Below are 139,916 nucleotides of genomic sequence, written 5' to 3'. Positions count from 1 at the left end.
CATCCCAAGTGATGTCAGCTTGTACAGAATGACACCCATAATCTTCGTGCTATCTAACAGATAAAGGGGAGAGAATATTAAGGCAATTACATTATGTAAAAACTTAGAGCACGGGGCATATTGCTGTGTTTAGTGTAGCAGAAATGATACTGAAACAGAAAACCGGGAGCACCAGGGTCCCTATCTCACCACTTACAGGCCGAGCTGGGGGCCTGCCTGTTGACTGCTGCCCGTCTCTGGGACTCACTTTTTTTCTTCTATGATGAGAGGATTGGATGGAGATGAGAACGTCTTAGGCTAACATTCTTAGGCAGACATCACGACCTGGTAACACCCTAATAAAAATGCAAAATATGCAGTAGCACCCATCAATTTTTCTAAATTTTGTTATTCTCCTGGGAAAAAAACAATAGCAACCACTGGTCAAGGTGGCCTCTAAGGCAGATTCAGAAGCTGACGTTCCATGCGTGGTTTTGAGTCAATTCTTAGAAAGAACACTTCAGGGGGGCATCTCCTCAGTGGGGACCTTCTGGGCAAGAGATGGGGGGCCAGGAGCAGTTGGAGAAAGCCTTGTGCTCCCCCAGGACGGAACTGATGGGGACGTTCCTCCTGCCCTGGGAGGGGAATCTGCCCTTGAATATATGAGTGACAATAGCTCACCTCAAATGTTTTTCCATGTCATTGCTCCCTTCCTCGTCCTTCCGCTGGACCCCAGGCTGGCTTCCTCTGGGGGCACTCAGACTGGGCCCAGTGGCACTGCAGAGGCGAATTCATCCTGGGCTAATTCACGCTGGGCCAGCTTGATCCAGCCCAGTGAGCTGTGGTGTGATTGGTGCCCCTTTGGGTTCCAGGGCACCGATTCCCTGTGAGGTAATCTTACTTTTACGTTTTCTGCTCTGCAAAACTTGTTCAAGACTGACAGCAATGCAAGTCTCTGTACCGACGGAGGCAATGCCTTCAATGTGCACAAATGGCTCAAAGGTTTACAGTCGCCTGAATTTTCACTTCTTACTCCATTGTCCATGGCCCTGGTCATTTAAGCTTGACAAGCCTACCTCCCTGTACACACATTTGTATCCTATAATCCTTTGTTGCTCTTGTGTGAACTGCCTGAGGATGGAAGCTTCCAGACACTGGGATGAGGAATTAGGGGTCCCGTTTATACGCCCCCACCTGCCATCAGCAGGGGGCAGGGGCCACATGCTCCACTGAGTCAACCATATGTCCTCTTGTTGCGTGACAGGCTGGTGCAGGCACAGCCACATTGGGTCCACACCAAAGCTGTCCTCCAGGCTTGCCTTAGTAACCACAGAAAAGGGACCCAGTTCCCCCGCAGCACCTAGAAAGGGGCTAACTTTCACTCCTAATGCGCTCGAGCTTAGAAATGAAGACCCTCAGGCAGGCCAAGCCCAGGTGCTCAGCCAGCAGAGCTCCTGCCTCTGACTCCCAGCCTGGCACTCAAGCCTGTCCACGGGTCAACCCCAGCACCCTCCCCATCCCCGGGCCCTCCACCCGGATCAGCCCCGCCACCCTGTCTCCACCCAGTGACCCCGTCGCCCTCCACATGCCCTGCTGCTCCGGCAAGAGGCAAAGCTCAGCAGGCACCATGCCAAGGACTTTATACTCATTAACTTACTTAACATGCATAATAACCCTGGGAGAAAATAGCCTGGCTGCCACCGCTTTACCAATGGGAAACACTGAGACAGGGAGAAAATAAGCAACTCGCCTGAAATCACGCGGATTCCAAGTGCTGGTGGCTGTATGCAAACGCAGGCAGGCCCCAGGCCCCTCACTAGCAGGGAAAGGGGTCCACGCGTGGAGCTCTTGACCCTGCTTCAGCCAATTGTAGCTCAAAACCACAAGCAAGATCCAACTGCAAAGTGCCCCAACTCAGTGCTGGTTTAACGCCTCCTCCCGCTGGCGAATGGCAGGCCAGGAAGTCACGACGGGAGGGGGTACATGTAAGACCATGAGAGATGAGAAAGATAGGCGAGGCCTGCCGGGCCAGCCTGGGAGCATGATCCCCAGGGCACATCCCCATGAGGGCTGTGGCGGCTGCCCCCTGGAGGTGGGGCCCGGTGGAGCTGGGTACCTCCACTGGGGCACCGCCAAGTGCGAAGCTCTTATGTGACAATGACTATTTCCCTGTATAGGTTTAATTACTAATTCTGAATCATTTTTCTCTGATAGCCTTTGCTCATAAACTCTAAAATGTCTTGTTTTCCATAGGAATCTAACTGGAGGACATTGTTCTCTCTCTCTGCATGCTTATACACACACACACACACATATAACCAGTTAAGCTGGGCGACTCCTAGTGCCTGCCTGAACGTTCCTAAATGTGCTTCCTCCATGTAAAATGCCCTTAAACTGGCATTAAAAGTCTAGCTCAAATGCCATCTACTCCAGAAAGCCTTCCTTGATCTCTCCAGGCAAAAGTAATTCTATCCTTTCCCCTGTCTAACCTCTAAGAGCTTTTTACGTTAGCTCCTTTCTGATAACTTCAGCTTACATGTTCACATCTCATCTCCCCTAATCCCCCTGAGGATGGGGTACCTGGCTGGGCCTTCCATCCCCATAATGGGCATATCAACACCAATCAATAGATACTTGTTGAATTGGTTTATTTTGATAATTTTGGTCCCCAGCGATGGCTGATGTTAGAAATTAGATTGTGATTATCAGTCATGATCTCTGGTGATGATGATGAAGATTAAAAACAAGGAAAGACAACAGGAAGTGTAAGTGAAGGTGAATATTTGCTTCAAAACATGAAGATAAAGAAAAATTATGATCCCACTTCTTGTACAAGGAAATGTTATAAATTTGCATTAAGTAAGGATTCTACTAGATAGAGCCAAGAGCCTGAGGTTATCTCCATCTTACTGCTGGAAACTCTACAATCCACAACCTTAATTCTACTGGTATAATATAAACACATTCGTTGATCAAATTCTGTAAATATCTCAACAGGAAAAATTATTATTTTAACATTCTTTCCTCAATCCTGCCACCCTCAAGAGATATTGGTGTATACCATAAAATGTCTAAAAATGATTAGATTATCCTCTGGGAATTTTAACTGTTGTTTTCACGTACCTTAATAATTGCTTGGTGTAATTTTTCCCAAGAGAACATATCAAAAGGAAGTGTGCATAGATTTACATACGTAATTGCTAATAAACCTCCCAAGAAGAAAAGAGCCTTCCATCCAGGTGGAAATCATATCGCTTTAAATCAAAGCTTAATGACTATCAAAGTATTTTTACCAAGTCATAGAAGAATGCTAAGCTATAAGTCAAAGGCAATTAGGGAATATAAATGGCAATTATGACAAGTGGCTACTCATCTGATGGTTGTATGAGCATTTTCCAAACTTCATCATGCTTTCTCTACCATTTTGTCTGCCCGGGATGTGTACACCCTTCTTATTAGGAAGCAATTCCAACGTAGTTGAGAAGAGGACCACATCTCCCATCATGGATGCCAAAGAGACACATATTCCCTCCCCCAGCTTCCTGGGTGTAGGCATGTGAAGGTGAAGTTGAGGAAGTAATAAAAAAGACTGACTAATGTATAGAGTCCTAGAAATAGTTAGTTTATAGAAGAGATGGCATCTCGAATTAGGGTAACAGTGTTGTGGGTAAGTTTTTTTTTTAAAAAAGTCATCCAATAGTGAAAAATATAAAATATTTACAAGCGACTTATGGCGTCTTGGATTGCTTCAAAACACTCCAGCAATATTTGTTTTTTAATTTTAAGTGGAAGATGGATTCACTAAGATAGGCAGAATTGTAACAATCGGGGAATCTGGGAATGGATGCATGGAGCTTCATTATACTCTGTTGTTGTGTATGCTTGAAAATTTTCATTAAAAGTTTAAAAAAAAAAAAACCTTTTTCAAAATCCAAGCGTATTTCAAGGAAGGTCCCAGAGCAGTGGTGGTGTTGGAGGAGGGTTGCCTGCCTGTGGCCGTGCCCAGCTTGTCTTAACTGCTGCCCATTTTCTGAGCTAGATTCTCCAGTCTTCCTGGAGATTCAGTGGTTGAGCCAATATCCTTGAATACGTTTTTGTTTTCTGCTTAAGTTCCTGTAGCAACCAAGGACCCGAATGGTAAAAACGAGTGAAATAAAAACCCCAGAAGACTTTCAGGTCGCCTCGTGTAGCGAGTGCAACTAGTTAACAGGAAAGTGGACCGAGGATGGTGAAAACATTCTAGAAATGCTGTTCTCCCCTCCCAAACCCATGACTGGCTTTGACAATTAATCTCATACTAATTAACTACCTTCCAGTTACACTTGCTTATGGCCTCAGAATCCTGCTCAACACAGCTCTCCAGGCAGCCCCTGCCTAACATAGCTGACTGGGGAATTAAAAGATATTTGCCATCCTCAATCTAAACAAAGTAGAATAAACAGGAAAATCTGTCACTCCCCTCTAAAAAGGTCATGTGTCTTTTTAATGATACATGATCATTAAGCTGATTATAAATGAGTTGAAGATTATTGCGTCTGCCGCCTTCTCTCTTCTCCATCTTCCCTTTCCCAGTTACAAGAATATAAATGACATATATGCATTATATGTGGTGTGAATTAATATCAGAAACTCCCCAAAAGACACCCTCATTGTAAGGGAACATCCTTGGACCTGAAGCCTTTAGAATCCCTTTAGCTCAGTCTTCTCTCTGCACCTGTTGGTTCGTAACCCTGGGAGTTCCTCAGGTGAAACTTGAAACAGGTCCCCGTACGGGGAGAGCATAGGACAGACTGAAGAAAAGGGCTTTGACATAAGCTCCCAGCCCTTAATCCTCGGCAGCGTGTGCCCTCCTAGCTTTGCAAAATGCACACTAAGCTCTCCACCTCCTTATCCGCTTCTCCCATCTTGTCTGCCAGCCCGAAGCTAGCAGAGTAGCCGACAACTCCTTTCTTAACCTCAGCTCTTCATCCAATTTCCTAATTTGAGAGTCAGCCTCTAGTTGGGCATCAATGGTCAGCATCCATCCCCCGGCAGAGGCCAGCCCACTGCAGCAGCCATGCGTGTCCCTTCTCCCAGCAGGACACTGTGTGCAGCTCCTCAAACAAGAGCATTAGACTAGCCAGCATTTTCGGGGCTGGCCCGGACTCATGCGGCGGTCCACAAGCATCTGACATGCGGGCCACCCCTCCCCACGCAGAGGTCAAGGGTCAACTGGGGATTTCTCCCGAGATGCCTCTTTCCCAAAACCCACTTCTCCGGTCTCCTGGCTGGCTCGCCAGTTGGTGGTTCCCAACCTCAGGAGCTTCCTGGGTGAACTCTGAAGCTGGACCCCATACCTGGAGGGCAAGGAGAAACCGACAAGAGGGGCAGGCCACTCCAAATTGGTAGGTGGCAGCTCTAATAAGCAAAGAGACTTACATATGAGGCTTGTCCTGGACAGCCGCAAGCTGAGTAGCTCTCTGCACCTGCCCGCCAGAATCTTCAAGTTTATATAGAAGCCGTCCCTGGGTTCAGTCCCGGCACACAGTCCAGATGGTCTCAGCAACGCCTTACTCTCTCCAGGCTGTGTCCTTGGGGCAGCTTCCAGCTCAGGGAAGGTGAGCGAAATGCACATGCCAAGGACGGGGTTGGAGGCAAAGAGCCTCTGATTGGCCCGTCCAACTCAAGGTCAACTGGCGGTCACGGCCTCTCGATGACCTCCTCCAACAGTATCATCCAAGTCATTTGCCACAACGAAGAACCACTCCCCCCCCACACACCTCACACATGTTTCATAGTGGGGTTTTAAGCCCTCCCAAGAACGAGAGCAGGGCACGTGAATTGGCATTTCCCAGCACTGGGGGAGGTGCTAAATTACATACCACGAATTCTGGCTTCTGGAACTTTCTTACCATAGGTGCAGAAACAAGCAGGATCAAGGCTGACCCACACAGACAGTGAAATCCAAAGAAGCCACCACAAGCAGAAAATTTCTTGTGACTTTTTCAAATCAATCTAAATTTCACATCCTATTTCATAAAAGTCATATTTGCTTAAAACAATCCTTTTTTCCTCAAAAGTTGATATTTCAGGGCCTGCCCGGTGGCACAGCGGTTAAGTTTGCACACCCCACCTAGGCGGTCTGGGGTTCACGGGTTCGGATCCCAGGTGCAGACCTACATACACACTGCTCATCAAGCCATGCTGTGGCAGGCGTCCCACATATAAAGTGGAGGAGGATGGGCACGGATGTTAGCTCAGGACCAGTCTTCCTCAGCAACAAAGAGGAGGATTGGTGGCAGATGTTAGCTCAGGGCTAATCATCCTCAAAAAAGAAAAAGTTGGTATTTCAAGAAGGAACACCAGCTTCCCCTCCCATTCACTCCCCCTGGAGACCTCCACACCTGTGTGAGGGGCACAGGGAGGAGAAGCTGGGCTCAGGCTTCAAGTCTGCCTCTTAGAGCGTGACTCTGACAGTAACCTCAACCTGGACCTGCAGGTTCTGCTCTCCGTGCCTCACCTGGGTGTAGCAGGATGGAATGAGGGGCTTGGTGGGAGGTTCCTTTTTTCCTGGAACTAGCAACCAAAGACATGGCTGAGACCAAAAGGGATCAAGTACCCTGTGTAGCAGGTTCAAAACTCGCCAGCAGTGACAGCGGGTTTGCCGAGAAGGGTCATTTCAACTACCACTGCCCTTCCACAATCCCCAACACCCCCTCTCCTACCCCCAGGAGTGGAAGAATGCTTGTGAGGAGACCCCTCTTTCCTTGACCCACCTGTAGGGGAGGGAGGAGCTGCTGACCCCATTCTCTGAAGCCAAGGGAGGGAGGCCCCAAGAGAATCCCCCATCAGGCTAGCAGATGAGGGGGGATGCAGAAGGAAAGACTTATATGCCATGTCTTGGTGTCTGCCTAACCCCTGGGACCACTCATAAGATAGCCAGGGGGCAGGAATGGTGCCTACACGTCTCAGCCCCGAGAGGTGCAGAGAATAGACTTGACCATGCCCACGGACCAAACAAGGTTAGAGACTTGTTGGAGAAACCGGAGGCCACAGGCCAGAGTTGAAGGTGCAGCAAAGTCCAGGGAACTGCTGGACACCTGTGGGGCCTGTTGGATGCTGCCTGTCTTCTCTGAGCCTGTGGACAACAAGCAAGATCAATGGGGGTGACCAGCAGAAGTGGGAGCCAGCACCAGATGGGCAAGCTTTGGAAAGGGGAGAGTGAACGAGTGTAGAGAGCCAAGGTGTCCCCCAGTCTCCCCATCTCGGGCCTGGCTGCACAGTAGAATCACGTGGAGGTTTCGAAACCCCAGCCCCACCCCATCCCAGCTGCCCCGGATCTCTGGCACTAAGGCCCAAGCGTCAGGGTCTGTAAAGCTCTGCAGGTGTTGCCAATGTGCAGCCAGCGGGAGAAGAAGAAACTTGACTTGACTATGCAGTTGAAGCTCTAAAATGCATGGGAGTGAGTCATAAGACTGGAATGAGATTGTTTAATCAAAGAAGTGGCTGAAAGCTTATAAAATTTCGAAGAAATCTGGGGATGCCCCTATCCACAGAGAAAAGTTAGCAGTGTCTAGAGGACAAAATGATTTTGTGTTTGTATTCCCCAAAGAGCTGAGAATCCACCATCACGTGAGTTATACACGAAATGGGGGTAAAAATAACATCTAACTCATGCGGTGGTGGTGAGGTTTGAAGGAGGTATATGGAAGGTTCCAGAGCACAGATGTACTGTTTCATTTAATAGCTAAAATCCTTGCCTAGCACACAATAAACTCAAAGATTTTCATTGAATAGGCATGGACAAGTGCTCATCAAATGCATGCTTACAATAATGATCAGCCTACATTGCCCTCCAAATTAATCAGCTCTTCTTGGTTTGAGTTCCTCAAAAGGAGGGACTGAGACAAGGATGTGGGCTCAGGGGGGTAATTTGGAAGGTGATCCCAGGAAGCCAGAGAGAGAAAGAGACAGGGAAGGAAGGAGACCCAACAAAGGGTGCTTGATTGAGCTGGTTACTGCTGCGAGTGATGAAGCTCGATCCTGCTAGGGAGCCACACAAAAACGAAACTTAGGGTCATCGATCCAAGGCTGGGGGTTGGGGCATTCATCCACCAACTCCTGCCCCAGTGGTTGTTGGTTACTGCAGGGCCACTAATTCCCTCACACTTCCAGGCCTGGCCATATAGGCTGAAGAAGCTCCTTGCACTTTGGAGAAATACCTAAAGGTAGAGAGCTGAGCCCCATGAATGCTTGAAGTGGGAGGTGGTCTTCATGAGAGCTCCCACCACAGTGCAGCTGAAAGCAGAGGTGGACTGAGGGCATGTAGCATGGGTCCCAATGGCATCTGCTCCATGCCTCCTAAGCCATCAAGAGTTAACGGGTGTTAACTATTTATGATGTTCCATGAGTGCCTCAGGAGACAGCCAGGATATCTAATCACAGAACAATTTTATAATTTAAAAGGGATTTGATTCTCTTCTCTGTCTAGACAGAAAATAAGCTGGGAGAATGACTCAGACCCTGGATATTTAAACAGAACACTTCGTGTGCACCTTAAGTTAAGATATGTTAGTCTCTAGCGTGGAAAGTCAGATTATTACACATTATTTTGCAGGGAAACTAATTAAATTTTTCTATCTTCCTCCTTGGCCTCTATCAATTAACTGTAATTTAAACTTTACCTGGGTCTTTCCATAGAGGAAATGAAGCACACAACCAAAGTCCTGAAAAGCAAATACAGTGTTCCTGGGGGAAATTTGTAAAATATGAGATAAAAACTGAGAACCTGGGTAGTTTGGAGTTCAACTAATTTCAAACTCTCTTGTTCAAGGAGGATAAAACCCAGATGGTACAAAGAACTTAACAGATATGCTGGCCTGCATTAGCCATTTCAAGGAGATATTAATGAAATGCACATTTCCCAAAATAAAGAAAATCAAACAGAGAAACAGATCAAATCACAAGGTGGAGAGAAAACTATCTTAAATAATACTGCTCCTTAGGCTTTTTCTCATATGAGTTCTGCATGTTTCTGCAGGCTAACCAAAGGGCTAGTTGAAGGGATGATCAGAATGAGAGAAGACACAACACTATTCTTGAAAGGTAACTGAGTTTGGCCCAGCCCTTCACAGCCTGTGGGAACTAATGGGGTGACAGTAGTAGAACTGACTTATTTTTCACTGCATCATGCCCCTACAGGGCGCTTTAAGTGCTTCCCGGAATCCCCAGGTATGTCTAAGCTGTCTTCATGGCGTGTCAACTCCATCTCAGTTCCAATGTTGTCCCTCTGCCTCCTGCCAGATGTCCCCTTTCCCACAGCACCAGAACTCCTAGAAGCCCCAAAATGTCAATGCTGCATAGTGCTCCCTCTCTCTTTGTCTTACGCTCTGTTGCAGGAATGTCAGAGCTGCGTAGGTCATGTCCAGGAGTCTCAGAGAAACAGCCCTGTCGGATTTTATGCACAGCACACCTGTTCTCAAGGGACTCTGACATCTTCTGTGAAGTCCAAGGAGTAAGGACTTAGACACAACCTGAAGTGACAAACACTTTTAAGTCCTCCCAACCACATCCCCTTGGCTCTGGATGGTTTAAGACTTGTCCGTGGTTCATTCTTCCTTTAGGCAGCTTTCTTTCTGAGGAGGCACCATAGTCCCTCCAGATATGACCAGCTGCTCCTGAACCCCAATCTAGGACCCTCCTGATAAAAAACAAAAATGGTTCTTTTTATTTTATTTACTCAATTTTCAATGCTTGTTCTCCTTAATGAGCATTTTCTCCATCCAAGTGCTCAACTAGCTTGCACTACACATACTCAGGGGATCATGTTAAAATGCAGATTCTGATTCAGCGGATCTGGGATGGGGCCCAGAATGCTGCATTCTTAACAAGCCCCCAGGTGATGCTGATGCTTCTGGTCTTGGACCAATCCTTGAGAAGCGAGGCTTAAGGGATTTACAGATAAACATGACACACCCTGGTCCTCAAGGAGGTTCCAGTTTGGCTAGAAAAATAAATTTACGCCTATACAGTCAGCAGTACAAGGGAGCATATGTCTGAGAATGAGTACATATTCTTGAAAATGCCCAGAATGTGGTCCATGACCAAACTCATAAACATTCTCTACAGCAGATGCTCTCAAGCTAGAGCGTGCATCAGAAACACCTGGAAGGCTGGTTGAACACAGACTGCAGATCCCCAACCCCAGAGCTTATGTTTTAGTAGGGCTGTGTTGGAGCCCAAGAATCTGCATCTCCAACAAGTTCCCAGGTGGTGCTGATGCTGCGGGCTCAGGGCCCACACCTCGAGAGCTTCTGCTCCAGCAACACCAGAACCAGGTGGCCTCCTGCTGCAAGGAAAGAGCTCCCAGTCACCTGTGTGAGGATAAATTACCCTCTGGACCCCTGCCCGCCCCGACCCCTGACAAAACTTCTAAAGAGCCAGACCTCCTAACATATGCCCCCTGGCATGTTCAAGAGAGCCTTTCATATTAATCTTCATCCTTTTATCTCTAAGCAGAGTCTTTGTATATAGTGTAGATTACTTGCAGACAACGTAGAGTTGGGTCTTTTTTTTTTTAACACACTCTCCACTCTAACACTCTCTGTCTTTTGGTGGGTGTATTGAGACCATCTAAATTTAAAGTGATTATTGGTATATTTGGATTAATATCTACCATGCTTGTAACTGTTATCCCTCGATTGCATTTGTTCTTCATTTCTTTTTTGCCCCTCTTTTCCTTCCTTCTCTGGTTTTAACTGGATTTCATATGATTCAATTTCATCTTCTCTTAGTGTGTCAAATATACTTCTTTTTTAAAAAACTTTTAGCGGTTGCCTTAAAGTATGCAATATACGTATTTCACTAATCTAAATCTACTCCCAAATAACACCATACTGTGTAGTGCGGGCATCTAAACAGTGTTCTCAATTCCTCTGTCTGTCCCTTGTGACATTGCTGTCATTCATTTCAATTATCCAGATGCTAATAATCACCCAATACATTGTTACTATTATTGTCTCAGTTATCTTTTTGATTAAGAAAATAAATTATTTTATTTTATCGTCATTTACTCCTTTGCCAGTGCTCTTCTTTTCTTTACATAGATCCAAGTTTCTGACCTATATCGTTTTCCTGTATCAATATCTTCTGCCTGAAGAACCTCTTTTACCATTTCTTACTGGGCAGGTCTGGTGGTAATGAATTTCCTCAACTTTTATTGTTCTAAGGAATTATTTATTTCTTCACTTTTGAAGGAACATTTTACTGGATATAGGTGGAGGATTTTTTTTTTTTTTTTTTGAGGAAGATCAGCCCTGAGCTAACATCCGCCGCCAATCCTCCCCTTTTTGCTGAGGAAGGTTGGCCCTGAGCTAACATCTGTGCCCATATTCCTCTATTTTTATATATGGGATGCCTGCCGCAGCATGGTTTGATAAGCGGTGTGTAAGTCCATGCCTGGGATCTGAACTCACGAGTCCTGGGCCACCAAAGCAGAGCAAGTGAACTTAAGCACTGCACCACCGGGCCGGCCCCATGGTTGGAGGGTTTTTTAACCAACACTTTAAATACTTCATTCCATTCTCTTCTTGCTTGCGTGGTTTCTGACTAGAAATCCAGTTTACTTCTTATCCTGGTCCCTCAGTAGGTATGTGATTTTCCACCACTACCACCCACCCACCAGCTTCTTTCAAGATTTTCTGTTTGTCTTTCATTATCTACAGTTTGAATATGATACACCTAGGTGAGAGCTGTTTTTATTTTTTTGGTTTTTTGGGTGTTTTGGTTATTTAACCTCCTTCATGTTCTCTGAGCTTCCTGTATCTGTAGTGTGAAGTACGTCATTTATTTTGGAACGTTAAGTGAAACGTTCTCAGCCACTATTATTTCAAATATTTCTTCTATTCCATCTTCTCTTCTCCTTCTGATATTCCCCTTATGCATATGTTACACCCTTTGAAATTGTCCCTCAGTTCTTGAGTATTCTGTTCTGTTTTGGGGTTTTTTGTTTTCATACTTCTTTTTTTTTCTCTTTCCATTTCAGTTTGGAAAGCTTCTATTGACCTGTGTTTAAGCTCAGTGACTCTTTGGCTGTTTCCACTCTGCCGATGAGCCCGTCACAGGCATTCTTCCTCTGTTATAGTGTTTTTATTTTCTAGCACTTCCTTTTGATTCTTTCTTGGAGTTTCCAACTCTCTGCTCACATTACTCATCTGTTCTTGCACACTATCCACTTTTTATATTAGAGCCCTTAGCACATTAATCATAGTTACTGTAAATTCCCTGTCTGATAATTCCAAAATCGGTGTCATCTTTGAGGTCTGCTTCTGAGGATGGCGTTTTCTCCTCAAAGTGTGGTTTGTTTCAGTTTTGCCTTTTAGGAGGGCTTGTACTTTTGTGTTGAAAGCTAGACATGCTGTATCAGGTAATAAGAACCGAGGTAAACAGGCCTTTCGTGTGAAGATTTGTGGTCATTAGGTAGGAGTAAGGTTATGTTTAATGATTGCTGTAGCTGTAGGTGCCCGAGTCTTCAGACTTTCCGTGCATCCTCGTTGTGGTCCCCATCTTGACTTTTGGCTTCCTTAAGTACTCCTCCTCAGAGAAAGTTTGTATCCTGCAGCTCCCAGCTATAGTCCGCTGTTATTATACCAAAGCCCTGAGGGTGTAGTGGTGAGTTGTGAGGGACGGGTGTTCTGTAGTCTTCTGATTAAATCACAGCATTTTGGTGGGCCCCTGACTCAGTGCTGTGACCTTCACAAGTGCTTCTCCAGCAGCATAGCTTTCTTCCCACTGCCTTCCTTGGCTATGGCACTTCTTGTCGATTTCCTCGAAGCCCTGACCCCTGTTGACTATGTTTTACCCCCTTAAGTGAGATAGAAAGGATAGAGAAGGTTGGAGTCAGAAGCATATGTTTCTCCCAGGTGCAATAAGGCCCTGGCAAAACCTTAACATCTGGAGAGCAGGTATTTGTCATGAAGAAGACGTGGGTATATTCCACAATGGTTACTCTCCCTCTGCCAGAGCTACAAGGGGATCTTTCTCAGATATTCACCGTGAGAACCTGGTAAGGTTCTTGGAGCTAAAATCCGTGAAATTGTGGGGACCTCCTAAAACTACAGTCCCCAAGAGCGTCTCACTCACATGCCAGTCCACACTTCATCTCTAGCAATTTGCCCAAATTACCACCAAAGTGTTCTCACCCATTTATGGCTCCAGGAAGTCCCCCTTCAGGCAAACAGCTCTCAGCTGTGTCTCTCTGGACAAGCCCATCTCTCCGGATTTCAAGGTGGTGGTTTTGCCTGCATCCTCGTTTCCATACTAAGTCCAAGAAAAGTCATTCATTGTCGGTTTGTACAGCTTTTTCTTGCTGTGAGGGAAGGAATGACACCTTCCAGCTCTTCACATGTAGAAGCTGAACTGGAAGTGTTTTCAACGTTCATCCAAACACACTAGTTTCCTAAGGGAGAGTTCTTGATAGAAAGAAAAATAAATTCATACAGCGTTTCAAAACCAAACACGATCCACGCCACTGAAGCATCTTCCTCAGAACTTTTGCTGGAAAACAGGACCAAGAACATGAACACTCAGGTGCTTAGGTGTGGTGTCTCTGCCCAAGACATCCACAGCCTTCTCATAAATTATTCATCCTCCGCTCGCTCTCCCACAAAGGCAATTTCTTCTTATCAATAATGGTTATGTTTGAAGAGATCTGGTTCCACGCACAATGTGGCCAGTACACTGGAATGATATACCATAACTGTGTTCCCTTTTATTTCTGAAGATGGAATATGTACAATAAATAATAGCCATAATCTAGGAAGTTTCAGTGTCAGGCAAACATTCATGCATCTAAAAATTGAATGCCTTCACTTAGTTTCGTGCTGACTAAATACTAATTTAGAATACGCTGACCTCCTTTTCTGTGAGTTCATTGTTCAAATGTGTAAATGACCCTACTGTCTGCTTCTTAATTCTTATATCAAAAATGTCTTATTCAAATATTAAACATGACTGGAAACCAGAGAAATAGAAATTCAAAGAAGAAGGAGATATATTTGTACCCACTCTATGTTCACCAAAGTAGAAACTCCAGTGGAGGGGGGATCACGGAGGGGGAAAGCGACAGGCATCAGGTCGCTGACACAGTTGACCACTGTGTCATCTTAGGAAAGTCACCTGTCTGCCCATCTCTAAGCTTTGGCATTTTCACCTGGAAAGCACTTGTTAATATTATAATAAAGATTAAGTGAGAGAGGCCATGAAAAATTCAAGACAGGATCCACCAGACAGTGAAAACTAAGTTTTAAATATCGCCAAGTCCAGCGCCATTGTGCGTGTCTGAAACGCTGCAAAGGTGTCAGTTCTGCACATGCACGGCCATAACCAACACGGGCTTCAGACATACCGTCTCAAATTGCCGGTACTTTACGCCCCTTTGGGCTTCTCCCGTCCCACTGCTCCTTCCATCCTTTAAGTGTCTATCAGGCTTTTGACCTTTTTTTGACTTCCTATTTCCTTTTGTTCCTCCTGCTTAGAATTCCACCTCCGGCTTGAAGTTCACAGCAGAATTTCAGCTTCACTAAGTTTTACTGTCAGCAAATCCCTAGACAGAACTTGTGTTGTGCTTCCACCTCTTTCTGCATTAGGAGACCCATGCCACCTGGCCCTGCTCTGGCCTCTTGGACCCGCCAACCACTTGGCAAACCTTAGTTGGTGACATCAAAATCAGTAAACCCTTTTAAAAGGCAATATGAAAATATATATGAAGAGCTTAAATCTTCATCCCATATGACTTAGTACTCTCACTTCTGAAAATATAACCTGAGAAAGTAATACCAAATATAGAGATACAACCATGGCATACAACATTTTTCAACATAGCCTTATTTGTGATAGTGATAAATTAGAAACAAGCTAAATATCTTATAGTAGAGGGATGCTAATTAACTTAGGGCACATGCACTCCATGGAATATTATGCAGTCATTAAAAATAATAATTATAGGGGCTGGCCCCATGGCCGAGTGGTTAAGTTCGCGCGCTCCGCTGCAGGTGGCCCAGTGTTTCGTTGGTTCGAATCCTGGGCGCGGACATGGCACTGCTCATCAAACCACATTGAGGCAGTGTCCCACATACCACAACTAGAAGAACCCACAACGAAGAATATACCACTATGTACCGGGGGGCTTTGGGGAGAAAAAGGAAATAATAAAATCTTTAAAAAAAAAAAAAAAAAAGAATAATTATAAAGACTACATATCAAGTCAGAATAATGCTTAAGGGTCAAGTAAAACAGCCATGGATAAAACTGTATATTCTGTATGATTACAATTACATAAAGATATGGATGAATATAGGAAGAAATAAGGGAATACTCAAAAAGGGTAGTAACTATGTTCATGGGATTAACGGCGGTCTTTCTTTTCTGTTTTTAAACTCTCTTTAGTATTACTACACTGTTTTTACAATAAAAAGAAGTCTCTTATAAATGTAAATAAACAGTTACAAGGCCAACTCAGCTTCCAGAATATCTTGCACTTTGAGCTCAAATGATTCATATTCCAGGCTCAATTTCTCATGCTCAAAGGATGTTCTAGAGGCAAATATTTTTCTTTCTGGATAGAATAAAGGGAGCCATTTAGGTTACTGAGTAACATTTGACCTCTATGTTGAAGTAACATTATACAAAGATAATGCTCTTGCTCCTCTGTGAGCAGGGCATGTGTTTTGAATTATTTTTCCCCTCATGGGGATAGATTTGAGCTGAACTATCCTCTCTCCTTTCACTTCGGCTGATGATGAAGCATTTGTAAGGCTGGGAACTATGGGGCACCTAAGAGCCTGTCCAAGCAAAACAAATTGACCTGCCCACTGAGCACACCAAGACCTTGGCCAAACATGCCATCCCAACAGGCTGAATTGAGATGTGATAATGAAATGCTTGTAGGCGATTCTGTGCCAGCCAGGTGAAGCACATTCAGTGACAGTGGAATGATGAATTACCTGGAATACCACCAGATAACATTGTGTGTGTGTGTGTGTGTGTGTGTATTTTAATATAAAGCCCCTAAAGAAATAAGAGGAATACTCTTGCTAATGTATAAAGAACAAATATTATACTCACAACCGTAGTCTATGAATATAAAAAGAGTAGAGTATGCAATAATAGTCTCCTAACTTGGTGCCCCCTCCCCTCCTGCTATCCTATCACTTTCCCAGCTCCTTCGAATCCACTGAAAGTGTTGACTATACTCACAGTGTCTCTTTCTTCATTTCCCATGGGAATCTATAGGGCCTGACCTCACCACTGCGCTGAAATTTCTGATTAAGGTCACAAATGAACTTGTAGTTACCATACTATTTCAGTCCTTTTCTTACTTGGCTTTTCTGCAACCTGGATGCTGGTGAGCGTTCCCTCCTCCAGGGACTTCTCACTGGGCTTGCGTTTTCCCACCATGGTGGCTTGCCTCCTCCTGCTATAGGTGCACATTTTCATTCTCTCTGTGTGAGTTCCTTCTCCTCTTCCTGCCTTTATGTTGGTGTTCCTTAGCTTGTTATGACTTCTCCATCTCTACATACTTTTCCTGGACAACTTCATGCATTTTCCATGATTCCAGCTCCCACCTGCCCACTGAGGATTTACGGATCTACGTTTCTATGCCAGACCTCGCTTCTAAGCTCCAGACTTTTGTACGACCAACTTATCAGACAGTCTTCTGTGGATGTTCCATGCGGATACCTCCACTCTGCATGTCCATAGCTGAATTTGTCTTAGCTCTCCTCTTCCAAAACCAGGTATTCCTCCAATAGTCCATGTCTCCAAGACAGAAACCTGGTGCCATACTTGATGCCTTCCTTCTTTGTTCACATCTAATAAGTCACCATATTCTCTTGATTCTATCTCTTAAATATTTCTCATCTTAATTTCCCACCTGCATGGCCCTTGCCTAAGTTCAGGCCCTTGTCACCTCTCCTAAATGATGTTGACAGTCCTAACTTGTAGTCTACCTGCCTCCAGTCTTGCTTCCTTCCAGTCTATCCTCCATGTGTTAGCATCACAGTAATCCTGTCATTCCTCAAAATAATTCAGTGACTCTTCCTAACAGAAGAACTCCAATTAGTAAATGGAAAAGGAATGATCAGAATAGAAAAGCCCTTCCTGAACACGACAGTAGTAATGGCTCCAGGTAAGCTTCATGGGTAAATGCTAAAATTAGTGTGCAAAAAATTAAGGAGAAACAGGACATTTGTATAGTGTCAAAGAATGTCTCCCCAAGATATTTAGTAATCACTAAGGAAGAAAATAACTTCACAGTGGATACACCTGGCATACACCACCTTGGCCAACTGAATGAGGTTAACATCACCAATAATAAACATATCAACAGCAAGTACCACCTTATATGATGCACCAAGAAAGGAAAATCACTTCTGTAGTCTTCTTGCCAAAAAATTATAACTTCAATCGAATTGTGAGGAGACTTCAGACAAACCAAAATTGAGGGACACTTGCAAAATACCTGACCAGTACTTTTCAAACATGTGAAGGTTAGGAAAGACAAAGAAAGTCTGAAAAACCGTTACGGATTAGAGAATATTGAGACATGACAACTAAATGCAATGTGGCATCTTGGACTGGATCTTGGAACAGAAAAAAAAATCAGTGGGAAAACTGGAAAAGCCTGAATAAAGTCTATACTTTAGTTACTAGTATTTTACCAATGTAAATTTCTTAGTTTTGATAAATATATATAAGTTGTTGACACTGGAAGAAGATGGGTAAATAGCATATGGGACTTTGCATTATTTTTGCAACTCTTACATTAGTCTAAAATTATTTCTAATTACAAAGTTTAAAAATTGAATATTTCCCTAGTACCTGTAAAATAAAACCCAATTTCTTTAGCATGACACATGATGTCCCTCAGGATCTGACCTACTTGTCCAACTCTGTCTGCACCACTGCTCATAACACACTCGATGCTTCAGCTATGCTAAACTTCTTACCTTGTACCATTTTTTATAAACATATACACAAATACACACACACACACACACTCATATACACTCACACACCCAAAACACATGAGCCCCACAGACAATTGGCCAGCTTTGCTGTTAATGGATATAGAACTAAAATCCAGGTTCTCTGATTCCTAAACTTCTAGTATTTATTGAATCAATATCATTCCAATCTACTCACTGGGACACCCAAGTTATGACATATGACATGTCATAGCTAAGTCAAGGTAGTCAACTTAATTTTACCATCAGCTCAATTGAACCTTTTGATAGGGATTAATACCCTATAATGGTGTATGTCACACTTGGAATTGAGGACTCCAAACGCATTCGTCTCAGATCAAACATTGCAAGCAATTCTCATGAAGCCCAAAAATGGGCACACTTCTGCACATTTACAAAGTGCACAGTTATGCTTTTTTCAGTCCCATTACAATCCTGTCTAAATCCTAAAGAAAAAAATGAATGTCACAGTGAAAAAAATTACTGGTATATGTGAAACAGCCTGGTCTAACTTTTTAACATATTCACAAACAGAGATGTGATTCTTTTATTAGTAGTCAGGAAAGGTTGCATTAATATTCAGTAGTTAAAACGTGTCATTCTAAATTTTTCATAATTTCCCATGGGGGAATACATTTTTTGGAAAATATTCCCAGTAGGCGAATGACTTTAATAACATGGTGTCTGTGAAGATGGCAAATAAAATGACCCATAGATCTGCGCTTTGGCAAACAGTTGGAATAGCTCTCCTCTATATAGACAAGTGTTAGCCCTGTTCATCTGAGGTTGATTGAGATTGGCTGGCTTCTGTATATAAGTATATTGACAATTCTTTGAGTCCTATTGACTTTTTGTATCCCCAAATCCTTTCCTGAAAATTTTAAAAGCTAATGCCTTAGCAGAGAGTACAGACAGATGAGCTTGAGGGAACTGAAGTGTTCTGAAATAAAAGGCATGAAGACACTCTATTTCTCAACCTCTCTCTTTCCTTCCTCTCTTGGTTGTGGAAGTAGACGGTGACGAACCTCTATTTAAAAAAAAAGGTAACAAAGAAAAGAATAGCAATTTGAAGTAGCAGAAGGGAAAACTTCTTACTCAAGTGAAGAAAAGAGCTACTAGAAGCCACAAGAGAAGACAAGCAATCATCGCAGGTCAGAAGGGATTGCAACGCCGTCGAAAGCTTTTCTTCATGGGGTGCTGGAGAGCACCGTGGAGCACTCTGCAATTCACCAGCAGGGCCAGATGCAAAATTGCCTGGAGAGAAAGCATCACAGTAACTACACGCAAGGCCAGTGATGGACTCTCCTCTAGAAATTGCTCACAATCAGGTAAACAACGCTTTTCCCTGTGAATGCCATGTCTCAGGATTCCAACCTTTAGAAGTAGGAGCTACTTTTCTGTCTCCCAAAGTCCTGAGGTGGGTTTGTAGACGCGGATGTGAGGGGCTGGCAGTTCCCAGGTGGGCTCACATTCATGGGCAAAACCCTCAGAGATGGGGGGAAGGGATGAGGCAGAGATTTGGGACCCTCCCCCAAACCCCTTCTCTGAGGGAGAGGACAGCAGAGCGCGTGAAAACAGCACTGTCCTAAAAGTAGTAAAATGACATTATGGATACAGAAATATTGGAGGAACATGAAGATAGATCAATGAAAGAGATGGATGGATAGACCAACAGTGATTAATCTACATGCATAGAAAATGTTCTAGAAGCACATAACCATGTATTAACGGTGCTTATCTCTGACCACCGGGATTGTGGGTTGCTTTGTTTTTCTTATTTTTGACTCTGTACAGCATTGACTTTTTATCAGTGTCTGGGATAACCTTGGTCACTCATTGGAAGCCCCAGTTCTACGGAGCGTCCTTGCCAGGAAAAACATTAAACCAAAGGACAAAATGTTGCTCCAGGACCTGGGATTTGGTCACAGAAAACTAAAGAGGGGAAAAAGAGAGTCGAACCAGGATCCATGCACTTTGCTAAGTGCTTTTATTGAAAAGAATAAACGTTTTGCATATGTTTCTATAGAAATACTGGTTACCTCCCAAATATTTCCATACTACCTTCCTTTATTATTTTAATCACTTTTTAAAATGAGGATATAAAAATTACAAATGAATTGCTTTGCTAGAAGAGCAGCACTGTACATTACATTAATGGAAGTCTAAATTAGGGGGAAAATATTAACCCCAGTCTTTATTTTGGAGATGTTTGTTAACTTACATCTGAAATTAACTGAAATTGGCAGTTGTTCCAAGTTACCTTTACTAACCTCAAACGCTAAAAAATGCCTAATTAAATGCCATGATCTCTTGCAGAAATGGTAAGATAATGAATTGCTTCGTGGTAAAAGCATTCAGACATCTGACTCTGCACAGTGTGTCATTAGGACTCCTGAACAAAAAGCCCAGCTCTACCCTCAGAGGCACTGGCTTGTGAGGACTCACCACCTGGCAATAGGGAGCAGATGCTGTATTCCCACTATCTTAATAATTCAAATTTCACAGCAAATGTGCAAACTGGCTTCCATTGCTGCAGGGAACTTGATACTTCTGAAATATATGATGACTTCCTTCCTTGAAATTAGCTTCAGACAAGGTTGCATATTTCAAGTGGATACTAACAAATAGCTTTGAAGGAATTCCTTCCTTGCTCTGGAAGGGTCATACTAGAGAATGTAAAGATCTCATTTGCTCCAACTGTCTGTGGCCTCAACATGAGAATCTTTGCCCAGTGTAGACATGCAAGCTTCAAATTTATATTCATTTCTAAAGCAAGAACCGAGAACAAATAGTAAACGGAGAATGAATGAATGATGAACATAAATGCTTCTACAGAAAAAGGATTTGGATCTAAATATTATTCTGTGTTCTTTAGAAGGCAAGACTCAGGAACCCCATCATGGTAAATATTCAAGAGTGTTCTCAGAAACTCTGCTCCCAAGTCTAGGGTGATAAGAGTGCTGTCTCCATGTGTTCCTATTAAAATATTTATTATAAAGGGTGGAACAGAGAAGCTTCTCTTATTAAATAGATACGATAGTACAAATATAAATAGCTGCAATAGCTAATGTGCAATGTACCAGGAGAGGCTTCTAGAATGCAGAGCAAGAGGCAAAGCGATCGCATGCTCAGGTTTTTTTCCCCAGATCTAATTTTAAAAACTTCAGTGCAAGCTCACTCCAAGGAGAAATTGTATTAAGCACAGCCTCATTTATTTTCTGCTGATGAACACAGCCACATGAAGAGCTAAGAAAGTCATCTCTCTCTACAAAAGAGGGCCAGCAATGAAGTTATGAGCTTCAGCTCCAAATTTCAAAACCACCTTGTTGGCTAAAGCAATTATAGGCTTGTTGCCATTGCAGTAGGCTAAATACATAGGTGACTTAGTTCCATCATTTTTTATTGTCTTACTTAGCCAGAATGGAAGGAAATGTGATCCACCTACCAAAAGAAAAAATGTTTCATACATCCATTCAGGAAATGAATGCAATGGGAGGTGATATGAATATTTCTGGAAAAAGTGTCAAAAATCCTTTACAGAAAAAGTCCTCAGCACAAGCATTGCTCAGTGTGCATTTTTAAATTTGGGTGAGCAGAGGCTAGCAGCAAAGCGTTCGGCTGCCAGAGAAGGCTCCTCCACGGCGCATTGACAAGGACCCTGTGATGGGGCCATTTTCAGGGAATTTCTTATAGAGTCTCCACTTCATTCAGTCTTAAAGCCTTGAAGATAGTCGCATAAGATATGGCATCTATTTCAAATTTCTCCGCTCTAGCCCTGCAACTGTTTTTAAAGCTATTAAGCCTATAGACAGGACCACATACATGATTTGCAGGTCCAATGCAAAATGAAATTCTTAACAGCTTTTGAACATTTTCTAAACAGCAAAAGCAGAGCACTAAGCCAAGCACTGGATTCTTCTAAGCAGAGGGCCCTATGTGTCTGCGTAGGTCGCGTGCCCATCAAGACATCCCCGCCTATAGAAATGTTATTCACCTTCTCCTGCAATCAGTGCCATAAGTACTGGCCACGCTTCTCTCCACAAATCCATTATGATTTCTTTGATTTTTGCTTCCCTCTCATTAAGCTAACATAATCAGCTTCTTACATGTAAACAGTGTGTGTGTGTATGTGTGCATGTGTCTCGAGAACCCTAAGGGAAAGCGTTGTGAAAAAAGAAGCAGAGAACACAGACTCTATTTACTCGGTCTCATTGAGCTCACTGCTAGACTTCTTTAGGCCTTGGTCTCATGGGCCAAAGCACGAGATGCTCACCTTCAAATCCTTGCTGTATGTTATTTTTCAAACAGAAAAGATTGCCTTCAGCGTAATAATATCAAATGCTCACATTCAATGTTCTTTTTGTATTATGAGAGGAGAAATGTCAGCAGTTTTACTTAGAGGTATAATAAAAAGGCTGCAGGAGGTTAGGCGTGAAATATTATAAAATATGAAATGCTGAGTACTTCCATTAATATTAATAATTGGCATTCTGCGTTTATCCAGGTATGATTAGGACACGATTTGTTTAAATTGATGCTACAGCATAATAGATTCAGAATCCCTATAAATAATGGAAGTTTTTTATTATTAACATTTTCTTTAAAACCTGAACTATACAAAGATGTTGAAGATGATCCCATGTAAATAGACTCTGTTTTAAAGACCTATCTTAAAGCTGTACCTCCAGAACTTTGCTTAGGGAAATTCTCTAAGAGTAAATCGATGCAAAGAAGCAAAAGCTTGAGAGAAAGAATGAAAAGCAAATGGACATTCAATTATGTCTAAGCCAGGTTAATTTTTAGCCCAATCTGTAGTTTTAACACGCACAGCTAGCGCCACCTATAGAAACAAAGATGAAAAATTGTCCTGACAGCAAATAGGCCGTTTCTGCAACTACTGAACTGAGACAAATGTGACAAAGGAATGAGTCAGCAATTTAGTGGAAAGCTGTGGTCTTTGCTCAGTAAATAAAAGGAACACACTCTAATGAGCATCAGTGCTGAGCTGCTAAAGATTTATTGGCCATGGAAGACGTGGTTTATTATCAAGGCTGCTTGTAAATCTTATCCCAGCCTATTATAAGAGAAAAACAAAAGTAAAACAAGTATAACAATTCTACATGAAAGGGAGAGTCTTGAGCCCTTTATCTTAACTAAGATAACACAGTGCTTGTTCTTATCTTCTTGAACTTGTTAATGTACATCAAAAAATATTTGGGGGACATCTACCTTCTGCTAGGTACTTGAAAATAAAATACTCACTCTGTCCTCCAGGAGCGTCCAACCTAATTGGAAAAATACATACATATGTACATAAATAATAGGAATTTTTAAGTGCCATGAGACCCTCAGGACACAGATAAAAGCTATAGTGTGTAGAGGAGGGAGAAGGTACTTCTAGCTGGGAAGATCAGAGAAAGGCACATGGAGAAGTGGTCGGTGAGCTGGACCTTGAAGAAAGAGTTTGATCTGGAGATGAAGAAATCGGGACCGAAAGGAAAGTGGGTAACTACAATTTGTGAATGAAGAATCGCAAACAGCTCAAAAAGAAAGTAGACGGAGACACATTTGGAAGGGTACCCTGGAGCCAGATCATAAAGAATCTTGAACAGCAAAGTCATAAAATAGTACACACTTGTGCAGTGTCTACACCATGCCAGGTCCCAGTCCACAAGCTTTTTGTAGATTAGCTTGTGTCATCCTCAGAACAGTCATTAATAGGTAGGCGCTGTATTTGACATCTCCGCTCTACAGATAAGAAACTGAAGTCCGGGGAGCTTGCCTGACTTGACTGGGATCACTAAGCCAGAAGGCTTGAACCATAACCACCACCCGCTATTGATAATGAGGAGTTTGGACTTAATTCCCTCCAAGAGGAAGAAAAGTGGAGGAGTTGCTCTTATTTTTAAAAGTACACAAATGCTTCCATGAAAAAGTGAATAAATACTCATCATAGGCAACTCAAAGGATAAAACAGAAAGAAGGGAGGAAAATACAGTTTGACTTCCCAGAGACAAACACTGTTAACATTTTATTCTGTTTTATTTCGATGTGTTTTAAAACCTCCTGGAAACAAATTAAAGAAAGAAAGAGAGCTTAAGCTGGGACAAAACATAGCCTACCCGTCACCCTGCCCCCAGCCCCCACCCAGAGGCAGCTTCTTCCTTGATTGAGAGTTGGAGGTAGTTATCTATTGAATTCGGGATGCTACTCCTCCTTCTCCTAACATTTGACAATTACAATGTCCTTTTCAATCTACTTGGTTATCTTAAGCATTTTAAATAACACAGTTTGCCTCTACTTGTTCTATCAACTTCACTTTGTTCCTCCTTCCCTTTGCAAAACGAGAGTATTAATGCCTCATGCTTCCCTTCGACTTGCCTGCCTTGACCTTCTGCACCTGCACTATTATTTTTACAGTCCCAGGCTGTTAACCTTTATATTCTCTGTTGCAACCACAATCAAGTTTCCTATTCTTTGTATTTAGGTTGACTTTAAGAGCTAAAAACACAGATTAATATGACTAAGTATTTTTTACTACAAGGCCAGTATAATGCTACAATTATATTTCCTTTTTTACAAGTCCGGTGTCACAGCCCCTGGACCACGGAGAGAACGATCCTCGCATCAAGGTGAAATGGGTTCTCTTGATTTCTATCAATTGTGTTTAAAATCATTGCATGTTTTGTTTTCTTCCAATTTGGATCACAGCAGCTTGTGATCTTATATGGGTTTTATTGGCGGGGCTGGGGGAGTGTTAATTGCCTTTTTTGGAGCCTTCTGTATTCCTGTTTCAAGCTGGAATGTTTGTGCTCCTGTGGCATAGCTCCTATCCTGGATTCTCCTTCACTGTCCTCTAGGATTGGGTCCATCCCCTGCTCTTTCTTGTCCTCCTGGAGTGGACCCAGCCTCTTTCTTGGCTTCCTCTCTTGCTTTTCTAGAGTATATGAAACTTCCTAAGAAGGATTATGCCAGAGATAAGCTCTCTGACCCCATGAATTTCTGAAAATGTCTTTACCTCGCTCTATCACTCAGATTCCCAAGAGAAAAAGTGAAACCACTATAAGCATCTAAACAGAGGAAATTTAATGTAGAAAATTGGTTACACAAATAATGGAAGTACGGAGAAACCAAACGATGAGAAAGGCAACCCAGGTATTACAAACAGTGGACATTCACAACCATCCTGAGGCTGGAGGCACACAGCAAGAGGTGGGGTTGGCAGATCCGAGCCCTGGGCCATGTCACCCAGGAGAAACTGGAGCCACGGAGAACACCCAGCAAAGGTCAGATTCCACTAGAGGGGTTGGGGCGGGAGGAATTGGAAGGAATTACATGCTGGTTTCTTCATTCCTCCTGCACTCTCATTGCTTGAACCCAACCAGGAGCCGGTAAAACAGGAACCTGGGGGCTGCAGCCTATGGAGCCAGTCCGCTGCAATACAGAGCAGAGCAGCGGAGAGGCGAGGAGTCCACTCCAGAGCACGCTTCTGTCCTCACTCAGCTTGATGTGTATTCTTGCTTGGTATAAAATTCTAGGTCCTCAGTTCCATTTCTCCAGAGCATTTAAGGCATTGCTCTACTTCCGTATAGCACCTAATGCTGTGAATAAGGAAGCTGATGCAAATCTGATTCTTCTTCCATTTTCCATGGCTTCTCTTTTCTCCAGCCCATCAAGCCACCAGAGCTTCTCATTCCAAGTAAAACCTTATTCCCATCAACATCCTTTCCTTCTCATCCTCCCTCAACCCATTCAGCCTGTCATACCTCAGAACAGAGAGAGGAAGCTTTTGGAGCAACTCAAATTCCTGGAGGTCGAGAGAGCAGTCCCCAGGAGTCCCCAGGAGGATGCACTAACTTGCCCCCGGGCCACCAAACTCTTCATGCCCATAAGCAGACCCTCCTCATAGTAGGTGTTGACTAAATAAAGGAAACTACCTGGAAATAAGAGACCTTCGGGACTCTCACCTCTCTTGCTTGTTCATACAGGTGCCAGCAGGAGCCCAAACTCCCCAGGTTATCCATCAACATGTCACTATAATCAGCTGGACCCATCCTGATCTGATCCTATTTCCCAACCTCCTCAAACCTTCCATCATGACCCCTGGAACAAAAGAAATATCACCTGTAAAATTCCTTCCTCCTTCTAAAACCCCAGCAACACTGACATGTGTGCCTCCGGCGTCACCTCCTTGGTTCTATCATCTACTACCCCACCTCCTACCCACTACCATCACTCTCCCTAATTCAGTACTGACTCTAAGATCGTCTTCTTCATTTCCTATTGCTGCTGTAAGAAATTTCCGCAAATTTATTGACTTAAAACAACATGACTTTATTATCTCACAGTTCTGGAGTCTAGAGTGATTTCATCAGGGCTGCATTCCTTCTGGACGTAACTTTGAGAGGGGGGGGAATCTGTTTCCATGTCTTTTTAGCTCCTAGAGGCTGCCCACCTTCCTTGGCCCATGACCCCACATCACTGCAACCTCACTCTCCATCGTTACATCTCCTTCTTGGCTCTGATCCTATTGCCTCACTCTTATAAGGACCCTTATGACTAAATTGACCCTCACCCCCATAATCCAGGATAAACTCCCTGTCTGAAGATCCTTAACTTAGTCATATATGCGAAGTCTCTTTTGCCATGTAAGGTAACATGTTCACAGGTTTTTGGGATTAGAACATGGGCATTTTTACGGAACCATTATTCTAATAACCACACCCACCTTCCCTTCCACCCCGAGTCCTGTTGCCATTCTCAATGCATCAGTATCCATTGGAAAATCCATCCAACACCTCGACGTCTGAGCTCTTTGTCACTTAGTAATCACCTTTCCTTCTACCATGCTTCAGTCGCCTTTCCCATGGTCATACTCATGACCTTGTCATTACCAATAACCACAACTCCTCCAAAATCTGAATTTCAAATATACAATTGTGTTTACTACAACCTCATTTCATTGAAATCACCAACTCTAACAATTATACAAATTCAAAACTTCCAACCTATTAACTATACCAGTTTTTTACTTTCTTTCATCCTTCTCCCATCCATCCGACCCAGCCTAAATCTAATGGTCCAGTATTATAATCCCTCCCTTGAAAACCCTTAATTTTTTTGCCCTTTTCACCCACCTACACACTCACCTGGAAATCTCCATCCCTGTTTAAATCCAATCAAGTGATTTAAACTCTTCTAGATGGGGGAGGGGGAACCAAAGTGGAGCCTCTGAGACCATCTTGTAAGAGTACACAGTCTATTAAATCTAAAATGACCAACAGCTAGTAATGCCTGCCCATAGCAGAATTCAATAAGCTGCAGCTATTATTAAACCATTCTTTTGCCCTACTTTATGTATTATTGCTAAAACAGTATAATCTTAATAGCTAACAAATGATTTCACTGTTATCATTTTTAAAAGATCTGCATGGGCCCCATACTTTTGGGTTTCTCTGTGTCCCAGTAATGAAATATCTGGATGACAGTGCTTTCTTACAAGCACGCCCACCATTCCAGTAAATCTAAATAAGTCGAGTCCTAAAATATGAATTTTTTTACACGAAAGGATTTTCATTATTTTTTTCAAAACTATTAGTGTGTTTGATGCTAAAAACTGACACATAAAATGATATAAAATGAGTGCTTTCTGCTCATAAGCGTTTATGTACTAAAAAGACAAGCAAGGCATGATGTAAAACACAGAAGATAAAAATGACAGTAGAGTTGTGTCTGCTGTTTGACGAGAACATTTTGAACGTGGCAGGTGAGCTTCATCAGGGACTGATACAAAGTAATTCACTCAGAAAAAAAAAAATAATATAATCCATATTTATAGAGTAATGAGCTTAGGACCATCTGTTATAAACCAGTAAAGAAGACATTAGAAACTGCTAAAATGAGATGCTAATCCAACGTGCTACAGAGGTGGGGGAGGGAGAGAGGCATTAACAAAAGCAGATTACAAACAACGTCAAAAGGTATCCTAAACCACACAGTGTATATAAGGTATGAAAACCTATTTGGTTCACCTCAAGAAAGATAACTAAATCTCAGAAAAACTGAGTTGGTATATAAAACTCATAAAATGAGACTCTGAATGTTTAACTTAATGCCCACAATAAAAATAATAAAGAGTTTTTAACTATTGTGCAAGTCCTTGGCTCTTCATGCGTTACATCATTTAATCCTTATAGAAACCCTGTGAGACCCATAGTACAATCTCCATCTTACTGATGATACGTTAGTCTACTGGGGCTGCCATAACAAAGTGCCACAGACTGGGCAGCTTAAACAATAGACATTTATTTTCCCACAGTTCTGAGAGCTAGAAGCCCAAGATGAAGGTGCCATCAGAGTTGGCAGCTGGTGAGTCCTCTCTTCCTGGCTTATAAACAGCTGCCTTCTCACTGTGCTCAGATGAGAGAGTAAAAGAGAGAGAGTTCTGATGTCCACCCCTCTTTTTACAAGGACATTAGTCCTTTCAGATTAAGGCCCCACTCTTGTGACCTCATTTAACTTTCTCTCTTTAAAGGCCCCCTCTTCAAATATAGTCACATTGGGGATTAGGGCTTCAATACATGATTTTGGGGGGAAACAGTTAAGTCTATAGCAGATGAGAGACTCCAGATCCATTCTCCACACTTCCCCACCCTGCCATGAGCCCTGGAAGGCTGACCTCTGGGGACTGCATCGTCCCAGCTCCTTCTGGCTTCGAGTTGAGTTCAGCCATTGGGAGGCACCAGCAGGTGATATAAGGATGGGAGGTTGGAGTGTTTATCCCCCTGGCTCCAGTCCTGCCATGCCATAGGTTTAATGGGGGTCACGACTTCTGTCTGGTGAGCCCTCTCTTATACCTGCAGCTCTTGCCAGGATCCACTAACCATTCCCTCCCCTCATTCCTCCAGGCCCAGAGTGGTAACAGCTTCCCACTGCTGCTAATTCCAGGGTGCTTTCCTATCCCCATGTATGTGTTATGCCAGCACATACATTTGCAAATAGTGACTTCATTAGACTCTCTTCAATTGTCTCTTTTTAATGTACCATCTGTTCCCTACCAGATGCTAATACAATAAGTGGTACCCGGGAGACAGACTCTCAAACCAGGATTCTGAAATGGTTCACATATTTGACGAGAACACAGATAACCTTTATTCTAGACAGGCGGCAGCATCACAAGTGCTCAAATTATTACTGGTAGTGGTAAGGGATGGAGCATGGGTCCAGAGAAGGGACTTGGGAGATAGCTGTGGCATTTAAATGCCAAGACAACAATGTGGCACTTATCTGTTAAGGCAACAGTGGACATTACAAATATTGTGGGGCCAGCTGGCTATTTATAACTGTCCTACACAGTGAAGAGGACACTGAAATGTTGAAATCCAAACTCAAGTAATGGGTGTAAAATCAAAATAACATTATATGAATTGCTTACCTCCTGTGACCACAGAACAGATGTAGTTGAAGACAAAGCTCGGGTCTGAGTGGATGGGTTATGAAGTCGCAGCATGAACTGACTGGGAAGACCTGCCACGTCTCTTCAGCTAAGGTGAGGGCATTGGCGCAGAGTGGTGGAGACACTGGGCAGATACTAACGAGGCTGACCATTTTGAACCCTCAGATGCCCTTTAATCTCCATTGCTGGCAGCAGTAGCCACACACACACACACACACACAATCCTGGCCCCCATCTAAGGAAACCAGCCTTTACTGCATTAAAAAAAAAAACTCAAAGATACCTACAGCATCTGACTCAAAAGAGATGCAGAATCTTATTATCCATGCCATCCCACATTAGCTCCAGACCTAAAACGAGAGTTAGAATTCAGCCCAGTCCAGACAGAGAAGCACAAAGCTGGCTCCCGGGGAGACATGTTACATACCGAAGGAGTCATCGGAGCTCACCAATTGGCATCATCAGGAGTCAGGTTAGTGTGTATGGGAGTGGACTCTAAGGATGTTAGATTAAAGAAAATAGAGTATATGGCTCGATTATCAATGTGGATGGATTTGCCTGGAATGCAGGATTTAAATGTGTTAATGTAAGCTTGTGGAAGTGCCTTTAATAGAGTTCTAGTTGGGTAATTGAAGCTTAGACTCAATGATGGGCTGTGGTCTATGAGTCTGAGATGCTGAACTTTCTCTAGCATACTGTAGAATAGTGATTTTTAAATTTTAACAAGGCTAAAACTCACCAGGAGTTCCGGTTAAACAGTTTCTGGGGCCCCATACCCAGAAATTTTGATGTAGTAGGTTGAGGGGGCCCTTGAATTTGCATTTCTAAAAAGCTCATGGGTGATGCTAATGCTGCTAGCGCTAGGATCTAGGACCATACTTTGGGAAGCACTGCTATAAAGGACTCTGAAGGCTCAGGAAGACAGGAATATTGGGGTATATCTACTATGTGCAATCTGCAGGCCCACCCCTTAACCATACTCACTGAGAGTGCATTGGTAAGAGGACCATCAGAATCCTTGAAAATTTCCATGATGGCTCTATAGGTTGGAGAGGCCCATTTGGAGATGCCAAACATGGAATTGGGCATCCTGGTCTCAATGGGAATAACAAGATCCCAGTGCAGACGAGGCCAACTTTTAATTCTTAACAATTAAATAAAGACGAAAATAATTACCATAATAAACCCCAAAGACAGAGTAGTAATCAGAGTATTTGCCTCATGGGCAAACGTGACTGACAAAATGGACCACTCTGTTGTTGGGAATGAAATAGATGAGTAAGCAGCCTAATGAAGTGCTGTTTGGTAATATACAAGCAGAAGATTTCTTGGTCTGATAAATGGACACCAGGCTTAAGATTCATGGCTTCTTACTCAGTTCCCAGATTAAAGCCAGACTCAGAAATATTTGAGCCTGGGTCCCTCTGAAGAAGGATCTTGAAATATGGCCATAAGCATGGACTGTGAGTTTTCTTCCAAGTCTTCTTTGGAAGATCCATGGCCATTTACTAGAGAAACAGAAATACCCAGGCCTCTGGGGGTCAGATTCTGCCTGTGAAGTGTCACTACTCCCTGGAGAATCACACCATCACTATGATGCATTGCTAAGTGAGGACTTAGAAAGGTCAGGTGATATGTGGAATGTTAGCCTGAGCCTGGGTCCAGTGGGTCTACAGTACTTCTCGTGGTCATTTCCCAAGAATCAAAACGTATTCCAGGAAGATTGTTTTGTAACTGGAAGAATCTTCACATTGCTCTCCTGACTAGAAAAATCATGAAAGGAAGGGTCAAGTGGAAACCCCTGGAATACTCCCTACCAAGATAGTAAACCCAAAGCAATATGCATTCCTCAAGAAATGCAAAAATTAATGTCACCACCAAAGGCTTTAAAATGCAAGAGTGGTCATTTCTATCACATCTCCATTGAACTTGCCAAGATGGCTGGTGCAAAAGCCTTCTAGGTCTTGGAGACTGACTTAATTATCATCAATTTAATCAAGTGGTGATGTCAATTGCAGCTAAAGTTCCAGATATAGTATCCTTACTAGAGGAACAACCAAAGTCCCTGACATTCCCATCAATAAAAATCATCAGAGAAAGTTTGTCTTTACATGGTGGGGTGGTCAGTCTACCTCTGCCTTAACTCAGGGCCATGTCAACTTGACTGCTCAGTCCTCCCATACTCTGGAGCTGCACTGTCCAATATGGTAACCATTAGCCACATGCACCTATTGAGCATTTGAAATGTGGCTGCTGTGAATTGAGATGTGCTGTATGTGTAAAATACACACGAGGCTTCAAAGACTTGGTGCAAAAAAAAGTAAAATATCTCATTAATAGTTTTATATGTTGCATGTTGAAATGATAATATTTTGGATATGTTTGTTAAATAAAATAGATTATTAAAATTAATTTCACCTGTTCCTTTTTACTTTTTTAATGTGGCTACTAGAGAATTTAAAATAACATGCACGGTTCATATTTTACTTCTATTGGATAGTTCATTGAACCTGGTGAGCAGAGAGGAGCATGTACCCAGATACATGCACGCCGGAGGAGAAGTAAAACCTGCAAAAGTACAGAGGTTGACACACTGGTAGTTTCTAAAAGTCGTAGGGGTCTACCAGGACATGTTGGGGTACCCCCCATAAAATAAGAGACAATTTATTGCACCTCCCACCCCTTACCACAAAGAAGCACAACACTGGGTGGGCCTCTGAAATTTGGAGGCAACAAATATCACATTTGAGTTTGCTGCTCATTCAGATTTTTAGCTGTCTTGTTTGTAGTATTCCCTTATTATATTTTAATGTCTTCAACATCTTTTTTTTTTTTTTTTGAGGAAGGTTAGCCCTGAACTAACATCTGTGCCCAATCCTCCTCTTTTTGCTGAGGAAGACTGGCCCTGAGCTAACATCCGTGCCCATCTTCCTCTACTTTATATGTGGGACGCCTGCCACAGCATGGCTTGATAAGTGGTATGTATGTCTGTGCCTGGGATCCGAACCGGTGAACCCTGGGCTGCCAAAGTGGAACGTGTGAACTTAACTGCTGCACCACCGGCCAGCCCCTAGTTGTATCAGTTTTTGCATCATGCATTTTGAGCCTCTGTTTTGTAACAGACACATTTAAGGCTGTTATGCCTTTCTGATGAATTTAACCTTTTATCACTATCCCTCTTTATCCCTGGTAATTTTCCTTAATCCGAAGTCTACTTTGTCTAAAATTTAAATAGTTACTTTGGCGTTTTTTTGCTTGGTGTTTGCATGGTATTTCTTTTTCCATCTCTTTCTCCCAGTTTTATTGACTTATAACTGACATACAGCACTGTACAAGTTCAAGGTGCACAGTAGGACTTGATTTACATACAACGTGAAATGATCACCACAATAAGTTTCATTAACATCCATCATCTCATACAGACACAACAGAAAAAAAGAAAAGATACGTTTTTTCTTTGTGATGAGACCTTTTAGGATTTACTCTCTTAGCAACTTTCGAATGCACCATATGTTTGACTATAGTCATCACGTTGCACAGTCCATCCTCAGTACTTATTTCTCTTATCACGTTGCACAGTCCATCCTCAGTACTTATTTCTCTTATCACGTTGCACAGTCCATCCTCAGTACTTATTTCTCTTAGAACTGGAAGTTTGTACCTTTTGACCACCTTCATCCATCATTTTATGTTTAATCTATCAACTTTATGATACTTCAAGTGGATTCCTTTCAGATGGCATATAGCTGGCACTTCTTTTTTAAAAGTCCGATCTGAAAATCTCTATCTTTAATTAGTATTTAGACCATTTACATCCAGAGTAATTATTGATATGGTTGGACTTAGGTCTATCATTATATTATCTGTTCTGTTTGTCTCCTCTGTTTTTTGTTTCTCTGATCTCTGCCTTCTTTTGGAATATTTGAGTATATTTTAGCATTCCATTTTAATTTATGTATTGATCTTTTTTGGCTGTATCTCCCTGTATGATTTTTTGTTGTCGTTTTGGTGTGGTTGCTCCAGAGATTACAATATACAATACCTAACTTTCCCAATCTACTCGAATTTAATATTTTACCACTTCAAGCAACATTAAGAAGGCTTGCTACCATATGGGTCTCTTGATATCCCTCCTTTATGTTAGGATTGTTGTGATATTGTGATTTATAAGAAATATAAATTTTGGTGGCCATTGTTCCTGGCACACAGCTCCTAAAACCCTTGGAATTTCCTGATAAGAGCAATAAAGGTGAAGGGGATGTTTTTTGTTATTCGTAAGAAACTCCTTTCAACCACACATGAGTTTATGTCAATGAGGTGATTTTTGGAAAGCCTCTAGCCCCACAGGATGGGTACAGGTTGCCAGGTGAACCAACCATATGATTAGAGGATTGAAATTTTCAGCCCAACCCTCCCACTCCTGACCTCCTGGGAGAATAGAGGGGCTGGAGTTTGAATCCGTCATCAACGGCCTATGATTTAATCAATGATGCCTAAGTAATGAAGCCTCCATAAAAACCCAAAAGGATAGGGTTCAGAGAGCTTCCAGGCTAGCGAACATGCAGAGGCGCTAGGAGCATGGTGCACCCAGAGAAGGCATGGAAGCTCCCTGCCCCTTCTCACACACTTTGCCCTATGCCTCTCTTCCATCTGGCTGTTCCTGAGTTGTACCCTTTTACAACAAATTGATAATAGTGGTAAACCGTTTTTCTGAGTTCTGTGAGCCACTCTAGCAAATTAATTGAACCTGAGAAGGGGGTCACAGGAACCTCCAATTTATAGCCTGTTGGTCAGAAGCACAGGTAACAACCTAGACTTGCAATTGGCATCTGAAGTGGGGTCAGGAGGCAGTCTTGTGGGACTGAGCCCTTAATCTGTGGGATCTTTTGCTAACTTCAGGTAGAAAATGTCAGAATTGAATTAAATTGTAGGATACCCAGCTGGTGTTTGAGAATTGCTTGATGTACGGGAGAAACTCACACATTTGGTGTCGGAAGTGAGGTGTTCTGTGCATAGAATTGAGAGTAGAGAAGAAACTCATGAGGAGTTTTTCTTATTCAGTTCTCATATTTATTACATCTCCATACACTGAGAATCCCATCATACTGTGTTGAGTTGCGCTTTTAACCTTCATGCATTTTAAAGAACTTAAGGGGAGAAACAGTCTATTATATTTACCCAGTTATTTACCATTTCTGTTGTGCTTCCGTCACTCCTAACATTCCAAGTTTCTCTCTAGTGTTATTTCCCTTCAGCCTAAAGAAACATCTTCAGTATTGTTTTTAGAGTAGATCAGTGGCAATGAATTATTTTAGCTTTCCTTTATCTGAGAATGTTTTTATTTCGCCTTCTTTCCTGAAGGATATTTTCACTGGAAAGTTTTGCTGTCCTTAAGGCAGGACTGGGGGCATAAAAACAATAAAAAAAGGAAAAATATGGGGATTCCATCCATTCTTCCCAGTTCACTGAGGCCCCCTTTTTCAGGCCCCTAGCTAGAAAGAAGAGGGTTTCTCTTTGAACGTTTTCTGTACACCCCTGCTACACATTCCTGGACTCAGCCCAGCCTCACAACAAAGCCAGAAGAGTAAAGAAGAGAAAACCCCACAAAATTCATCCCCTTTACTGTCATTGTTCAAGTTGTGACTTTTTTCCCAATCTGCCTGCTATTGTTTATCGTACAGATTCCTCAGGTAGTTGCTTTTTATACTCTGCCCAGGATTTTTAGCTCTAATCAGTAAGGATAGACTGAAATAAGCTTACTCCATCTGGGTCAGCTCAGGAAGTGTGACCATCCCTTTTTGATTCTCCTAACACATCCCACACTCTAGCAATAAAGCAACTTCATTAAACTCTTCCATTATCCCTTTTGAGCCTGCCATACGTGTCCTGTCAGGACACTGACAGTTATACCTGTAGGTGCCAGTCAGGACGTGAACTTAGGTCAGCCTAAATCTATAGTCTTGATCTCATCGTGACGTCTCAAAATTGCAATTGATCTTATACGTCATTTAGTCTAAACCCTCAATCTTTACTTGCTACAAAATCTTAAGAATGTGGTTGTATAGTCTATACCTAAATACATCGAGTGTAAACCATTCTGCCTTTGCAGCATCCTAACCATTAAAATTTCTTCCATATCCTAAGCTAAAGTTTATCTCCCTCTGTTTTTTGGCCATTGAGTCTATTACTTGCAGCCATATGCACTGGTTTCTATATCCCTTTAAACACTGAAGACAGCTATCATGAACCTCCCAAGCCATCTCTTTTTCCAGGTTCAACAGTTCCAGTTGCTTTACCATATTTAAATAGGAGATAGCTTCCAACCTTTTAGTATGGAAGATACATTTTAGTCTGCCTACCCATGCCTTCTTTTCTGAGAAACGATGAAGAGGAGGGCCTAGTCTTTTTATCTGCATGACTCTCACCCCTGCCACAGCTGTCTGGATGAGAGGTGGATCCTTGATCCAGTCTGACCCAGTTGAATTTTTTCTCCCTGGAATTTAGAAATGGTACTTAACAGTTCTGGTTTTAGACAGTGTTGGCTATTGGAGCCTAGACATCCGTTAGGTAGTTGAGAGTTTCAGCTATGTACTTCTTAAAGCAAAGAGAGCACATCTACAAAAAGAGAAACAAATGAGGTTCACACACGGAAAAGCAAGCCCAAGAAACCATTTTACACCAGAGACTAAAGAAGTGTGGTGGTTTTGTGCTGTGTCAACTTAGCTAAACTGGAAACATATTTCACATAATTCCCTCCCTGCATGGTCCTGAGTGAGAGTTGGCCACGAGAGAAACTTGATAAGATTTGGGAGTCAGAAGTGAGGTGGAGTAGATGACACTCTGAAGGACATCCCTGATGAAGGACGGTAAGGGAGAGACTCAGAGGTGCTGGTGGTTTGCAAGTCACCCTGGCTTTTTCCTGCTCCGCATCCAGCTCACTTTCCTGACTGCCAACCTTGATGGTCAACACGGATTCCAGGCCCATCACCAACTGCTTCACTGCAAATTCACAGAGGCAGGAACGAAGCCACAAGGAGCCACAACTTGTCATGGACTCCTACAGCTGCCCCTTTGCAATTGTTCTCCATCAGCTGATGGAGCCCAGTTTCTGGAACCCCAACATATTTGATCATACCCGGGCTAGTTAGTGACTTGTCTCTCACCCATTTTGGATCTTTACTTCCTCAGATCCTCCCACAATTATGTAGAGTCTAATTTCTAGAATAGATTCCTCACTCTCTAATGCTCAAGTTCAACTTCCCTGATTAAACCCAAACTGATACAGGGCTTATGTTTGTCTTGTGACTTCCCAGTTGTTGACCTGAGTCTTCGTGACACGTAGCTGTCCTTCCTACCTTTGGATTCTGTGAGATTTCCCAGGAATAAACCATTTCCAACCCATTTGGTAATTTTGGCTATACCTTGATTTTAGACAAGTCACATGGAGATTCCTAAAGCAGTGAGAAATAAAATATTGGAGCACAAAGAATATAGTTATAGAGTTTTTATCAAGAGATCATAAAATTACCTCAAATAACATCTCACTGATGGAATCGCAGAGGGAAACACCAAAAACTTTTCTGCTGAGCAGGCCACCAGAATGGACTGTCCTGGGTCACTGAAGTTCTAGACTCTAGACCAATGTTTCTCAACCATTTTTTTCATAATTGCTTCCCTAAGGAGCCTTTTTAGACATTTTTTTTTCCTAATTGCCCTCTACCACAAAATTTTAATGCCACATATATACTGACATATGTACTGTATGTAAAGTATATCTGATCTATAGAGAGAGATATAAAGATTTTTTTCACCCCTCGAAAACCAGTTTTACCCTCATTGAGAATGTATGTTCTCAACCCAGATCTTGCTACGTTTTCTTAAGTTGTTACCACTTCTGAGTCTTAGCTTCTTCTTTGCAAGCTCACCAGGAAGCATGAGATTATCCTCAAGATTCCTCCAATGTTCTGTCCCTCCACAGATACTGTCTCATCAATGAACTTGCCTTTTGACCCACATACAGCCTTTGGTTGCACCTCTGTGAGGGGTATACACTGAAAAATTGCCAGTAAAATGAGCACAAAGATGAACTACATTTTTCCTTAATCTGGCATCAACTGCTTTTGAGTCCCCAGTCAGCCTAAAGCTGACAGCTTAGTTTATTCCATTCTCAGGTCAGTCAGTCTTAGGATTTATCACCATCAGTTACCTCGGCGTTCAAAGCCCTTTCTCCTCTCTTGGACCCCACAGGGATTAGAAGCATCCACATTAAACAAGAGGGAAAGGGTGTGGCCTGCTCTCTACCCTTCCACTCCTGGGTCAGTGCCCAGCTCCCAGGTAACACCTTCAGCAGGGCCCAGAGGGAACAGTCTCCTTCTCAGCCACGGCTTCCTTTTCCTTCAGTTACTGGCAGGACTGAACTGTTGAGGTTGGCACAGCTTGCTCTCTCACCCAGACAGAGTCAAATGCTGGCTCTGGCGTGTAGCACACACCGTGGTCTGCTGGTGCCCATCTGGGCGTCTCTCACATGCATACTTCTGGTGTCCCCCTCACTATCGGGCAGAAGAAACAAGCTGGCCCATGCTCACAGCTGCAGTCTCGGGTTTATGCAGGCTTCAGGGATTCTAGGAAGCTCTGACACGGCAAACTTTAAAGCCAAGGGAAAACAAGGCAGGGACCCTCTTGACTCCTTCCCGTCTGCGTTGTTTTCTGCCACTTAGCAAACACCATAGCAGAAGCAGCTACCAGTTGATCCCCTCCATTCAGAAACATCACTAACCTCTCAGGGAGGAGCGCCAGCCCTTTGTTGAGAGGCAGAGTGAGCACATAAGACTCCACCCAGGGAGGATAAAGCCCTCACAAACTCCCTTTTCAACTCTTTTTCTCCCACACCACATCTCCTGATGGAATAGTCTAGCCGGGTAGGGGGATTTATTTTTAACTACATGATTTTTCTCCTCTGTAATCCAGCACTTTCCACTTGTCCAGCAGGTGGAGGATAAGGAACCAGTCAGCGACCTTTAGCAAAAATTGTGATGTATATACAACATTAGGATTTGTGATTCCTGTCTTTTCTGTTTTCTGCCCTATGCTCCCAGGCCCTGGAAGCAGAGAATTTACAGTTTAACACTTCATACTGAGTTGTGCTTATCTACTTCCTCCACATCTGTATCTCTTCCTGTGTCCTCTCTCTAAATTAATGGTGTAATTATCCACCCAATTTCACCCAATTCAGAATAGAGGGATTATCCTGGGTGCCTCCCTCTTCTTTATCAGCTATAGTCAATCAGCCATTAAATCCTGTAAATTCCTCCTCACCGATATATCTCTGTCATAAACTCCCTCTTTGTCCCTCTTCTGTCTTAATGCCAGCCTTCACCTTTTGCTTGAACAATTGCAATAAATTACTAATTTCATTCCCAGTCAGTGAAATCTCTCCCCACCCCACACTGATCATTTCTTCCCCACAAAATGACCAGGTAACTCTGCTGCCTCAAAATATTTGACATCTGTGGAAACAATATAAGCCCCATGCTTGAGAAAAGAAAATATGAAATGAGAAATTTTTCTTCCTTTATGAAGACAGTGAGCTTTAATTAATAAGAATCTCGAAGCGAATGACTTAGACTTAAGAAAGTATTTTGTTTATCACCGCGGGAGCTAAACAGAGAACCTATTTGCTAGCTAATCAAATTGGGTTAAGATCTAAAGTGAGATTAAATTGATCATGCTCGATCTATTCACTATCTTTCGTCTACAGTGTTTTCCTGCCCTTTGCAGAGGAATGAAATAAGAACTGTGTTGCTGCCAGATTGTTTTATTGCTCACATAAAACGCAAACCTTTATGTCTGTCAAGATTTACATGGTTACAGAATTATCATAAATCCCAATTAACAATAGCTTAGGAGATAAGGTTCATAAATTTTACACGTCGTTAATCACCTTTATCTAAAACAGCACCCCTCTAGGGCTTTACCCAGCTTGACTTTCCTTCCAAGTACTTATCACCGCCCAACCTTGTGTCCGTTTTCTTGTCTCCAACACAAAGTAAACGCCAGAAGGGCAATTTTGCCAATACAACGACCCTACACGTGTTTTATTTATTTGTATACGTCCCTAGGACAGTGCTTGGCAAAAGGGAGCCTCCGCAAATATTTAATGCGTAAAAGAGAGGGAAAGAAAGAACAAAAACCTCCCTCGGGTAGCCGAGAAATGGCTCTCACTTTACAAATTCCGTGCAAGGGAAACAGGTGCACCGTGCTCAGCACAGCCCGGGGAGGGGGCCGCCCGTGCACCAGCCTTGCACCCCAAACACACGCGCACTCGGGCGTGGAAGGGTGCTGGGGAGGTCACGGAGCTCCAAGGATGCGGCCCGGTGACCTTCACCGGCCGACCTTCAGCATCAGACCCGAGAAGCCGGTTGGCCCCGGTCTCGAACTGTTCATCTCGCCAGACATTCCTGACAAGGCACAAAAAGGCGACAAGACGAAAGGAACACGGCGACAGAATAAATCTTAACTCGCACGCTATCCTCTTTCAATTTTCAAATAACCTTTGTAACTGCTGCAAGTGAAACTGTCGAGACCAAAAACAAGGACGAGATCCGTTACCCATCGCTAATAGGGCCGAAACACCTTCGCTGCCCGCACCCAAAATGGACGTCCACTGTGACGCTCCCAACAATCCTCCCCCGGCCCCGCCCCTCCAGCACGGAACCCCTCCTCCCTCCTGTGCCCGCCCTTCCGGCAGGGATCTGCTCATGATTGGCTGCTGGTGGGGGGGTGGGGTCCTGCGCTTCGCCGGATGTTACGTCACACAGTGAGCGGGAGGGTCTGCGCGCGCGCAGATGGTAAGCAGTAGGTGGAGGGTCGAGGGAGCTGTAAGCGTCTGCGCTTCGTGGGCCCGGAAGGGGAACTGCGCGGTCGCGGGGACCGGGGCCTGAGGTACGGCTCCCCGGGGCCCACGGGCCCCCGAGCACCGCCGTCTTCCAGGCTGCCGCCGCGCGGGGCCCTAGGCGCCTCTGCGGAGGGCAGGCAGTGGCGGCGCTCCCGGCCGCATCGCGGCCTGGTGGCGCGTCAGGGTCGTCATCCTACGGGTAACCGGGCAGCGGGGCGGCGCGGCGGCGCCCGCGGGCCGGGAGGAGGCTCGGCTCGCTGTCCGCTTCCCGCTTCCCCGGGCCGCGAGTGCTGAGTCACACCGGCCGTGTCGCCGCCCTGCAGAGGGGGCGCGCTGGAGGCGGGGTCGGTGGCGAACGGGCTGCCTGGGTCTGGCGGCGGGGCCGGTGGCGAGCGGGCTGCCTGGGGGCTGGCGGCGGGGCCGGTGGCGAGCGGGCTGCCTGGGGGCTGGCGGCGGGGCCGGTGGCGAGCGGGCTGCCTGGGGGCTGGCGGCGGGGCCGGTGGCGAGTGGGCTGCCTGAGTCTGGCGGCGGGGCCGGTGGCGAGCGGGCTGCCTGGGCATGGAGGCGGGGCCGGTGGCGAACGGGCTGCCTGGGGGCGGAGGCGGGGTCCTTGTCGGAGTCTGGGGGGCCTGGTGTCCCGCGCATCAGCTCCCAGAATCCTCTTGGGTCGGCAGTCGTTCCCACTGCAACTGAGGCACCCGGCTCTCAGGTCAGGTCAGACCCTGGTAGAGGCGAGATGCGAGCTGGGCCCCTGCGCAGTGGGTGTGCCCAGGTCTGAGATGATGTAAGGGCAGGAAAGTGCTGGAAGGACTCGCTGTTCCCCCAAAGGACAATGGCCCGTGTCCACGCCTCGCAGAGCCGGAAGGACGCTCAGATAGGTCTTTTTAAGCAGGAATTCTTAGCTTTTGGGTGCCAGTTAAAATGCCCATTCCCGTGTCCGTTCCTAGACGTTGAATCATTAGGACCAGAGTAAGACCCAGGAATATGCATTTTAAGATGCATCCAGGGGCTTCATTACCTCGTATATTTTTATGTCATATCTTGACGGGGTGTGATATTTGGCACGTTTAGCAGGAGTTTATGGTCTTTGGTTTCCATCAATGTCTCAGCCTTGCAATGCAGTGTGTCCTCAAAGAGTTACTCATGTCTTCCTGGGATGACATTTTTCCTCTGCTCAAGAGTTGGAGAGGCATCTTTTAAATTTTACTGTTGAATGCTGGTATAAATTTTAAGCCAAAGCCACATTTGTAAAAGCCAGCACCCTCGCTGTACTTCTCTTAAGATCTCAGCATCCACTCTGTGTTAGACACGTGTCACACAGAGTCCTAATTCTTGTTACTGTTCGAACTGGCTTTATACCTGTTTTGGTGACCCTTCCTAAACTGGGTTCTGCTGCGGGATGGATTTCTTGAATTACCAAGGGACAAGCAGAGGATTTGTCATTAACGTTTAAACAGGTCACTTTATTCCACCTTTTCTACTGAAAGATGATTGGCCTGTTCTTGTCTCTGGATCCTCTTTCTCCTTCCCTGAGTTGGTTAATGTGTTATTTTGTCTCTGTCTAACCAGCATTTCAGATCTGCTTGGTGAACCTGGTGCACCACCATGCTGGCCGCGAGACTCGTATGTCTTCGGACGCTCCCTTCCAGGGTTTTCCACCCAGCTTTCACCAGGGCCTCCCCTGTTGTGAAGAATTCCATCACAAAGAATCAATGGCTCCTAACACCCAGCAGGGTAAAGATAATCTGTCTGTGTCTGTGTCTTGTCTGTCTGTCTGCCTCACCCCCCTCCCCCTCTCCCTCCCTCCCTCCCTCTCTCCCTCTCTCCCTCTCTCCTTCTCTCCTTCCCCCTTCTCCCCTCCCCCCCTCTTTCTCTCCCTCCCTCTCTCCCCCTCTCTCCTTCCCCCTTCTCCCCTCCCCCCCTCTTTCTCTCCCTCCCTCTCTCCCTCCTTCCCTCTCTCCCTCTCTCCCTCCTTCCCTCCCCCCCCAAGCCATTTGTTTGACAGAGTGATTTACTGAAACAGTTATCTGTGATAATGTCCCACATCAGCTCCTTCTTCCCGTTAGTTTTGTATCATTCTGTTCCATCCTTATCGTATCACTTGTGAAGGAGAAAAAGAACTCCTGTAACTTTTTCTTTACTCACAGCTCTTAGAGTTTCTCATTCAGAGTTTAGAGTAATTTGTGAGGGGTTGAGTGCGGAGTGATACACCGGAGAGATGGTGGAGCCTATAGTCGAAAGCTGAAGAACCCAGGAATATTATTACCAGTTGATCAGTAGCTTATTAGTTAGGTACTGAATAGGTCATTTCAGCTCTTGTTTAGAGAATGGCAAAATAAAATGTCTGATTAAGTTCCTTTTATAATAGATTTCTCCGCTAGCCTTCAAATTAGGAGCATAAAGTTTGAAATGTGAGGTTGATGAGCTACAAGAGACAACTGTTTTCCTCTTAACTGTTCCACTGTTGAAAAAGAAGTGAAATAGAGGTCGTAGTCATCCCTCCCTTTGGAGGATGTGTTAGGGAAAGAGACTTTTCTTGAGCTCTTTTCCCAGACAAAAAAATGTGACTAATGCTTATCAAATACATGTTTTTAAAAAGTTAACGTTTAAAATATAATTCTAGAGATAAAAATAAAATCTGTAGTTTATGAAATAAACAGTTATTTTGAAACTTAAACTAAGAAGTTAAGCTGTAATGAATTAACAAACTCCTTTGAAGATAGAGCACAGATAGGGTCTACCTATACTTTTTTAGATCAGCTAACATACTTTCATAGTGAAATTACATACATAGAAAGTACCAAATTACTTTATACATGGTTTTCTAGTATATCAAGATCCTCTGTTTTATCTTATTGTTAACATTTCTGTTTTGGTGTGGGTGGCGTGTGTCTTTGTTTTCATGTGTGTCAGGAATATGCCACCAGAACAAGAATTGGGATCCGGCGTGGGAAGACTGGCCAAGAACTCAAGGAGGCGGCGATGGAACCGTCGATGGAAAAAATATTTAAAAGTAGGTGGCAAGGTGCCTTGTCAGTGTAGTAGGTAGCGCCTCAGTCTCATAAAAGTAGGTGGCAGCCTGCAGTTCTTAAACTGGAGTGAGTGGGTATGTTTTAAGAGGTCCCTGAGCAGCCTCCTAAAATATACGCAAACTTGTGTATTAGTGCATTTTCCAGAAAGAGATTCTAAAAGATACAACCTGTTAAGGAGGTTCATTAAAGTTGCATAGGATCTTCATTCAGGCATATGATAATTGTGTATGTTTCAGGTCAAGAGTAAATCACCAAAACATAGATGCTGATAAAGGCCTAGATGTTGAAGAAGGGCCCTCTCCACTGACTGCCCACAGAGGACCTCTCAGAAGGCAGTACCCTAGTGAAGTCTGTTTGGTTCAGTTTGGATTTCAGCTTTCCGAATTCAGAAATTAGATTGTTAATCTACCCAGAGCCAGGCCAAGAGCCCTGCTGCTCCTTAAGCACCTTGCAGAGTCTCCGTTTCTCATAATGGTAGAGAGCCCTAATCCATATCCCTCAAGGCGTTTCTTTCTGGTTACTAAATTGGCCCTCTAAACCAAATTATGAATCAGACAGCAAGAGCATAGTAACGTTCTTGGTGAACAGATTAGACTAAAGGGAGTAAAATGTTCTATGAATACCTCCCTCTAGTTCCAGTCCATAAGCTATTTCTTTCTTGGTACGCCAAAACAAGAGCACCTCCCTTGACTCTGCTGCGTAAACACTGATGACGTTTTTTTCTTCAGTTCCTTTTTTCCTTGACTCCATGTAAAGCGTCGTCTTTGTCAGTGGCACTTTAGACACAGTGTGGGATGACTTAACAGTTCTTTCTCGTCTTTACTTTCTACGACTGTCAGGAGAACACACCCCAGACTTTTATGAGTAAAGTAACATGTATCACAGAAGTATCCTCCCATCCACAGATATACTGCCTCCTCAAATTTTACTGGAGTAATTGTAGGTTAATCAGGCCTGATCCTTTTTCTGCTATTATTACACCTACGTTTCAGCCGTGACCTTTTTTATTTGTCACCTAATTTTGAGACAATTTCTATATCCCTGTAAGTACTAATTATAGCTGTTACAAAGAAGTGTGGGATGTGGTTTGATTTACCATCAGCATTTTAATTTAGTCAAGACATGACGGTGTTAACGTGCGCTTCCTCCTGTGTCCTGCAGTTGATCAGATGGGAAGATGGTTTGTTGCTGGAGGGGCTGCCGTTGGTCTTGGAGCGTTGTGCTACTATGGCTTGGGAATGTCTAATGAGCTTGGAGCCATTGAAAAGGCTGTGTAAGTAAATTGCTCCCGAACAATTCCAGCCTTAAAGGTTCCAATTTTCTTCCTGTCCTTATCTTTTGCCACTGTTAGACTTTTAGAATGTTTTATGTGTAGTCTTCTAACTGTGTAGCAGTATACGTGAATAAAAATAGACTCTTATTTTGTACATATACAAATGGAATACTACTCAGCCATAAAAAAGACAAAATCGTGCCATTTTCGATGACATGGATGGACCTTGAGGGTATACTAAGCGAAGTAAGTCAGCTGGAGAAAGATAAACACCACATGGTTTCACTCGATGTGGAAGATAAATAGAGATAAACAGAACAGATTAAGAGTTACAAGAGGGGAAGGGGATGGGAGAGGGTGAAAGGGGTAAAGGGCACATATGTATGGTGATGGATGAGAACTAGACTATGTAGGTGGTGAGCATGATGCAGTCCGTACAGAAACTGAAATTTAACAGTGTACACCTGAAATTTACACAATGTTGTAAGCCAGTATAACCTCAAGAAAATAATAAAAAAGGCAATAGAATTTCTTGTTTCCTTTGCCTGTATTTATTGAAACCTAAATAAAAATCTTTTACCAAGGTTATATGTGTTTAAACAAAGAGAAAAGGGTTTGCTTTGTATGTGTGCCAAGTGCTCGCTCGTATGTTTTACATCATTTAATTGTTACGGTAGCTCCAATGTATGCATCGTTTCCATGGTAAATGAGGTGAATAACATATAGAACAGCAAAGTGCTATTTCCCAATGTCTCCCATCTAGTAAATCATTCAACCAAAATTCACATCCATAATCCTGTAAATTAACCATGTTGTGTTTCTTACAGAATTTGGCCTCAGTACGTGAAGGACAGGATCCATTCTACCTATATGTACTTAGCAGGAAGTATTGGAGTAACAGCTTTGTCTGCCCTGGCAGTGAGCAGAACTCCTGCTCTTATGAACTTCATGATGAGAGGCTCATGGGTGGTAAGTCGGCTTGTTTTTGGTTTCCTTTGTCACTAAATATCAAAGATTAGATGAAAAATATTAGGGGGTATTGAATGGAAAGAGTACTATGTTGAAAGTTTTCGTTCAAATAACATGAATTATTAGTGCAGCTGAGACAAAGTAGGAAGTACATTCTGAGGTAAGTCAGCTGCTGTTTGTTGAATATGTATTTTAATAGCAGCAAAGGAGTGGGAGACCAAACTTACAGGAACGTCCTACTTACCTGGCAGGAGATGAGAAGCAGCCTCTATTTTGTAGCAGCTTACTAAAAGATAAGGCAGATGGAAAAGCATCTTAAAGGTCAGTGGAAAACCGCTGTCACAAAAACTCAAGCGTTTTGTACTATTAAGAGTAGATAGTGCTGCCACAATTATTCAGAATTTCTCGTCCCTATATAAGGTTTTGTATTCATTGAGTGTTTCTTGATCATTTGTTGTTTGGCTAGATACCAAAAAATTGTTTCAGATTTGGTTTCTATTTTTCTATTATCTGATTGAAGAGATGAACTGGAATAAGTGGTAAAGGATGTGCTGTAAGAAGTAGAAAGTGTAAAATCAGTTGAAAGACTATTTGTCTTGAATTGGTAGGGCAGTTCCATGAAGGAGACGTTTATTTCATCAGGGTCGTTGAAGGTTATTAGCATTTTTTATTTTAGGAGAGGACAAGAGCAGTTCAAGTTTGTAAAACAGCTTGAGCAGAGGAGGTAATCATTAAAAGTGACTTTACAGTCCTGTTAGAGTGAGGTTCCAGTGTTTGAGGTCTGAGTGTGAAGAAGACACAATTAGAAAGGGACTGGTTGGCTCCCAAGCTGAGGAGAGTGCCTCAGCAGTCAGAGGCCATTGCAGGTAGTGGAACAGCAAAAATACAGTTGTGTTTGAGTTTCAAGAACTAATGTGGAAGAGACAAGCAGCATCTGTACCAGCCTTGCCTTTGCAAGATCTGAAGTGAATGATGCTGAAGACTAGAGCAGTGAGTGTGAGAGTGGAAGGGCAGGGGAGATGGGAGAGTTCATATAATGCTTATAGGTTCCTATGGCAAACCGTTTCTCCCCAGAGGGAGCCCAAGTCCATTGTCTTCCTACTGTAGTGTACTTGCCAAGAGGAGAGCCATTTACAGTAGCACAGCCGTTTGGAGCCCTTGGTATTCTTAGGATCTTGCTTCTCAGGTGGACGTCATGAACTCCTGGCCTAGAGGGTCATGAAGGCACAGAATAAGCCTGGTGCATTCCCACCAGGAATGTCGGTTTTAATCAGAGGTAAATAAAGCAATGCTTTTTTGATGAAGCAAACATGGCTACACGAGAAAGATTAAAATGTGCAAAAGAGTTTAGCCTCTCAAAGAAGACTTCAAAGACGCTTTGTGCTTGGGCTGTGTTTTCAGCCTCCTGTGGGCATAAGATTACTCTCACCTGCTGTTCGGGCTAGTTAAGTGAAGTTGTTTGGAAAGTCAGACAGATGCTACAGAGAGGAAGATGAAGCCATGAGGGGTGACCTCATTTGCAGGGATGAGGGCAGAGTTTGTACCGAGTGCTTTTGGGACAGAGGAGAGGCATCTGAATTACTTACTGCTCGTGGCAGCTAGGCTACCTGTCAGAAAAAGTTCCCAGAACAGGAAGTAATCCTTGAGTAAGTCGACCAGCTGGGAAGGAGGTATAGGCCCAGTGAACAGCATGAAAGACGCATGAGACTGGACGTGTCTGCAGCCCGCCAGTCAGCACAGCTGTAGAATGTGGAAAGGGAAAAGGCAAAAATGGAACTGGATCATGGAGGACCTTAAAAGAAAAAAATAGGATTCTGGTAAATATTCTGAAAACGCTTTCCGCAGAGATGTAAGTAGTCGTCCTTAGTAATCATTTCTCCATTGGAAAATGGTAGAGTAGAACCCAGGGTGCTTTTCTGTAGTAATGTGGGTGAAGGGTTTCCATTCTCAGCAGACAGCAGTTGTCTTCGTCTGTGCCTCACACAGGTTTACCCTTCAGATGCCTGGGGTCAGACCGGTGATGCAGATGAGTGAGGCAAGCCTGGTGTGTCACAGGCGGTATTGGCATCTAGAGAAAGCCTTGCCAACTAAAAGCAGTCACGTGCAATTGTTTTTGAATAGTTGGGAAACAAAGCATCTGCCTGATTCTGTCCAGAGGCTGCAAGTTTGTACTTTCTGTTTTAAAGTTCCTGAAGGTCATTATCATCTTCTTCCATTAGATACACTTCTTCCTTGTTATACGCAAGGAACATTTAAATGTTACAGCAGTGGAGGTGTAAGATAGGCAGAGAAAAGGGATGAGGACCAGGTCAGCAGAAACTGGGAGGACAGAGACTAGACTCTTAGGTCTTGTCTTCTCCATGGGCTTCTATTTTTCAGGCTTTTCATTTAGCAAACATAGAATTCGAGGCAATTTGCTATATATAAATTTTTTTTAAAAATTCTATTTGTGCTAATACCAAAATAAATATAATTAAAAATAATCATTCCGGGATTCTTAAAGGGGTTTTGTTTCACCTCTGTCTGACAAAAATAAAATTTTAGGATGATGGTGTCAAAGCTCAGCTCATTCACTTTAAGTTGTCTGCAAAACTTTATGTATGGCAGTAGGGGGCACTCTTGCTAATTTAGCAAACTAAAGTAAACCCAAGGCCTTTAATGTGCTAGAAAAATACAGGATTCAGCTTATTTTCTTTTTAAATATGGTTTATTGAAGGGACTAACTGAACTTGGAACTTTTGGGTTCTATTTTGTTGTTGTAGAGGATTGATTTTTCTTAGTAACATGTGTCTTTCAGACAATCGGTGCAACTTTTGCAGCCATGATTGGAGCTGGAATGCTCGTGCAGTCAATACCATATGACCAGAGCCCAGGCCCAAAGCATCTTGCTTGGTTACTCCATTCTGGTATGTTCTAATTTTAAATTGCTATTAAATAACCTTGAATACTACCTTTTCTGGTGGTTCTTCACCGTAAGTGGCATGTACATAATTTAATTAAGCCTCATGTTTAGAAACGCAGTTTTCTGTACTTACTACAGGTTGTATTATTGCTAGACCTCTACTCTGAAAAGTTAATGATTCTGAGACCATGGGCATCCCCAGCGTTACACCTGCCCCCTGTGACAGTCTAGGGTGTGCAGAGATTTCCTTTTATGTATTTTCTCTAATACCAGGAGGATTTCAAATCTGATACAGAATCGTTCTTGTTATGTATCTTTAGAAAAATGAAAAACTGAGGGGTGGAGAAGAGAAGGAGAAGGTAAGACATTTGAAAGAATAGGAGTCGAGGTTTTGGCAGTGGAGCATTGAGACAAAGCAGTAAAAAAGGGGCCAGCCTGGTGGCCGTTTGGTTAAGTTCGCATGTTCCACTTTAGCAGCGTGGGGTTCATTGGTTCAGATCCCAGGTGTGGACATGGCATCGCTTGGCAAATCATACTGTGGCAGGCATCCCACATATAAAGTAGAGGAAGATGGGCACGGATGTTAGCTCAGGGCCAGTCTTCCTCAGCAAAAAGAGGATTGGCAACAGTTAGCTCAGGGCTAATCTTCCTTAAAAAAAAAAAAGAAAGTATTGAAAAATCTCTGAATAACCTCCTGTATTTTAAGATTAGCATCATGTGCTCATTCTCTTGTTTCACTTTGTCCCTTTTTGGCAGCAGTAGGTTTGACCTTGAGTTACTCATTTTAAGCTTTTTTATCTCAGTTCTTAGATATATGAATATTGTTCTAAAGACTAGTGGTACACTCAGCTCTAAATAATGAACAACCTAGAATTTGAGGACGTTACTAAAAATCTAGATTATTGTTTGTACTTGTGAGCTGTGACTGTTTGACTAGGAGTAGTGTTACTGTTGTGATTTAGAGTTTGGAGAGCCCCAAGTTTTGGTGGTGGAATTTTTGGGGTAGTATTACCCAATGGGGGGAAGGCTTTTTGTAATCATGTTGTTTAACAATAAGGTATAACACGTACAGATGGCATGTTAGTTAGCAGTGACATTTTCCCTTTGGTGGTTATTTAGTGAATACTCATCTGACCTCTTGCTCTTCTTCCAGGTGTGATGGGTGCTGTGGTGGCTCCGCTGACGATATTAGGGGGGCCTCTTCTCATCAGAGCTGCCTGGTACACAGCAGGCATCGTGGGAGGCCTCTCCACAGTGGCCATGTGTGCGCCCAGTGAGAAGTTCCTGAACATGGGTGCACCCCTGGGAGTGGGCCTGGGTCTCGTCTTCGTGTCCTCACTGGGTAAGCCACTGTGCCTTAACACTTGGTTCTTGATGTCCTAAAATCATCGGACATACTCAGGTATCCTAGTGCAGGGAATTTATTAGGAGTCGTTTTTAAAAGTTGTTTAAAAGATGCAAGCTCATGTGCCTGGATTTTCTTATTTGGCATCTTGGTAAACCATTGTCGGTTTTACCAGAGACATCTAGAATGGGGAACTGGGTCTAGAGAACATGAAAATTGCTCTGATGTGGGAGCCTTCCTGTACTCTGGGCAGTGACCCACTACAGGAAAGAGTATCATGGATTTTGAACTGAATGTACATAAAATTGGTGCCTGTTTTCAGTTAGACATTTTCTTATCTGTGCAGAATACCAAAAAAATTTAAGTAGTGTTAATTATAAATCCAGTAATAGAAAAGTCCTTTTTCAAAAAAACCTTTTTTTTCCTATTTTGACTCCAGGATCTATGTTTCTCCCACCTACCACTGTGGCTGGGGCCACTCTGTACTCAGTGGCGATTTATGGCGGGCTAGTTCTCTTCAGCATGTTCCTTCTGTATGACACACAGAAAGTCATCAAGCGTGCAGAGCTGGTGCCAGCATATGGAGTTCAGAAGTATGATCCCATCAACTCGTAAGTAGTCTTCCCTTTGTTAGGTGAGGACGTGAGGATATTTGTGTTATGTTGGCATGTTTCGTTTTATGGCTGTATGAGTTTCCTAGGGCTGCTGTAACAAATTATACACTGTGGTTTCAGAGAACAGAAATTGATTCTCTCTGTGCAGGAGGCCAGAAGTCTGAAATCAAGTGTCATCTGGGTTGGCTCCTTCTGAGAGCTCCAAGGGAGACCTTCTTCCGTGCCTGCCTCCTAGCTGGTTGTTAGGGCCCGCAGTCCTGGGCGTTCCCTGGCTTGTAGATACATCAGTCCAGTCGCCACATCTGTCTTCCTCCCTGTGTCTGTCTCTTCTTAGAAGGACACCAGTCATATTGGCTTAAGGCTCACTCTACCCCAGTATTACTGCACCTTTGTTTGTTTATTTGTTGGTGAGGAAGATTGGCCCTGAGCTAACATCGATTGCCAATCTTCCTCTTTTTGCTTGAGGAAGATTGTTGCTGGGCTAACATCTATGCCAATCCTCCTCTATTTTTGTATGTGGGATACTGCCACAGCCTGGCTTGATGAGCAGTGTGTAGGTCCACACCTGGGATCCAAACCCACAAACCGTGGGCCACCGAAGTGGAGCATATGAACTTAACCACTACGGCACATGGCTGGCCCCTACTTCATCTTAGCTCGCAGCTTAATTTTACCCCTTTTTTGTTAATTAGCCCGTGATGCTCATGTTGGTCATTTAATCTTTTTAGTAACTTATATTTAACAGACTTTAAAACTGAAGAAATGTGTTAATCAAGTATTTGTTGGAAAGTATACATAATTGACTTGAAATTTTTAATAGAAAAGCCTATTTTATTCAAGATTGGAAACAATATGAAAATTCCGTTTTGGAATTCAGCTTCAGCTGATACTAAGTGTTCTATAATAATGCTTTTTTCCTTTTCTTGGCCTCTCCATCAAAGTAGGTTATTTTATTTAAACAATTTTCCTGATTTTCATGGTGGCTATCATATTTTTTAAAGTAATTTGTTTCTCTTTCTTTAAAGCTAAAGCTTAGTGTAATTGTTTTTAAATGCTGCTGTAGGGCTTACAGGTTTGTAGCAGGCTTTGGTTGGGAGGGTTGTGCGGGTGGGCTGTATTTAAAATCGCCAGACTTGTGTCTAACACCTTTTGTGAAGGTGTTTCTTCGGTTTTGTTTTGATTATATCATTGTCAACCAGTTTTTTCCCAAAAGATACTAAGTGTCAGAGGGTAGAATAATGATTTTTTTTATAACTACTCTTTAACATTTAAAAGATTAATCTTCTAGAAGAAAATCTTGACTATTTTCCAGTCTCAGGCATCCCTAGTTGGCTTTTTTTAGTTTCCATTTCATATACCGGGACACATAATCAGCATTGCTTTTTTCTTTTCTAGTTTAAGAAATGGTTTTTGTCATTGTTATTAGAATTACATCACGTATGATGGGCGTAATTTTATTTTCTAGGATGCTGGGAATCTACATGGATACATTAAATATATTTATGCGAGTTGCCAGCATTCTAGCAACTGGAGGCAACAGAAAGAAGTGAAACGACTCGGCCTCTGAGTTTGTACACCGGATATCGTGCTTGTGTGATAGGGGCGGACATTCATTACATAGTTGGCTCAAGCAGCTTCCCTTGACGTGTAGAAGTTAAGAACTTGTCAACATGGTTCAGATGTTCCAGTGATACGATGCTTCAGGTCTGCTTGTACTTCCGGAGAATAAATTCAGTAATTCTCTTCCAGATAAGCACATCCATTTCCAATTCTCATGTTTTGAGTAATTCTAAAATGTTTTAATGAATGTGAAAACTAAGGTTTGCGCTGTGAGAATTTGTGTTTTATGTATTTTTAAATTTATCTGGTTATGTGAAAATTAGCAAGCTTGTGTTTACCTGCATATTTGGAGGAATGCCGAGTATTAACAAGTAATGTCCTAAGGGGCATAGAGGTTCGGCACAGGGACCAGGGAGAAGGGAGCCACCTGCTCTGTTTCTTTGACTGCTTAGAACTTAGCGCTCGGGTAGCTGGTGGGGAGCCAGTGAGAGGGAAACAGTCATTGCCATGTCCGCGTTCCTCTGCTGAGCGGACCGAAGCTGTGAGCGTGAAGCTGACAGGGATGACTCAGTCTGCTCTCCTGGCTCAGCCTGGGCTTGAGCGCTCTCTGCAGCGGAGCCTGAGCCTGCTTGGCTTCTTGTTTGACGTTGTCCCACAGTCCAGAATGTTGATCATGTGGAGGATTCCTGGTCTGTAATACATGTTACATACGTGTGTGTGTGTGTGTGTGTGTGTGTGTACCTTTTACTTTTGAATCTGCTAAAACAAAATATCCTTAACTTTTCTCAGGACAAAATATTCCCAGCATGAAATTGTTGTATTTTCAAGTATGCAAATAGTATGTTTATAATTGCTGAGTTATTTTGCATATTTATTGAAATGTTTAATAGAATACATGCTTGCCTTGCTCATCTCTTCAAGCTTTGAAGCTTTTATCAGAAAAGCCTCTTTGTGGCTTACACTTGAGATTATGAAAGCAGTTTTTCTCCTAAGACTGTTGGTTTCTTGTGTTCCCTCTCAGACTAAGCACTGAAAAGGAGAACTAGTCTTTCTTCATGGACTACACAATAAAAAATGCAGTGGGGGAAGTGCTTTGCTAGAGTTCCCCAGCAGAGTTTCCCTTCTCTCCTGCACACACCATCACTGAACTCGTGAGGTTTGTAGGGTTTTTGATACAGAAGAGTTACTTTTGGAAGTTCTTAATGAATGAATGAAGTGTATATGATTATTGAGATTGGCGTTCTTGGCAAATATTATAGTAATCCAGAAATAACTATTCTAACCGCCTCAGATCACATAGGATGCTTGTTTCTGAAAGAATAAAGGTTCCAGCCCGATGGGTGATTGGTCTGTAATTTTTCCAAGTGAACCATATTCCTTATACCGTTTGAATAGGGGGTGTGTTCCAGAAAGCAGCTTGCTTTTTCACCAGTATAGAATAAACAGTGCATCTTCTTATGACTGGTGCTTAGAGCTAGTCTCCCCTTTTTTGAGCCCCAGCTCTTCCGCTTACTTTTTATATGACCTTGGGCAAATTAATGTGTCTGTGTCCATTTCCTCATCTCATACCTCATAGGGTTAAGGTTAATGTGTGGGCCCTTAGTAAGCACTATATAAGTTTTAGCTGCTGTTGCTGGTTTTTTGGGGGGTTTTTTTCCTTAAGAAAAATTTAAGTGGCAAGCTTCTATTTTTCCCTTCTCTACATTACTCCCTGAACAATACCAGTATAATCTTTAAAGTGAAATCTTAAAAGATCTGTTGTCTTTAGTCAGGTTTTGAACCCAAAGTTTATGTTCTTGTGTTTGGATGGTATCACACGCAAAACAAAATGATATAATTCCAACAATGAGTATCAGGCAGAGGTTTATCTAGAAAATCAAAGGGTTTTTTCCTCTAATGACCTAGTATTTTATTGCAACACTTTCTCTGACTTTGTTAAGACAATGAAGACTTCAGTATAAAAGGTGAGTTAATATATAAATGGCAAATTCCTATATAATATTATACTAGATCTAAAGTGAGAAAAAAAATCACTAGTTCCGTGGCTCCTGTAAACATAGCACTGGTGGTTTTTTCCTCATAACCCACAGGGAAGAGTGAAGACCTGCAAATGGATGGGTTAAGGCAAAGAAGAATATATCCATTTCTTATTTTCTAAAACATCATCTGACATGTTAAAAGGATAACTAAGATGTATGGTTAAAAATAATCACATAAAGGGGCTGGCCCCCTGGCCGAGTGGTTAAGTTCGCGCACTCCACTGCAGGCGGCCCAGTGTTTCGTTGGTTCGAATCCTGGGCGCGGACATGGCACTGCTCTTCAAGCCACGCTGAGGCAGCGTCCCACATGCCACAACTAGAAGGACCCACAACGAAGAATATACAACTATGTACCGGGGGGGCTTTGGGGAGAAAAAGGAAAAAAATAAAATTAAAAAAAATATTAAAAAAAATTTTTTTTTTTTAAATAATCACATAAAAGGCCCTTCCGATTGGGTTAGAATGGTTTCTAATGAACATTCAATCAGAAAACATCAGTGTATCAGGCACCATGCTAGCTGGACCCAGTAGAGACTATGATAAATAAAAGTCACTGCCTTTTAAAGCCTAGCAACCCCCTGTAAACACAACCATGGTCCATTGTGTTGAGTGTCAGGAGAGAAGGGAACAAAGTTGAAATGTGAAAGAGTAATGAGTTTCCAGGATGTGCCGGGGGGTCTTCAAGAGTAAACAGTAGTTACGGCCCATGAAAAAGGCAGGAGGGCACTTCATACAGCATAAGCAGAGAGATGGGGAAGACTGTAAGAAAGGAAAGTTCCCTCGAAGCCGGATTTCCTGCTCCCAATGGGTATGTGTTCTGTGCCGAGGGCCCTGAGCCCTTAAATATTTTCTGTGCACCTCAAAATGTTAGAGCCTGGGGAGAAAGGCATATTTCTCTTAAGATTGTTCATCTGGATGCGATGTGTCCATGTTAAAGCTCCTGAAACTGATACCCAGGATTTGTATCATTCTAGTAGGGTCCAGATATGCTGGCAACAGGATTGAGGTAAGTTTTGTGTGTGTTGTGCGCTAAGCCCTTTACATGAACTAGAACATTCCTTCCTGTGGTTCCCATTTTGTGGAGGAGTAAACCGAGGCCCACAAGCTTGATCTTTGCACAGGGTCTTCTGGCTGGGCAGGGTGAGGTAGTGGAGTTGAAACTCCTAACCAGTCATCCTCGGCAGGTTGTGTGAGTGCCGTGGGGCTGACGTCCTCTGAGAATCACAAGAGCACTGTGCAGATTAAATGGTCAGGCTGGGATCTACTGAAGATACCTGGAACATTAGAATTCTAGTGTTTATCAAAAGGGCTTGGCCTCAGTGTCTGAAGGACAAGTGGTACTGCGAGTCCTTTTCTGTATTCCTCAGTCCACTTGCAGCTACAAATCAAACCTTTTTTTTGTGGAGTGGGGGCAGATTAACTCTGAGCAAACATTCACTGCTAATCCTCCTCTTTTTGCTGAGGAAGACCGGCCCTGAGCTAACATCCGAAGAACCCATCCTCCTCCACTTTATACGTGGGACGCCTGCCACAGCATGGGTTGCCAAGCGGAGCCATGTCCACACCCCGGATCTGTACTGGCAAACCCCAGGCCGCCGAAGCGGAACGTGTGCACTTAACCGCTGTGCCACCGGGCTGGCCCCCAAACCATTTTTTTAAGGTTGATATAATCAGCAGGATGGAATCCTCCCTAAATGTACTCCATGAGCTAGTACTCAAAACAGAAGCCGCTTTTCAGGGAAAGATGAAGTTAGGACCTCGAGGACCTTGTCTTTTGTGAAGCAGTTGAGGAAGATGGAGCGAGTTCTCCCGGTATTAACACTTGAAAACAGCAAAAGGAGCATTTTGTGCCAGAAGCAAGGATGAAATCAAGTCTGATGGGGAGAGGGGACTATATGGACCATTCTGGCCAGTATCTCCCAGGGCTGCTGGCCAGATAGCATAAGGGCAGGTCCTGCACCATCTCCCCTCAGCCTCAGCATTCGTTCGGCTCTGCCTGCTTCATAGCTTGTGTGGTTCCTCACCTGGCAGAACAAGTACCAGGCCTCCCAAGGGGCCTCTCGGCCCCCCAGCTTCAACGGGGGGGCTGATGGGGCGGGGTGTGTTGCAGCTGCATTGGATGCACATAGGAGCTGTGGGGTTCCGCATGGCTGCCCCAGAATTACAGAATTAATCTATTCAGGCAGGACCCAATTGACACTCATTCTTAAAACTGGGAACAAGTTTAGAAACAATTTTAAACATTTAAAACAAATGCTTTCCACTGAGCACTTTGTAAAAGCTGCTTCATCACCTGCAGGTTCGGTGTCAGCTGGCCATCATTCCTTCAGGCCAAACTTCCATGTGCCTGGAACACGTGGACTGCTCACCCACGAGCCCCACAGTGGTTTCACAGAGCATCACAGAGCCTGGAGAAAGGCTTACATGACGACCTCATAGGAAGGACGTCATGTCTTAATTTTATTTGCTCTTTAATCGTGTCAGTTACCTCAATTCTAAAATGCAGTATTTTTCACACTTCACTTCTGAAGTGTGTGTTTCATTTCATGATTTTTCTTTTTGCAAAGCTAAATAGCGTGTCAAAATCAGTGGCACGTTCGAATTGAAGAAGCACGGTATCTTGCCATGGTTTGTTCCCCATGTCTAATAGTTCATCGTCCTGTAAGAACAAGTATCTAAGGGATTATCTCTTGATAGCTATAGATAGCATCCTTTACTGATGATTCAGAGGGAATCTTCCATAAGAAAGTACAAACAACCCAGCCCCACCCAGTTATGTACTTTATACGGGCTGAGTGGACTGATTTCCCAGCAATGCAGTGACTCCCAGACAGGAAGACCAGTGGAAGCCACGAGAGAGTGTCAGCGGTGTGATAGGATCTGCCTGTTCAGAAGGAGAGTGCGAGATCCAAGGATTGCTCAGTTTGGTACTCCCAGAACGAGTTAACTCTTAGCACCGAGTGTGGGGAGAACTAGGCATGAGTAAGACCCTCTGCCCTGCCATCACAGCCTGGCAGGAAACCCATCAGTCTGGAAGGGGCATCTGATGGGCAGAGGAAGGGGGTGCTAGCCAGGAGAGAGCTCATGGTGAGAGAATGCCACTGGCCCTGCCCACCCGGGAGCAGTGAATGCTGGAGGCCAAAGCCCTGACTGTAGGGGGGCATTTAGGGCCCGAACACAGCAATGTTCATCTTCACAAGTCACACTTTTCTTTTGAGGAAGATTAACCATGAGCTAACAACCGCTGTCAATCCTCCTCTTTTTGCTGAGGAAGACTGGCCCTGAGCTAACATCTGTGCCCATCTTCCTCTGTTTTGTATGTGGGATGCTGTCACAGCATGGCTTGACAAGCAGTGTGTAGGTCCACGCCCAGGATCCAAACCAGTGAGCCTGGGGCTGCCAAAGCAGAGCGAAGGGACTTAACTGCTGCGCACCAGCCCGGCCCCCACAAGTTACTCTAAGAGATCAAGTCAGCAGATATTTATTGGGCACTTAATTAGGTACCACATGGTTAAAAATGTGAGAACTGGCAGCAAATGACCCAAGGTAGTTATGAAGCCATAATGCACAGCTACGAAAGCTTCATCCAGACAATGGCTGCAGGAGTTCAGGAGGTGGTGGTGCCGAGGGCCACAGGAATGTGGGTGTTGCCCACACGCCCCACCACAGAAGGCTCCGTGGCTGGAGGGGGCTCCCCACTTAGGCAGGAAGGGGAATGTCTGGGGCAGCCCCAGCACATGGCATTCTGGGAAGTACCCGGACCTTCTTTGCAGAGAACCCAGCCTCTGCGTGCAAACCGGGTGTGTGTGACTCTGTGTGCTCGCAGTGCAACCATGTGAGCGCCCGAGCAAAGATGGGAGTATATCACCCACCTTATTTAGTAGAAGCGTCACTTAAAAAGTTGGAGAAATTATGACAAGACTTCCACTGTTCTTAATTCTAAGTGGCAGAAAAAAAAATGGGTAGGAGAATGGGGTGTTTGGGATCTTTTTCAGTATATGATAGCTGCCCCTGAGTAATATTCTTAAAAAAGAAAGTATGTCCAGAGAGAAAGTCCATTGAAACATTTTAAAGGAAGGCTTTCAGATTTTAGGAGCTTCGTGGAAAGACAAGGAACGCAGAACATCCCTCCACCCTGTGGCCTTTGGCTCGCCCCGACTGAGTGGAGCTGGCCCCTGAGCCCAGAAGGTCCTTGCAGCCCTGACTTGCTGCGTCTGCAGTGACCTCGGGGCTCAAGTTTACTGCAGGGCGACAGCCGCACCTTGCGCACACGCCTCGTCCTGGAGGTGCCGGGTGGGGATGAGAACAGGGGAAGGTGACACCTCTTCTGGGAAGCGGGCTGCCAAACCTGCAACACCCAGGCTGACACGGACAAACAGGATCCATCCCAGCCCTGCCCGCCATCCCCCCAACCCTGCTCCGAGCCTGCCGGGCGCAGTGTCCTGGGCCTGCCGCCTCCCCCCACCACTCTGCCGGCCTTGCCCTCCCCAGCACAGCCCATGTTTGTGATTGCACCGGGCCGCAGTCATTTAGACCAGAATTCCAGGGCCATTTTTTTTTCCTTTGCCCCGAGTTGTGGGAAGAAAAGATAGTTGTTGTGCCTGATGAAAGCAAGTGAAAGGTGGGTGTTTTTTGGAGACAGGTTGCCACTGAAAAGCGGAGAGGAATCTATGCACCCCACGCTCGGCACTTGACCACCTAATAGGACAAAAAATTATTTTCATAAAGCACGACGCTGTGGGGTTACACTCTCAGCAAAAGGATCTGTTCTTCTCCAGCTTCGGCTACGGCTTTACTGAGGAACAGAGAAGTTGACTCTGTGTCCAGAGTCACACAGCTAAACTGTGGCAGAGCTCTGCTTAAAGCCTGGATGGTGTGGTTCTAGAGCCTGTGCCTTTAACAAGTGTAGGGGCGGTACAGAGACAGAAATGGACAACAAGCATCCTGAGTGCCCCACTCCATGCCCAAACCACGGGGTGGGTGTGAGGGTGTGGGGGCTAAAGGCCCCAAACTCCGGAGAGAGAGAGTGGGAAACTGTTGCCATCAGGGACTCGGAGATGGTGGCTCACAGGTGCTGCGGCACCAACAGGGAGAAGCCACAGGGTGGAAGAGACAGCGCCCTCTGGTCTCCCCGTGCGTCTGTGTCGTGGAGGAGAAGGTGACATCCTGGCATGGCCCCCACAGAGGAGCCTGCAAGCCTGCCGGCAGCCACCATGGCAAGGCAGGGTAGCCCACGGCCACCGCTGTGGGGGGATAGCCTGAGCCAGGCAGGAGGGAGACGCGAGTAACCGTGGAAGATGCACAGCATCCAGGAGAACCTAGGGACCAGGAGGGCGGGGCAGGAGGAGCAGACGGGGTTGACCAGCGGGACTGGCAGCAGGAGCCCAGGCTTACAAGGAAGCTCAGACTCATTGTCAAACATAGAGGAAGCCATCAGGGTTTTATACAATTAGGGGGTGGCGTGTAAGCTGAATATCCACATTGTGGGCTATCTTTGGCTGCTCCTGGGCTCTCACAGAAACAGCCTGGAAAGAACCACAGCTCTGGGGTCAGGTAGCCCCGGGCTGGGGTGAGAAGCTGCCAGAATGTTCTTTATGAGGTGAAGGGAAACTTGGCTCTCCTTTGGGGCAAGTTGGAAACGGAATGCCTGCCGCCCTGGGGTGGAGGAGAATTAAATGAGAAGACAATGGAGGGGGCCCCATGAGTCTGGCCCCTCCCTCTATTGTAAACTGACCTGCAGTTTTCTAGGCAAATAAGGAGGGAGAGTCATTCGGGATCAATCACAGGGTCCGTAAAGCACCGTTTGGACAAGAGTGGCCGCCAGCCAAGACAGCCCTAACCACAGAGGGTGGGGACGTCTTGGGCACTTTCCGAATTAACTGGGAAATCATAAATTTGACTTGAAAAAACTTTCTTCCTTGTAAATTCCCCTGTGTGTTGGGTGCGTCTCTGGAGATTTTTTCTTCTCAGGAAGGCTGCCAAGTGTTCAAAATCATCTCTGGAAATTATTATTTGAAGCCTCAAGTTGGATTATTTTTGTACCCAAAGTGCATATGCTTAAAACGAACAGGTGTTCCTGTTAAAGTGCTTCTCATATTCACCTCCCTCGACTCCGCTCCCCATGAGATTCCAGACATTGTAAAGAGCCAGAGGTGTTTCTGCCTTTTCTAACGTGAGACATTAACAGCTATCTTTGAAATGCGAAAAAAGCAGGTGAAAATCTGTGAAGAATGGTTGTCTCTGAGGAGTCAGGTTTGGGATGGAACTTATATTTTATACCCTGTGTTCTTTACATTCATGCGGCATAGATGGCTTCAGTATTTTTTTTTATAAGCATTTAAAAAAAGCAGGTGGAATTCTGACATCTGAATCTCTTCTTCCTTTGAACATATGGCCCCAGGAACACCTGCGAATCTGTGAGTTGTGTGTGTGCGTAGAGAACACCTGAGACAGCCAGCTCTCGCTGACTCTGAGCTGGGCAGGCCCTTACAGCTCCGTTCCGTGGTGGGAAAAAAGCTGGGCTGAGAATATGACATCCATGTCTGACTCCATGGCTGAGTGGCTGAGTGTGCTAGAAAGATTCCCCATGTCCTGGCTTAGCTGGATGGTGGATCCAGACAAATCCCTCTCTTCGCTGGCCGAGAGTTGCTCCTCATTTCTGCCCCATTGCTGAGCAATTCGAATTCAGTCACTTAATCCCCTGCTCCTTCTACCAGGGAGGATGTTCTTTCCCCTCTGATGACGGTTTGCCGAAAGCAAAAAGGAACCATGCCAATGCAAAGAGTACTTGTTACAACAGGCGACGGGTGCATGGCCTCCAGAGGTATGCTGTTGCCCAGAGAACTCGGTGGTGGAGCCCCAAATGACCCCAGATAACAATCAATAAGGTAGTGCTCATAAGCCTTGATGTGGCCCATGGGTGCAATCTTAATCTCAGCTGGCATCGGTAACCTCTGCTGAGTTTATGGACCTTTCCCACACTCTCTAAGTAAGGACAGTGCCGGGCTTGAAAACACAGCCTCAAGACATGCCCCACCCTCTTCCTTCCCCTCCTTCCAGCACTGGCTGCCCCCAAATCCCTCCCGGGCACCAGCGCTGGACTTGCCCCTGCCAGTTGCCCCCGGCTCTTCCTGACCCTGTCCTCTGCCGTGGCCACTGCCAGCCCAGCACAGCATCGGGACTGACGGGGAACCAGGCTGGGGCTGGCCGGTGACTCACACAGGCTGACACGTGGCCCTTCAGCTCAGCGGCCCCAACCAGTTTCTTTGTGTGGTCTGGTTTTAAAGTGTTTGCAAATGCAAGCATGCAGGCGGGCTGTCACAATACCCCCTGGCCTCTGGCTTGCTCAGCCGTCTGAGTGAGTAGTCTAAATTGTGCTTCTAATCTCCAGCACAGGAGGAGCCCCAGTGAAGTGCCCGTTGGCCCGTGTCGGGCAGCAGGGAGTGCTGAATTGGCTGCCGGGAACCGGTGAGATCCTGGGGACCTGAGCCAGATACTGGCATCTTCCCACCAGCTCTTCGAGGCTGGAAAGCAGAGCCAGCTCCTCGGTTAGAAGGGTGTGTTTCCTAAGGGAAAGGACGGATGGACATGACATCACAAAGGCAAACGCAAATTCTCTGCATCCGCATGGCCGCCTCCACCAACAGAAGCTTCCAGAGGCCAGGCATGGCGTCTTCCATGTCCCCCGGGCCAAGCGCACACGGAATGTGACGCCTGGGGCCTCCTGCACCCATCGGCGAACGCTTCCCCGTGCCTGCCCTCGTTGGCTGTTCCCGTCCTCCACACCTTTGCTCAGGCTGATCCTGTACCTGAAATGCCCTTTCGTTTTTCCCTATGCACCCATCCCAGTCCAGCTGCAGCTCCACATCCCTCACAGCTGTACAGCGTCCCGCCCCCCCCCCACCCCGCCCCTCCTTGGCAGGGGGCTTCTCATGCTGGCTTGTGAGAGAGGCAGCGCTGTTCCCCTTTCTCAGATAGGAGGCAGACAGTCAATGGCAAGTTCAAGGTCACACTACTGAGATGTGGCAGAGCAGGGGCTCAAACCCAGGGCGTGGGATTCAGGTCCTCTGCTCCCTGCATTCCACCCATTGCTCTAGCCTCTTCCCTGAGGCTTTGTAAAGGGTTTTATGGTCCTTCTCCTGCCACATCTAAGGACTGAGCAGGAAGGTCTGTATTTGATGGAATTATTACTGACTCTAAAAGTTAACGTTCAACCCTGGGCAGTGACTCTTCGCTGGCAGGAGTTTCCTGCTCTGACCACTGAGGCCAGCGCTGGCAGCACTTGGGCTGGGCGTTTACAGCTCCGTGTGTTACAGCTCACGAAATGCTCCCAACTTCTTGAAAAGCTGGTTTTTTCCTCTTGGGAGGGGCTGACTCTACCCTTCATGAAATTTCCAAGGCTGCTGGTGCCCTGCCCATCGGGAAACACCTCTCCCTGTCACTCTATAAATGTCCGAGGTGGCCCCGAGGGAGGGATTCTGCCGCACTGCTGCCTCCCCAGGACGTGAGACTCAGCCACCCCGCCATGAGGTTTCCAGTCCTCCTCAGCCTGCTCTGCATCTTGCTTCTCTGCTTCTCCATCTTCTCGGCAGAAGGTAGGGCTGTCCCCCCGGGGTGCTGGTCCCTGAGCAGGAATTTTAGCGTCTGGGAAGGTCGGAATCAGGAAATGTCCGGGGCCAGGCCCCCCTAAGGGCAGTCCTGGGCCTGGGAAGATGCGCTCTCACTCCAAACCCCGTGAGGCACCTCTATCCACCAAGGGTGACTTGGGAGCCTTAGACCCCACGATCCCCGTCTGCAGCTCCCAACATGCACACTTGAGCTAGGGAATGAGCAGCGTGCTTCTCGTGCAAATGCACAGCCTCCCAGCTAGACAGCTTTGTGCGCCTGTCCCGCCCAGCCAGAAGTGCTGGCGCCACGCTGTCGTACTTGTGTCACGCGTGGGGCACGGTACAGTACATTTGTGCTGAGTAAATGAATAAATTAATTAGAAGGCCCGCGGAGTGTGGACATCCCAAATCTCACGCACAGTAAACGCCTGGGGCAGAGGGGGTGTGAGTGTGTGCAGTGGGGGCAGGTTTGTGTGTGTTTAGAAGTGGGGGGTGGTCCTTGCACCTCGGTGGATAGGAATATTTAGCTCTCCTGCCCTTCTTGGTTCAGACGGCTGTGTATTTTGAGCTTTTCCTCTTGCCTAACCCTCTAGAAACTGCCTACTTTTATTTTTTGTTTTGGGGCTTATGGTTATTGTAGCATTTATTGGAGTTGGGAATATACAGATACGCACAGGAGTGAAAAACACCCATAATTTCATGACTCAGGAATAGCCGTGTTCAATGTTTGGTTTATTTCTTTTCAGTTTTTCCTGCTAGCATTTTCGTCATTGGTAAATCTCTATACATCCAATGTTGCATCTCTTTTCTTTATCACTGTATTATTCTAATCACCAAAAATACTCATGATTGAAATTACTCTGGAAGCATTTATACCAGAATGTCAACAGCAACGCCCTCTGAGCAGTAGGGTTATAGGAAGGATTTGTTTTCTATAGTTTCTGCAATGGACTTGGCTGCATATATTATATGAAACGCGGTGATTACAATTCCTCATAAACCCACCTCCTGGGATTTATGGATTCTATTTGTGGACGTGTTCGAGGTTGCCCATGTTGCCTTAGTGACTATTTGGTGAAGATGAATCCCTTTCCGCCCAAAAGTACAGATACTTAGGAGTATCTGTAGCAGATTCTCCAAAGTGGTGTCATTTACCTAATATTTTATATGTGACGATGAATTTACAAGCTTAGGCATTTACATTGTCCACGGCTTTGCACTATTTTAAGTATGTGGTAAAAAGCATATGTGCCCATAAAACATTTTCCATATTTAGGATTATTTTCTTAGGCTAGATTGCCAAGGGGAGAATGACTGTGTCAAAGGGCACAGACACCTCTGAGTGATGGTGCCGAACCATTTCTCCATCAGGAACAAGGGGAAGATGGATTCCTGGGGCAGAGTGTCTCCCCACGCTGGCTTTGTTATTTCTGAACCATAGTTCTCTCAAGGCACCCCCTTTCCTGGGCCCTCCCCTTGCCTGGCCCATCCTGAGTTTCCTTGAATAAATATTCCTGAGCCCCGGGCCTTGGGAGCAGGAGCTCAGACCAGGCCTTCCTGCACAGACCACCCCCCTCCCCGTGGTGTCCCCAAGCATGCTGACGGGGGTCTCTGCCCTCTGTGTCCACCCCCAGGGACAAGGCCGAGGCCCCGCCCCAAGCACGGGAAAGTCCGGCCCTGCTGTCCTCCAGGTGGCACCCCGGTCCAGGTGAACCCGAAAGGTGAGCGCGCGCTGCCCCGGCGGGGAGGGGCGGCAGGGGAGGCCAGGCGGGGCGCACGGGGGTCACCCGGCGGGGCGGGCGCGGTGCGCTGGGCGGAGGGGCCGCGGGCAGGGGGTGGTCTCGGCCTCCTAGGGCATCAGTCTGGTGGGGAAGACTGCCCCCTCCCAAAGTGATCATTTTCAACTGAATGCGTTCCATCAAGGGACAGAACAGAATGCAGTTGCGGAAATGGTTTGGGGGCACCCCGTGCCCGGAGTGGGTGACATCAGAAGGGGCGGCGCTCCGGAGACGGGAGGGAAGGCGCGCAGCCGCCCCGGGTCGGGGAGCCGAACGGTGCAGGCGAGGAGGAGCGGCTGCAGGCAGGGCTGGACCGGGGGCGGGGGACAGAGGGGCCCGGGGGCGGGCACAGGGTGAGCGGCCGGGGATGGAGCGCGCAGGTCGGAGAACCAGTCCTGGCGCCGGGCCGGGGGCGCAGGGTCGGCTCCGTGCAGAGGGCGGCCGGGAGGAGCAAGGCCGCCCTCTCCCGCAGGGCGGGGGGGCGCAGGGCTCCAGGGAAGACAGCCCCAGGAGGGCGGCCGGTCCCAGCTGCCCGTGCCTGGCCACCAGGCCAGGGGCAGGCTGCCCCTGGGAGTCGCCTGGCCTGGGCGGAGCGGTCAGGACGGCTAGACCCCGGCTGGCCTTTGGTAGGAGGGTCCAGAGCCTGGAGCAGGCAGAGCCCCCATGGGACAGCAGCAGAGCCTGGAGCCAGCCGCACCTGACGCACACCCAAGGGCTCCTGACCCCACTTTCTGCAGCCTAAGGCCCCTCTCGGGGGTCTGAGAAGGCCCCAGCCCTAAGCCCACGACCAGAGCCAGCGCCTCCACACCCCTCCCAGCTACCAAGAGGGCTGGGCAGCGAGGGGGGCCCGGTGTGAAGGAGACGGAGGCGGGGGAGTCTGCAAGCTCAGCCGCAGGGCGCCTCTCCGGAGGAGCTCACAGCCCCTCCTGCCAAAGTGGCATCACTTCCCGCCGGGGCCGGTAAAAATAACCGGTTCTCACACATGCAACCGGGTGTGAGGCGCCCGCCCAGCAAGGCGGAGGGGGAGGCCCTGTCAACGGACTGTGACTCTGTCCCCCCCTGCTCCCCCGACCACTGGCCCCAGCCTGGAGCGCAGGAGAGTTTCTGGGAAATAAAGAAGGCGAAAACCCAGGGGAGAGAGGTGGAGGCCCTCCCCACCCAAAGGGCAGGGTGCCCCAGCCTGCCTTTCTCCCCACGCCCCTCCCTGGAGGGACTTGCTCAGAGGCAATAAAGAAAAGAGAGGCTAAGATGTGCATGCACACACGTGCACACACATGTGCACACGCAGTTCACAGGAAACACAGCCTGGTTAACTCTTGTGCACGGTACAAGGGCAGCCGTTTTGTTAGTCACACAACGCTTTAGCATAATCTGGGCGCACGTCTCCCAGGTTGAGCCTGGAAATCTTTTAGTGGATATATTTTTTTAAATTCCACAGCAGAAATCTGCAAACAATTTAGAAGAAGAAAAGCAAAACAAATTTTTTTTTTTGATGAGGAAGATTGGCCCTGAGCTGACATCTGTATGCATCTTCCTCTCTTTTGTATGTGGGATGCTGCCCCTGCACGGCTGGATGAGCCATGCGTAGGTCCATGCCCGGGATCCAAAGTGGTGAACCCTGGGCTGCCAAAGCGGAGCACAAGAACTTACCCACTAAGCCATCAGGCCAGCCCCCAAACAAACATTTTTATTGGGTCCTTATCATGCAATCTCATTTAAATCCTGGGAACCACCCTAGGGAAGCATTCTCACCATTTTACAGATTGGGAAACTGAGGCTCAGAAAGACTCTGAGGCAGAGCCGGGAACCTGGATCTTTCCACCTCTTCCCACTACAACCGGCCGCCTCCTCAACAGAGAGTCGGTCCCCGCAGCATGCTTACGAGGACATGCGTGTGCCCGAGGAAGACCAGGCTCCCGGTAAAGAAGGAAGGCACCGTCCGGGCTGGCATCTCAGCTCCACCGCCTGCTGGCTGTGTGCCCCCAGGTGCAGGTCACCCAGCTCTGCTGAGCCTCAGTCTCCCCATCTGTGAAAGGGGATGATAATGGAATCAGCCTCGCCGGGCTGTGGTGAGGAGTCGGTGGGGTCGTGACTATGAAGCCGGGCGTTGGCCTGGCACCAAGAACCCCTTAGACCTGCCCAGCTGTTGCGGTGGAGGGAGTCTGGGCCCTGCCAGGGCAGTTGAAGCAGGAGCCCCAATTCCCACGCTGGAGATGGAAGCCCGTGCAGTCTCGTCCAGGCTCAGTGGCTCCACCGCCATCCTCCAGGGCTGACCCCGGGCCTCCCTCGACACTGTGTAATCAATAGCAGGGCGCTGGGTGTGCCCGATCCTGGGAGCTGGGCCTCTGTCCTCCAGTTCACTGACACACGAGAGTGTCCGTGCACCTGTCTGTCACAAGAGAAAATAACCTCAGGCTGCCTTAAGGATGTCCCTGAGCTGCAGCACCAGCTGTGACAAAATCATCATCAAAAATCAATGTGCTGGGCTGGCCCAGTAGCGCAGCGGTTAAGTTCGCACATTCCACTTCTCGGTGGCCTGGGGTTTGCCGGTTTGGATCCTGGGTGAGGACATGGCACCGCTTGGCAAGCCATGCTGTGGTAGGCGTCCCACATATAAAGTAGAGGAACATGGGCACGGATGTTAGCTCAGGGCCAGGCTTCCTCAGCAAAAAGAGGAAGACTGGCAAATGTTAGCTCAGGGCTAATCTTCCTCAAAAAACAAAAAAAAATCAATGCGCTGAGTGGCCAGTTTGTTGAATTTGCCACATTTACCAATTCACTAAAAAAACCTTTCTCTAAAGCATCTGAAAAGACTGTGGCGATCTGTATAGCAGCATTGTCATAGCAAGCAATTTAAAAAAAAAAAAAGAATGATGAAATGTTGACTCTGTTAGCACTTGAGGGGCATCCGGCTTAGGCTGGGCTCCGACTGACAGCCGTTCCGGCGCCACCAGCTGGGAAGGTCTGTGACCCTGGGGCTTCGGTCAGGCTGCCTTCCTTCCCGGTGTCCTGAGACCATCAGAGAGCAAGCTCCTGGGGAAGACTGGGGACGTCTTGTGGGAAGGTCCCTGGAGCCTGGGAGTGGCCTGCCCATCCCAGAGACTGCCACAGCCTGAAAGCTCTGTGCCACCCTCCCTGGTCTGAAGTCCCGCAAAATAGCATGACCCACAGTGGGAGACAGGGGTGCAAGGGGCCCAGAGAGATTCCCCCCGACCATAGGGCCATCCTTATCTTCAGGAAGGGAAGGGGCCCAGACTGAAGGGATAAAGTTTACCCTTCGAGGACCGCGAGTGTGAAGACTCAAGGGTCGGGGCAATGTTGGGTGGTTCCAAGGCAGACCCAGGGTGGACATAAGGGCCCAGGACAGTGGACCCTGGAAGCAGGGAGGTGGAGAGGGCACCCAGCCCGTCCTGCCCTGGACCATCAGAGAGACTCGGATCGGTGGTCTGGCTCCTGGTGGTTATATTTGTTAGCCACAGCTGCATAACGAAACAGTGCCCACTTCGGTGGCCCAGAACAATAAGTATTTACCATTTTCCATGAGTCTGGAGTTCAGCTGGGTGGTTCTTCACGTCTTGGCTGGCTCATTCTTTCTTCCCAGGGCTGGAGAGGCGGTTCTGCTGATCATGGCTGGGGTCTCTGACATATTTGGGGGGCAGTGGTCTGTAAGTCTAGGACGGCCTCAGCTGGGCAACTGAGCTCTCTTCCACGTGGTCTCTCATCCGCCATCAGGCTGGCTCAGACTTGTTCACCTGGGGCTGCAGGGCGCCACCCACATGAAAGGAAGCACCTGAGGCCTCTTGAGGCCTCAGCACTGGGCACCTGCCATCTCCACCGCACACTATTGGCCACAGCAGGTCCGCAGGCCAGCCAGCCTCAAGGAGCAAGGAAACAGACCCCTATCTCGATGGGAGCAGCTGCAAAGTCTCATTGCAAAGGAAGGGTGGAGAATTGTGACCATGTTTGTAATCGGTCAACCACAGTATTTATTGTAGGGGCCAGAGAAGACAGTCTTGGGGTCTGAGATTGGGGATGGGGGTGGGCACGGAGGGGAAACAGTGTCAGGAAATCATGGTCTTCCATCAGAAATGCCGGTGGAAAATTCTCACAACATGACATTAATAAAAAAGAGTAGTTTGCACTGTATATTACTATGATTATCCCTATGGGAAAATGAAAGCACTTTCAAATAGGAGCAAAGACTAGAAAGAAATCCACACCGATATTAGCATTTATTTATGATGGAGACATGAGGCTATGGGTGAATTATGATAATTAAATTTATTTTTTGTATAGCTAGTGGTTGTATAGCAATTACTACGCAGCATGTACAGCTGCTAATTCACTTAATCCTCACAATAATCCTAAAAGTTAGATACTATTACTATCCCCATTTTTACAGATGAGGAGCCAAAGCACAGAGAGGTTAAGTAATTTGTTGAAGGTCACACAGCTAGTAAGCAAGTGGTAGAGCTGGGCTTTGAATCCAAATAATCTGGCTCCAGATTCTGTTCTTGACTATCACACTGCCTTGAATATAGTAATAACCTGGAAACAGAAGGAGAAAAAAGAATACTCTCACTACCATCACTTAACACTTCTCATTTGTATTTCCTTTGTTTTTTTCATCTAAACATGTTTACCCAGTTTTATTTTTATTGTACCTCATTTTTTAATTTTTTAAAATTCATGTTACATCATAAGCATTTTTCTTCGTGTTGCCACATCGTCTTCATATCACAGGGTTTTATCTCCATTAAATGTTTCCATCACCATGAGGCAACCTTACTCATTAACCATTTCTGTACTGTAGGATATTCAGATTATTTCCAGAATGAATTTTTCTGCGATTCAAAACAAAACTGTAAAGAATAGCTTCGTGCACGCAGGCTTTTCTTTCTTGTGGCTTATTCCCCGCATAAATGGGACTGGTTTGTCAAAAGATGCGGACTTTAGCTTTGACATACCTGCTGTCTCGTGGGAGCCAGCCTGAGGCACCAAGGGCCTGCAAGACCCTGTGGGTGGTCCCCCTGTCCTGCCCCAGCCGTCAGACACAGGCCTCCAGACCCCTCAGCTGCAGGGCACTCTGCTCTGGGTGGACCTAGGTGAGCAGGTTAGCTGAGGGGACTGAAACAGCCTGGGTGGTCACGCTGGCCACGACAGGCCCCTTCCGGGCCTCCAGGAAGGAGGGTAAGATCTGATTCTTGCTTTGATTTTTAAAAAAATCTTTGTGTCTAGAAATCAATCTTAATTGTGTTTCCCCTCTCTCCCCTTCTGGCTCTGCCTGCCTCTCTGCCTCTTGTCCTGTCTTGTCCTGTCTTTCTTGTCCTGCCTGCCCATTGCTCCTTCCCAGGACGCCCTTCGAAGATCTGCAGACCGTGCAAGTTCAAGCCAGAGGCCCCCTGGGTGGTACCTGGGGCCCTCCCACAGGTGTAGAGCCCCCACAACAAGGCTCCACACAGCTGGGATCTTCACACCACTGCCCAGAAGCCTCCGGTTCCCCCAGGGTACTCCCCTTGAAGCTGAGGCTGATGGCAAAGATCCCAAGGGCTCTGGCCCCCGGAAGCCTCTGTCCATGAACCATAAGTCTCATCTCTTAAAGACATGAAAATTCTTGCCTCCCATCTTGGCTTGTGCCCATGCTGCCTTTTAGAAAAGCCTGAACCAGAATCTTCAGAAAACCACAACATGGATTCAAAGCTCACAGCTTTGGAATGCCTGTCTTGCTGTGTGGCCTTGGACAAGTAACTCAGCCTCTCTGGACTCATGTTGGCTTCAAAAATGTCAAATCCAGTAAGAAAAAAACATCTAAGGAAGGCCCTTCAGTCGCTGGCACTAATGGGTTTCTCTCACCGCTTTCAACATTCATGGCAGTGAGCTGGGATGTTGGAAGGCTCATCTCAGACAGCAAGGACCCTGGGAAAGTCCCAGAACTCCAGATCCTGGCCCCAATCTTGCCACCAACCTTCAGAGTTATTGTAAGCTAGGCTCGGCCCACCTGGCCCCTCCAGGGCTGATGGTCAAGATTCCACCGTGACCTTGGGCAGCTACAAATCCAGACTTCCGAGCCTGCCGGGGTGCAGGGTAGCAGGCACCCAAGAGCGGCTGGGGGACCACAGAGGCTCGAAGTCCTAGCCCCCAGCTATCCCTCATCCATGGCCCCTGTGGGAACCCCTCCCTGACTTCCTGATGTGAGTCTGCTGGAAAGAGCAGTCCAACAGACAAACAATAAATAAGTGAATAAACACGATGGTGGCGCATCCTTGTTTGAGAAAGTCGGGGAGGGCCCGACCCACGACGTTCTGCTAGAGGAACCCGTGCCCCGGAACCTCTCCTGCTGGCCACCCCTTTGTCCCAGCACAGTCTAACCAGGAGAAGGGCGAGTGGGGAATAGTGACAACAGTGACAAGGGTCTCCTATTGAGGGGGACATGCCAGGACTCAAATCCCAGTGGTGCGCAGGATTTTCTGCGTGACCTGGGCAAGTCAGCTCCCTGTTCTGTGACATGAGGAGCACAGACCTCTCCAGGAGGCTGACGTGAGGCTCCAGCACGTGGACAGGTGTGCAGTGCCCGCGAAGGGCCTGGCACACGGAGGGGCCTGGATCGGGGAAGTCCCTGCCTTCCCCCGCCCCCACCCTGGGGGAGTGTCTACACCCACGGTGAACGCAGAGCGCAGAGCTGCAGCTCCGGGGAACAGATGGCCCGGGTCTAAGGGGCTTATCTCTCAGTGGAGCTCCCTTCTAATCCGATTCCCCCGGGAAGGTGAGAAGCCTCTCCTCACGGATGTGTCTGAGGCCCCATCAGGTGTGAGGCTGACGGCGGAGGTTCCCTCGCATGGAGTTCTGGGGACAGGGGCCCCAGGACAAGCCGGAAGTCCTTACCTCGTCGTAGGCCAGACCTTTCCCTTCCCTTCAGAAGCCGTGTTCACGGGCTCACCTGCTCATCTGTTCCCGGGGCAGGAAACACTCAGACGGAACTGGGTTCTGAGGCTCAGAGGCAGACAAACAGGGTCCCCGAGGGCTGAGAGGCAGTCGCTGAGCCCCCAGGGAGGACAGAGGGTGGGGGGGTGTAGAGGGGGAGAAAGATGAGGAGCTGACGTTTGAACTGAGGTATGGGTCCCGGCTGGAGAAGTGGGGGTATGAGTGTGTGTGAGTGTGAGTGGGTGTGAGTATGTGGGTGTGAGTGTGTGTGTGTTGGGTGCAGTAAGGGAACCGCAAGGGCCCAGCAGGAAGATGAGCGTTTGAGGAGAATTCAACAACCAACAGCACAATCGGGGGACAGGGGCTGCGGAGGCCGGAGTCTGGACCCCCATCAGAGAGTCTGTCCTGAGGATCGTGAGGAGCTGGAGCTGCTCAAAAGCAGGAGGGGGTGCAGGGAGGGAGGGCTGTTAGGAGGGGATGGAACCAGCTGGAACCAAGGCAGGGCAGTGGGTGAGACCCGGGGGTGGGATCCGAGGGGCTCCTGGACAGCAGGGAGTGGCCTGTAGACCTGGTAGCCGACTGGGCCGTGGGGACGCGTCCACGGTGCACGTTCCTGCGCTGTGTCGCCGGGAGCCACCCCAGCGAGGGGCTCCCTGGGCTCCGGGCAATGTGGGAGCTGACTGACTCCCTTCCAGCTCCTTGTCCCTCACCTGCCTCCTCTCCCCTCCACACTCCCCCACCGTGAAAAAGTAAAGAGAAAACTCGCACCAAACTAAACGTGGGTGCTCTCGAGTCAGCAGGAAGGGTCAGTTCAAGGTGACGTGCCCGGGGGCCCCGAACAGGGTCCCTCCTTATGCTCAGGCAACAGGCCCCAGAAGCCCCGGCTTCTCTGACCGGCCCAGCAGAGAAGGGCAGCCCCTGATGCACACAGATAAGAGGATGACAGCCTGGCCCCTGGGAAGAGGGGGTGCACCATCCCCGAGGGGCAGGAGGGCAGTGCCTGCAGCTCCAGGCCACCGGCCTGCAGGGGATGGTGCTGCAAAGAGACCAGCCTCGGGCCAGGTGGGCAGGGACCCAAAGGGGACTTCCAGGAACACCAGCCCCTCCGAGCAGCAGGCTGAAGGCAGGAGGCACGAAGGGGAGCTGAAGACGCTGCAGCCACCCCCTGCTCCCTCTGTCCTTCCTCTGAGGACAGAGGGAGCCTGAGCCTGAGTCCCAGGTGCACAGAGATGCCCGTGGAGCTGGAGCGGGCCAAACGCCGCAGACCTCCCTTCCCGCCTCTCCTACGGCAAGCCACCCCAGAACTGGCAGCGTGGGTTTGAAACTGGGTGGAAGCACATCGCCTCCAATGGTAGGTGGAGTCCTCGGCAAGGCCAGGCGAGTGAGGCCGTTCAAGGCCACTGGGGGCCCCGTGAGGATGCAAAAACACCCAAACTCCTGGACATTGACTTTAAGTCACAAAGCTGGAATTCTTATGTTGCCTTAATTGACTCCTTGAAGAATGTAGACACATCGGGCTGGTGACAGAGGTGTCATTAGAGAAAGTGTGCAGTCTCCATGGCAACCAAAAGGGCCCACACTCCTCTCCTGGTGGGACGCCTGTTGTAGTCGACAGAGCACAAGCTCCAAAGAGGGACGCGGGTTCAAGTGACGGCTCTGTCGTGTGCCCACTGTGTGACATCAGACCTCTTGGAGGCGCTGGTTCCCTGTCTGTAAATGAGGGCTGGGACCACCCACCCAGGAGGGCTGTTAGGGGGAGCGATGAGAACATGAGAGATGCCTGCTCTGAAATAGAAGCCGAACGCTTCTCACAGATCCCCTCCACTTCCACCAACCTGAATGGCGGCAGGCCCTGCCCCCTCTCCCCTCCGCCCCATTCCAGATGGGGTCCTCCTGGCCCCATTCCATCCCCAGCTAGCATAGAACCCCCTGATGGGCACCAAACGAACTTCACAGCCCGTACGCCCATCACTCCTCTGATCCATCCCTGGGCTTATCTCAGAACAGACTGTCCAGGGTAAGCCACTTTCCAGCGTCCTGCCAGAGCCCACGCCCTGGCTGGTTAATGTTCACGCAGGACCCCACACGTGACAACCGGAATGGCTCCATCGCCGTTTTCCCTGCCTTGAAAACATCATAAAACTTGCAGGATCTGGGTGTGTCTGGGACTCTTGTCTGCTCTCCCAAGCGGTGGCTGGACCTTGCCTGTTAACCAGCAGCCTCGTGACATATGGACAGCTCCAGAGGCCATTGTCAGACTTGTTATCAACAGCTCCCTATCTGGGAAAGGTCTTTGGCTCATCTGCTATTTCATCTGTCAAACTGCACTGCCCCTCAGGACTTGCAAAGTGTGCGCCAGGAGGTGGGAGGTGTCAAATCACAAGATTCAGAAGTGAAAAGGTCCTTTTCCTCATCAAAATGCAACCATTTTTGGGGATGTAAATTGGTGCAGACACCATGGAAAACATTATGGTGATTCCTCAAAATATTAAAAATAGAACTACCACAGGATCTAGCAATTCCACTTCTGGGTATCTATCCAAAGAAAATAAAAACACTAATTTGGAAAAAAAAATGCAACCATTTTGCTTCTTCAACTCAATGTTTGAATATACTGTGGATATAAACACTTACACCTGGGTCGTGGTCGCCACCCCTCCCTAATGTCTTTCTCTCGGCCATTTCACATATTTCTATTTCCTGCCTGGCTCAGCATCCATTTCAGTTTCTATGATCAGTTTATGGATGGATGGAGGGGGAAGGAGCATGTCAAAGGCATGCAAAGGGTCAGTTGTTGACTAGGACCAGAAACACAGACTTATGACATTCTCAGGTACCCCTTCATTCATTCATTTATTCAGTCATTCCTTCAGCCAATCAACAACCACCCACTGAAGAACTACTGTGTGATGGGCCGTGTGCTGATACAGAAGCAACCTATGCCTGAAACACGGACCCTTCCCTAAACGGTGCAAGACATCGAAACAGACAGATTTCAGTACCATCGTCTTTTAAGGGCCCTGCTGAGGCCCCAAGCAGGGACCAGTTCTGTTTGGGGACAGAAATGTGCCAGAAAAAAAACCTTCCAGGGGAGAAGACTTTCTGTGGTGTGTCCCCTCCCCAGGCTGAGACAGCAACGGAGACAACTGTAGAGTGAAAACAGTCACTGTCAGGGCTGGAGCACCTGCCTGTGAATGCCACGTGGACCAAGAGCCAGCAATACTGCCCCGGAGTCCCAGCCAATGGGGTACTAGCACCAGCTAGATGGGTCCTGGGGACAGGTGGCAGCCCCAGACTGCCTTAGGCGGATAGGGGATGTCGTCCCTATGACAGAGGAAACTGAGGCAGCCACACTCCACCTGGCCTGGACACAGTGAGGGGGCAAAGGGAAGCCACATGTCAGAGTAATGGTGTCCAGGGCTCCCCAGGCCCGCCGAGCCCACAGCTGAGCTTCTAGTCCCAGAGGGACTCCCAACTTCCTGCCAGGGGGGTACACCCTGGCCCAGACCTGCAGAGGACGGTCTGAGGGAGGCTCACCCGGGCTGGGATAGGTGTCCAGAGAGGGTACATCCAGGCCAGGAACATCCCCTGAACATAGGCCTTCAGGCTCAGCACTAAATCCCACCCTGGACCAAGGCTTCTCCATCACGAGCCGTCATTTTGTCGGAACTTGGCAACTGGACAGAATAGCTCAGGATGCCAAGTACCAGGGCAGAGGTCAGTCTGCCAGAGGGTCACACTGAGACAGCTGGGGCAGAAGCGAGGCACAGGAGACCTGCCCTCTGCCCCTCCTAGGTCAGGGCCGTCAGGAAGATTACCCCGAAAGCAGGTGCCTGCTGCTCACCGCCTCCTCGGCACGAGAAGGAGCCTGGAGAGCTCCTTGCCCCATCTCTCTTGGTGCAAGTGAGCACACACATGCTGGGCATGCGTGTTTATATGAGGCGATGTGAGCAGATTCACACATAGATGGGTATACATGCACGTGTGCACAAATGGGTCTGCGAATGGGACTAGAACGCGTGTGTGTCTGTGGGCAGCTGTGTGAATGTGTGCATGTGGCAAGGCACTGATGCTTAGCGCACTGAGATCAGATATGGGCGAAGAGTCACAGAGCCCGGGTTGGCGTGTTGGCAGGTGGAGCTAGAACACACGCGCACGGCCAGGCTGGCAGCTGACACTCCCACTCACCGACAGCTGGACCAGCTGCTGTACGTCTACCTGAGGAAGCGTCGTCAGAAACCCGACCCAGAGATGACCTGATTTTGTATTTCACTGCAGGGGCCGAGGCGAGGAGGCCCCAGAAGAGAGGGAGCTCGTCACCCTGCAGGGTCTCAGGGGTGGAAGGCAAGGTGACGGGTGCAGCCGAGGCTGCCCATGTCTGCGGGTGAGGGCCAGGCTCCGTGACTCACAGCACGTTGAGCCCTTGCTTCCCAGCCACGACAAACCGAGCCCTCCAGGTGGCTCCCAGGCCCACCACACTGCAAGGTCAAGGTCAGGGTCCATGGGGAGGATCTCCACGAAGAGCTGCTGTTTTCTCGAGTTCTCAGGTGCTCTGAGGACACGGGCTAGTCTAGAGGGACCAGCGCATCCTAGTTTACCCCAGCCCATCCTGGTTTTAGCAGCGGAATTCCTGGAAACGCCCTCCACCCCAGGCAAACCAGGACGGCTAGTCACTCAGGGTGGTCTCTCTAAGAGAAAGAATATAAACTACAAACACAAAATTAGGGCTATGGAAGGGACTGTGAGCCAGGGGCTCGGGACCTGAGGCTTCAGGAACTTCATAGTCCTCTTTCTCTGCTGCGGAACTTTTTTTAGAGCCAGCCCAAAATGGATGTGAATCCAGGCCCTGTTCCTCACTGGCTGTGTGATCCCAGGCAAGTGACTTACCTTCTCTGTGCTATAACTTCTTCCTTTCTAAAGCAGAGACAATCACACCAGGAGAGGCTGTGCTGGTTCCATGAGATAATGTGGGTGACAGTACACACACACACACACACACACACACACACACACATATAGATATACAATGTTTGGGGTGCTCCCCTATTGCTCTCCAGTGCAAGTCTATTGGACGGAGTGAACTGAGGAGTGAACTGAAGAGAGAGGAGTCGAAGGCCCCAGAGCCACTTGATGGCAGTGAAGATGGACACACAGAGCTGGCTCTTCTCAGCACACTGACCTCTGCCTCCAGCAAACAGGGTGATCTGCAGAAAGCCTGTTCCTCATTTCTTTACGGCACTTGTGGAACGCTGGGCTTGCCTTTGTCCCAGCATTTTGTGGCACAGAGATGCAGGAATGCCTGTGCAATTTAAAGTGCATCTTTGCAGCCAAAGGGTCAAGCCCAAGGGGATTCAACAAGAAGAGTTTTTGGTCAATTGGGCCTGAAAATTGCTGAGCTCTCTGGACCACTGATTCATCTTCTCCATGTCCTGCATCCCTAACTCTTGCTGACAGTAGATCTAGGAGGGCTGCCCAGGGATGGGGATGCTCTGCTCCCGGGAAGGCCCCTGGGGAGGAACATTGAGACCCCAGCAGTGGAGGCCTCTCCGAGGAACACAAGGGGTCTCTGGCTGCTTTTCCAACTGAACTCCAGTGTCAGAGCAAGAGAACGAGGTCCAGCCTGGGGAAATTTACCAGCCCCCAGAAAGGATCCTGAGCCTACCTTCTTCTCCTAGGTGTCATCATCCAGGGCCCCCAGGGCAGCACCTTGCTTTTCCTGATCATCATCCAGGGACGGGGAGCTCACCCCTCCTGGGGTGGTCCATGCCTGCATTGGCCAGCTCTGTTAGCAAGTCTGTCCCAGGATGGGGCTTGAATCTGCCTTCAAACCCAAACGCTCCCCCTTCTTTGCAAGGCCTGACTGGGTCCGCTGCTTCTCACGGTCACCCGCTGGGGACCAGGATGTGTGAGGGCAACTTCCACCTCCCATCTTAGTGGAGACTTGTCTGCCCTCCCTGCTGCCCAGCACAGTGTGGGCCCCTTCTGGGGAGTCCATTCCATCCTCTGGGAGAGCTGGCCTGGCCTGGGGTATTGAGATCCCCAAGAGGCGGGCCTGATAACCCCCCACCATCTGCTCCTCTCTGGACCACTACCCTCCTCTTTGTCTCTTGATCTCACCCCCAAAGCCTTCAGGGACACTATTCCTGGAACCCCCTTGGACTTCTAAGGCCATGTGCTCCCCAAAGCCCATCCACCCTTCTTCTCCCCTGCTCTCATTTCTCCTGGAGACCAGAAGGAGGGATCCCTCCAGGCTGAGGCCGGCCTGTTCCACAGTCTGCAGTGCTCAGGCTCAGAGAGGGCGGCAAATCCCTGAAACTCACACAGGAAGTTCAGAAAAAGGGAAAACTCCGGCAGAGCCCAGTCCTTCCAGAACTTGGAGACGCTGAGAAACCCCACTTTTCCAGTGCGAGGCTCAGGGCCACCAGGGGCAAGGCACTTCGCTCTCTGCGCAGGGCTCCCAACTGCGGACCTGGGGTCCCCTGGCTCCTGCGCCCCACACCTGGGCGAAGGGGGCGTGGTGGGAGAGAGGGGCTCCCCGTCACGGCCACCCCCTCCCGCTGCTGGGAGCCGGGCCCTTCGGCTCAGCTCCCGCTAATTGGTCTCCTCAGGCGGCCGGCGGGCGCTCCAGCTGCGCAGATCCGAGAGCAGTGTCATCGGCTTAGCGCCCTCGCGCCACCCAGCGCTCCCGCCCGCGCCCCTCCCGCCGCCGCCCCCGCTGTCGTCGCTGCCCTCCTCGCCCAGGGATGCTCCGCGCTCCTGCGCCCGGCCGGCGACACCACCCGCCCGCGGAAACATGAGGCGCGGCCGGTGGGCCGCCCCGGCCCTGGAGCTGCTGTTCCTCTGCCTGGGTGAGTGGGGGCGAGGGCAGGCGCCCACGCTCCACGGGGGAACCCAGAGACACAGTTCTGGACCGTTCACTTCCAGAATGGGACTCGGGATGGGGGAGAAGGAAAGGATGGGGATGTGGCGGAGGAAGGGCAGGGGGCGATTCTTCCAGTCGCCACTGGAAGAGGGGCGCTCCCGGAGCGTCTCCTGAGGCCGGTTCTCCGGAGCTCCGGGATTTGGGACCAGGACCCTCGCTGCCCTCCACTTCTTCAGAAGCAGGGCAGGAGGTGTGGGGGCCGCTTTGATGGCCGCGCGGCGCAGGGGAGGGTGTCCCCGTGCCCCGTGTGACCTTGGCCAGGACACTGCCCTTCTCTGGGCGCGGGGTCCCGGTCGGCTCGTTGATGGGGTTGAGATTGGCCGCTGCCTGGCGGCTCAGCGCCGCAGACAGACGGTGCCTGTTCCTGGCAAGTCCGAGCCCAACCCGCGCCCGCGAGGGGTGGTGGCGGAGCGACCCTCTCTGCGCCTCTCCAGCCGAGCCCGTCGGTGGTCGCTGTGCCGGGGTTGGGGAGGGAGCGCCCGTCCGCCCACGAGTGGGGCCGGACGCGTGACCATGCCGGTGCGAAGCCGTCCCTCCGCATGTCCGGTTGTCTGTCTGTTCTGTCCGCGTTCTCTAACCAGCCCAGGCCAACTTTGCCCCCTACTTCTTCGACAACGGGGTCGGCAGCACCAACGGAAACATGGCTCTGTTCAGCCTTCCAGAGGACACTCCCGTAGGTGAGTGGCCCTGGTACCGGCCCCCCATCATTCTTTCGGAGGGACCCCGAGCGCAAGGACCAACCCGTGACTCCTCCGAGCCGGTGGAGACACCGAGCGCCGGGCTGCGCGCTCCCGCGGGGCGCCCTGTTTGCGCTCCGAATTCCCCCGGCCGGTGCAGGAAAGGAGGTCACCGCTGCCATGGAGACCTGAACCGGGACGGTCCTGGAGCCCCGGCGGGCCAGAGACAGGGCCAGCCCCAGGCGGCAGGCGGCAGTCCCCAGGATGGTGGTTGGCGCCGGCTTGGCCACAGTGCGGCCTCTTGACCACTGTGCCACCTTGAGCAAAAGTACTTACCTTCCAGAGCCTCAGGTCTCTGGGCTTCAAAACAGCCCAAGAACATGCAACTTGCTGGGATCTGCAGAGAGAGACGGAGAGAGACAAAGAGGAGAGAGATTTGCATCTCCTCTGCCTCCCCCTGTGGGCTGGGAACCCTGAGCAAAAGGACATGCAGTGTAAAAGCAGCACCTGCTCCACGATCCCTGAGGACCCAATTCGGGCACCGGGGAGATGTGGCACCTGGGTCACCCTTCCTGCCTTGACGGCTCCTCCCTCTTCCCTTATCCCCCATTCCCAGGGAGCCCGGGTCTTGGCTCCTGGGCTAGGAGTCATCACCAGGCAGGGAGCCTAGAGTTCAGTCCCGCAGCCCTGAAACTCCTCTGTAATCTGTATTATAGATTACAGTCTAGTGGCTGATACGAACATCTGACTGACAGTTGTGAAGAATAAGGATCGAGCAGGAAGCCGCCCCGGCAGCAAGTGCTCAGCTCAGGCTGAAACCTTTGGCGCTGAATTGCATATTCACTGTGTGAACAGTCGAATCTTTGGTCCTGAGCAGCTGCCACTTTTAGGAAAAGTCGAGTCCCAGATTCTAGGTGCCCTCTCTCTGTTTCCTTTCAGGCTCTCATGTGTACACCCTGAATGGGACAGACCCGGAGGGAGACCCTGTCTCCTACCACATCAGCTTCGACCCCAGTGCTAGGAGCGTCTTGTCTGTTGACCCCAATTTTGGAAACATCACTCTGATTGAAGAGCTGGACAGAGAGGTATGGGGAGGTGCGAATTGCACTGCCTGCGGGGTGCCCTGACAAACCGCTTGTGGGCTGGAAGGTCCCCCAGAGGGGTCCTTGGAGAGGTCCTGGAAGCCACACAAAATTTAGACTACAGATCCAGTTGGAAAGAGTGGTTTAGAGAGTAGGTCTGAGTTTGGTAAAACTCTACCTGTGTGCACCCTTCTGAGCCTGTGGGTGACAGGGCATGGTCTGTATTTCCCTCTTGAGACCCCACACCAGGCTGGTGGCTCTGGCTGGCCACATAACTGGACCTCAGCTGCAGGGACTTCTGCCAGCTCTGGTCCGTAGCTGATTCCGCCAGCCGCAGCCAGGGCAGAGAAAAGAACGGGTGGGTCTCAGTGACTGTGCTGCCCCTCGCTGGCCCCCCCGGGGACCTGGGAACCCCGACACCCTTCCTCATTGAGGTCCTACCATGTCCTGGGGAGTGCTGGAGACACGGCAGACCAGGACCTCTGTAGACTGTGGAATACGGAGAGAGAAGTGGGAGAGATAAGGGGGAGAAAAAGGAAAAGAAAAAAAAGGGAAAAAACCTTCTTCCTGGGACCTCCAGTGCCCTAGGTTAGCACCTCGCCTCATTCTCGCAGGGGAGCGTTTTCTGTTGGCGCCTCAACAATCTCTCTGGGTTTATGGGAACCTCTGACGTCCCAAGCCCCGAAACAAGGTCTCAAGGGTGGTCAGAGGCAGCTTTTGGCGGCCTCCCCCTTCTCTAGGGCTCTCTAGAAACACCCAGGGCTCCTCTGATGGACTCGGTTGGGCGGGGGGGTGGGGGTGGGGGCGCTCCCCATAGCCTCGGGGGTCCTCATGGTGCTTCGGGTTCTTGGATGCTCACTGGGTCCTTGTGCTTAGCAGAGGGAGGATGAGATTGAAGCCATCATCAGCATTTCTGACGGCCTGAATCTGGTGAGTGCACGCCCGAGCCAGCCCCCGGCAGCAGGCAGCTCCCTGGCCTGAGCACAGTTCCTCCTCCAGCCTCCTGGGGGGCTCCTGGGCAAACCCAAGCCGGAACGGAGCTAGATCAGCCTCAGTGTGCCCCCAGGAGGGGGCTGCAGCCAGGGAGCCCAGTGGGGAAGGAAGGGAAGGAGAGAGCAAGATCCGCCAGCTGCACCTCTGCTGGACCGCACCCAGATTCCACAGCACCCGCTCGAACCTGCTTTACCATCTGCCTCCCCCGACCTGGTTCTTGGCTCTCCCCCATCCCCCGAGCTGAACACCTGGGCACGCAGACCCCTCCTTCTCCCTCACCTCCTTCCTCACAGCCACCACTTTCCCCCAGCCCTCATCGAGGGGCTCCCCTTCCTCGAGGCTCCCGGACCCCAAGTTTAGGCATCACTGTGGATCAGAGACCCAGCCGTGACCCAGCTCAGAAATGCACCAACAGCTGGTCCCCAGGGCCCTGAGGATGAAATCTAGCTTCAGTCTGGCATTCAGGGCCTCCCCATCGAGCGCCACCTGCCTCGCCCACTTTTTCTCCTGCATTCACCCTACCAACCACCCATCCGTAGATCCACTCACGCTCTCTGCTCTCTGCGTGCATTCCCTCCTCTTCACCTTTGTGCATGTTGCTCCTCTTTCCTGGCACACCTTTCGACCTCTTTCCCTCCCGCCCCACAGTCTGCTGCAGAGCTCAGTTCCCACCCCTCGGGGAACAGTCCCTGTTGTCCACCCCCACAGGCTGGGGTGGCTGCCCCTTCTCGGGGCCTCCTGGACTGTGCACCCACAGCCCCCGGGGATGCATGTACCTCAGCCACGGGGTGCGCGGTGCCCCTGGAATCAAGCAGCCCAGGGGCCCCGCCCTCATTGCCTGGCATGCCTCTGCTATCTCCCTGAATGGTATCACCACTGTTCTTTTATACATTGGTCTTGGCCACCATCCCATCCGGGAAAATGCACACCATCAGACTGTGTCTTCTGTCTCCGGAATGGAACACGGTGCTTGGCACTGAGAAGTTGCTTAATAATACTTGTTGCATGAATGAAGAAAAGAGGGCAGGAAGGAAGGAGGAAGGGACAGAGAAAAGGAGGGACAGAGAGAGGAGGGATGGGCAGAGACACACACCTGGGACATCAGAGGTCACTGTCCCTTTATCACCCAGAAGGTTTCACCGCCCCCACCCCTGTCCCCTTCGCCCCTCTCAGGTGGCAGAGAAAGTCGTGATCCTGGTGACGGATGCCAATGACGAGGCGCCCAGGTTCACCGAGGAGCCCTACGTCGTCCAGGTCCCTGAGGTGAGCAAGGGGCTCTGGGAAGGGCCGGGCACTCTCGCCCCAGGCCCATGGCCTGCCCCCCTGGGCTGCCCTTCACCTGGCCGTGGGGACGGGTGTCTGAGTAAGGAGCACTTACTACCCGCTGGAGAGCACCTCCCCCACCTCCATTGCCGTCCCCCACACATTCATTTTTATTCCAAAGGGATGTTCATTCACCGTTTCCCATTGTAATCACAATGTATGTTTATTGCCGAACTGGGAAATATGTAGAAAAGTAGGAAAGAAAAGAGTTTCAAAAATCACTCTCCATCCCTCCAACTTGAGACAGCACTGCTAAATTTTGGTGTGTTTCCTTCTAGTCATTTTGTGACTGTAGGTTTTTATTTTCTCTTCGTTTTTCATGGTCATGAGCGTAGTGAACACAGGTGTCCTCTTTTTCACTTGATTTATAAATAAGCATTTTCCGCAGTAATTATAAAGCTTGGGTAACTCACTTTAAGAGCTTCCACTGGGTGTATATTCCATCATTTACTGAGCTGTTCTCTTACATTTGAATAATTAAGATGCTTCAAATTTTTGCTGCCATAAGAAACATTAGATTCTGAATATACAAGTTCCTTTTCTCTAATTGGCATGGTTTCCTTAAGACGCAGTCCAGGGTTTGGAATTACTAGGTGGGAAGCACGAACACCTGTGAGGCGAGGCCAGACTGCTTTCCCAGAATGGCCTGTCTGCCCTTCCCCTGGGCTGAGGGAGAGGGTTCGTGTCCCTGTCCCTCGCCAACACTGGGGATTCGCAAAGTTTTAAATGTCTGCTGACTCCGTAGGAGAAAGACATTTTCTTCTGGCTCTGTGTGTGTGTGTGATCCCCGGTGATGCTGAAGATGCTCATGTTGATTACCGTTCTCCCGTTTCATCCTCGTTCCATCTCTGAACGCTTCATCCATCTCGGGTCCCAGTTTTTCTCTCTCTCTCCCTGACGCCATCCTCGGGGAGGACATCTGGCTTCTCCTCCTTTCCTTTCCCTTCTTTCCTGCACCACTCTGACTCTGGGTGTCTCCTCCCTCTGTCGGGTGCTCCCTGGGTTGGTCACCACCTTGTCACCTCTTCTTAGCTCCTCACTCCCCTGACCCCACCTCCCATGGCCCCCAGGACCCCTAGCTCTCTAAGCATTCTGTGTGCTGACCCCCCGTGGCTGTGACCCCTCAGGACACGCCTGCCGGGAGCAGCATCTTGAAGGTCCATGCGGTGGACAAGGACACAGGGTCTGGAGGGAGCGTCACCTACTTCCTGCAGGTAAGGTGGGGCACACAGGACAGAACCAGAGGCCTGGGCCAGAGGGGACACCTGGATGGCCCCCACCCCCAGCACCAAACCCTTTTGTCGGTGCCTCCGCTGTTCCCAAAGATCATTAGAGATGCCACCTCAGATCCCCACTGGGTCTCCGTAAACGCAGGAGTGGGATGGACAGGGGGACCATAAGAGGGACCCGGCAGGAGCTGCCGTCCCCCGACTGGCCCATCCTGGCTCCCTCTGAGTGGGCCTGCCTCCCTCTCCCCACATCTCCAGGACCCTCAGCTCTGCACCCCCAGCCCCTTCCCCAGGAGAAGGCCCTGGCACTTGGCACCCAAATGGGGTGGAAGAAACCTGCCTGGGCCTAGAATTGTCAATAGGAAAAAAGAGAGAAGGGGCAATTCTTGGAAGAGGCAATCCTTGGAATGACGTCCCACCCCACCCCTGTCCACCTGTCCCCCGTCAAAGGCGCAGCCCCTCCCTGCATGGCCCCCCGACCCCCGCCCCAGCTCCTCAGGAACCAGTGGTCCTCCTTCACCAGCTTGCCGTTTCTGTAGCATTTCCTCTGCTCTCACATTTCATCACGTGCTCTCACAATTTTCAAGGCAGTGTAGCGCAATGGCTAAAAACACAGGTTCTGGAGAAATCCCTTGGCTCGTTGGGTACTGGAGAGACCCCACCGAATCCCCTCGTGGGGCCTTCAACCTGTTATCTAACTTCCCCAGCTGGGGTTCCTCGAGTGTAAATGGGCGCATCCTCACTGGGTGGTTGTGAGGAATAAATAGGAGTAACGCTCCAAGACAGCAGGAAGCCTTCCTCAGACCGAGGGCCCTCTCCTGTCCCTCGCTGGCCCCCAGAAGCCACCTGGGACTGGCCCGCAGTCACTGCTTGGTGGGGCTTGAAGGTCCTGAAGGTTCCCTCCATCACTACAGCTTCCAAGCCCCCGGCCCCTCTAGGTTAGAGCACTCCACTGACATTCTACCTGCTGAAACCCCCAGGCCAGAGCTCAGCCCACAGCTGAGCAGAGAGAAGAGTGATGGCTCCACTGGAAGGAAGCTGCTTGGTTTTTGACTTTTTTAAAGACAAGCATTCTTTTTTTTTTTCTTGGTGAGGAAGATTGGCCCTGAGCGAACATCTGTTGCCAATCTTCCTTTTTTTCCAAAACCCCAGTATATAGTTGGATGTCCTAGTTGTAAAGCGTTCTACTTCTTCTATGTGGGACACCACCACAGCATGGCACAGTAGGTCTGTGCCTGGGATCTGAACTGGTGAACCCAGGCCGCTGAAGCAGTGTGCACAAACTTAACCACTATGCCACAGGGCTGGCCTGAGCTTCTTGGTTTTGACTGAGGGAGAGGGAGGGGAAGACTAGAGCCCCAGGAAGGGGGACCCTGGGGGCCAAAGAGGCTGAGTACCCTCAAGTTTGAACCTCAGCCCTGAGGCTGGAGTTCCTGTGACAAAGGAAGGTAAAGACCCCTTTTCAGTCAGCAGAGTGGGCCTTCCTGGGGCTGGCCGGGTCCCCTCCCAAGGCCCAGCCCACCCCTCACTCTTACAGAACACACATGCCACCAAATTCGCCGTGGACCGGCACAGCGGTGTGCTGCGCCTCCAGGCTGGGGCCACCCTGGACTACGAGAAGGCCCGGGCCCATTTCGTCACCGTGGTTGCCAAGGTAATGGAGAGGGACACTGGGGAGCAGCCTTTGTTAGGGGGAGGCTGACCCTGGGTTGGAGCCAAGTTAGGTTCCATGATGAAGTGGGGGCAGTTTGCAAAGCGAAGGTGTGACGGGGGCGGGATGGGGTGCGCCGGCTCAGAATCTCTGTTGAACGGACCCTGCGCAGACATGGACGTACCCTCCAGGGAGCTGGTGTCTGTGGGCTGGAGGGGGCCGCTTCCCTTCTAGGAGAGGGTGGACACCCCCTCAAGACTGACGGGCCAGGTTCCCTTCCATAGGACCAGGCGGCCATGGCCAGGAGATTCCTGACTCCTCACATCCCCTAAAACCTGGCTCCCCAGTACCTCCATCTCTCTGTCCAGGCTTGTTCACCCCACCTGTTCCTCTCTGTGTGGCCAGTTACCTTCTCTGAGCCTCGTCTGCCCACCACTGCAGCTTAGCTAAGTTCCTCATATTTCTGAATCGCACGGTGTGGGACCCGCAAGTCAGCAGATGCTCAGCCAGAGTGGCTGCTCCTCCTCCGGAGAGCATGAAACCCCAGCCATCCCTCTAGGCCTGGCGTTTCCCTTCGCAGGAAAGGAAGTATTGGCTACAGGCCATCCAGGAGGCTCAGGATGGCCCCACCTGCCCTGTCCTCTGTGGGCTCCATCAAACACGCTCAGAGGCGGGCCCAAGTCATGCTCTTAGTAGGTCCCCAAGAGGTGTCTGCGACTTGGGGCCTGGCTGGGAGGGGCAACTTGGCTCTGACCCTCTCCTCCTCTGCCACTAGTCGGACATGGTTTCCCTGGAGAGAGAAATAACCCTATTTCCCAAGGAAGACTTTTGAGTGCCTGCTGCATACAGGCCCAACTGAAGACCTTTATACATCATCTCATTTAATTTCCCCAACACTCCTGTGAGGGAGAATTATCTCCAGGTGACACAGGAGCAAGCAGAGCTCAGAGAGGGCGGCTGGTACGACGGCCAGCAAGTGCCGGCGCCTGTCCGACTGCAGAGCCCAAGCGCCCTCTCTCTCCCATCCTTCCTCAGGACGGCGGGGGCAGGCTGCGAGGGGCTGACGTGGTGTTCTCGGCCACCACCACGGTCACAGTCAACGTGGAGGACGTGCAGGACATGGCCCCCGTCTTCGTGGGCACACCCTACTACGGCTATGTGTACGAGGACACGCTCCCGGTGGGTGGCAGCGCCCCTTGGCCCAGTGTCCCCTGCAGAGGCCTCCTGCCCTGTCCTTCATGCTGCCCCTGGGTCCCCTGCTGGGGACAGCTAGGCTCAGCCCTGGGTCATCCTCCACACACGGAGGCTGGCTCTGGACTTGCTCAGATCCAGCCACAACAGGGTCCTTTTGCCTCGGGATGTGTAAGGGGGAAGAGGCAGGTGCTCGTGTGCATGTGGAGAGACACTGTGCCGGGCACGTCTTCACTCATGCACACCTCCCCAGCCCAGCTGCACAGGTCAGCCCCACCAAAGGGCCGAGAGGAGAGGCCAGTGGCCTCGGTTTGGGTAGGGCTTTTCCTACACCTTGTAGCGGGGGGTGGGATTCCTTGGTGCCCCCCCAGCTCCTACAGCTCCATGCCTGGAGGCTGGGGCCCCTCAGACCAGTAGGTCTCCCACGGTTTGCTGCCAAACCACCACCACCCTCGTCAGACATCGCACACAGGCCTGGCTCCAAGGCTGGCGTCGGTTTCCTTCCCCACTCAGCGCCATCTCTGTCCCCACCCCCAAAAATCTGCACTTGACCCCCCACTCTGCCCCATCCTCTGCCTGAACCATGTGGGCCTGACGCCCCTGAGCTCTCAGCTCACAGCCTCCCCTGACGTCTTTGGTGCAGATGGGAGCTGCCCGTCTCTGCTCCCACACCCCTCCGTGAGCACACCCCTCCCTGGGGGAGCCCATGTGTTTTTGTGCCCCCCAGCCAGACTGAGAGCTCCGTGAGGGCAGAGACCAGGCCGGTTCCTGAGCTCCCACAGCCTCCTCAGCTCCAGGGCTCTCTGAGGAATTGAATTGCATTCTCAATTCTCACTTCCTGGTTTCTGATGATTCCCAACTTTACAAAACAATGAAACACTTAGAGGACCCTTCACCTGCTGGGCCCAAACTAAGATGCCCCCTTTCCAGAAGCTGATACCCCCTTTCCAGAAGCTGGCAGCCACGTGCAGGAGATGAGCACCAAGAGAGGGAGCAAGGACTGCCTCCACGCTGGGGGGACCACAGGACGGGGCAGGGCCAGGCCGTCCTGCAGAGATGCTGGGCAGGAGGAGGCAGCAGCCATGAGCATGGAAAGGCCAGGGAGAGGGCCCCAGGAGGGGGCTCAGAGGGGGCCGCAGGCCAGGGTGGAGCAGGGCTTGTCTCGTCTTGGCACCCCGTGACACAGGATTAAGTCCTAGTTCCTGGACTTGCACTGGACGCCCGCCCTCTGTGTCCAGCCCCTGCCACCTGCTCACCCCTCCCTCTGGCACATCTGTAGGTGGAAGGTGGAGGAGGAGCAGTGGGGCCCAGGCTGTCCCTCTGGCGCTGGGAGCCCAGTGGGTGCTGCAAGCTCCCCGCGGGGCAGGGTGGGGTGTGCAGAGGCCCGGCTGTCTTCTTGGGCAGGGGCGGCTCCTCCCTCTGCGATGGGGGCTGTGTCTGGGGCGGGGGGAGCCCCAGCATCACCCATGGGCCTCAGGCAGCAACTCCTGTCCCCAGGGCTCGGAGGTCCTGACGGTGGTCGCCATAGACGGAGATCGGGGCAGACCCAACCGCCTGGTCTACAGCCTCGTGAATGGTGAGTCTGGGGCAGCTCTGGGGACAGGCCCATCGCTGACCAGAGCAGAGTGCCCAGCCCCCCTGGGTCCCAGCCCCTCATCTGTGGGCCAGAAAGACAAGACGTATGGAGAGGAGAGGCTGGGTCCCTCCAGGAGGCAGTAAGTCTCCCTGGGCGTGTGCTCCAGCCCTGGCTTATCACCATGTCCAGCTACAGGGAGAGAAGCATTGGTGGGGGTCCTGAGAGCCACACAGTGGCACAGATTCATGTTCCCTGCACCCTGGGCATGGGCTCATTGGTGAGAAAGGGTGGCAACATTTTTTACATTCTTGAAATTGCTATGTTTTTTTCTCATTTTTAAAAATCTTTTGGCCCAGAGCATGTAGTTGAATTAAATGAATTAAATGTAATGATACTATAACACTTCCCCAGTGCCAGCCCCATATATGGATGAAAAAACTGAGGCTCAGAGAAGCTAAAGGGGGATCCCAAGTCCCCACTGAGCTTGAACATAAGTCTGCAGTCCAGGTCTGTGCTCTTTCCACAACTGGGCAGCCACTGAGCAGGTGGAGCTGGCCCTGGGGTGGGCTCTGCAGCCCTCAGTAGCTGGTCCTCACAGGGTCAGGCCCCTTATGCACATGTCTGTATGCTCTCACTCAGACACCACAGCCTCCCCTGACCCTGTCCCTAGGACGTGCCCCGTGCACCCCGCCCTCCAGCGCTCACACACGCCCGGACATGCCCAGTGTCACATGCAGGCTCCTTTCCCCAGGCACAGAGACCCTCAGCTGCCCTCCCTCCCCAGCACCCCTGCAAACCTTCACACAGTCACCAAGCACCCACCCCACCCATCGCCCTCCTCTCTTCTCACCTCCCCGTCCAGTCTCTCTCCTCTCCCTCTCTCCTGGCTCTCCCCTCCCTCTCTCCCCTTCTCTCCTTCTCCCTCTCTCCTTCCTTATCTCTTTCGCTCTGTATCTCTTTCTTTCTCCCTTTCTCTTTCCATCACACGCACATGCACACACACACACACAATGCATAAGAGAAACAAAGTACTATGGAACCTGGGACAGAAGTGAGTCCAAGTGCCAGCTCTGTCTTAACGTGTAACCTTAGACCAGTCCCTTAGCCCCCCTGAGACTCAGCTTCCTGGCACATCTCTCCTCTGTGACAGGGAGTGATGGAGCCTTTGAAATTAATGAGACGTCTGGAGTCATCTTTGTCACGCAGAGCCCCGCCCAGCTCCGGAGAGAGGTGTACGAGCTGCATGTACAGGTACCCTCCTTCTAGCTCGGCCTTCTCCACCTTAGGGTCCTGGAAGATTCCAAAGGTGATGAGTCCCAGGCCACCTCCCTCACCCGCCCGGGCATACGGTCTGGGGAGAGAGCTTGATGGTGCTCCAAGGAGCACCTGCATCAGGCAACCTGTGTGAAGGCTGCAGCTGATAGACACAAAGCCCCTGGGCAGAGGAGCCAGGGATTCACAAGCAGAGAGTTGTGACAAGGCAGGAGGAGGGGGGACTGAAGCAGCAACGCCTTGAGCATGGGTAGGACCCAACAGGTGGAGACTGGTGGAGGGGAGCTCTGGTTGGGGTGGGGGCAGAGTAGAGGCAATGAGCCAAGGCTGGAGGTGAGAACATGTGATGTACTGGGCGTGCAAGAAGGAGTCAAGTGAGACCGGAGCAAAGAGTGTACAGACAGCATGTAGAAGGACAGACGGCTGGACCCCATGCTTGGGCCAGAGGAGTGAAGGCCTTGAATATGAGGTATGGGTTTTTCCCTGGGGCAAGGCCAGCCTTGTGGGAATGTGACCTTTGTCATTACACAAGGACTGTGATGAGAAGGGTCTCATGCTGAGCTTACTGCTCTGCTCTTGCTTGAAATTCTTAATAATTCTTTAACCAGGGGCCCCACATTTTCATTTTTCACTATGCCTGCAAATTTTGTAGCTAGTCCTTCCCGAGAGCAGTAAAGAGCCATTGGAAGGTTGTGAACAGGATAAGAGTCTTGTTAAAAAGCTCACTCTGGCTGCTGGCTCGACCAGTGGGGTTCTCAGATTTAGAGTTTGGCAAACAAAGATTTCTAGGACGCCCTCCTGGGAATGGGAATTTAGTGCATCTGGGGTAAACCCAGGACACTGCATACTCTGAGCTCCAAAATGATTCTGGCACAAGTGCCAGCCTGGCACTTGAGAACACTGGTCCCTACTAGGGTCTGGTGGGAACTGAACAAGAGGTAGGGAGACAGAGCCATCAGCCAAGGGATGGATAAAGAGGGCCCGTGAGGATGAGGAGAGGTGGAATGGCAGAAGTGGACAAATTGCAAACTATGAAGGACGCTGACTCCATAGATTGTAGCCATGAGGGTGAGGGAAAGCAGAGGGATGGGTGAAGTCCAGGCTGGAACCACGCCATCAGGAACATAGGAGAGGAGCCCAGTTCAGTGGGATGGACTTGATGAATTGGGTGCATCAGGGACATTCAAGTTGAGTCACCCAAATTTGGGCTACAGGCTTAAAATTCAAGGGAGAGAGTGCAAGCATACAGGTAGCTATGGAAGGATGGGAGGGAACAAGATGCCCCAGAGATGGCTGTGGGGAGAGAGCAGCCACTGGCCAAGAGCACAGCTGTAGGAGCATTGAGGCTAGGAGTGAGGAGGCAGGGATGGTGGGGGACAGGTGAAGGAGAGATCAGAGAGGTCGCAGGGGACCTGCCAAGAGCAGGGTCACATCAGCTCAGGGAACAGAGCACTTGGGAAGGTGGAAGAGGGGTGGTGCGGGCACAGTGTGGAAGTCAGCATGAAGTACCTGCGTGGGAAATAGGACATGCAGACAGCAGGTGTGGGCTTCTGAGGAGGGAAAGCTGGGGAGCAGCTAGGGTGTGATGGAGTGGAGTCCAGGGAGGGCAATTTTGGGACAGGTAAGACCAGAGAGTGCTTCTGGAGTAAGTGGATGGAGGCCTGTGGAGGGGCTCACATAATGCTCGTCACGTGGTTCACGAGGTGCTGGTGAACTCCCGGCCCTGGCTTTGCAGCCTGTATTTGTTATCTGTTGCTGTGGCTCCACACCTCCCCTCCCTGGCCACATGGACACAAGGACAGAATGTCTCAGGGCTAGGGTTTGAACCCATGTCTGGCTGCAAAGAGGGAGCAGTGCAGTGAGGTGGGGAGAGTACTGGCTAATGAATAGGACACACCGGAGTTCTTCCTGTCCCAGCTGTGCCACTCACTAGCCACGTGACCCCAGGGGGCTGCCTCACCCCTCTGTGCCTCTTCTGTGAAATAAGGTTAGTAACAGCACTGTATTCGTTTCCTACGGCTGTTGTAACACCTTACCCCAAACTTAGTGGCTTAAAACAACACACGTTTATATCTCACAGTTTCTGTGGGTCAGGAGTCCAGGCTCAGCTTGGCTGGGTCCTCCGTCTCAAGGTCTCTTATGCGGCTGCCATCAAATTGTCAGCCAGGACTGGGTTCTCATCTAAGGGCCTGACTGGGGAAGGATCAGCTGCCAAACTCACGTGGTCATTGGCAGGGATTAATTCCTCGTGGGCCGTTGGCTTAGAGGTGACCGTTAGCTCCTTGAAACATGGGCCTCTCCAAGCTAGCTGCTTGCTTCATCAAAGCCGGCAAAAGAGAGAATCCGCTAGAAGACAGGAGTCACGATCCCTTGTAATCTCATCTCATCTTTGCCACATTCTACCAGTCAGACGCAAGTCGCTAGGCCAGGCCACGCTTAAGGAGAGGAGAGTGCACAGGAGGTGGGGCTCATTGGGGCCATCTTGGAGTCAGCCTGCCACACAGCCACAGCCACCTGTCCCTGCCCCAGGTGACTGAGGTCAGCTTGGCAGGGAGCCCAGCTGCCCAGGCCATGGTCTCGGTCACCATCAGGATCGTGGACCTCAACAACCACCCGCCGACCTTCTACGGAGAGAATGGACCCCAGAACAGATTTGAACTGTCTATGTATGAGCATCCGCCGCAGGGGGAGATCCTGCGGGGCCTCAAGATCACTGTCAATGACTCGGACCAGGTGCGTGATCCCGCCCTCCGCCCCATCCTCCCGAAAACTGCATGAGGCCTGGGGCCCCAAGCCGAGTCTGCATCAGCCTTCACTGTGTTCGCCGCAGGGGCTGGTGGGTCACAAAATGAATGAAATGAGAGGGTGTCACCAGGAGGAGGTGGGAGAGGAGTAATCGAAGCTGATCTGTTTGGCCTAAAGACCTTCACGATCCATTAAGGAGTAAAGCCGGTCAAAAACGCATCTGCCTCTGACCCGCCAACCCGGCGTTTGTGAATGTGTCTTGTGACCCCCCTCTGCCTGGCACAGGGCCAGGCCTTATGCGCTTGTTACCCTGCTTAGTCCTCATAGTCCACTAAATCCCCCGATCCTTGATCGCCTCCCCTGTAGAAGGAAGTGGTAATACTGCCCTCCCAGGGTTCAGGCGTGTGACAGCTCCTCGCTTACCACGACTATATAATGAGTTTCTATTCTCATTCACCTTCCTTGTCTCCTCGCTCCAAATTCTATTGCCCAGGGAGCCAATGCCAAATTCAACCTGCGGCTAGTGGGCCCCGGGGGCATCTTCCGCGTGGTCCCACAGACAGTCCTGAACGAAGCCCAGGTCACCATCATTGTGGAGAACTCGGCCGCCATTGACTTTGAGAAGTCCAAAGTGCTAACCTTCAAGGTAGGTGGGGGAGGGGGTCCCAAGAGCTCCTGGCAGCCCCTGGATTCCTTCCTGAGGGCTCGCTTGTCCCTCGCTGCCCTTTTCTTCTCAGTCCCTTTGCCCCTCCTGCTAATGGGGGTGCCGGTGGGGCAGGGACAAGAAGAGCAATCCAAGAGTTGTCACCTGCTCACACGGCCTCACTGAGCTGCACCTGCTAAACCACGATTGTCCCCAGGAAGGCAAGGGGCTTCAAAGGGAAGCGACCAATAGAGTGTGCCGTGAGAATAGAGAGAGGAAAACGGGCAATTGTCAAGAGAGACGTTTTTCTCTATGCATTTGATGTGTCATCTATTCTGATCAAAACTTCAGCAGAAGATGAAAAAAATACTCCTTTGTATTTGTAATTATTCAAAATTATAAACATTTAGAAGTAATGCATTTATACATAAACATATACATAATACATAGCAATAAAAAGGAAAAATAAATACTTATTGATATTATTTAAATTATTATTAATTATACATGCTTACACACTGATTGCCAGCATCATGCTTAAAAGTGAAATTCTGGAAGAATTCGGTGAAGTTGGGAGCAGAATGTGGATGCCTTCTTTTACCACCGTAATTTAACACCATTCCTGGAAAAATGTTTTTCCTGGATAAAGAAAGGAAATAAGAAGTACAGACATTAAGAAGGAAGAGACAAAATTATCATCATTTGTAAGTGATGTGGTTGTTCGCTTAGAAAAATCTAAGAGAAATGATCAAAAAACTGTCAGCCACCCAGCAAAGCTGCTGCTGATTGGTTACAAAGTTCATACACAAGATCCCGTTGTTTTCCTACATACGAAAAATACCAATGAGAATAATGGAATAAAAAGTTCTCTTCTATAACAAAAACTAAAAGGTAAAAGTCCTGAGAATTAACGATAACAAGAAATATGCAGCATCTAAGTGACAAAAAATGCAAAATTGAACAAAGGGACGTAAAAAAGGAAAGAAACGTAAAGGCTCACGTTGTGAAAAAAATGCAAATTCTCCTTAAGTTAATACAGAATCCAGTGCCATCTCAGTGAGGTCGTACCTAGAATACCCTTCAGGGAGGTGGTGAGGGGCTTGACACCATTGCCCTGGTTTTTATCTGGAGAAATAAACCTATAAGAATAGGAAAATTCAGAAAAAAGAATATGAGGCAGGAACCTGCTCTAACAAATATTAAATTATTTTATGAAACAAAATAATTTAAAAAATTGGAACTGAAAAGGAATATGCAAATCAGCGGAACAAAAGAAATTGGCTGAAATACAAATGGAAACTCTAAGAAAGCGGGCACTGCGGGTCAGCGGGGGAAGGATGTGGGCCTTACGGGCGCCCTCGCAGTGGCGGGAAGACTAGCTGGCTGGCGGCTGAGAGTAAGAACAGGGGACGAGGCAGGCGGGGCCACACCCGTGCTGAGACAGGAAGCAGAGGCTCTCTGCCAGGGGACTGCCACCGGACAGTCCTCGTTCTCCTTCCTTCCCCAGCTCCTGGCCATTGAGGTGAACACCCCGGAGAAGTTCAGCTCCACGGCGGATGTGGTGATCCAGCTCCTGGACACCAACGACAACGTCCCCAAGTTCACCTCCCACTACTACATCGCGAGGATCCCTGAGAATGCCCCTGGGGGCTCCAACGTGGTGGCCGTCACAGTGGGTTGGGGACTAGGGGTGGGGTTGAGAGCCCTGCTGAGCAGGGCCTAATGCTGGACATCAGGCAAACCTGGGCTCCAGTTTGAACCTCAAAGCCCACACTCAGTAGCTGTGTCCTTGGACGAGCTCCTTGCCTCTCCGAGCCTCAGTTTTTTCTTCTGTACAATTGGGATAACGACACTTCACAGGACGATAAGGAGGACACGGGCACAATCCCCGAGCTCAGGGCACAGGACTCAGCTCCTTTTCCTTTCTCACTGACAAAGGGGGAGTAAAGACCTTCTAGGAGCAAACCTTTTGGTTCCTCCAACACTTGAGACATCCTGGGCAGAAAACCAGGGCTCCAGAGCAGGCCTCCAGAGCAGTTTCTCCCCAGCGGGGTCAACCCCAAGTCCCCTTGTTTTGCTACTAAAGCAGCCCTCAGACCTGTGAGCTGCCAGTGTGCCCTGACAAAGGGGCCCAGGCCACTGGGAGCTTTCTCTCTTTCAGGCAGTGGATCCAGACACAGGCCCCTGGGGTGAAGTCAAATACTCCATCTATGGGTCAGGGGCAGACCTGTAAGTAGATCCAGAATCCTGGACAGGGCCTCGGGCAAGGGACTTGGGAGGCTGAGGGCCGAGGGGCTCTGCGCTGAGGACAGGGGGAACCTGGAAAGGATTAGGAGCCTAGGTTGGGGAGGGCAACATGGGGGAGGAGTGGAGGCCAGCATGAGCCCAGAGTAGAGGGCAGCAGGGAAGCCTGAGGCAGAGCTGGGCGACATAGGCGGTGAGGTGCTGGGAGTCTCAGAGAAGAAGGGTAGTCCTCAGGGCCTGGAGCCAGGCAAGCAGTATGGGACTAGGCAGGGGCTGGCCGTGGGAGGAAAGGGAAAGGCTGGGACTCCGGTCAGTTCCATTTCGATGGATGGGCTGGAGCGTGGGGCAGGTGGGACACCTTGGAGGAGCTGCGGAATGCGATACTGTTGCTTCCCAGAGGCAGCTCATCGCTACAGACGTGCATCAGTGTGTGTGTGCTCACACGTGTGCACGTGTGTGTGCTGCGCACGCCCATGCCTGCGCCCTCTGTGCCCGGCAGCTTCCTGATCCACCCATCCACTGGGATCATCTACACCCAGCCCTGGGCCAGCCTGGATGCTGAGGCCACCGCCAGGTACAACTTCTACGTGAAGGCAGAGGACATGGAGGGCAGGTCCAGCCTGGCCGAGGTGTTCGTCACTCTGCTGGATGTCAACGACCACTACCCCCAGTTTGGAGAGAACTTCCAGGAGAAGACGATGGTGCTGGGAACCCCGGTGAAAATTGAGGTGGGCTTCAGAGGCAACTGAGCTCCCCTCACAGTCTTGTTCCAGCAGTTGCAAGAGGGACTGTGGCATAAAAATTGATTTTAAATTAAGATTTATTGGATTCCCACTATAGGCAAGGGACTTTAAGGTACGTTATTTATTCCCATCTCAACTCGGAAATAACCCCTGAGAAAGAAAATATTATTGCCACTTTACAAATAATGAAATTGAGATCCAGACAGGTTAAGTGGCTTGCCTTGGTTCACGCAGGGAGTGTGCCAGCTTCGGGAGAGCAGTGCCCTCCCACTGCACTGTCCTGTCTTCCAGTGTGGACAAAGCATGGGCTCTGAAACCCAACCAACTTGACTTTGAATCCCGGTTCCCTTCCTTCTACCTGTCCTTAGATGAGTCACCCAGCATCCACGCTTCTGTTTTTTCACAATACCTACTGCCTCGACTTGTTCTGAGAGTCGAATGGCATAACATACTAGAGGGCCTAGCATAGACTGTGGCTCATTCAGTTCCTTCCTCAACTCTAGTCCACGCAAAACAGGATTAGGACCCTCCCCCATCAACCCAGCAAGCCACATATGACCCACTGGTCTAGGCAGGGTACACAAGTATCATGCTTAAAGCCCAGCGCTGCCTGTCCCTCCTGTGCACAGGCCACAGACCAGGACGCAGAGGAGCCCAACAACCTGGTGGACTATTCCATCACTCACGTGGAGCCGGTCAACGTGTTCGACATTGATGCGCACACGGGGGAGATCTGGCTCAAGAACTCCATCCGCTCCCTGGACGCCCTGCACAACATCACTCCCAACGGGGACTGCACATGGTCCCTGGAGGTGCAGGCCAAGGACCGTGGCTCCCCCTCCTTCAGCACCACGGCCTTACTCAAGATTGACATCACGGACACAGAGGTGGGTACGAAGCCCGGGTTGGGAAGAGGGCCGGAGGGCCAGCCCAGACCTCGCTGCAGCATGGCCAGAGGGAGAGAGACCCTCTCCAGCCATCTTCCGAAAGATGCTCACTGCTGGCAAAGGCTGCCTGGGCTGTCAAACTTAGGGCTTTGGAATCGGGTTGAAATCCTGGTTTCATCACTCATTAACGATGAGACTTTGCTGGGGCTCCACGTCCCTTCCTGTAAACTTGGAATAATGATGCCTCCTTCACATGGGCATTGACAGGCAGAAGTAAAGTTGTTATACATAGTTCTCAGCTCAATGTCTGCCCGAAAGTCATCACTTAAGGGGTCCCTGAGACCTTTGGGCAGACGTGGCCCCCCACAATCAAAGGTAAGCAATGTCCTACTCTCTCAAGAGCAGAGTTCAGCTAACACAGGAGTTCGTAATCCCAACGTGCTTGCTTGCATCGCACTCTCGCTGTGTGCGTTTTTCTGGAGAGCCACGTGCATTGTATTTCCTCTGTGTGCATTTTTTTCTGGAATGGAGCCCATCGTGCTCATCTGGGGTCAGCTGGGGGATGGTGACCCCAGAAAGTTTAAAAACCATCAGGCTTAAGGGAGCTCCCGACCCCTCCAGGGAGCAGGCAGGGGCAGGAGATTGCAAGGAGGCGACTCTCTCTTCCAGACGCTGTCCCGAAGCCCTATGGCCGCCTTCCTCATGCAGACCAAAGACAACCCCATGAAGGCCGTGGGCGTGCTGGCCGGCATCATGGCCGTCATCGTGGCCATCACCGTCCTCATCTCCACTGCCACCTTCTGGCGCAACAAGAAGTCCAACAAGGTCCTGCCAGTACGGCGCGTGCTCCGCAAGCGGCCCAGCCCTGCGCCCCGCAGCGTCCGCATCGAGTGGCTCAAGTTCGGGAGGACCAAGACCGCGGCCAAGTTCGCGCTCAAAGAGGATGCTCCCAATGAGAACTGCAACAACAACAGCCTAGGGAGCTCCCTGCCCCCGGAGGCCCCAGCTCCCCCTCCACCCCCCAGCATGGCGCCCAGCACGGGTGCGGCCCACTGGACCGTGCCTACCGTCTCTGGCTCGCTCACTCCTCAGCAACCCCGACGGTCACCAAAACCCCAGGCTGCGGGAAGCCCCAGCCAGTCAGCTCTGGTCTCTGAGCTCAGGCAGAAGTTTGAAAAGAAGAATATAGATAAAAAGACTTACTTCTAGAGTGTGTCCCCGGGCCCCTCTCTTTCCCCACCCCAACTGCTCTGCTCTTGGACCCTGCCCCCCGTCTCTGCTCCTTAGGGTCACCCCTGTTTTGTACAATGATGTAACCCCCATATCCAGGGCTCTGGACAGCACCTTGGGCAAGGGATTTCTCTGGTAGCGGGATGCAACTGGCAAATCCTGCCCCATCAGCCAGATCCTTGAGCCAGCTACGATGCTCTCCATTCTGCAGAGGCTACGACTTGACAAGGGGCTGCTTCTGTGTGTCTTCTACTCACCAACCCCGGATCTCACAGCCCCTTGGGTCCTCCTGGGGCCTCAGCATCCTTCATTGAGGATCAGGGCCCTGGCCACATGTGACAAGGTCGACTAGAACCTCTACCCTGAAACCTCCTCCAGCTAAGAGCAGGAGCAGGAAAAGGTGGTTCTGTCCTGGCTAAGGTTGGGGCTCAGTGAGCTTTGTAGGCTGTAGGAGAGCAGAGGCATCGGGGAGAGCAAAGCTGCACTGAAGACTCACGCCGACTGGGGACTGTGCCTGGATGCCACTGAGAAGACGGAGGATGGTGTCCGGGCAGAGACTGGGGGCCCCTGCTCTGCCCACGTGGGACACAGAGCTGTAAGATGGGCCTTGCAGGACATAGTGAGGGCAGAGTCCCATCCAGGGCTTCCCTGGGCCCAGAAATGTCTAAGCTGAAGCCTGGTGGTAGCCCCAGAGGCATTGGGAAGAGGATCTAGGCCCTTCTCTAAGGAGCCGCCCCACCAGAAGTCTTCGAGGAGCCAGCGCAGGGCTCAGATTTGGGGAGACCATTTGTATCCGGCTCTTCTGCTCATGTGTATGACGTTGGATGGCTGTTTAAACTCCCTGCTCACCCTCTTCCTCATCTGTAAAATGAAGAAAGTGAGTCCCGGCTGCCTCACTCCCAGGTCTAGGGCGAGGGACCAGGGCTTCAACCAAGCGCAAAGCAGCACAGATGTAAGGAATTTTTCTGCAGGCTGGTTCTTGGGGGCAGCCCTTCCCAAAAGTATTAGGAGCCTGTCAGCTGCTCTGCCAAGACCCCTAGGAGGCACCGGGCCGGGTGTGGGTGCTGCCCCGGATCCAGGCAGCCAGAGCTGGATGACGGCACTGCCCTTGACTCACTCACCCCCCCCACACTCCCCCTACCATGTGCCCCGCGTGGCCCTGGCCAGTCACCATCAGAGAGGACCAGTGTTGGGCAGCACGCCCAGCCCAAGCCTCCGTTTCGCAGAGATAATGAAAATAAGTTCCCGAGACAGCAGTGGTTGCCCGAGGTTTCACAGCAGGTTGTAGGAAGGACCTGGTCTGAGCATTTCAGGCTCCTCAGTATCTCCCTCTAGCCAGGGGGCACACACCTGTCAGCTTGTGACAACCTCCCCTGGAGAGAAGACACATAGCCCTCTGTGGTTCATGCCCAGAAGCTCTGCTGAACCTCCGGGAAGCCGGCTTTGCAAGGAAGTCGAGGTGTGCACAGAGAGAGCAGCAGAACAGTCCTTGGCATTTTGCTCCACTCGTCAACGACCCTCTAGAACACATCAGTGACTTTATTAAAAGAGATGATGTGCACATGCGGTTTTCCTGATTTCTGAGCCTGTGTTCCAAGGTCTTACTCGGATGTGCTGGTGTGCAGGCTCCTTCCTCGGGTTTCTGTGGTCCCCAACCCAGGGAGTACTAAGAGGTGGGCCCTCACAAGGCCGGAGCCTAGACCGAACAGACAGGTACTTTGCAGTCCGTGCTTCCTGGGGGCGCTGCGCTGGACCATGAGCGCCCTCCGCAGGAGATATGGCATCCTTGCGATCTGCATGCCATCAACCTCTTTTGTAAATGGTAAATAAAGTCTGTTAACCAAAGGCCCAAGCTGACCTCCTGCTTCCTGCCCACATTCGTGTTAGCCGACTCCTAGAGACCAGTCTCCTGACACACACCCAAGCTCAGCCTGCCTCCTGGCTCCTTCAGTGGGTGGATCCATCCCTTGACACCCCAATCTGACTCTGTGGGTGGCTGCCAAATGTTGTCCAAATTGCCGTGCACGTGCCTCTAACGGCAGCACGTCTGCAGAGCGTGGCGCATCCTGGGCCTGGACTGGGCTTTTCTCCTGAGCAGGAGAAGCCCTGGCAGGGCTACTAGGAGAGGAATGGGATCTGGAGCTAAAACTAATTAGCCCCCAACCCAGCCCGGCGAGGGCAGGAGCTGGGAAGCCCGGCATGGGCATGCAAACCTGGGAAGCAGTGCTGTCTCTAGGACACTGGTCACAAAGGCCCCTGGGCTGGAAGCTCGGGCCAGCATCTGGGCACTGGGAGGGGGGAGGCCAGGCCAACTCCTCTGCATTAGGGAATGCAGGGAGGGGCAAGGGATTGCCTGCTCAGTCACAGTGGGACAGACAGGCCTGAACTACAAGCGGGCCTCAAGGTAAAGAGCTGGGAGGTAGGGGTGACAGACTGGGCAGACTCCCCCACTCCTGGGCCCTGTGAATGGGTGGACAATTCACAGATGTGACTCCAAGAAATCTGCAGAACAGTGTGTGTTTTTTCCTGTGGCTGAGCTCAGATTTTCTCATGATATGAACGGACACAGTGCTTTACAGTCTGACTGCCCTGGGTCTGAATCCTGGTTCTGCCACTTAAATGTGCCTTTGGGCTGGAGACCAAGCCTCCCTGGGCCTCACCTTCCTCCTCCACAGCCAGTGCAGAGAATTGCTGCTGTGAGGACAACAAGAGCTCAGCCATGCGGAGCACGTGCCACCAGCTTTGTATCTGCTGACGAGCTCAGGAGACAGTTGCTATTCTTAGTCATACAGCGGGCACCTGAGGGTGGCTGATGGTCTGCATGCTAGAGCATCAAATACTGGAGGAGAGGAGCTCTTCCACGACCCTCACCTCCAGGGTGTTTCCCCCACTGACAGACCTGGGAGGCTTTCCTCCACTGAAGAAGAGAGGAGCATGGACCAGGAGGGATGTGGAGAAGGGTGAGGCAGACGCCCCATCGTCTGGACCTGTGCAGCCCTGCAGCCTGCACTGAGCATCTGTACCCCAAGGGGGTTAGAGGCTGATGAGACTGCCCCTAAGAGAACCTGTGGGACTCAGAGCCCAGCTAGCAAGTGTGGCAAGGGCTGGGGAGGATCCAGGGTCTCCTGCTTGTCTAAGGACTTCAGGAAGTCTATTCCTCTGAGGACGGGAGGCTCTGAGAGGACCCAGGGTCAGTCCCCTCTGGCGTGGATGTTGGCATCTGTGGGCAGGTATTAATGCTTCCCCAACAGTCTTCAAGGGCCCTGGCCTCGGGGGGATGGACAGGGAGCAAGGGGATGATGCTGCATGAGGACTAAGACTGCCAGACTGCCGGGTGGACACAGGGAGGACCCTCAGGAGATTCACAGAAATAACTAAAGCAGGGGTGGTGCTCTGAAACACCTAGTTTCCAGAATGAGGTGGTGATGGCTTAAGTGACCGTAATTTGATCAATAAAGTAAGTAATCTTATTTTGTAGCAACAGGCTGGTGACGTTGGGGACATCTGCGTGACATTATGAAATCATGCAAATGCACCTCTTTGGCTGAATGAGGTCCAGTCATTTATTCATTAATCAGTAATTTACTCAACCAGTTTTTCAACGACACATGTTCTGAGTATGTCATCTGTGCCAGGGCCTCTTCAAGGTGTTAGGGACACAGGCTTTAACTAGCCAGAAGAGAAGAGAAAAAGGACAAAATTCCTCCCGTGAGTGGCTAATGGCAGAGGCCTGGGACTAGCCATGGCTTCATCCTAAAAGCAAACAGCCCTGCTGGCAAATGTTGCCTGAATCAAAGGCACTTGCCTTAAAATTACATGGTCCAAGCTCTAAATTGATAAACTCCTTAAGAGCATGACAACTGAATCTAAAACTACAGCCTCTTTTAAACATTGATTAAACGGAACATGTGAAATATATTAGCATAGATATCATGTCATTATATGTATATTTATACGTATACACACATATGTAATCCTAATAAGATCTGATGTTCCAAATGGCCCGGTCTGCATGCTGAGTCACGTTCAGAGAAAACACAAACTGGCATAGATGCCTTAAATGGTGCCAACATTTATTGTGGTGACACTTATTGAGGACCTACTATGTGCCAGGCATTGTTCTGAGAGCTTTACATGTAAACATTCATCTCACCATCAGGAAAACCTGATAAGGCTGGTGCTGTTATTACCCCCATTTTACAGATGAGGAAATTAAGGCACAGAAAAATAGTCACCTGCCTGATGTCACAAAGCCAGTAAGGGGCAAAACCAAAATTTAAGCCCAGGAAACTGGATTTCCGAGTCTATGTTCTTATCCTTGCTGTCATATTGCCTAAACGGTCTGAGTAATGTACATCATCACTCTGGGATATTTTAAGGGGCAATCTAAGGGTCTTAAAATATCAGATCCCCAGAAACCCTCCCTAGACCCGTCCCCTCTCCATAAATTTCCACGTTCACAGAAGCGGCCCAGCACTGCCCTGCTCATCCCTGTGCTCCTCGCTCGCTGCTGTGCTCCGCTCCGCTTCCAAGGCCCCTTCTCTCCCACGGACCCCTTTGTCCCAGGCCCACCGCAAAGCTTTGCCAGAAGTGAGATCAGAACGTCCACTCCTGCCTTCACAGTGACCCCAGACCGCTTATGATGGCTGCAACACCAAGACCATGGGAAGCCCAGGATCCCGTGGAAGGAGGCCACAGAGGTCAACAGAAGTACAAGTTCTTGCCTTGTTCCTACCGCTTTTTTCAAAATTTATCCTGAAAAATTTCTCACGAACAAATTCTCTACTACATTACATATATGTGTGTGTTGTTTGTACACATGTGAATACATAACTATATATATGTACATATAATTTAAAAATATATGTTCTTAGGTGTGATAATGGCGTTGCGGTTGTGTTTTGTTAAAACTTCTTTATCTGTTAGGGATAAAACTAAAATATTTACAGATAAACTGTGCAGCATTGTGTTTGCCTTAAAATATGCCACATAAAAAAAAAGTCGAGGGCAAGGACTAGATGAAATTAGGCTGGAAAAGGCTAAAAATTATTGAAGCTGACTGAAGGAGAGGGATGAGATTCTATTTTCAGTATGACTGAAAATTTCTATAAAAAAGGGTTTTTTCTTCTAATGCTCAGAAGAATATAAGCAAGGAGAACTTGAAGAAATGAGAGAACAATTGGTCTGAATATGAGAGCTGTCTTCAATTTTTAAAAATTCATTTCAACCCACACTGATTATCCACACAATCCAGGTGTTGGATGAGCCCAGTGGCCACAGCAAGAGAGGTCCCTCTCTGCCCCAGAATTGATAAGAAAGGTGGGAAGGAGGGAGAAAACATTTGTGGGGACATCACAAGGAGGCCAGCTTATGCTTAACAGTCTTCAAGGGATTTTTCTGTGGCCAATGGGAGAAGCTGTGGGGAGACAGATGTGGGTTTAAATCCTGGGAAGTGTCTCCACCAGCGGGGCTGCCCAGAGGGAGCGTGAGCTGTCCTAGAGTTTGTGAGGACCCCTCCACCCCAAGTGAGCCCAGATAAGAGGAAACAACCACCTCTCAGGGATTTCTCAGGAACCACTGAGTAGAGGAAGGGGGCAGGATTACATCCTCATTCATATATCAAACGGTTGTCATGCTCAGCACTGAGACAGGACATGGGGCTGCAAAAATAGCCTGAAACTCACAGCCTCCTGGGTCTAGGTGAGAATCAGGGCTGTGCAGCTTTCTCTCTGCAAAAAAAAAGAACAGAGAGAGTCATATGATTTTATATAGATTCCAACCGTCGCTGGAGCGTAAGCCCTAGACTGCAGCCCATCTCCTGTTCCTCAGTGCTGATGGCACCAGGCTCTCAGGAGCTCCAATGGCAGCTCACAGGGACACAGATACCCACAAACAGAGGCTCATGTTACCCACCAGGCTCTCCTCGCCCTGAAGGGCAGCTCTTTGGAATATCAAGCTTACGCGATCTCATGGGGAGTTTGCTGTTAAGAGGAAGACTAACCCTTTCTGAACGATGGGAGACGCAAGAATACTGCAAAGCAGACATTTAGAGGAAACGAGGGGATTGGAATGTCTTTTGAGTGGTGCCTCTGCCACCTGCTCAATGGTGATGTTGGGCAAGTCATTGTCGCTTTCTGGGCTTCAGTTTCTTCACCTGTAAAAAGGGGTAGAATTCTACCATTCTCCAATAGGATAACTCAAGTGAAACATCTATGTGAATGTTACATGTAAACTTACAAATGTTATAGGACTATGTATATGGGAAGGGTAACATTGACTAATTTTCAGCCACCATGTATAATAAAACGATTAACTGGATAGGACCAAACTCCACTGGCATCAGCTCCATGAAGACAAGAATTCTGTCTCCTTGTTCACTGTGTCAAGTTCAGTGCCTGGAACACAGCAGGTGCTCAATAAATACTTGTTGAATAAATGGATCAAGCCAAGTTGAGCTGCCGTGGAGGGTTAGTTTAGGGGCTAGAGGCCCACACCATCCTCCCCCAGCCCAGGCTGTTCAGCCACTCTCTCCCTCTCTTCGTCTCCCTCAGCATCTCTGTGCTCCAGGTTGTCCTCACAGATAGCTGTGTGGTCCCTATAGGAGCCGTCCGCATGCTGTGGGGCTGCACGGGGACACCTGGGGGCTTTCCTGCGATGAAGACAGCAGTGCAGGCCCCACTCCCTGCAGCTGCAGGGGGCCTGGGCTGCCCAGACATAGGCACCCACAGGCAGTGCCAGCAGCACGGCACACAGGACCACAGTGATGTGCAGGAGGCGCTCCCGTTCCTCCAGCCCACTGCGGTCCCTGCCTGTCACAAAGACCACACACTGGCCCTGGCGTGGGGGCCGGCCCCCAAGGCTGAGGCACGCCTCGTATTTTGTGCCAGGGAGGAGGTCATCTATGGCATATGTGTTGATGCCGGGGCCAATGTGGACCACCTCCTTCCTGAGGGCTTCCTCCGACGCAACATAGAGGGTGAACCACTTCTCCTCAGGGGCGTTGGCCACCGCAAACCACTCCAGCAGGATCCCATGCACTGTCTGCTTGACGACACGCAGGTCAATGTAGGTGTCGCCCTCCAAGGGGGAGAAAGGAGAATGGGGGTCGGGCAGGGCCTGGGCGGGCAGAACGTGGAGGGAGATGTCAAGGGTGCTCCTGCCGATAGAGTTGGAGGCCACACAGGTGTAATTGCCTCTGTCTACCGGGTGGGCCGCGGGTATGACCAGCTCCGACAACGCAGCATCTTCGGCAGTAGACGAGGTCAGCACTGGGTGGAGAGAGAGCAGAATGGCTCTGATAGCATTTCTCTGAGAGATGGCTAGGGAGTGTCCAGCAAAGCTAGCTTTTTGTTAAAAGGTGCTGATAACCATTATTAAGCAAGGACTTGGCGCCAGCTGTTTGCCTCTCAGCACCGCTGCAAAGTAAATACCCAATTTCTACACACATAGGAGGTTGACGATTGGAGCAATGAAGCAACCTGCCCGTAGTGAGAGTTTTTCGCAGGCAGCGGCTGATCTGGAACCTTGTTCTGTCTCTGAATATCACACTCTTTCAACTTCACCAGCTGCTCCCACCAAACTGCCCTAGCTTTGCTCAGCTAACCAGGGTTTCCGGGAAATCTCTCACAAGTGTGTGATTGTGTGACATTGTGAGCTACAAGAAGTGCGCTTTTCCCTCTGGGATGTGGAGTAGCTCAGAGCCTGGAGTCAAATGCTTGGGTGTGATCCCTTCCTAGGTATATGCTCTTGGACAGGTTGCTTAAATTCTCTTGGCCTCAATGTCCTCATCAATAAAGTGGGATGAGAATAGGACTCACTCGTAAATTTGATAGTAAGTGCTCAGTGAGCGTTAGCTGTTACTATTACTGAGAGAACAGATATAACATGGTGCCAAAGAGACTGATTATAGAGCATCTCAAAAGACAACATCGGGATGCATGTCTGTGTTCTCAGAGAGGCCACAACAATAAACCCTACATTTCTCCTCCATTCGTATTTAATTTCAAGCCAATAAGATGAGATCAAAGTGATAGGAAAAAGTCAAAATTTCAGTTAATTAGGTATTTTTTAATCATCCAGAGGTCTGTCACCACGTATAACAAATATCTGGGTGACTGACTCTGTTTCTCAAGTTTTACTGAGATGTTTCCAGTTGTCTTTTAGACGGCTTCAAGAGACCCCAAGGGAGGCCACCCCTGGCCCTGTGATGTGCCCTAACCCTGCAGGTGGCACTAAAGGTGAGTCCAGCTGAGGTGTGAAAGCAGAGCACAGAGCTCGAGGGAATGAAGGCAGGTTTGAACCCCAGTTATGGGGCCCACGGAGGTCCCTTCTTCTCCCTGGGTCCCACTCTTACAACTTCAAGCCAATAAGGTCCGATCAACATGGTAGTGGAAAGTGTAAAACTCAGTCAATATCTAGGACTTCCCAACTTTGCCCAATGGTAAGAATTAGCTGGAAGATGGAGGATGGGGGGAGGAGGGAGTACCTGTTAAAATACACACTCTCAGGCCCTCCCCTGGGCTCAAGGAATCCAAATCTCCAGGGCAGAGGTCAGAAAATCTTGTTTCAAACAAGCACCATAGGTGACTCTGCTCAGGCAAGCTTGGGAAATAGGTGATGGATCATCCCTAGCATGGGTCCTCATCAGAAAGTCGGTGATTTACAAATACACAGTATAGGGTTTTGCATCTAGAAGGCTCTCAAAGAATATATTTGCTCATATACCATTTTATAATATTTATACAATATGTTAAGTTGACTCCAATATGTATTTACTTATCTATAGGATATATACATATCCTATAAAGATCTGTATGCAACCATTTAAAATAATGCCAGTAGGGGAACACTATCTTGAAAGCTTCCTTATTGTGGTGAGTATAATTCAGGCCTATCCCGATCTTACTTGTACCCCTCCTCCATGACGGACCCAGTTTACAACCTCTCTATTGAGGAGAGGGCTGCTACAGATCTCCCCATTCCCCCAGATGCATCGAGAGGCTGCATATGGCTTACCATCAAATTCCCTCCACATGCTCAGGGGATAAGTCCATGCAATGGTTGGTGAGGGACTGGCCTGTGCCAGGCATCGTAGGGTCACATTCTGTCCTGCCCAGATGGTGACATTGGCACTGGGGGTTGAGATCCGTGGCTTCATGCAATCACCGAGTTCAGTTTCATGAAAAAGCTGCCCCGCCTTGGAGAGAGGGGCTCGGCACATCAGATAGGGATTCACAAGGATGACTGGAAGGCTGACAGACTTTACAAACTGGACAAGTCCCCGTAGGCGACAGTCACATAGCCAGGGGTTGCTGTGCAGGGCCAGTACCATGCTGGGGGGAATTTTGGCCCCACAGCCAGGCTGCCGGCGTTTCTGGTAGGTCGGCCAGTTCGAGAAGACGCTCTTGGATACAACTGTAAGCCTATTGGAGGATAGGTCAAGGTAGGTCAGGTTGATCAAGAACTGAAGAGCCAGCTCAGGAAGTACTTCAATCCTGTTGTGTTTGAGATCCAAGACTCTCAGGAGCGGGGTGGCGCGGAACGCTGTCCACGGTACTGAACGGAGTTTGTTCCCCTCCAGTCTCAGCTCTTTGAGTTCTGACAGGCGCTCCAGGGCTCCCAGGTGGATCACAGTGACGTTGTTAAAATTGAGCCAAAGGTATTCCAAGGTGCTCATGTTGATGAAAGACCCTCGGGGCAGTTCAAATAAGGGTGAATTTTCAATTCTCACTCGCTTGAACTCGTCAGGAAGGTTCAGTGGGATCGCTCCCAAAGAGATGGACATGCACTGCAGAGTCCTGCACAAGAAACCGGAAAAGCTTTAAGATGAGCACCAGGGGACTGGGAAGTGCAATCAGGCATATCTTGGCATTAGACATATGAATTAGAAGAAAAATATATTATTCACTTGAAATAAAAGAGCCATTTTGGTAAAAGTGCACAGTTCACTGACGTTCAGTACCAGCTAGAATGAGCCTCGCAGAGATTTTGCTGATTTCCTGCCAAATCTAGGCCTACTCCCACTCCACATCACTCCCAAAGAAAGCCCATCCCCTACAACATTCTGGCATCTTGCTAGCACAGCGCACCTGCCAAAACTCTCATGGGAGCAGGTACATCCTGGCAGACAGACTGGCTGAGCAGTATGTGAATCCAGAAAGGCTAGAACTAATAGGAAATAGTGAGAAACCGAAGCCATATTCGTCTGTAAGAAAAATACCTTGCAAGTTTTGATAAGCATAGTCCAAGATTCCGAGCGGCAAATCCTATTATTGGTAATCCATGGTGATGTAGGTCAGCACAGCAATGGCAAAGCCCCTGGCACTCTGAGGTCTGCCATGGCCCAGAGTGAAAGCTCAGTAAAAACCCATGAAAAGGGAGCTATATCTCTTAACTAAGGTCAGAAAATTCACCATTCGTCTGGTTCTTGAACCCAGAAAGCAAATTCTAAGCCAGATGTCAGATTCAGATACTGAATTTAGATGCTGCCAAACACTGCCTTCCCTTAGTCTCTTAGCAAGTCATGCTATTCTGAGCACCAAGGTTCAGGTGATTCAGCCAGAATCTACCTAACACTTCATGAATCACAACTAGCTCCTGAAACCTAGAATTTTCAACCATTCCCTAAAAAGCGAATGCAAGATGGCGGGTAACAAAGTAATTCTGGGATCATTCCTATCATTAGTCCTTGCCCCAACACCTTGTGGTGGATTCGTGCCTCTACCACATCAAGACAGCTGCATTGGCTACTTGGATGATCAGTCAGAGAAGCCTCACTGTTCAGGGGTTAAACCACAAGACTGTATTTCCTGATTAAACCAGAGCATGTTCTTATCCTCAATCTCACAGCTTTTCCTAAATGCTGTGTATTTCACATGATAAAAATGAAAGCCTTACATTTTAAAGTGAGACATATGTGATTTGGGACACTTGCTCTGCCACTCTTGATTCATTCAACAAATATTTATTGGTCATCTGCTCTAAGCCACACTCTTGCTGGGTGTAAGAAATATAGCAGTGTTACAGCCCCTGTCACACTGAGGTCTTCTCTCCAGCTTGTGCATCCTAGTCTTGAGGTCTTTGGAAAATCATTCAACCTCTATGAGTCTCAGTTTCTCCTCTGCAAAGTGAGGATATTAGTAAATACTTCATAGTGTTTTTAGAAAATGTTAAGATTATGTAAAATAAAGTATTTAACATACAGTAGGTGCCCAGTAAATTTTAATTTACCTCTCACACCAACAGACTCTTGAGGAGCAGCAAAGCCTTCTTCTCCATTACTTGGGGTACTTCTTGGTGCATTTTAAGCTTCCATGGGTTCCCCTAAGACTAGTAATATACATTATACTCTACAAAAGGCTTCAGGGAAGAAAATCCGCTTAGTAGCTAACCAGTGAGGGGAGAAATGGGTCACTAACTAAGCTGATTACCCTCCAGCTTTCCATCCAAGCCAGATATATTTGCTGGAGTTTCCATTCTGGCTAGTTCTCTGGAGTTCCTTTCAAAGTAAAAATCAAAACAAGGAGAGCGCTATGAGCACAAAGCTTGTGGTAGACGTGGAGATGTGCTGCCTAGACTCCCTTCAAGGAATGAGTTGATGCTCAGCTGCAAGGAGTGCTTGCACAAGGTTATGCCCTTCCGAAGGCAGCCCATATGCAGCGACTGAGGGTGGTGATGTCACAAGGGCCCAGCCGGTTTGGCCTGATGGAGGACAACTCTGATGGGTCATGCTCATTTCAGAGTCCCCTACCAAGGTTGGCCAAGATTTTGTCAGCCTTGCTTCGTGGAAAAATGTGATTTAATCCATGGGTATCACAAAGCCACTAGGAGATTCTTTTCTTACCCCACAATATAAGGGTCTAAAGAGACCTCCATCCCCCACAATTTCCTTTCTGGTCATCTCATTCTCTTCAAATGAATCCAGCTCAACTCCACCTTCCAGTAGTTTGCTGGAAGCTTGAGAAGAACACCCACTGGCATGTCATCTCTGGAATCACCCAGGTCACCTCTGCCCTGCCCCTTCATCCTCTGGTTTCTTTATTTGGTGTATGGGCATAGGGAGTATCTATGTTGTCAGTTAAGGCAGGAGACTAGGACAATTAAAGTTAGCTTGGATCCTATAATTTATCTTAAATAGCTAGTGGTTAAGTGGTGTTCCCAAACTCAAGAGATTTAACAACAGAGGGAAGGGGACTGAGAATATGACATCTCTTCCTGCAAGATGCTTTTAGGAACTTTGCTCTGAGAGTTATTGGTAGAGACAGTCATAGGAGAAGAGTTACTCTGTGTTTATGAAATAATTAGACATAAATGGCTTCTGGGTGGCAGCTCCCTGGCTTGTCTTAACAGAATCTTAACCAGAGAGTTTCATATCTATTCAAATGGAAAATGCCACCCCAATATTAGCAAAACTTTGGGGTCGCTCAGAGGACTATCAAGAAGGCGAGCTACCAAGAAGTAGATATGCTGTCCTTCCTCTTTCTCAAACTGGTGCTCTCCTCTCACTCCTCCATCTGCTGCCAACCATGTCTGAGATGGTCCTTTTAGCTTCCCATGCTCTGTGGCATGCCTGTGATAGACACACACATGACTACAGCCTCAAGCCCCCTTGAAACAGGTGGGCTATGTAACTGATATTCTGGCTAATGAAACGTTAGAGGAAATAATGTTTTAAAAGCCCCTACATGATTCTCCAGCTTCTCTTTTCCCTTGTTGCAGCAACCGTCGACATTCCAGGTGGCGGAGTCTTCATCAGCGTGGATCCCTGAGGGAATAAGTGAGCAGAGCCCTCCCTCCATCCACATTTCCCACTGACTCAAGTAGACTCTGGGAAAGCAGGAATAAATTTTGCTATGTTAAGCCACTGAAATTTGGGAGTTGCTGGAACAGCACAAGCCCAACGTGGCATAACCACAATGCCCTTGCAATCAAATAAAATATGCTCAATTACTTGTAAGTTGATTTTTGTCTCTACTGGATTAGATGACAATTAAAACAAAAATGTCCAGCTCTAGTCCACTAAACACATTGGTCGCTGAGTCCCTTGATTGATAGCCTAGTTTTAATAGCCCACATCCACTTTCCAGGATAGAATTCTTGTTATTTGCCCTTTTTGCACCCTGCAACTTAGACGTGCAACTACAGGTAAGTGACACCCGACATACCCTCTGCTTAGGTCAAAGAAATATGACCACATTGAAGTCAGAAAAAACATGATGGAGATGCCATGGTTTCAACCAACCCCAAAACAAGGCTTCCAAGGGCAGAATACTGTGGGATTATCATAGTACAGGCTGGTCCTCAGCATTGAGAGGGCAGAAATTCTTTTCCCAGGACTCTAAGAAGACATTAGGTTTTCCGCAACTGACTCATACTAACCAGAATCATATACCAAAAGACTAATATATAAACATCATTTTATTTTTTACAATGGGAATTTGTTTTTTCTAGTGACTTGAATATTCATGAGCACAATCTGGGGTGATTCTTCTCTATAAGAGCAAACCAATGAAGACAGAACACACAAAGGAAGGCTGATAGATGGGTATTGAGAAGTTGACCATCTTGGGGGTCACTCCTTCCAGACCACCAAGGTAGGTCTTAATGAATCATTGGAAAGTTTGTATCTTTTCTCTCACTCTCTCTCTCTCTTTTAGACACACACACACACAATATTGGATAAATAATAACAAATTCTTGCTTTCAAGTTCTTGAGTTTTCTTCAAACAAGAATCAATAAAACTGACTGCATGTTAGCTATCTTTGGGCTAATAATTCTTCAGTCTTCATCAGCTCAGCCAATCATTTAGAGAGAACCTCTTTATCATTTCAACAGAAGGCTGCCTTCATCCGTTGCACTTCCATTTGTTCTGATTTTCGGAATGCCTGTCAACCTCTATATCAAAAACTCAGAACTGAATCTTGAGTCTCCCAAGACACAGCAGAAATGCCTTCATAAATCTAGATCAGGAGTTGGCGAACTGCAGCCTGGGAGCCAACTCCAGCCTGCCCCCTGTTTTTGCAAATAACATTCTACTGGAACACATCCACACTCATTAACTTACATATTGCCTATGGCTGCTTTCATACGACATCAGCAGAGTTGAGCAGTAGAGACAGACCCTAAAATATTTACTCTCTGGCTTTCCTTAAAGAAAAAATTGCCTACTCATGATTCAGACATTGGTTTTGTCATCTTCCAACCAAATAACTTCTCTTACCAATGGCCATGGCCCACACATTATAGTCAGGTGCACCCTCCAGATGATGCGTAGAAAATATCCACATGTGGAAATTCCATGCTCGTGTGCACTGGTGCTCACGTGGTTCTGATCCCAGGTTTTGGTTGCTTGAAAAAATCCGTTTCTGTAGTGAACCTGCTGTGGATTGCATTGCGGAGATCAACACAGAACAAAGAATTTCAGCCTGGCCAGAAAGTTACCACGGACCTGGATCCCCCAAGAAAATCCATCACTACTCTCTCTAAGTTAATCAACTCTTTCGGCTTCAGTTTTCTCATCTGTAAAATCAAGTAGCCCAGCCCCCATAACAGGATGTCAAGAGGATCAAACAAGAGAAAACAGGAAAATGTGTTGTAAGGTCCTAGGTTGTAAGGTCTTTTGTAAATACAAGGGGGAGTACAGTAACTTTAGAAATCACTGCCTGTTGCTGGCTTATCCAGCAAATATTCAATGCAACACCGAGTCACTTAGGTGATACGAGCGAAATTGTTTCGTTGCATCACTTGACGTTCCTCAGTTTCCTCAGTTGTTACTCAAAGGCCTTGGCACCAAAGGCCCTGGATGCTGCCTGCATTAGAGCTCAGTCCTGCAGACAAGACACACAACATCCGCCCTTCTGCTAGGAAAGTTTGCCTTCTCCTGTGCACAGAGACACCATCTCAGAGGTTTCCAAGCTTTCAGCAAACTGAATAGGAACCCTCCTTTGAAGTGGCTTACTGAGTGACGGGAAGGCTCTGAGACATCCTCAGGAACCAGGTAAGCATCCTAAGAATCACAAAGGCTGCTCCATGGGGAAAGAGGTGAGCAGTGTGCCAGACAGCATTGGGTATACTGTGCCCCCCGCCACGGAGGGTCTCTCAGATCCCTCCAGCCTGATATTCTGAGAGTAAATGAGCAGTAGTCTCTTGGGGATCATCCAAACCTCTAGAGTTTATTGAAAATCAAATGATTATCTCTATGCAGAATGGCACCCAGAGAAAAAATGTTAGAATCGATGAGTGGACTCAGGGAGAGCACAGTGTGTGTCTCTGTGTGTGTATGCATGTGACCATACAAGGGTGGCAGATGCATAAAGAGACTGTATGTGTGGGTGCCTATGAGTTAGCATAAATGTAATCAAGATGCAGTTCAGGGGAGTGGTAAGGACTCCCAACTCTGGGACCAATTGGCTGGTCCAAATTCCACAGCTGCCACTTCCACTGGTGTCCTTGTGGGCAATATGGTAGATGAGATCACCGCTCAGCAAAATATTTCCTGCCCCACCATCACCTCCATGGGAGAACTGTCCCTTCCCGCCTCATTAAAGTTGGGTTTGGCCATGGGACTTGCTTTGGCAGATAGAATATGGGCAGAAATGGCAGTGTGCCAGTTCTAAGCCAAGAGCTTAAGAGGCACCACATGTCTTTGCTCATTCCTCTGATATCCTCAAACCTCTCCCCAAAAGAAGCCTGCCCCAGGTGGCTACTCATCCTCCATCCGAGGCCCCAAATAGGACAGATGGAGCAGAGCCACCCCAGGCAACCCACAGACCTGCGGGCTGTGTGAAAATGAGTGCTTGTTGCTGTATCCCCCTGATATTTTACTTTTATTTGTTATGCAGCAAAAACTGACCAATATAGGCCAGTTACTTAATCCCCCTGTTTCTTCTCCAGGAAAATGAGGAGGATAGTAGTGCCTGCCATAAAGAGTTGTTAGAAGAATTAAATGAGTTAATGCATATAAAGCACTTAGAACACTTCTGGGCATGCATTAAGTGCTTAATAAGTGTTATCTGTTGTTGCGTGTGAGTGTCTGAGTGAGCAGGTACCCAAGTGGTAATTGTGGCTCAGCATTAACTCAGATGTCCAAGTGAGGGGGTGGGGGTAGCAGAGGGCAGGAGCAGGTGCATGGGCATCTGCGTGCGTGGGGCAGCCCACCCCTCAGCAGAAGTACTCATTGATCCGTCTGCCCCCGCTGGCCCCCAAGGCCTGGGAGTCCAGGCTAGAGCGGGCCGAGAGGAGCCTGTCGACTTCACTCAGGCTGTGCCGGGACAGCTCCTCTGAGCTGTCCTCGCTGTGGCCGAGCCTCTCCAGGTTGACGTAGGCACCGGTGGCCTCGGCGGTGCCCCCGGTGTGGCACTTGCGGCAGCGCCTCTGGACAGCACTGCAGCAGACGAGCAGCGTGAGGGGCAGGGCGATGACCGTGGCCACGCTGATCACCACCACGTTGATGAGCCGCTGGGTGGCCTCGGCGTCCACCACCTCGTCAGTGGAGAAGATGACGCACTGCTCCTTCCGGGGCCCAAAGCCCCGCGTGCAGACGCAGGCCACGTACTTGGTCTTGGGCTCCAGCCCGTGGATGGTGACACTGGTCTTCCCGGGCTGCACCGTCACCCGCCGCATGTCACGCTGCCCATAGACGGCATAGAGGACACTGAAGGCAGTTGTGTTCCTGGCCTGGGGGGCCTTCCACGCCAAGGTCACGCTGTGGTATGTGTCCCCCACCACCTTGAGATGCTTCACCATTCGGGCCTCCTGGGGTCCCGCCGGCCCCTCCGAGTGCTCTCCTGGGGCACCCATCTGGAAGTGCTGGAGGGTCAGCTCCTCCTTCGTGTTGGGCACAGGGAGCCCCGTGGCCGGGACAGCAGGCTCAGGGATGTGGGGGACATGCCTGGCCACCAGCTTGTTGTTGTAGGCAGCAGCTTCTGCCCCCTCACCTGTCCACAGTGCCCCAGGGCTCCCCCTACGTTCTGTGGAAGTCTGGGGCTCAGTGACAACCAGGGAGATAAGGGTCTCAGAGGCTCCCAGGAAGTTCTTGGCCTGGCAGATGTAGTCTCCAGAGTCCAGGGGGGACACGGCAGGCAGGCCCAGCAGCGTCCAGCTCGTGCCATCGCTGGAGACCTCCTGGTGCACTGGGGGGAAAGAGGCACATGTGGGAGAAGGAATGGGTCCACCTGCCCCAGGCTCCCTTTCAGGGCCAAGTTCACAGCCCCTGGGCTGTGCACACTCTGCTGGAGACCCTGTTATCCCGAGAACACATGGGAGTCATTCAACTTTTCTTTGATTAGCCAAGGGGATCGAGGTCTCCTGGGCTCAAATTTGGGGTCTCCCTGGAGCCCCAGGCTAAGGCAGAGCCTAAGGATCATCTGCCTCCCAAATCTGGGATGTTCCGGCTGTGTTCTGCGGGCCCCAGAGTTCCTCCGGGCTGACCCCGGGGGGGTGGGGCAGGGCAGGTGCTTTGGGGCTAGGATGGGTCAAGGGGTGAAAATGAGGCAGAGGCCCAGCCGGAAGTGCTTTCCCCTCCCCTGCCCAGCAGCACTGCCACGTCAATCAGAGCATCTTCAACCTTCCGTTTGACATATGGAGATCCTTATACAATTTTGTTTGTGAGTTGATTTCAAACCCACAGTCCTAGAGCAACGCTTGCCAACCCAGTTGAGGGAGAGGCAGAAGAAAGCTGGGAGGGACGTGAGCTTTTCTGGTCAGATGCTAAGAAATGATTCCTCCTTAACCCTCTTTCTGCATCTTGGTGGCCCGTGACTCCTACACCCCACCCCTGCAACCCAGTGCCAGAGATGAACCATCTCTGTCTATACAACGAGGCAAAAAACACACAGGCTGTGGGGTCAGCCAGATTGCATTAGACTCCCAGCTCCTCCTTGTACCAGCGTGAGGTGTAGCCCAGGCATTTAGCCTCCCAGAGCCTCAGTTTACTTACATGCAAAATAAGGATAATCTGCTTGTTCTTTAAAGTTCAAGGACATCATGCGCATAATACACATGAAGAGCTCAACAGATCGTTAATCACCACTGCTGGTGATACTGGCTTAATATTTACAAGTGGGAAACTTACTATGAATGTTCAATACCCTAAGAGGATCTTCTACCGAAAGCCAGCGTTTTGTTCCTCTTAGGGTGGGCCCAGAGTCTTTGATAGGGGGCTGGTGGAATCTCATAGGACAGACTGAGAGTCATGGTCATCTTTGAACCCATTGTCCCCATGCCCTGCCTCTAGGCGGAGCCCATCCAACTCCACTCAGAAGGAATGGGAGTAGGCGGCCTTGCTCACCCCCCTCCCTCTGCAGCAAACCTGGCCCTGGCAATTTGGGATGCTGACCCACCGGGTCTGGTCTGGCATCTCAGCACAGCAGTCCCTGTAGTTCACACACCTGTGCCGTTGAGCGGGTACCCGCTGGCCCTCCTCCAGCTCATCTCGGGCCCAGGGACCCCGGTGGCCCCACAACGTAGCACCACAGTGCTGCCCAAAGGGGACCTGATGCTGGCCACCCCCGGACGGACCTCTGGACTCCGGCACTTCCTCAGCTCCAGCTGGCTGAAGGCCACTCCCGCCAGGCTGCGCGGGCTGGCGCACCTCAGCCTGGCCTCTATGAAGGCCAGGTTTGGGGCCCAGCCTTCCAGGAAATGGACCAGGTCATAGAGTCGGCAGTCACACGCCCAAGGGTTGTCCTGTAGCCCTGTAGGGGTGACAGGGAAGGCAAGAGGTGAGCCGAGCCATTCCCATCCCCAGCCCTGGCTCCCAATCCCCTTGGAGAGCGAGGACAAGGCAGGTCCTGAGCTCAGTGTCAGCCTAAGTGGCCTCCAGGCTCAGCTCCTGTCTAGCTAGTTGTTCTTCATCTCGAATGATAGCATCACTTCCCTTTCACGGTCACTGTAAGCATAAATAAAGATGTCCCATCGAGCACTGGGTAGGCCACACAGCATCCTGACACAGGTGGCAATTACTCCTGCATTCTTGGTGTGGTCTTTGCGGGCTACTGGCCAAGCAGCAAGTATTTCAGCAATAATTGCAATACGCCAAAAATCCATTTCTAGAAATGCTTCCTGACCCCTGACCCTCAACCCCTGCCCTTCCAGAACAAGCGGCATGTTTAGCATCACCCCAGCAATGAGGGTGGCTGTTCTGAGCCATGGTCCCTTTGACAGAGGCTCAAAAGCAGAGGAGTGAGGACGCCATCAAATCAAACCCTGTGTCATAGCACAGCCGTCTGTACCTCCAACTTGAACATCTTTATAGACCCAAAAGCAGATAACTGCACCCACCCTGCCAAAGACCCTTCAACAGATAAAGGGGTATCGTGGGGCCCCAACTCTAAAGCACCATTCCTTTTTATATGTTTGCATTTCTGATATACAAAATAAATGCATTTAAGATGATGTCCTTTCGATCCCCCCAAAGATTATTATTAAATTTGATAGTGCATCTAAGAATCAATGGCATATTACATACTTATATACATACATTGGATATATCTGGAAGGGCAAATGTCCAGGGTTGGGGAGGGTGCATCCGGATCTGCTTGTATCTCCATGACTCTCAAGGCCCTTGGAGCACCGGCTGGGAGGGGACAGTGCCTTCTCCCACCCGCTCCCTCACCCCATCCCACTGGGGGCTGCTACCCTGTGTCGCCGGTTCAATGCATTTGACAAGACACCTGCTCCCCCCCAGAGTCATCACCACCCAGCTCTGGTGGTGAGCGATCTGGCTTTCACCTGTGACAACAGAGTCCCCAAAGAATTCAAGCAAACGGCAAAGTTAAATGGCAGTGAAAGTTGTACCCGTCGGATTGGCAAAAGCTAAACATTCTGGCCATTTTAATTATTAGCTTCATGAGGGAATAATTTTCATCTACCTTGTTCTCTCCTGTGTCTTCAGCACCCAGAATCGAGCCTACACATTGGCAGGCACGCAACTTGCAGAGCAAACACCCGAATGCATAGTCTCAGGCACTGCTGGTGTGGGGTGAGAATCAGCCCAACCACTTTAACGACCATCAGTTGATTTAAAAAGTCCAGGGTGCACACTCCACGGCCTAGCAATTCCATTCTCGGTTCCTATCCTAGAGAAACATGTGTCTGCATGCACAAGGATGCATTGTCAAGAATGTTCTCTGTGGCATCATAAGTGTTAATAAAATACTGGAAACAATTTGAAGGTTCAGTAAAGGGGAAGTGGCTAAATAAATTGTAGTATAGCTATAATATGGAGTATTATACAGGAGTTTAAAAAAATGAAGTCAATCCATTTGTAATAACTTACAAAGATCTCCAAGACCTATTGCTGGGTGAACCAGTTAGTGCTGGTTTATAGGTACAATATGACAAAATTTAATGTAAAACACAGATAAGATTTCTATGCGCATGTATATAAGTAAGTATGTGTATGTAAATGCACCGTAAAAGATAGGGAACATGCAAAGAAACATAACAGTGGCTGCCTTTTAGGGGGAGAGAAGGAATTGGAATCAGAAGAGGGGACAAAAAGGTCTTTAGCCTTTTCTGTAATATTTTGAATGTTTACATATATTCATGAATAATTTGTGTAATTAAAACTAAAATTAATTTTCCAGAATGAGTTATGCCCCGACCTGTCACCCTCCAGGCCAGGTAGGCGCCTCGGGCAGGAAAGGAGATCTAGTTCATCTGTTAAACCATTGGTTTGTTAGGAAAAGGAAGGAGTCAATGAAATAGAAAGGCGAGTGGCCGGCCCGGTGGCACAGCAGTTAAGTTCACACGTTCCGCTTTGGCAGCCCGGGGTTCACCGGTTCTGAACCCGGGTGTGGACATGGCACCACTTGGCAAGCCATGCTGTGGTAGGCATCCCACATATAAAGTAGAGGAAGATGGGCACGGATGTTAGCTCAGGGCCAGGCTTCCTCAGCAAAAAGAGGAAGATTGGCGGCAGATGTTAGCTCAGGGCTAATCTTCCTCAAAAAAAAAAAAAAAGAAAAAGGGAAACTGAGTCTCAGGGTACCAGCTCCAGGCCACGTGACCTGGACGGTCTCTTGTACCTAATTTTCCTTATTTGTAACACCTGGTCAACACCCCTTGCCCTGGCTGCCTGACATGGTTGTTGGAATAGACTTACCAGATATAGAAAAAAAAATGGACACCCAGTTAAATTTGATTTTCAAATAAACAACAATTTTTTCCATATAAGTACTACACTATACACTGTCCTTTATTTGATAAGAAAGTCTATAGGGTGGATGGAGTTGGAACGGGGCCTGCTGTTCCCTGCCTTGTTTCTAGGAAGTGAGGTGACCAGAGAGTCTGTCCCAAGAGACGCTCCCAGACCTCAGGGCAGGAGCTGCCCCAAACCACTCTGAGATTGCCCCAGACTCCAGTGCTGGACCCAACAGGAGCCACGGCATGCTCCAGGCACATCCCGCCCAAGAGGTGAGGTCTCTCTTCTGATTCTCCCCACCCACCACTGACCACCCAGCCCTCCAGGAGCCCATCATGGTTCCCATCCCCTCATGGGACAGGGGAAAGAGAACCAGCCTGTAAGACAGGAGCCCCATGCCCAAACCCACCCCTGACTCACCCTAGGTTACGTTTGTTGACCTGTAAAACAAAGGTCATCATCCTTGCACTATTGCCCCCCTGGGAGGTGGGGAGGGTCAAGTTCTACGAGGGGGCTAGAAGGAGTTCAGGGAAACCTCAGGGCCACACTAACACAAATGCCCAGTAGGGATGGACCAGTGAGCAAAGAGCAGGACCTTCCATGTGAGACTACCCCGTTCTCAGAGACGCTGCAGGGGCAGCGGACTCACGTGCTTTGAAGACAGTTGGAAGTTGGACTAGAAGCTGACTCTGAGAAGATTAGCCTTCAGGGTTTGTATTAAGGGAGAAAGGAAGGAAGCGGGAGGAGACAGGGGCCTGGGATGGGGGCCGAGTGAACCCCAGGGGCTGTGGAGTTGAAAGAGCCCATCAGAGTCCTCCCAAGCCGGCTCCTACCTGTCGCATCTTTGGATGAGGGTGGTTCCCAGAAAGGGTATGTGGCCATGGGAGAGCCTGCTCTGCAGCTGAGGCTCTCCCCAGTGGGGCTGACCACTGAAGGCTGCTTCCGAAAGTGACCCCAGAAACTGGGCAGCCAGTCCTACCTTGATGGGCATCTGGATGGCACATCACTGTACCTGCCACATGTACCTAATGCGTGCTAAGCTCTGTCTTTTTACCTACAACTCCAACCTTTTGAGGTAGGTATTATCATCCTCTCTTTAAAGAAGGGAGCCAAAGCACAGAGAAGCTAGGTAACTTTCTCCAGGACGCACAGGTAGTCATAGGCAACGCTGGGACTTCAACTGTGGCCGTGTGACACGATGCTTGCGCTCCTCCACCCGCCCACGTGCGCCTCTCACTCAATCGTCACTCCAACCCAGAAGGCAGGTATGGTTGCTCTTTTCCAGCCAAGGAATCCAGACTCAGAGAGGCCTGGGAATGTCACGAAGACCCCAAGGCTCTGCAAGTTGTTGCCCAGAGAAGGATGCCCCCTTACCTAGGACCAGCCTGGCGCGGTGGCCGGGGAGGAAGGGCGCAGTCTGCAGGGGCGCCCAGGCGGCGAGCAGCTCCTGCGGGAGCCTCAGCAGCTGGTTGCTGGAGAGGTCGAGGAAGGTGAGGTTGCGCAGGAAGCGCGCCGCCTCGGCCGGGACGGCGGCGAGACAGTTGGCCTGCAGGTCCAGCAGGCGCAGCTGGGGCACGTCCCGGAGCGCCGGCCAGGGGAAGGCGGCCAGGCGGTTCCCGGGCAGGCGCAGCTCCCGCAGGCGCCGCAAGCCCCGCAGCGCCAGGGCGCTGAGCTCGGCCAGCGCGTTGTAGGGCAGCCAGAGCTGCTCCAGGCGGCCGAGCGGCGCGAAGGGGGCCCCGGGCAGCCTGCGCAGGGCCGTGCGCTCCACGCGCAGGCGGCTGGTGTCCGCGGGCACAGCCGCGGGCGGCAGGGTCATGTCGGGGTCGTCGCACACCACCGTCCTGGACACGGAAATGGGGAGAGATGAGTGAGGGTCCTGTCGACCCGACCCCGCTTCCAGAGGCCCCTGGTCTGCACGGAACGGAGGCCCCTAAACCCAGGCTCCGCGCTGTGGTGAGCCCTGGAGACGGGTGGGCACAAGCAGCCCACTGTTTGCTCTTTGTGGGGGTTCTTGCTTCCAGAGCCTGTCACAGGGGTCCCTAGAGGGCCGTTCCGTCTCTGTCACTGGCCTGAAGGACCTCGAGCTTAAACTGTTATGTCCCCTTCCAGCCCATACTACCTGCAGCGCTTGGATACATAAATCCTGGATCATCTTGTGCATCCTCGCATGGCATATGTGTGTTAAACATGGTCCTTTCTCAAAGTATACCTCCGTTTTTGTAACCATTTTGGCTTTTCTTCATTTTTTAAAACATATACCAAGGGCATTAGCACCTCAGCCTCTCCTGACTCTGAGGAACCAGGAGAGGATCAAGGTGAGTAAGAGCCAGGACTTTGCAGCCCAGCAAGTCGATTCACATCTGGGCTCCTTGCTTGCCGGCTGTGTGTCCGTGAGTGTATTACCTAACCTCTCTTTGCCTCCGTTTCCCATAATAATAGACTGCACCTCACAGGGTGGTTTCGGAGTGTAAATGAGGCACTATGTGTGCCAGCTCCACGTACCCATCACCTGTAGGAGCCAGAGCTTGGACCACGGTCCTAAACTCCTGCAGCTCAGAACTAGAAGGAGACGGGGCAGTCTTACCAGCTCCTTCTGCCCAAACAGACATTTCTTAAACCTTGTTCTATTGAGTCTGACACTAAAGCAGAGGAAAGAGGGAGAGAAGGAAGCACTCGCTGGCTTCAAGGAGCCTACACTTCGGGGCTGTGTTATATGCTGTCACACCCACATAAGCCAAAAAGGGAAAGATTCTCGAGAAGATAAAACTTGGAAGCTGGGCATGAGGGCCTTGCTGTGCAGCCCATGTCACCTGGGGGCTGCTCTGTGCACACTGGACGAGGTGGGGGCGCTGGTCACGCTGCACTTTGCTGAGGGAGGTCATGTCATAACATATGCCTCATCTCTGGTCTTCCTGAGTAACACACACGCTCCACCAGCATCCGTCAGCTTCCCTCCACACTCGACTCAAAGTCAGCTGGTCTGGGCTTGTTTTTCCTTATCAACGGTGCCAGCAAAAGGGACAGTTACTTCCACCCACTCATATTCTTCAGACACCCGTGGGACCCCTACTGAGTGATGGGTGCTGTGGAGATTCCGAAGAATATCAGACCCACAGCCCCTGTCCCCAGACAGCTTGTCGTCTAGCTAAGGAAGAAAGAGCACTGGAGGCAATGATATCTTCAATGATACTAAAGGGCTGGGTGTCACAAGGGGAAGGTCTGGATGTACGTGGGAGGAAGGGAGTTGATGGGAGAAGATGTCCTGGAAAGGGGAAAGACGGTCATGGGAGGGACCAGAGAAACCAATAAGGGACCAGCACGGGCCAACAGCGTGACTCCTGGCGAGGCAAACTGGGCACAAAGAGCGTGGGAACACATCTGTCTAGATGTGGGGACACAACTCCAGTACCCACAGGTGCACATGCTCTGCTCACAGTAGGGGAGCGTGGAGCAGGAACAGGTCACCCAGGCTGCTCAGATGTAAGGACTGGACCCTCTGAGAGGCTCTGGTTACAGAGGGGGCTGAGGAGGCATCTGAGACACAGAAGGGGCCTTGGTCTGACTGTGCAGTCTATGCCGAGGGCCATTGGGGAGCTCAGGGCCCTGGCCTTTCATGGCCTCCTTCCTCTCACAGGACACTCCATGCAGACAGGCTGGTGCACATCAGCCGTAGGCCTGTCAGGCAGGTGGAACCGATGCTGAGGGCTCTGGCTTCAGGGAATGAATGGCCACCGGCTGACATTAGGGATCCTGGAAGCTGCCTTTGGAATTTCACTTTCCATCCCAAGGCTAACCTGCCACCAGAAGCCCTCCCCTGGTCCCTGCCTGTGACAGCATCATCAGATGAGAAGAGTTCTGAAATAGAACTGAAGCCTTGGGTTCCAGGACCAGGTCGGCCAGTGATGCTGTGTAACTTGGAGCCCCGTGCTCTCTGCGGGTGGCAGGAGAGGTTCTTGGTCACCCTGGTCACATTATCTGTGGCCATGGGCTGTCTCCTGGCCTGCTCAGAGCTCTGGGCTTCCCTTGGGGAGAGCATCCTCACCTCAGATGATCTATATGAGTTGGAGCATCAGAGATTTGGGCCAAAAATGGAGCTCTCCCCGCATTTCAGTCAATACGGGGTGTCCTTCCTTGGAGGCGCTTCTCCATTCTCTGCCTCCCCTTCACACCCAATCACCCGACACCCTTTGCCAGGATCACTGAAAGAGTCTCAGTGATAACACTGCCGCTGGATCAGAAACCATCTGCGGCTCCCCAGCACCCATCTAAGACAAGGGAGAAAGGGAGAATGGAATTCCAGAAGGCCGGGAAGATGGCAGGAAAGGCCCTGAGCCAGGGCTGAAATCCTTGAGCAAGTTGAGAAAGGCAAAGGGGGTCATTAATGGGTGAGCTGAAGATGTCGGAGGAAAGATGGGTGAAAGACCGCCGAAGGGAAAAAGAGCAGAGCCCGTGGTGGAAGAGCGAGGGAGCGAGGGACCGTGAGCCGCAGTGGTGGAAGGCGGAGGAGAGATGCAGGGGCTCCCAGGCTCAGACGGGGGATGGGCAAAGTCAAGAAGAGGCTGAGGGTGGAGAGGGGCTTGCTTCCATGGGAATCGGCACTCCTGGCTTTTCGGGAGCCCATAGAAAGGGGCTGAGGCTGAGGCTGCTGGGGGCTAGGACAGAGGAGACCAAAAGTGGTGATGGGGGTGGGGGGGAGCATGAGGAGGCAGGTGATCCCATCATGGGTGGAGTGGTAAGAAATACCTGATATGTGATTGGAGGTGAGGCAGGAGAATGGAAGAGGCCTGGGAAAGAAGGGGCTGCAAAGATAGAGAGGATGACGGAGAGGAAGGAAGGAAGCAGAGGAAAAGAAAGAGGTGAGGGGAGACTTCCTGTGCCCGTAGGAGGGGTTGCTCTCCACCAGGATCCTGGAGGAGGATTCAGCAAGGGTCTCCTGGAGCTGGCACACCTGTGCCCCATCCCCATCCCCATGTATAAAGGTACTTGGTACCTCCCCGGCAGAGCCACACCCTGCTGGCTGGAAGATAATGCAGCACAGACCAGCCCCTTAGGACCCCTGGGGATCTCACCTGGCCGTGGTCTGAGGCCCCTGCAACCAATCCAGCCTAGCTGGTAGAGCGATGGGGGCTGGGCTACCTCTCCCACACACCTGGTGCCATACCTGGCCTTGCTGCCATCACCCATGACGTGGAGGCTGCAGCTGCACTGAGAAGGACAGGAGCCCCGGGCTTGGGGTTGCCCCCCGAGGGCCAGGAGCCAGAGCATGCCCACTGCCACCCTCATGGCTCCTGGCTCCTGGCTCCTCTGTAGCCCGGGCAGGGGCCTATCCCTGGACTGCTCTGTCCTGCCGGCCCAGCAAGCCCAGCAGCTGCCCACTGGCTCATCAGCCCCCACACCCCCACCTGAGGCCATTGGATAAACAAGGACGGTCTGGGGATTAGGGAGGGAGCCCTGGCCGCAGCACTCAGCGGCTTATTGCTTCCTGGAATCACCCGGTCCTGAGAGCGGGGGTGGGGTGGGGGATCCCCTTCTGTAGCATCAGCCCCAGGCCCAGAGAGGCCAGGACATGGCAAGGCGGGGCAGGTGGGCAGCCACCCAGGGGCAAATGGCTGCTGGACTGGCCGGCTGGGCTGCCCGCCTGCAAATCCACCCCATGCCAGCCAGGCTGGGGCTGCACAGACGAAGATGGGCTCAGAGAAGATGAAGACAGACCCTAGCCTCTGATGAGGGCCATTGGAATTCTCTCCTGCCACACTATTTCATTGTGAAAATGCAATGAGATGAGAGCAGTGAAGGCATTAGAAAGAGCCCAGCTCTGGGGCCAGGCCAGCCTGGATTGAAATGCCAGCTCTTTCACTCACAGGCTGTGAGCTTGGGTGAGACATGTGGTCCCTCTTGGCCTCTGTGTCCTCATCTGAGAAAGGGAAGCAACATTACTCTCCTCAGGGTGTTCATTCCCAGAACTTGACAGCCTTTGGGAGCAGAAGCTCTCTCGTGCCTAGTAAGCATCCGATTTCGCTGGCACTGACAAGCACCTGCTCGCAGAAGAGGTGGGAAGATTCAGATATTTCTGGGGGACCTCCAAAGGGTCTCCCATGGGCAGTGAATCTTCTTAGGCTGCTGTACTCCATGGACACCCAGTCCCAGGACACAACTGTTGGAGTGGAGCTCTTCTGGGCATTCCCACCAACGCCGAAGGCACGAGGGGTCTGTGTGAGAGCAGAGAGCGCCCTCTCCTCCGTCCTCATACTCTGAGGCAGGTCCCAGAGTGGGATCTCAGAGTCTTTAGAGAAGGACCTTCCAGTGCTCACTGATTTTTCCCTACCTCCAAACTCCTCCCACCACAGACACCACCTTACACTCATTCCTTCTTCACACTGGACCCCAAGGCTCTGCTTCTGGTTCAGCATGCTCTACCTGTCTTTTCCAGAAGGTTCCTCAGTCCCTCGCACCCATGGGCCCAGGCAGGCCTAGACCAGTGAGGAGTGACCAAGGTAGACACCTGCACACGGGAAGCGCCTAGCTCTTTGCAGGCCTGTCTTGATGATATTGGCTTCCAGGAAATGTTTGTTCCCCTGCCTTCTGCTCTTTCCAACCAGCCACTATGATTTGCTCAGTGCTTCCCACCTACGCCCTCCTCCCCAAACCAAAGGCCAGCCCTGCACTTTCCACATCCCTGCCTTCTCCTCCTTCATCCTATTGGAGATGCCTTCTCTTCTCTCTTCGGCCTCACTGAACTCTGTCCCTGATTCCCGGTCCTATCCTGCTTTCTCTTCTCCCTTGAGGTCTTTTAGGATCTTGAAGGCATTAAAAAAACAAAAAAAACCTGACTTCTGTATTAACCAGTAATACAAGATCGAAATTGGGAAAGGGGGAAGTGGGTTACCAAGGAAGGCCTCCATGAGGACATGGGTGTCCGCTCAGCCCTGAGGGGTGCTCAGGATATAAGTGGGGACCAGCAAGAGGCAAGGCGTGGGAAACGGACATTTGCGGAATAGAATGAGCTGCCTGACCAGGAGCCCAGGGAACAGGAGACCGGGCTTTTGTTTCAGCTCCATCCATGAATCCTTGCGTGACCTCAGGCCGCTTCTTGGAGCCTCAGTTTCCTCAAGTGAAATGGAAAGGATGGTGGTGTCCAATGCCTGGAGTTGTCGGAGTCATCCTAAGATCGCTTAGCACAGCGCCTGGCCCCCAGCAAGCGCTCAATAAACATGAGCTCTGTCACTGATCGTGCTCCAGCCTCTCTGTCTCAAGCTGGTACCCTGGGAGATGTTTATGCTTGTGTAGCTTACGTGCTGTGTGGTGTCAGGAAGGGCAGCCCCGGAGGCCACAGCCATGATGTAAGCTTCTAACCGAGACCTAAACAGGCCGTGGAAACAGAGGCTTCATTGCAAAGGAGGACCTGAAAAGACCCCAGTGGTGCCACCCCAGGGCACGTAGCTAGTTAGTGGCAGACTCAGAAGCAGGCCTTCAGTCTCCAGTCCCAGTCAGGGTTCTTTCAATGACAACAGATGACCTCCCAACCATCATCCTTTCCCCGTCGCTTGTGAGGACACATGTGAGCGTGTGGACATACACGTGCATGCACACAGGTGTCCAGCTTGTCAGCAGCTGCACACAGGGATGGGCCTGGCTCCTCAGTTCTCAGGCACAGCTGCAGCTCCAGTCCCTCCCTTGGTTATGCAACTCCTTACTAATTCGGCTCTCAGCCGCACACCACTCGGCAGCTGGGACCTTAATCCAGCCTGACGGGGCTGCAGTGAATGAGCCAGGGCTCCATTCTGCTTTCACAAAGGCTGCACTGTCCCACTGGTGAATGGGTTCCTTCTGTTCAGGCCAAAAGCACAATTTAGGGGTGGGGGGGGCAGCAAGAAGGAGCCCAAAGTATAGCTTAATCACCTGCATGTGCCAGCACGTGGAATGGCCCTTTAAAAGGGAGGGGCCTGGCTTTGGGGAGCCACAGAGAAGCTGGGCTGGCTGGGAGGAAGGCCGAGGATGGCAGAGTCCGGGTCCCTGCCCACCGGCTTCAGGGAGCTGGAGGTGCTGGCCGTGGGGACGGTGCTGCTGGTGGAAGGTGAGCCAGGCAGGGCTTGGGTGGAGCAGGAACCCAGTGGGCTCCCAGAACCCAGGCTGCAGCTGTGTAGCTGGCAAAGAGAGGTCCCCCAACCCTATTCCTGTGCCTAGACCCAAGGGGACCTCTGACAGCAGCAGCTGTGGGATGCAGCCTGCAGGCTGGGAGCCGGGAGACAAGCCAGGCAAGGTGAGGGAGGGAGGAAGGGACTTCGCAAGGGAGACACCTGCCCAGGGCATGACCAAGATCCAGGGTTCAGGCCTTCTCATGGCCATTCAGCCAGGAGAAAGTTTAATCCACTCCCTGGAAATCCTGCAAGGAATCTGGTATAAGAGCAGGCTCCTGGTAGGCTCTGAAGACACACAGCTCTGCCACCTGCTCTCCGTGTGACTGTCACCAAGTCACTCGAGTTCTCTGACCCTCGATGCCCTGACATTCCAGTGAGTGGTGGTAAAGGTCAGAAGGGATCATGGGTATGAAGTGCTAGCCTAGACAGACACCGGGCATTTCAGTTCATTCACTGCCATCCTCTCCAGCCGCACATCACTTCCACCACCCCCTGTTCCCCGGGCCCTGAGCATTTCCACACCGGGGCTACCTGGGTCCAGGAGGTACCTGCCTCAACTCAGCATCCCCAAGATGCTCACTGAGGCCAGAGCTGGGCCTGTAGACCCTGGAGCTGGGCAGGCCCAAGACTAGGTGGATGGGGAATGCAGCTCTGTTCGAAGCAGATCCAGAGAAATAACCAGCACAGGTTCTCACCCAACGAGAGCCGCCAGTGGAGAGGGAGGAGCAGCCACTAGGCTGGTCCTGGAGGCCCCGACACTGCTGTCTGGCGGCCCAGACCCTTTCCCTCTTTTCTGCGAACCACACAATCCAGCATCTCACAGTCAGACACGCCTGGAAATTTTACCACTTGATGCTGCTCCCTTTTTCTAGAATGCTCTTCCACACCCTGTCCTAGTAAACACTCAGAGTTTTGACGTCAGGGTCCTTCCCCATTCGTTACTCTCGATGGGGAGGCCAAGGTTCAGAGAGCACAAGGAGTAGCTCAAGCTCGGTCGGTCCATCTGCCCCCTGAGATGCCCCTCCGGCTCAGCTCCCTCCTGGTGTCCTGGGCAGCTCCCAGCTCCTCCTCGGGCTCCTCCTCTCCGAGGCTCCCCCTGACATTGCCCCACAGCCCTTGGAGAGGGCATTTTGGAATTTGAAAGAACTGAGTTAGAGTCCCAGCTCCACCACTTACCAGCTGTGTGCTTAGGACAAGTTAGCTAGCGTCTCTGAGCCTCAGTTTCCCAACTGTAAGTGGAGAGGACAGTACCCAGGGAAGACGGCTTGAGAGGATCCGCGTAAAGTGCTCAGCACTGTGATTGGCACATTCCGATGCTCAGGAGCTGTCTGTGCCCGTGACTGTTCTGGCAGGAGCCGCGCTACGCTTCATCGGTTTTCTTCCTGGTCTGTCTGCCCGGTGGACTGGGTTGGTGGAGGGCAAGGTGCGTGTCTTACGGCTCTCGGCATCTGACAGCCAGCCCACCTCGTAGGTGTGAGCTGGGCTACACTGAGAGGGTTATGAGCATGAAGGGGGAGGTTGCTGAGGCACTGTTTCTGCCCCCGGGGGGCCTCTCCAGCCCCAATGCCAGCCCCCTCCCTTCCTTTCAGCTCTCGCCGGTCTCAGCCTCAATAGCCTGACCATCCTCTCTTTCTGCAAGACCCCGGAACTGCGGACTCCCAGCCACCTGCTGGTGCTGAGCTTGGCAGTGGCGGACAGCGGGCTCAGCCTGAATGCTCTCGTTGCAGCCACTTCCAGCCTCCTCCGGTACCAGCCCCGCCCCGGTCCCTGGGCCCAGCCTGGGGCCTGACCTCTGGGCATTGGACAGCCAGGCCAGAGGCATCCTTCCTGCCCATAGACAACAATAGGGGAGATGGTGGGCAGGCTGAGCTATGCTAGATCCGAATTCCAGGCCATCCCTGGAGGACCACAGCCGGATTCTGGAACACAGGAGCTGCTCAGAGCAGACCCACAGAGCCTGCTGGCTGCAGGAATTAAGAGTCCAGGCCCTGTGCCCAGGCTCCTGGGTCTGAATCCTGGCTTTTTTGTTTCTGCCTCTTGGCTTCTTCTGTAAATTGGGTATTATCACCTCACTCATGGTGATCGGAAGTATTGACTTGTTATTATTTGTAAATAACTCAAAACAATGCCTGGCACCTAGGAAGCCCTAAAGAAGTGTTTTTGAAAGCGAACAGAATTTTCACAAGTGTTTCAGACCTCCTGCTGTGCAATCCACAGTCTTCCACCGTAGCCCCAAGATTGTTTTCTTAAGCGGACGGAACATTCCTGTTCTGGTTTCGGGCACCACAGATGGAGGCTGGAGCCCACCCGGGTGTGGATGCCCAGGGCTGACCAGTCCATGGGGTCTGGGCCAGTGAGGGTTCCCGGCCCTGATCTCCTGCTGCCCCTGCCCAGGGTAGGGGGCAACTGAAACTTCCACCCTCCTTGGCCCATGGGGCCGAGAGTTGGGAGGCCTGGGGCCTATCCTCTTTGCCTTCATCTGCTGTGTGACCTTGGCTCCATCACTGTTCCTCTCTGAGCCTCGATTTCTCCATCTATAGCGTAAAGGCATGGCTCTCCTCCCAGCTCAGGGGTTCCATTTCCTGTGCTGGAGGCATCTGATCACGTAGGTGGAGAGACCCTTTGGTCCAGCCGAGGTCAGTGTAGGACCCTGAGCCTGAGAGCGTGCGTGAGCTCCACCCTTCACGCCAGCGACTCGGTCTCGAAGGCCTCAGTTTCCTCATAGGAGGAGCAGATGACAAAGCCCCCTTCCGAGGAGCCAGGCCAACATTCAGGAGGGTGCTGTCCCAGCTGCCGGCAGGCAGGTGTGGGAGGAGGGCGGGGGCAGAGGGGAGGGGTCACCGGTGCCCAGTGTCTCCACAGGCGCTGGCCCTACGGCTCGGAAGGCTGCCAAGCCCATGGCTTCCAGGGCTTTGTGACGGCGCTGGCCAGCATCTGCAGCAGCGCGGCCATCGCCTGGGGACGCTATCACCACTACTGCACCCGTACGTCATGGTCTCTGGGCTCCCAGCATGGAAGGACATCCACGTAGGGAGGGTGATCAGGCCGCAGGTCTGCTCAGTGTGTCCCAGTCACGGGGAGTGTGGGTGGGTGTGAGGGTGCACGAGTGTGGGGTGTGAGCATTCATGAGAGGAGGGAGGGTGGGAGAGGACACAAGAGGTGTCGAGGCACGCGCTGGAAAGGCTGCCTGTGCCTTTGCTGCAGTCTCAGGCAAGTCAGGGGTCCTCTCTGAACCCTAGTCTCTTCCTCTGCAAGATGATCTTTATAACCAACCTCACAGTTTTATTTTGAAAATCGGATGAAATCGCGGATAGAGAAAATGCCCTTGAAGACAGGCACTTTGGGAGGCAGAGAGGTGGTGTGTGTGTGTGTGTGTGTGTGTGTGTGTGTGTGTGTAGCTGGGCATGTGTCCCTGTACTTCACACTTCCACGGGGTTTAATGAACACTAGCTCTCGATTTCCCAAGCTGTGTTGTCAAACGCCACCTTCTTAATTGGCCATATCAGTGTACTACCTGCTCTGTTATTTACTTGATTTTTTTTCTTAAAAGGGACTCACTTTTAAACATTTAAATGCCTGCTTTAGTCCCCTTTTAAAAGTATCTGTGAAATCTCAACTTTAACATTTTTATAATTTTAATCTGCATTAAAATAAAAAACATGTTCACTCATAGACCCTCTAGAATCCCACTCACACCAGAGGCTTTGGGGAGCCGCGCCTCAGCTAACCCTCACAGCAAACCCCCAGCTTGCAGACTGGGAAGCAGAGGCTCAGAGGAGGAGCTTGCCCAGGGTCGCACAGCTCGTAGGGGCAGAGCTGGGGTTGGGCATGGCCTGGCTGCCTGCAGAAGCGGTCTTGCCCTTTGCCTCCTGGGTGCCGAGTCCCAAGCTGTGAATTTGCCTGGCACAGAGGATGCTGTGGGGTCATAGCCAGCAGGGCCTCAAGCCCTGAGCATCGCCCCTCGGGAATGCAGATCTACTCTAGCCGCAGACACACACAGCCCCGTGCCCTCGGCAAAGTCACACGCCTCCCTCCAGGCCAGAAGCTCGCTTCTGCTCTTATCCTGTCCCAACTCCTATCCTGCCCCCTTGACCTGGGAGTCCTCTCCCACCACTCCTCTTCCAGCTCTGCCTCAAAGCCCCCTCAGACCATCACACACTCATGTGCACACACACACACACGCACTCTCACATGTGCACACACACACACACACCCCTTCTCAGACACCAATGGGCTTCTCTACCTTAATACGGAGCAGCTAAGCGCTGTTCCAGGGGCCTCTGGATGAAGGCCCTTTCTGTGTTTCAGTGCCCAGCAGAGGGATGTGAAAACAGGGAAGGTTAAGGAGGGGTCTGAGCTCATCACTCCATTACTGGGTGACCTCGGGCGTGCCACCTTGGTCATCCGTTTCCAAAGCTGAAAAGGCTGACACGACACCTGGGTCGAGGTGGATATTAACTACTGTGCCCACAGCTAGGGGGCTATCTTAGTCTGCTGGAGCCACTGTAACAAAAATACTGCAGCCTGGGCAGCTCGAACAACAGGAGAGTATTTCTCCCAGTTCTGGAGGCTGGAAGGCTGAGCTCACGTGCCGGGTTCTGGGGCGGGCCCTTTTCCTGGCTTGCAGATGGTTGCCTTCTCGCTGTGTCGTCACATGAAGGAGAGAGAGCGCATCTCTCATGTCCCTTCTTATGAGGGCACTAATCCCATCACGGGGGCTCCACCTACATGACTTAATTACCTCCCAAAGGCCCCACCCCCAAATACCATTGCACGGGGATGAAGGCTTCAACATATAAATCTGGGGGGACATAAACATTCAATCCATAGCAGGACACATCCAAGCAAATGCCATCTGGGGCTGCCTCAATGGAAGCAAAGTGTCAGGATGAAGGGGGTAGAGACCTGCTCTTCTCTGCTGATGGCACCCCACCTGGAGTCCTGGCCTCTGCCCCAGGGTCTCATCCACAAAGGACCATGACAAATAACCCATCGACAGAGGAGGCCCCCGGGATAGGTCTTCTGAAGCCGGGTCCGGGAGGAGGCGCTGGCTGAGAAGGGCTGGATGAGGCTGTGAGGGGCAGAGTGAGGGAGAGTGGAGAGGTCATCAGTGGACCGCTTACGCCAGAAGATGCCGCCTGGACCCAGCCTCTGCCACTAGCACTGAGGTGAGGCCCTGACTCCCAAGCTCAGAGTTCTCTGAGGGGCACCTTGGAAGCAGAGACGGTGGTCCGCTTCTGAGCAAGAGTTAAGGACAGCAGTAAGTCAGACCTGACTCCCTCCGCCATGATCCTCACCTGAGCTTCTGCTTCTTCCCCAACTTAGCTTTGCCACCCCCTGCTTCCCTCTGTCCCCTGAAGGGGATGGTATGGAGTGTCTGCTAGGAGACCCTCGCCATCCATTATCTCTTCCGTCCTTCATAACCATCCTCTGTGGAGGAGAGGACTGAGGTCAGAGAAACTCTTCTCTTGCCCGAGGCACTAAGCCGTTAAGCATCAGAGCTGGGGGTTTAGGGACATGCTGGGTGACCCTGCAGTCCATTCTTTTTCACTCGGCCAAGCTCTGTCTTCCTCTCAGCCACCCTCCTCCTCTGTCCCACGCAGGCAGCCGACTGGCGTGGAACACGGCCGTCTTCTTGGTGTTCTTCGTGTGGCTGTCTTCTACCTTCTGGGCGGCCCTGCCCCTCTTGGGCTGGGGCCACTATGACTATGAGCCGCTGGGGACGTGCTGCACCCTGGACTATTCCAAGGGGGACAGGTGAGGTGGGAGGAGCAGCTTCCAGCCTCCTTTCTATGGGAACCTTGGCTTTGAGCTCTTGTGACAACTGTGTCACGGCTGAAAATCCAAATGGGGAAGTGTCAACCCTTGTTGGACAATCTCAACTCCTTAGTGGTGATACCCACTTGTAAGTTAACAGTGGGATGGGGAAAGCCCAAGACAAGCCAAGTGATGGCAATATTATGCAAATCGGGGCATAGAATTGGGCCTAAGATGGGGCATTATCCAGTGAGCCATTAGTCACTGAGCTCCACGACCCCTTTGCGGTCTTCAGCACAGTCAGCTGTCCCAGCTCTGACTTCATCATTTTCTAGAAGGAGCCATGTCCCTAGTTGGACAGATTCAAAGAATGTGAAGGTCTTTGCATTGGGAGGGACCTCCTCGGCATGGAGTTCACCTCTCCAGATTCCTTGAGCTTCTGCTGTGAGCCAATCCTTGGGTCACACCCTAGAGAGACAGGATTGAGTGCATGATGGCCCCCACCATCACAGAGCACGTGTCTAGCACTGCCCCGTCCACGAGGCTCTGGAGAGACCAGGGCAGAGGGAGACCCTTTAGAGCCTGCCTTGGGTGGGGGGTAGTCACCTGGTCCAGCCTCCCTCTTGCTTCCGCCAGAGCCAGGTTGCATTCATTTGTTCCACATGTTTACTCATGTCTACCGATGACAGGCTTCCCAGGGAATCCACTTGAGATTCCCTGGTCTTGTCCAGTGTCCATCCAGGGCCCTCTCTGCAGGTATTTCCCCAGCCGCTGTCCAGTCCTTCTGGCAGTCCTTCCTCCTACCCCTCCTTAGTGGACAGTACCAGGGTGACGCGGTCCCCCCTTCACGGAACAGGAATCTCCTCCCTGTGACTCTCACCTGCTCCTGGTCAGGCCTCTGCCTCCCCATGACCATTACCTGGAACCCCAGGCTCTTCTGTGGTCCCTTCAATGATTTCTTCAGTGACACAGTGTCGAGTCTCTTCCTCAGGCCCTTTCGAATCCCCGTGCCTAGAACACTCCTTGAATGATCTTTCCTCTTGCTCCACTGACATCTCCTCCATTTGGTAAACATGTTTCTCAAGCTAAGCTGTGCTGTTTTCCACGCTAGGGGCACAGGCAGAGAGCAGGCTGAGCATGAACCAAGGAGGCCTCTCCCTCGTCTCTGACCCCGGGCTCCTGCAGGCAGGTTCTAGGAGGACCGAGTCGCTCCCTGGCTCCCAAGGGAGTTCAGCGGGGACCCATGAGCGGCCACACTCTGAGCAGTTGTCTGATAGGAGCACTTCCCGCATCTGACCATCCAGAGCAAAGTCTGATGGGCCTTCGAGGGCCGCTGATGACCCCCGAAAGATGATCCTGACCCTCTACCCCTCTGCCTGCAGGAACTTCACCAGCTTCCTCCTCACCATGGCCTTTTTCAACCTCCTCCTGCCCCTCCTCATCACACTCACATCCTACCGGCTCATGGAGCAGAAGCTCGGGAAGACCGGCCAGCTCCAGGTAAGGACCCACGCCCAGAGCAGATGAGCTCTCCCTGTCCCCATGAGGGACACCAGGGAACATGAATGATGTCACAGATGATCCAAAGATCAGGAGAAAATCCAGCTTCCATGGAGCATGGGGTGTTAGGGATGGAACAGACACTCCCAATTGCTGGGCATCACCAAGACCCGGGAGGAAGGGTCAGGACTCTCAGATTTACCCAGACCCCGCAGCCCGGGAGAGCCAGGGCCCCCTGCAGGCCACCATGCATGCTTCCCGAGGATTTGAGGGTTGCACGAAATCACGTTTTTTAAATGTTGCTTTTAAATTGCTTCAAGATGTTTCATTGAGTTGCAGGCACGGGCAGTGACCCACAACGTGAAACCACAACTGCAACCACATCTGTCCAAGAGAAACAACGGTTCAAAATGAGCCCCCGGCCATTTCTGAACTTCTGCATTAATATTTCCCTGTCACCATTTTCTTTTAACTTTGTCACCCGGACAGTCTCTAGCAGATGAGTCATAATGAGCATCAGAGATTCAAAAATTGTATAAATATTACGTTCTGTGCATTATGCCATTACATCCTTGCAACCGATCTCTGAGGAAGAAAGGGTTTATGTTATCCCTGAGTCACAGACCAGAAAATTGCGGCTGAAAGGGGTTGGCTGTGCAATACACCAAAAGCCACACATCTAGTAACAGCCCACTCGGATCCAAACCCGGGTCGGCCCCTTCACCACCCAAGTAGTTCATCATAACGAACGGAAGAAACACTCTCTTTGTTGAGACATTTAATCTGCCACTTTTTTTTTTCTTCTGAGAATTGGAAAAGGACTGAACAAATCGATTTAAGCTGGAGCGCCAGGTTCCTCTGAGTCCCAGACAGAGGGCGATGCTGTCTGTGCGCGACCAGATCGTGTCCCCCGCTCCCGGCTGGGTGCTTGCCTGCTCGCCGCCGCCTCCCGGGTGTCCTCCGCGCTGCCCGGCCTGGGTGCTCCAAGTCGCCTCATTTATCAGAGGCTCAATCAGCCAGAGACACGGCTGCCACACGGATTTTCCCCGTTTCCCGGGTTGACTTTAAACCATCAGGTGGGCAGCATCAGCAGAGGTCGCTGCGCGCGCCCGGGGACCACGGCTGCGAGCTGAGCGGTTTCCGGAGGAGGTGGCAGGGGTCAGCTCCGCGTAGGGGTCAGCTCTCCTCCGGCCTCAGCTCCGACGGGAGGGGCCTCCCACCTGTGCTAAGCACCTTTTTTTTTTTTTTGATTGAGGGACAATTCAAGAGAAAAAATATCTCCCGGTCAGTATATTTTAAAATCCAAAATTCCAGGAAACAATGTACCCTCGTCCCAACTTGTCACCTTCTTTGTTAAAGGGAGGCGTGGCCAATGAGAACACAGGCGCTGATTTTTAGGGTCAGAACTTTAACATCCGAGTGTATAGGGGGAGCAGGAACCTGCAGCTTCCGGCCCGAAATTAGATCCCGAGGCGTGCGCCCCCGGTGGCCCCAGGTGGCACCACAGGCCGGCGCCCGGGTTGTATGTCCCAGGGCGGAAAGTGGCCCCCATGAACCCACGACAGGCTGTCCCCCAGGTGGCTGCAGCTGCTGATGACCAGCTGGGTCAGGGACAGAGGTGTGAGGGCAGCTCAGCCACGGGACCCTCATGCACACGGCCACACCCACGGAGCCCAGGGTTTCTCAAAAGGAGCCCCGACCAGGAAGCTCAATAGCTCATTATCGGCCCCCAATCCCCCGCCTCCACGCAACTCAGGAATTATCGGGCCACTTTACAGACAAGGCAACTGAGGTCATGTAGCTTAAATGAGAGGCTTAGGGTCACGCATCTTAAACAGAAGAGAGATTCATCTGGTCCCAAGTTCCTCCGCAGGCTCAGCATCTTCCTGCAGCCCTGCGGAGTGCCGGCCTGGTCCGCGGGCCACCTGGAGCAAGTGGATGCCTCCCTCCCGTGCCCATTTCTCCCCAGGTGAACACCACGCTGCCAGCCAGGACCCTGCTGCTCTGCTGGGGCCCCTATGCCCTCCTGTATCTGTATGCGACCGTCGCAGATGCCACCTCCATCTCCCCCAAGCTTCGGATGGTACAGACCCTCTAGTACCCAAAGCTAGACCCCTCTCCATCTTTGTGCCTCTGTTCTGCCCCATCTCTCTTTCTGGCTTTTGGCCTCCACGATAGGCTCTCTCTTTCTCTTTTCCTTTGAACATTCGTAACACTCCATATTTGCTGGTCCCCCGGGCCACACAGGGCGGCAGCTTGGCATTGCCTAGGCCTCATGTGAGATGACAGAGACGGACAGCCAGATGGTGAACAGTACACTCTGGGGCCAGGGGCTGAGACTGGTGCCCGGGGAGGAGGGCGTTTCTGTGCATCATCTGCCACCTGGTTAGAGGCAGCTCAGAGGCTGCAGAACCAAGCGAAGGACAAGTGACTGGTGGCTGCAGGGCGGGGTGGGGGAGGCAGGGTGACCAGTTGGGACCAGGGAGAGGAGCAGAGGCTCTGAAGCTTGTCTTCTGCACTTCCCTATCACAACAGGTACCGGCCCTCGTCGCCAAGACGGTGCCCACGATCAACGCCGTCAACTACGCCCTCGGCAGTGAGATGCTCCACAGAGGGATCTGGCAGTGCCTCTCGCCCCAGAAAAGTGAGCGGGACCGAGCCCAGTGACATCTTCCTGGGGCTGCTCAGACCCAGGCCCATCCCTCCACCCTGGATGGAACCCCACACCAGGAGGCTGCCCCGGGAGTCCTGCCCCGCAGCCTCCGAAGCCAAGCTCCAGACCCTCATCACCATCTCCAATGGCCCTGGTGAGCCTGGCCCCAGGCTGGACACTGGATTCAGAGAGAAACCAGGCTGCACGGAAGGAGCGGGGACGTTGGAGCAGACGCGCCTGAGTGTTGGTCCTAGACCTCCACAGAGGCTGAGAGATCTTGGAAAGTCACTCTCTCTGACCCCCAACATAAGGAGAGGAATATGGGCTGTTGTGGGTCTTGCACAAGATATTGTGCACTCGCCACGCACATAGAAGCCGTTCATTAAAACAGAGCTGTTAGGACTCGGGGTCTGACATAGGAAGGGGTGAAAGCCCCAGGTTGGCTTGTTCAAACGCCGCTTATTAAATCGTGATCTGGTGCCAGTGACCCGCTCTGCCCGTGCATCTGTTTCCCAGCCTGTGAGATGCGATGACAGTCATGGCGACTTGACCGCGCAGAAAGGACTGGAAATAACTTAGCCACCAGCACCCACCAGTCAAAGACAGCTAGCTGCATGTTGCTGAGTTGCCAACATTAAAAAATTAGGACAATTTATTTAAAACTCCTGATATCCACAGATGAGGCCCCGCCGGCCTGCCCCCCTCGATGGGGACAGTTTGTGAGCTCAGGGTGGCTTGCCATTTGCCCAGGGCGTGTCCTCTCTCATCAGCTGCAGCCCATGTGTTCCTGCAGAGCCCGTGGGCATCTGGTTTGTGACAGTGATGCTGGGGTCCCCAACCCTGCATGTACATCTGCACCTCCCTCAGCGTCAGCACTTTGGGGACAAAGTGTGGCAGATGCACAGACCTGGGTGGGACCCGTTGCCCTAGAGGGAAATGGAGATGGTTGGCAGGGTGACCAAAAGGTCCACCGAAGGTCTGAGGATGGAAGGGAAGCTGCCCCAGGCGCCGAGGAGGCGGGAAGGACAAAAGCTTGGTTCCATGGAGGTGATGGGGGGCAGAGACGAGTCCCAGGGGGTAGGGAGTCGGGGGTCATGAGTACAGCTTCTGGGACCCCTGTACACCAGAACCTGCCTCTCGGTTTTGCAGATGCAGAAAATCAGGCCACGGGAACTGATATGTCACAAGAAGTCTACACAAAGCAGAGGCCCATCAGTTATTTTGCAAAACCAGGTGCACTGGGGAGGGGAGGCAGCCTTCGCACAGTGCTGTCTCCTAGACTGTGCCCGTAGACAAGATGACACCCGGCTTCACTCCACGCCCACACGGGACCTTGTCTTGGGCCCTGGAATGGAGGCCAGGCTCACACACAGGCTGAGTGGGTGACCAGGAAAGCAATGGGGTCCGGGGCCCAGAGATGCTGACCCTGCTCCCATAGCCCATGATCTTTAAATTGTCGTTATTGGGTACCCACCACTCACTCCACCAACAGAAACACTTAGTCCCTAATGAGGGACGAGGGAACACGGTGAGAAGAGAAGAGGATGATCCCCAGGCTCAGAGAGAGAAGGGGTGGAAGATGAGAGGAGGCTGGAGACCCCCAGCAAGGGTGGCCAGTGTCCCCAAACAGATCATGCCCCTCCTGTGCTCAGAGGAGAGATGGGGAGGAAGGCAGGTTGGCTGGCGCCGTCAAGGACACCGTTAGCTCAAGCCCTGCATCCCCAAGTCTGTCTGGAGGAGGGGAAGGTGGGCTCAGCATCGCCCTGCTGGGCTGGAGCAGCACCCCGGCGGGGGTGGGGCGGATGGCCAGGGTCCTGCCTGGAGCCATTGTGTGGAAGCCCCAAGTCTACCCACACCCTACGTCTTACTCACAGATGGGTTTAGGGAGTCTCATCACCCTTGGGCTTCTCTGCCATGTCCCCAAACCCTTTCAGGGTCTGGAGTCCCCTGTGGACCCTGTGCAGACCTCTCCTCTGCCCTCCTTCCCACCAACACTCCAGCACCCACCGTGCCCTCCTTGGAGCAGCGCAGCCACCACTGGGGGCCCCAGGGGCAATCTGAGGCGTCATCCCTGGATGGAACGCAGCCAGCACCTGACAGAAGCAGGAGCACAGTCCCAGGACCCAGAACCGCCCCTGCCTGGCTGTGCTCCACGTGCCCCGGCGGATGCACAGCCCTCATGCTGTGTCTGCTGATCTCCTGCAATGAACACGTGTCACTTTGACAGTCAAGAAATACATGTGAGGAGGGGCCTGCCCGGTGGCGCAGCGGTTAAGTTCTCGCTCCGCTTTGGTGGTCTGAGGGTCACCTGTTTGGGTCCAGGCACGGACCTATGCACCACTTGTTAAGCCATGCTGTGGCAGGCACCTAAGGTATAAAGTAGAGGAAGATAGGCACAGATGCCAGCTCAGCGCCAGTCTTCCTCAAAAAAAAAAAGTGTGAGGAAAGAAAATACTTCTGCCTCCTTAGAGGGGTTGTTTCCTGGCTCCTTCTGTTTCTCTGATTTGGGCAACAGTCTCTCCCCACCACCCTCACTTCTGCCCCCCAGGCTCTCAGTGAGCAACCTCTCGCCCTTTCTTGGGCACCCCAGGTCTCTCCCCTCCATTCACTCATGTGGCCCTAACGCCACCTAGTGGGGATGGTGCCCTGCTCCCCACACACAGACACAATGCGCTTTGAGGGACATGCCAGGAAAGAACAGAGAAATCAGCAGGGACTGCTTGAGATTCCTCCGGCCCCGCGGGCTCAGGGCATCTTCCCCGAGGCCTCGGCCTCAGGCTCCCGGTGCTCCAGGCCCTTGGCCTCAGCCCTACCATGTCACCAAAGGATCAGGAATGGATTAGGAAGAGGCCGCCAGGAGGTGGTCCAACAGCCAGAGCCAGGCAAGCGCCAGGAGCCGGACAAGGCTAGCCCAAGCCATGGCTTCCTCCATGGGGAGTCAGCGTCCA

At 50.0% G+C, this 139,916-nt stretch overlaps 6 protein-coding genes across 10 annotated transcripts; 4 read left to right on the top strand and 2 right to left on the bottom strand.

The window, feature by feature from the left end:
- The first annotated feature begins 40,162 nt into the window (after positions 1 to 40,162).
- On the top strand, positions 40,163 to 53,362 carry GHITM (growth hormone inducible transmembrane protein). Of its 4 annotated transcripts, none has more exons than XM_023636094.2 (9): positions 40,163 to 40,283; positions 41,900 to 42,064; positions 43,244 to 43,343; positions 44,524 to 44,635; positions 45,463 to 45,604; positions 48,402 to 48,510; positions 49,660 to 49,848; positions 50,291 to 50,462; positions 51,931 to 53,362. In XM_023636094.2, exons 2-9 carry the CDS (start codon positions 41,936 to 41,938, stop codon positions 52,013 to 52,015), a joined length of 1,038 nt encoding a protein of 345 aa, XP_023491862.1. In that variant the 5' UTR covers positions 40,163 to 40,283; positions 41,900 to 41,935; the 3' UTR covers positions 52,016 to 53,362. The 4 variants fall into 4 exon arrangements, with proteins under 4 accessions (XP_023491862.1, XP_023491791.1, XP_070117865.1 ...); XM_023636023.2 differs by having other exon boundaries at positions 40,228 to 40,377; XM_070261764.1 differs by having other exon boundaries at positions 40,277 to 40,529.
- Positions 53,363 to 62,537: 9,175 nt separating this feature from the next.
- On the top strand, positions 62,538 to 70,697 carry GPR15LG (G protein-coupled receptor 15 ligand). The gene is made up of 3 exons (NM_001433570.1): positions 62,538 to 62,658; positions 64,305 to 64,391; positions 69,802 to 70,697. Exons 1-3 carry the CDS (start codon positions 62,589 to 62,591, stop codon positions 69,882 to 69,884), a joined length of 240 nt encoding a protein of 79 aa, NP_001420499.1. The 5' UTR covers positions 62,538 to 62,588; the 3' UTR covers positions 69,885 to 70,697.
- A 7,031-nt stretch (positions 70,698 to 77,728) lies between these two features.
- CDHR1 (cadherin related family member 1) lies at positions 77,729 to 102,655 on the top strand. The gene is made up of 17 exons (XM_023648865.2): positions 77,729 to 78,217; positions 78,873 to 78,968; positions 79,908 to 80,053; positions 80,930 to 80,980; positions 82,217 to 82,306; positions 83,494 to 83,580; positions 85,133 to 85,249; positions 86,282 to 86,425; positions 87,935 to 88,013; positions 89,164 to 89,264; positions 91,815 to 92,018; positions 92,524 to 92,676; positions 94,181 to 94,345; positions 94,835 to 94,902; positions 95,417 to 95,645; positions 96,290 to 96,547; positions 97,217 to 102,655. The coding sequence occupies exons 1-17, from the start codon at positions 78,163 to 78,165 to the stop codon at positions 97,754 to 97,756; spliced, it is 2,583 nt and encodes an 860-aa protein (XP_023504633.1). The 5' UTR covers positions 77,729 to 78,162; the 3' UTR covers positions 97,757 to 102,655.
- Positions 102,656 to 104,055: 1,400 nt separating this feature from the next.
- Positions 104,056 to 107,975, bottom strand: LRIT2 (leucine rich repeat, Ig-like and transmembrane domains 2). Its single transcript, XM_070231680.1, has 3 exons — positions 107,866 to 107,975; positions 106,793 to 107,574; positions 104,056 to 105,045 (listed from the first exon to the last, which is right to left on the bottom strand). Exons 1-3 carry the CDS (start codon positions 107,973 to 107,975, stop codon positions 104,258 to 104,260), a joined length of 1,680 nt encoding a protein of 559 aa, XP_070087781.1. The 3' UTR covers positions 104,056 to 104,257.
- Positions 107,976 to 111,175: 3,200 nt separating this feature from the next.
- On the bottom strand, positions 111,176 to 124,227 carry LRIT1 (leucine rich repeat, Ig-like and transmembrane domains 1). The gene is made up of 4 exons (XM_023632556.2): positions 124,082 to 124,227; positions 120,295 to 120,761; positions 116,165 to 116,470; positions 111,176 to 114,907 (listed from the first exon to the last, which is right to left on the bottom strand). The coding sequence occupies exons 1-4, from the start codon at positions 124,201 to 124,203 to the stop codon at positions 113,937 to 113,939; spliced, it is 1,866 nt and encodes a 621-aa protein (XP_023488324.1). The 5' UTR covers positions 124,204 to 124,227; the 3' UTR covers positions 111,176 to 113,936.
- A 2,652-nt stretch (positions 124,228 to 126,879) lies between these two features.
- On the top strand, positions 126,880 to 137,455 carry RGR (retinal G protein coupled receptor). Of its 2 annotated transcripts, XM_070265674.1 has the most exons (7): positions 126,880 to 126,994; positions 128,648 to 128,804; positions 129,921 to 130,042; positions 132,662 to 132,815; positions 134,198 to 134,315; positions 136,285 to 136,398; positions 136,851 to 137,455. In XM_070265674.1, exons 1-7 carry the CDS (start codon positions 126,916 to 126,918, stop codon positions 136,980 to 136,982), a joined length of 876 nt encoding a protein of 291 aa, XP_070121775.1. In that variant the 5' UTR covers positions 126,880 to 126,915; the 3' UTR covers positions 136,983 to 137,455. The 2 variants fall into 2 exon arrangements, with proteins under 2 accessions (XP_070121775.1, XP_070121779.1); XM_070265678.1 differs by lacking the exon at positions 136,285 to 136,398 and having other exon boundaries at positions 126,885 to 126,994; positions 136,851 to 137,114.
- The last annotated feature ends 2,461 nt before the right edge of the window (positions 137,456 to 139,916 follow it).

Source organism: Equus caballus, chromosome 1 (assembly GCF_041296265.1).
Source record: "Equus caballus isolate H_3958 breed thoroughbred chromosome 1, TB-T2T, whole genome shotgun sequence".
NCBI classification, from domain to species: Eukaryota; Metazoa; Chordata; class Mammalia; order Perissodactyla; family Equidae; genus Equus; species Equus caballus.
Note: the sequence above shows the minus strand (reverse complement) of the source record. Positions and strands in the feature narration are given on the sequence as shown.

What these genes read in the sequence shown, in the direction of transcription:
- GHITM (XM_023636094.2), top strand. Translation starts at nt 41,936, where the DNA reads ATGCTGGCCGCGAGACTCGTATGTCTTCGGACGCTCCCTTCCAGGGTT. An exon ending in TGATGAGAGGCTCATGGGTG is followed by an intron (nt 45,605 to 48,401) that starts GTAAGTCGGCTT and finishes TGTGTCTTTCAG; the next exon opens with ACAATCGGTGCAACTTTTGC. An exon ending in AAGTATGATCCCATCAACTC is followed by an intron (nt 50,463 to 51,930) that starts GTAAGTAGTCTT and finishes TTTATTTTCTAG; the next exon opens with GATGCTGGGAATCTACATGG.
- GPR15LG (NM_001433570.1), top strand. Translation starts at nt 62,589, where the DNA reads ATGAGGTTTCCAGTCCTCCTCAGCCTGCTCTGCATCTTGCTTCTCTGC. An exon ending in CTCCATCTTCTCGGCAGAAG is followed by an intron (nt 62,659 to 64,304) that starts GTAGGGCTGTCC and finishes GTCCACCCCCAG; the next exon opens with GGACAAGGCCGAGGCCCCGC. An exon ending in GGTCCAGGTGAACCCGAAAG is followed by an intron (nt 64,392 to 69,801) that starts GTGAGCGCGCGC and finishes GCTCCTTCCCAG; the next exon opens with GACGCCCTTCGAAGATCTGC.
- CDHR1 (XM_023648865.2), top strand. Translation starts at nt 78,163, where the DNA reads ATGAGGCGCGGCCGGTGGGCCGCCCCGGCCCTGGAGCTGCTGTTCCTC. An exon ending in GCTGCTGTTCCTCTGCCTGG is followed by an intron (nt 78,218 to 78,872) that starts GTGAGTGGGGGC and finishes TTCTCTAACCAG; the next exon opens with CCCAGGCCAACTTTGCCCCC. An exon ending in GGTCTACAGCCTCGTGAATG is followed by an intron (nt 88,014 to 89,163) that starts GTGAGTCTGGGG and finishes CCTCTGTGACAG; the next exon opens with GGAGTGATGGAGCCTTTGAA.
- LRIT2 (XM_070231680.1), bottom strand. Translation starts at nt 107,975, where the DNA reads ATGGCTTCGGTTTCTCACTATTTCCTATTAGTTCTAGCCTTTCTGGAT. An exon ending in TCCCATGAGAGTTTTGGCAG is followed by an intron (nt 107,575 to 107,865) that starts GTGCGCTGTGCT and finishes TTTCTTGTGCAG; the next exon opens with GACTCTGCAGTGCATGTCCA. An exon ending in CATGTGGAGGGAATTTGATG is followed by an intron (nt 105,046 to 106,792) that starts GTAAGCCATATG and finishes CTCTCCACCCAG; the next exon opens with TGCTGACCTCGTCTACTGCC.
- LRIT1 (XM_023632556.2), bottom strand. Translation starts at nt 124,203, where the DNA reads ATGAGGGTGGCAGTGGGCATGCTCTGGCTCCTGGCCCTCGGGGGGCAA. An exon ending in GGTGATGGCAGCAAGGCCAG is followed by an intron (nt 120,762 to 124,081) that starts GTATGGCACCAG and finishes TTCCGTGTCCAG; the next exon opens with GACGGTGGTGTGCGACGACC. An exon ending in CCGCGCCAGGCTGGTCCTAG is followed by an intron (nt 116,471 to 120,294) that starts GTAAGGGGGCAT and finishes TCACCCCTACAG; the next exon opens with GGCTACAGGACAACCCTTGG.
- RGR (XM_070265674.1), top strand. Translation starts at nt 126,916, where the DNA reads ATGGCAGAGTCCGGGTCCCTGCCCACCGGCTTCAGGGAGCTGGAGGTG. An exon ending in GACTATTCCAAGGGGGACAG is followed by an intron (nt 132,816 to 134,197) that starts GTGAGGTGGGAG and finishes CTCTGCCTGCAG; the next exon opens with GAACTTCACCAGCTTCCTCC. An exon ending in GGAAGACCGGCCAGCTCCAG is followed by an intron (nt 134,316 to 136,284) that starts GTAAGGACCCAC and finishes ATTTCTCCCCAG; the next exon opens with GTGAACACCACGCTGCCAGC.